Source organism: Hevea brasiliensis, chromosome 18 (genome assembly GCF_030052815.1).
Source record: "Hevea brasiliensis isolate MT/VB/25A 57/8 chromosome 18, ASM3005281v1, whole genome shotgun sequence".
NCBI classification, from domain to species: Eukaryota; Viridiplantae; Streptophyta; class Magnoliopsida; order Malpighiales; family Euphorbiaceae; genus Hevea; species Hevea brasiliensis.
This window is the reverse complement of record NC_079510.1, coordinates 16564098-16708276: the sequence shown is the minus strand read 5'-3', so window position 1 is coordinate 16708276 and position 144179 is coordinate 16564098.

Sequence of the window (144179 nt, the reverse complement as noted above, 5' to 3'; positions counted from 1 at the left end):
TTGCCTTACAAGCAGAATTTTGGTAAGCTTCCTCCATGAAAGTTGGCACTTTTTGTGCCTAGTTTCACCTCAATTAGTGTCATACCAATTGGAGCCACACATAAAGTTCTAAGCCAAAACACACACTGCCCTATTGCACATTGTCCATTACTCATCAAATGATACATTTAACACTTACCAAATGATACATTCATGCCAATTCTGGTTTGTACCATAACCTAAACACATTTCACAACATGTTGTTGGTCATTTTGGCAGCTTACAATCACACTCAATATGCACCATTTAGTACAGAATTTTTTTAAGCTCAAATCACAACAATTCAATCACCTAACCTAGCTCATTTACATGTCTAACCTCACACCATCATACATATAACCATAACAACTACCACAATTCAACATTAATATTCCATAAACCAAACATGAAATAACATTTTTATGGTTCACAAAATCAAGCTACCGATTCATACACCTCTCTCCATTAATGTCCAAGCTTCCAAATTCAAGTATACATTCACAATATACTTAGTATACATCACCCAATTTATTCCTACACATATAAATACATAATCGACCCTTTAATCTACCATTTACAAGCAAGAATAAACTGCCCTTAAGGAGTTTCCATGGCTGCCAAAAATAAACATCTCCCTTAAAACATCAAACTCCAAAATTCTTTCCACAATTCAAGTACCCATAACCTCCTCACAAACTTTAATGAAGCAATAACCAAAAATACAAACTTACCACTTTGGAAACTCTTGAAAACCTCTCCAAAACATGGTCTTCTTGCTGCCTATCTACTGCCCATGGTGTGGTGGTCAAGTTTAATGAAGAAACTTTAACCATTGGGAGCTTGGATCATGGATGCATGGAGGTTGGAGCTTGACTGACCATGGAAGAGTTTGGGAGCTTTTGTTCTAGCCATGGGAGAATTTGAGGAAGAAGAAGGTTTGCAGAAGTTAGTGGAAGTGACAGAATTTTTATTGATTTTCCAAGTTTTTATTTGTCCTCTAATGTAAGAATATTATTACTTTAATTCAACTTTCAATTATTCAACATTAAGCCCCTTTTCTTTCACTATTTAAACTATGGATCACCATTTTAATTTTTATGGTATTTTCAAAGTTTAATATCATTTATTTTTAATGTACATTTAGGTCAAAAGGCCACTCGGGATGTCAAATGACCACAATGCTCCTGTTCGGGTTGCATTCTCGATTTTTCAGTAACACCTGGTTTTGTCCATTTTTCGATTTCTCACTTTTCTTTGTACTAGTTAATTAATTTTTCTTTGATATTTCTAATGGTATTTATGCTTCAATAGATGTCTACTTGAGTCTTAAAAATATTTTCTAGGGTTCCCCGCGGTCCAGGGCTAGTTAACGGTCCACGCCGCAACTTCCCGGTGCGGTCACCCATCGCTAGGGTTCTCGGCTCGTTTAACTTGGTTACATTTCATTGCTATTATTTTTCCTTTGTTTTTCTTGTATTTTCTTTTCTTGTATTTCATTATTTTATGTCTCCTCATCAATATCTAAGTGTAGTTCTAAGCATCCTAGCTGTCTGGACAACAGTCACGAAACGATAGACGCACTACCAAACATAGGGGTGTTCTGAGGCCCTCCACTGAGGCAATTATTTTAAGAAATTTTAAATACTTACATATGATGCAATTAATTTAAGAGATTTTCTTAAGAATAATTGTTAAGCATGAGATGTTGTAAATATATAGATGGTTTGGTGGCCAATATTGGATGTACCTGAGGACATTAAAATTATTTGCATAATTACTGTCTCAATGGGATCAACTTAACTAATGCAAGATAAGTCAATAATGGATGTATTTAAGATTTTGAGCATTAGGGGCTAGGTAAAGGATTGAACCTCACATGAGATGTGATGGGCAAGGAATTGCTCACTTATAGTTTATTGTAATTCCAATAATGGATGTATCTGAGGATGATCAATAGAATTATAAGAATTCAATCACCCACTAGAAATTCATCCAACTAGGATTTTTGTTTTCTACTTTGGAATTGTAGGATTCGCTAAGTTGGTGGGAGGACCAATTTGATTAAAAGACCATAATCATTTTGGTTAATTACATGATACATTTACTAATTAATCTAGTTATTTTTTGCAGTTAATTTTCTGATAATAATGAGCACACCACAACCACCACCATCCAATATCCTTGCAAGCATACTTGATCGCAATAGATTGACATGACCTAATTTATCTGATTGGCTAAGAAATTTGAAACTTGTCCTGAACCTTGAACATATAGGATATGTTCTAGACTCACAGGTTCCCGGTCCCTTACCTCCAGAGGCCACACAAGAGGAACAAAAACTTTGGACAAGTGGAAGGAGCATGATATGAGAGCCAAGTGTTACATGCACCTTCTATGAGTAATGAGTTACAGAAGCAGCATGAGAACATGCAGAGTGCGAGTGAGATCCTTCTTCGCCTACAAGAGTTGTATGGTGAGCACAACAGGAATGCTAGGTATGAGATATCTAGACAGCTGTTCTGTGACACCCCTTACCCAACTACAGTGTAGCCGAGCAAGTTATGCCACTCAGTGTGCCGAGCACTCTATTTTATCTTAATTCATTTTTATTCTTCCTTTTGAATATAACTTGTGAAATATAATTTATTTAAGCCATTTATTGAAATTATAATTTATTTGAGGTTCCGAGAATTTTATAGAAAATCGACAAATCTGAAGCTAAAAATGGAAAAGCAGTTCTTGAACACATGAAAAACACTTCCTATATTCTTATTCATTCATCTCAACTCCATTTATCAAAATCTCAATATTTTTCAGTTCACATTCATTTCTTAATCATTCATTTCATGTGATAATCATATATATATCACAGATAAACATTCACTTTTTCATTTATAAACACAATTCTCATTATTTACATGAGCATCAAATTACATTTCATAAGTTCATTTACACATGAAAAAAAGAATATCAATTACAAAATACCAAAATGACACCTAGTGTCCTACCAATACTGCTTATGCTTTGTGAGGTGATACGGACACTATGCGAAGCTGCGGGATGGACTTACCCAATCTATGGTCTACTAGCTCTCGATCGGTATCTTGATTACCTACAGCGTTGCAAAGCGGGCGCTAAGCATAAAGCTTAGTGGTGCAATTAATAAAATAGAAAGAAATAATATTCAAATAAAAATCATAATTTCTTAGCCATTGTGTTCATAAGAACTGAATAATTACCAACTTAATGTTTAGTCGAGGGCTAATTACGTTTTATGATATTAACTTCTTCATGCATTTTGTTTATTTATTTTCTTCATGATCTTGAGTTTCTTTGTATTCTATCGTAATCATTTACGATATTTAATTTTATTATTTTCTTTAACAATCGGTTCAATTCTGATTATACTTTTCCATGCCCAAGTAACCTATACAAATTGGCGGATGGATAAGCGGGTAAACTAGCTTGGGTACGGTACCTCGGGCCGTCACACCATCGATCACAATGTGTCTCGGTGTGCAAGCAGAATGGCTAATAAGCCATATAAGCAATAAGGCATAAAGCCAAGTAAAACATCATAATCGTATAGCCATAGGCTATCACATCCTGAGAATGGCAATGAAGCCATACATCATCAGCGATCTTGCTATCGAGAACCCTATTGGCATGCCAACCTATCCAAACCAATCACATTAGGCCTACTAGGGCATTTGATACTTTTGAATTCTTCAATTTTTGAATTTCAAGTTTTTATGTCACTATTCACTTCAATAGTCAACAAAAGTTGACTTTTGCATAGATCATAGGTGCATTGATTTTAACACTCCCAATGTACCACATTTTGCATTTAAAACTTGTTGGTTTTGGTCACTTTCTCAAAGCTTAGGTCATTTGGCAAAATTGCCAATTTTGGTTTTGGTGCTCTGAAGTTGCACTATTCTATTGGTCGATCTACTGTTGGAATTTGACAAAACTTCCTTCATAGAAAATGTTCCTTATTTTGTCTAGTTGAATTTCTTTTTTTGAATCACTCCATTTGGAGTTTTGTAGCTCAAGTTATGGCCAAAATAAGTTTCTTGTTCACATGTCTTTGTTCTGCTTTGAAATTTTGGGTTTTGTGATTTTGGTCCAACTTTGGTGATAATTTGACCAAGTTAAGTTCATAATTTGGTCTAACTTTATTCATATGAAATGTTCTACCATGCCTTAGGTTTCCATCGGTTCAAGAATCGCCTAAATCCGAGTTTTCTAGAGAGTTATAGCCATCCAAACATTACTGCTCAAATCAAAATCTGCAGAGTTGTAGGTTTGAACAGTGACTGTGACTCCCATTTGGGTTAGGTTCTGGTCATAATTTGGGGTAGGTTTCTTCATGAAAGTTGTTTTTCTATGTCTTAACTTGTTGCTGTAAAAATTTTAGGTCAATTGAACAAATCTCTGATGAGTTATGGCCAATGGTCATTCTGCGGGGAGTATCAGGATTGGGGCCAAGTTTTGGTCCTCTTGCTTTGGTCTTTTGGACATGGTTTCTTCAGCAAAAATGTGCCATTATAAGTCTAGTTTCATTTCCAATTGGCCAAACACCAATTGGACCTACACAGCCAAAGTTATGGCTGTCTAAGTGGGCTGGACTCACGGCCTCCTAGCTTTCTTGTCACTAGGCGACCTACCACTTTGGTTTGTAACACTCTAGTACACTTCAATTTATGATTAACTTACCTCAAATGGTCACTAATTGACCATTAGAATGTTCTTTAACAATTTCATAAGCCAAATCAAAATTTCACTCCTCAAAACCCTAATTCCCACTATAAATGTTCACAACATACCTTAATTAATCACTTTCATTCCTTACATATATATATATACCTTAAAACATACTCTCTAGTTCACTCTAAGTCCATCAAAACAATCTAATTCATTCCTTCCTTAGGGCTGCCAAAAATTCATGGTATACATACACATGAATTTAGTCCATTAATTACCATTTCATATCAATTTCAAGTTCCTAACATGAAATAAAGGAATACTTGCATAAATAAGCACTAACCTCACTTGTGACCTAACTTGGACTTGCCCAACTTCAAAATTTTCTCAAATTTCTGCTGCCTTATGCTTCCTCAAGGTTTAGGGATAATTTTTTGTGAAGGAAGTTTAGGGTTTTGGGGTGGAGAGCTTAGGAAAATCAAGCTTTGAGCAAGAGCTTTCATGGAGTAAAAATCTTCTCTCTCTCTCTCTCAACGTTTCTGCAGCCCAAAGATGAAGATGGCTGTCCACTTTTTCCAACTTTTATCTCCCTTTATTCATGTTTAAGTAATTTATAATGATGTGTCAAAATTTGGTTGGGTGAAAATATTTTAATTGCATCATGCTCATGTCATAAATATGACTTTTATTTCATTTTCTTTTCTTTTCTTTTCTACTCATTTTCAATTTAATTTTTAACAATATTTATTCATATTTTAGATCATAATAATTATTTACTCAACTGGACAAGTCGGCCAAAAATCGCCTCTGAAGGCGAAATGACCAAAATGCCCTCCGTTTGGCTTAACGGGTCAAAATTATCTGTACCGATTGAAAAATTTTTCTAAATATTTTCTTGGCATTCTAATGCCATAGGAACCTCAAGTCCCATTCTTTGGAGTCCCAAAAATTATTTTATGGATTTTTCCCCGGGTCTAGGGCTCCTCGTTGCGAGAACCGCAACTTCACTCTGGTTACTCATCGCTTGGGCACCGGCTCGTTTAACTTGGTTGTATTTTATTTCAAAAATTTTTACTAAATTTTTCTTATTAATATTTGAGTTAATTATGATTCCCGACTTTAGTTTAAATATTTTTAGGACGTTCTAGGTATGGGACCGACCACGATCAGGAGCAGTAGAATGTATGGAGTTGCTACGGGGAGGGTGTTACAACTCTTCCCCTCTAATTTAAATTTCGTCCTCGAAATTTACCTGACTTAAGTAATCGAGGAGTTGCTACCTCCTTGTTTCTTCACTTCCTTGTATCGCCTCATCGATTATGCAGGTTTGGCTCTTCTGAGCTTCCATAGCATATACTTGTGGTGCCACCACGACTTGGGCTTTTCAAGCATCTCGAAACAATCTTACGTGTAATGTCGGCCGTTTACTGCTCTGCAGATCTTTTACCCCTTTGAACTATAGGGAAGGTCTATCAACTTGTGCAGGAGCTATTGAACCACTCCTCTGAGGGCAATCTCTTATGAAATGATCAGTAGCCCCACATTTGAAACACTCTCGATTAACGATCGACACTCCCCTCTGTGTCTTCTACCACAATGCATACATTCAGGCTTTGGGGTTGATCCCCTTGTTATTGTGCCCGGGGAACTAGCTATAGATATTCCAATCTGGCATCTGTGGCCCTATGTCTAATCTTGTGAACTAGAACCCTTAAACTTCTTACTATCAGTTGGTATACTTGGTATCACAGGCCCCTCTTACTGCTGTCTCTCCCTTACAGTGCGCTCCTTTGATTCTTACCTTTTCAACCTTTATTGCGGCTTCCACTAGCTTGGTAAGTGCTGTGATTCCCAAGGCGGTGGCTGGATCTTGATGTTGTCATTTAGTCCCTCTTCAAATCTCTTGCACCTTTCAGCTTCATTAGGGACTATCTCCCTTCCATAGCGGCTCAATCTTACGAATTCCTTCTCATATTCGACCAGCGGTGTCTCTGCCTCGAGTTAATAAACTCTCTTCTTCTCTCTTCCGGTATCTGGTACCCACATATTTCTTCTTGAATTGAGAGGAAGAAGTCCCAAATTCTGACTTACGGCTACACTTCACTGGACACGATGTCCCACCGATTCGTAGGCATCGTCTTGTAACAAGGATCTGCGACTTCTAAGTTACGCTGCAGTGCGATGGAGTTGTTTTAAGACTCTGCCCGTTCTGTTCAACCAATTTTCGGCTGCAATAGAGTCATCTTCTCTCTTGCCATAGAAATCCACTGCTCCAAACTTTCTTAGCCTTTCCAGATGTGATTTCTGCTGTGGAGCTGGTGGTGGTGGTGGTGGTGGTGCTGGCATTACCCCAGCCATTTGTCTAAAGAAATTGGCCATTTCTTTGAAACATGGCTGTGTGGAAATTTGAAGGCAGGCGTGAAAAACACAAGATTATACCATTGAATTCAAAAATTTTCACCTAGGGTCACAAGCACCATGCAAGATTTATTTTTATCTATTTGATTTCAATGATAAACAACATATTAAAACTCTTTTAATATGTTTTTGGATCTGTATTTGCCATTTAAGATTTTAAAATTAATCAGATTAATTTTAGAACCCTAGATTAAATCAAGAACGATTACACTAACCTCTTGATGTCTTTGCGGCGTGTCTGCGCCTTTGAGATCGTCTTGAGGACACGGATGTTGTCCCTCTAGCTTGTCCACACCAAGAACACCTATGGCAGCCCTTGAACAGCTTCTAAAGCCTTTTCTATTAATTAGAAATTCAAGTTACGCCTTTTAAGAGATTAGAGATGCAAACAGGACACTAGAAACAATTTCTAGTGTTCTTAATTCAAGAGATTGATGGCTAATCTCTTTGAATTGATGAGAGATGAAGAGAAATAGCTGGAGAGGATCAAAGTGGCGTGACATATGAGAGGAGAGGCTGCTGGTTGTGTTTTCTTTTCATAACCCCACTTAAATAGCTAGGTTAACACATTAAACCCTAGCCACATGTCACCTTTTGATTAGCTCTAGGTTTAAGTGACCCAATCACATTGTGCCAAGTGTCAAACCTATATTTAATCTTGATTTTAATAATCTTACATGATTAAAATTATTTGTCAAGCTTATTTGTTATGCCATGTGTCACCATCTCTTGGTGCCACGTGTCTGTCTGCAAAATGACCAAAATGCCCCTGTGTCTTAATTTTGAGTTCTTAACCCAAAATAATTATTTTCTTCTTCTAATTAATTTATATCAAATATAAATTAATTAATTAATCTCTATTAATTAATTTCTCATCAATTAAATTCATATTTAAACACTTTAAATATAATTTTTATTTATACTACACATGGATTAATCTATATTTGGTTTCAAGTCATGCTAGGGACTTTGCAATTTTATTGCAAACCAAATCTATTTAATTAATCAATTAAACTCTTTAATTAATTAATTAAATCATATTTAAATAGGTGATAACTTGTGTATGTGTGTCACTTACTAGGCTCATCACTAATTGGCAATGAGACATGATATCAACTCTTAATATCATCGAACTCTTTCTTACCATAAATGATTTCTCTAAATCATTTTATGAACCTCATAGACCATGGTTAACACCTAGCATAGCATGCCATGGCCCCCCAATTAGTAATAAGATTTACCTTAAATGAACCTATAATCATATGTTACCATGCACTAGAATCTCTACATTACAAAATCCCAACTCAAATTTGGAGTCATGGTTTATGTCAAACTCCATTTGCTATGAATATTATGTTCTCTTTTAATTCCAGTTCTTGATTAAAAGATTTTCTCATCGAAACTCTTTTACGAATAAATCTATCTGTCTGGCAGGAACTTGAAACATCAAGAACAATTAAATGAACATAGGATTTTATCTCTATTTACTTAGAGAGCAGATTCCTTCTTGATCAACACCTACCTCCATATATAACTAGCGGAGCCAACACATGCCCATATACCCATACATAGTACAAGTATGAAAGCGTTATCAAACTCAAACTACCTATATACAAGATAAGCGTGCTATCTCGGTCTAAAGATTATATGCCTTGATATGATTTATGACAAAACATTGACAGAGTAAACTCCATGTGCTTGTCATAAGTGTCAACTAGTTGACCTACTTATCATTTATAAGTGCCTATCATGTTTGTTATATGGCATGAGACTCACCATTCCATCTTATTTATATCTCATATAAATAACTTGGGAACAAACATGAATACAATCTTTACGGATAAGTCATGTCCTTATTATGAAGTATCCTCGATTGTGAACCTATTTATGATACTTTGTGCTAGAAATATTGTCACTCATATTCTTAACAACTTAAGAATAATATTTCTAACAAAATATCAATGGACCTTTTCTATTACACATAAATATATTATGTAAGCGGAAAAGTGGAAATGCCTTTTATTATTAAAAATATGTACAAGATACATACTAAATGATATGCTCTAGGGCATACTACTAACAATCTCCCACTAGCACTAGAGCCATTCATTACAATATCTTAGACCTATCTTCTCAAGATGTCGGTCTAAGCTGAGTGCATGACATAGGCTTAGTGAATGGATCATTTGGATTTTGGTGATGCTATTTTCTGCATGGCTACATCGCCTGCCCAACTATTTCTCGATAATGTGGTAGCGCCTTTCTATGTGTTTGGATTTACGGTGAGACCTTGGTTCCTTAGCTGTATGTTGCTCCATTATTGTCACGATGTAGTGGGCTGGCGACTCAATGGAAGGAACTCTGTAAGTTACATCACGAACTTCTTTATCCAAAGCGACTTCTTTGCGACATCGATGCGACAATATACTCGACCTCGATAGTGGAATCTGCGATCGTGCTCTGTTTGGAACTCTTCCAGTATTGCACCTCCATTACAAATGAACACATATCGGTAGACTTTCTATCATCGATATCGATTGGAAATCGAGAATCGATTATAACCATCAATTGCAAGTCTCCACCTCCATAAATCAAGAATAAATCCTTAGTTCTTCTTAAGTACTTAAGAATATTCTTGTGACTATCGATGTTCCAAACTGGATTGGATTGATACTGCTAGTCAAACTAACGACATATGCGATATCAGGCCTAGTACACAACATTGCATACATTAAACTTCCAATAGCGAAGCATATGGAATCTGGCCATCTTATCTCTTTCTTGGTGTCTTTGGAGACATCTCTTTAGAAAGGTGGATACCATGTCTCCTTGGTAACAATCCTCTCTTGGAATCAAGCATGTTAAACCTCTTTAACACCTTTTCCAAGTATAGACTTTGGGATAAACCAATTATTCTTTTAGCTCTATCTCTATAGATGCGAATCCCAAGAATATAGGTTGCCTCCTAAGTCTTTCATGGAGAATGTATTTGACAACCATACCTTTATAGTCGTCAACATACTGTATCATTACCCATCAACGATTATGTCATCCACATATAAGACAAGGAAAGTGATAGCCTTTGTCACTAACCTTCTTATATACACATGGCTCATCCTCATTTTTGATAAAACCAAAAGATTTAATGGCTTCATCAAAACGGATGTTCCAACTCCTCGAAGCTTGTTTCAACCCATAAATGGATCGCTTTAGCTTGCATACCTTGGAACCATCTTGGGATTCAAATCCCTTAGGTTGTTCCATGAAAATGTTTTCTTCAATGTATCCATTGAGAAAAGCTGTTTTGACATCCATCTGCCAAATCTCATAATCATAGTATGCGCTATTGCTAATAAAATCCTAATTGATTTAAGCATGGCATGAGAAAGTCTCCTCATAGTCTATTCCTTGCCTTTGGCGAAACCCTTTCGCTACTAGCCTTGCCTTATAGGTCTCTACCTTTCCATCAGAACCAATTTTCTTCTTGAAAACCCATTTGTTCCCTATAGGTACAATACCTTTAGGTGGGTCAACAAGATCCCAAACTTGATTCTTATACATGGAATCAATCTCGGATTTCATAGCATCAATCCATTTTGAAGAGTCTATATATGATATAGCTTCTTCATAGGTAAGTGGATCATCTCCATGATCTACTTCTTCATGAGTAGATAACTCTTGTTCTTCTTCATGAAGAAAACCATATCTCAACGGTGGGTGAGATACCACAGTTGTTCTACGAGGAGCAGTGTAGATGTTTCATTAATGGGTATAGGTTGACTAGATGGATCTATATCCATCGATGCATTGGTTGGTCGAATTCTCAATTCTAACTCTATTTGCCTTCCTTTGCCTCCTTCTTGAACAAAGTTGTTCAAGAAATGTAGCATCTCTACTTATCACAACCTTTTGTGAAGTAGGCAAATAAAAATAATATCCAAAACTATCTTTTGGATATCCAATAAATCGACCTTTTTCTGATCTGCTCTCCAATTTATCAGTGTTCAGTTTTTTGATATAAATTTGGATAACCCAATGTAACACCCTAAGTTCGGTAGTGCGTTCTCTTTGCTCAGGTGACGATCTTTGTCAGGACAGCTAGGATGTCTAGAACAGTACTTCAATATGAGTGAGGAGGCATAAAATAATAAAATACAAGAAAAGAAAATACAAGAAAAACCAAGGAAAAATCATAGCAAAGAAATGTAAGAGTAAGTGGTAGGAAACCTAGCGATGGGTGGCCTTGCAGGAGAATCACGGCGTGGACCGTTGACTAGCCGGTTTGCGGGAACCACGGAAAACATTTTAGGACTTAAATAGACCCTTATTGAAGAATAAATATCATTAGAAAGATCAAAGAAAAATTAAATAATTAGTACAAAGAAAAGTGAGAAATCGAAAAAGCAGGACAAAATACGATTATTCTGCAGAAAAATCGGAAAGCCACCCGAGCAGGGCATTATGGTCATTTGACATCCCGAATTGTCTTTTGACCTAAATGTCCATTAAAAATAAATAGTATTACACTTAGAAAATGAAATGAAAAATTAATTTGGTGGTACCTAAAATAAATAGTGGAAATAATGGGTTAAATGTGGATTAATTGAAAAATTAACTTATAAAATGTTTTAATTTTAGTTAGTGGACCACTATAGGATTTATTAAACATGAAATATGGCTGAAGTGGTCCACTAACCACCTGAAATCCCATCTTCCTCAAAACCTCCCCACAGTGCGAATTGATGAACCCTTGAAAACCTCCATTAACGTTTTCTTTGAGCTTGATCCATCCTCCATTTTCAACTCCAAGCTCTTAGGTCCTTTCATGAAAAATGGTCTACACACCACAAGGAAGATATTGATACCAATTTTGGGAAGTTTGGTGAAGGTTTAGCAAGTTACAAATAAAGGTAAGTTTGTATTTTTGAGAAATCCTTTGTTAAAGTTTATGTTCATGTTATGGGTGTTAGTTTGGTGAAGGAAAATTTTGAGTTTGAAGGGTTATTGTTGTTGTCATTTTGGACAGCCATGGTCACGTTTTTGATGAGGAAATTGTGCATATAATTGTTGAGAAATAATGTTGTTCATGGTGAGTTAGTAACCTAGTGATTTAATGCATGTATATATGGTGAATTATGCACTTTGATGGGAATTAGCATATGGTATGGCAATGTGATGTTGATGAGTGATTTGTGGCAGCTTGTGGACACTTGAGAAATGGTGTATATTGAAGGAAGTGTGGGCAGCATATTGACCTAGAAGGATGGATGTTATGTATGTAAATTAATGTTGTAAAGTGTATGTAAAGTTTGTAATGTTTAGGTGTATTTGTAATGGTACTTAGAATTATAATTGTGAATGATATTTGGTGTGTTAAGGGTGATTGGAATCTGCCCAAAATAATGCAAATGTAATGTAGAAAATGTTGTTGGTAATGTGCCAAAACAGTTTGGTAGGGTATGGAAGTGAACCTTGCAAAGGTAAGTGTGTGTTTGAAGTTTGGGTGTGTAATGCATAGTGAGGGCAGTGTATATTTTGGCCTATAACCTTGAATGTGTAACCTCAATTAGTATGAGACCAATTTGAGGTGAAACTAGGCACAAAATGTGCCAACTTTCATTGAGAAACCATGCCAAAATTCTGCTTGCAAGGTGACCTAAAAATTTGACCAATTCGGATTAGATGCAATTAGGACCTGAAAAATGACCAATTGGGCAGCAGTGAGTGTTTAGGCCATAACTCACTCAAACCAGGTCAATTGACCTGAAATTTTGACCAAGAATAGTTAAGACACATACCTACAAGTCTTATGAAGACACCAAAGCCCTGAAATGACCATAAGCAAGTCAAACATCTTGCACAAGTTCTGGTCCAAAAACTGGCCGAACCAGAATTGACCACTTTGACCTAAAATTGACCTAAAATGGTACCATTTGACCAGCAATAGTGTAATGACCATAACTTGGTCTACTTAACTCGGATTGACCTGAAATTTTGCACGCGTGCAATAAGACCTAGATCTACAAGTTTGTAGTTTCATGAGACGAAAACCGAGGAACTAGATCGTCGGTTAGGTCAAACGGTGTTCGAAATCGACAATTTGCATTAAAATGCACTAAGCGAGAAATGACTTTGGTAAAACATACCAAACCTAAAACCCTATCGAGTGTGACATATTAACGACACTAAAACCTAATTTACCTAAAAGCGCATCGAGTCGGTATATTAGGTGATTAAGCGAATAATTGAGTTGATTGCATTATTTACCAAACCCTATCGATAGAGATAGTTTAATTTGATGCTTGAAACACTTCAAATTGTGTTTCTCGATTAACAAGGACTCGACAAAGGAAAGAAATCTTGAGTCAAGACCAGGAGACAAATATCGAGGTTTGTGCACAACAACTGTTTCTTTTGAATTATTTTCAATGGAAATAAATATTGATTATTTGTATATCATTATTTTAAATTGTGGAAATGTGTTTGAGGAATATTTATTGATTGAAAAATATTGTGAATAGTTTGAAACTGTGAAAAATGGTTTGAATGACATTGATGGATACTTATTGATTAAAAGCATTAGAAATGGTTTGAAACCACGGCTATCATGTATATTGATTGTATTCCTCTCTAGCTTGTCTAGTGGGATGAATTGAATTCCCTCTCTGGCTGATGTGTTGAGGTGTGTGGCTGTTGAGGATGAATAGAATGAGTACTCATATTTTTGCTAGCTAGCCATGTTATTCCTCATTAGTCATCGACTTTTGGGATGAATTGAATACCTCATTAGCCATCGGCTTTTGGGATGAATTGAATTATGGATCATGATTAAGCTGTGTGTGATTTATTGATGTGCACTATGAGATTGTGAAATGGATTTAAACTCTCATTGACATATATTGTCTTTTGAATTCAAACCTGATCTGACTTATGGAAAATTATTGTGATATTGAGAAATGGAGTTTAAATTCTTGTTGACAATTATTGTCTTGAATTTAATTATGATTTTAAGTATCCACTATTTACATGACTTATGAATTGTGATTTAAATTGGATTTGGTTAATGTTGTGCACCTGAGACATTGTCTCGTGATAGCTTTATTCTTTATCGCGGTAGAGAGATAGGCAGGCGGACTAAGTGCATATACATCAATGAGGATTTCTGGTATTATGAGTATACGCTTATTTTGCATTTTATCTTGTAATGTATGACCTTTGTATGTACATATTGTATTTGGTTTTGGCGGATTGTAAATTAAATTAAATTGTACTTGAAGTTGTAAATTAATTATGAGTGTTTTGGATTGTAAAAGTTGTATTATATTTCCTTATCTCGGACTTTGAAAAATTCCTATGGAATTGAGTTGATGAATTGTTGTGTTGAGAAATGTATTGAAGTTGAGATTTGGAAAATTATAGAAGTGCTTTACGAGTTTTAGAAGAACTGTTTTATCCAAAATCTGAGATGGCACCTTGCCAAAATTTTCTGAAATTCCAAATAAATCAAATGAGTTAGTTGTTTCACCTCAGTTCACCAAAGTTTTTAACACTGTAAATAGTGCTCACCCTTTGTAAAAGAAGTAAGAAAAGTTTTAAAATCCCTTGTAGTGTATTTAATGGGTTATCGATGAAGCGGAGTTGGTAATTCATTAGGTATACTATGGGATCATGTTATGCCTTCTGAGAGGGTAGGTGTGACATGTTTTAGTAGTATCGAGCAAAGTTTTTAAATTCTGTTTTCACTGTTATTTGAATGTTCTTTCTGCATAGTACAAGCTGCTCAATATCATTGTTTGATACATACGATTACATTCTGAGTATAAATATGCACTAACGAGTGAATATTCTTGTGTTATTGTTCGGAAAGCTAAGATCCTCGCATTGAATATGGAAGAGGGTGATCGTTGATCGATCAGTCTATTGAGGTGAGTGCAAGGGATGCCCAGGCCTACAAAATGTTAGTGGTTGTGACACGGCCCTGCGATCTGCGATTTCTGCTCGATTCGCTCGTGCGGTCATTGCAATATTCCAACAAATGGTGGTAATGCACCTACTCAAGTCCCAATTCGGACACGTGGTACAACCACGATCTCCTCTGAGAGTATGATAAATTGATGAAGTATGGGACTCTGAGTTCAAGGGGACGATAGATCCTCTAGAAGGTGAGCAGTGGTTAGAGAGGATGGATAGGGTGTTCAAGAAACTTCATTGTCTGGAGGAGCTCGGACTTGAATACTCGGTATCCTTACTACAAGAGGATGCTTATGGTGGTGGAAAACCATTCCCCACGATGCAGTAGAACTGCGATCTTGACACAGGAATGACTTCCTCGGGAATTGACGAAATACATCCACGATGCCTATGTAGACCGAAGCGCAAGAATTCTTAAGTTTGAAAGCAGAGGCGGATCGGTGGTGAGTATGAAAGAGAATTTTCCCGCCTTAGCCATTATGCGGTGAGTCTACTCTCTACCGGCGAGGAGAGATGCAAGAGGTTTGGCGGCTTGAAGCCCGATGTCAGTACAAGTGCTCGGCTTCAAACACACTAACTTCTCTGAACTTGTTTCTCAAGCCCTAGAGTTGGAAAGAGTTGAGTTTGAGGCGCTCACGAGAAGAAGAGGTCGGAGAAGAAGAGAAAGAGGAAAATCAGTAGATCGAGTTCGGTGGTCATCTTTGGAAGAGGAAGAACTATGGGGACATGGCGGAGGTGGCAAGAAATCAGGTAGGGAAGACATTCGGGACAGAGACCTCCCTATCAGTCGTGATGCAGAAGTTCCTATCCTCCCGCCAATGTGAAACTTGTGGAAAGAATCATGGTGGAATCTGTTACAAGGCTATTGGAGCTGTTATAGCTGTGGAGGCACGGGACACTTGCCAGGGCTGCACGATGGTCGCGAGTTGGACCACCTCCTACTCTGCGGAAGGTCGATTGAGCCACTGTCACGAAGCTCACAACCACCTAGCGGTAGAGCGGGGTAGAGAGTAACCAGGCAGCCAAGGCACGATAAAACAATCGAGCAAGGCGGTGCTCGATCGAGTCTATGCCATGAGGCAGAGAAGAAAGCGAGACATCGATGTTGTGGTAGTACCTTCTCAACTTTTAACGAGAATGTATTTGTGCTATTTGATCGGGTTCTACCCATTCTTATGTAGTGCTAGCATCATTGATTGCATTCTTTGTTCCATGTACAAAAATGGACTTTGAGGTACTAGTAACAAGTCAGCTAGGAGAGTCGAGGTTAATAGAATGTATAGAGATTGTCCTTTGGTGATCCAAGGACACACTTTCTGTCGATCTCATTGAAATGCCCTTGAGATTATGATATCATCTTGGGCATGGATTGGTTAGCTAGGCATCATGCCATGATTATTGTAGGCGAAGGCAGTCACTTTTGGTCTCCTCGATCTGATGATGTGGTGATACATGGGGAGGCAGCTATTGCCATCAACATCATTTAATTTGCACTAGCGGAAAAATGATCGAGAAAAGGGTGTGAAGCATACTTGGCACATGTGGTAGACACCCAAGTGGGAGTCGGCATTGAAGGACATCCCTACGATACATGACTTTCGGATGTGTTTCTGATGAATTGCGGGATTACCTCGGAAAGAAGTGCGATTTGAAATTAATGTTACGCACAGTGTGGATCCAATCTCCATAACGCCATACGAGAATGGCACCAGTGAGTTGAAGGAGTTGAAGATCTGATTACAAGAATTACTTGAAAAGGGCTTCATCAGCCTAGTGTGTCACCTTAGGGAGCACGGTGTTGTTTGTTAAGAAGAAGGATGGTACTCTCCGCTTATGTATAGACTACGAGCGGTTGAATAGGGTGACAATAAAACGGATATCCATTGCCTCGCATTGATGATACATTCGTCGATTGAAAGAGTGCGGCGATATTCTCCAAAATTGATTTGCGATCTGGTTATCATCGGTTGAAGGTGCAAGCGAGTATTCCAAAAGCGCTTTGAGAACTTCGGTATGGCCACTATGAGTTTCTAGTAATGCCATTCGGGTTGACAAATGCTCAGTTTGCTTTTATGGATCGATGAACACTATCTTGGACCATATCTTGATCAATTTGTGGTGGTGTTTATTGATGACATTTTGATATACTCGAAGTGCGAGGAGCATGATAGACATCTGCGGATTATGCTAGAACTTTAAGGAGAAAGCGGTTATGCGCCAAATTGTCGAAATGTGAATTTTGGTGAAGGAAATCTCCTTTTTGGGACATGTTGTGTCGGTGAAGGATCAAGGTAGATTCGATGGGTAGAAGCTATCCTTAATTGGAAACCGCCGGGAACATCACGAAAGTCGCGATTTTAGGCTTAGCTGGATATTACCGTCGGTTTGTGAAGGGATTTTCTATGTTATCTTCTCCACTGACCAAAATTGCTTGGAAAGATGTAAAATTTGGTGGTGATAAATGTCGTGAGTTTTGATGAGTTGAAGAGGTGCTTAACTAAAGCTCAGTTCTCACTTTACCTACTCGGGTAAAGAATACACGATTTATAGTGATGCTTCTCACAATGGGTTAGGTGTGTCTTGATGCAAGATCGGAATGTCATTGCTTATGCATCACGCCCGGTGAAACCGCATGAGAGGAACTACCCAACACATGATGCAGGTTAGCGGCTATTGTTTTTGCTCTGAAGATGCGGAGACACTATCTGTATGGAGAGAAATGCTACATCTTCACAGATCACAAGAGCTTGAAGTACTTAGGTACCGAAGGAATTGAATTTGAGGCGGAGGAGATGGCTAGAACTCATTAAAGATTATGATTGCTTAATAGACTATCGGCGGGAAAAGCAAATGTGGTGGTGGCGCCTTAGTCGCAAGACTATGGCAAGTCTCGAGTTTCTCCTTTGTCCATGGTATATGAATTGAAAGCCTGACATGCGGTTTAGAGGTTGATGATGAGGAATGACGGTAGTTGCATGGCATATACGGCCGGTGTTGATTGATCGGTCGAGAATGGTGCGCAGTGTGATGAAAAATATCGGAAGGCTTTGAAAGAAGTTGTGCGGGGCAAGAAACTGAATTCTCTGTGAGAGATGATGGTTTATTGCTACATCGAAGCGATGTGCATTCCTAGTGATGTGGAATTGAGACAAACCATTTTGAAGGAAGCACATGAGTCTCCATTTGCTATGCACCACTGGTGGAACTAAAATGTCTGAGAAATTTGAAAGAGCATTCTTGGTGGATGGGCATGAAAAGAGATATAGTGGTCGTTTCCAAATGCCTAACAGCCGGCAAGTAAAGCGAACATCAAGTTCGGTGGTTTATTACATCCTTTGTCGATGCAGTGGAAATAGGAGCGAATAACTATGGATTTTGTTCTGAGGACTTCCAAGGACACGAGTAGTCATGATGCGGTATGGGTTATAGTTGTGATTGACTAAGTGCTCACTTTTTGCGATTCGGATGGACTATAGCACGGAAAGATTGGCGGATTGTACATATATGAGATTGTAAAATTGCATGGAGTGCAGTATCAATTGTGTCAGCGAGAGATCCTAGGTTCACTTCTAGATGCAGGGTAGTCTTGAGAGCCCTAGGAACTAGATTGAACTTGACCTGACATTCCACCTGCAGACGGATGGCGATGCGAGAGGGTTATTCGGATATTGGAGGATATGCTACGGGCTTGTGTGATTGAATTTGAAGGTAGTTGGGATACACACTTGCCTTTGATTGAGTTTGCTTATAACATGACTACCAATCAAGCATAGGGATGCCTCCATATGAAGCTTTGTATGGCGAAAGTGTAGAACTCCCTTATGTTGGGATGAAGTAGGTGAAAGGAAGATGATTGGGCGGAAGATTGTCCAGTGACGGAGGAAAGATCAGTTGATTAGAGATAGACTCAAAGTGCATCGGGCCTTAAAAGTCCTATGTTGATACGAAAAGAAGAGATATTGAGTATGCGATGGGTGATAAGGTATTTCTCAAAGTTTCTCCTTGGAAGAGGATTATGAGATTTAGCGAGAAAGGGAAAGCGAGTCCTCGTTTCATCGGACCATATGAAGTTACGGAAAGAGTGGGTCCCTTGGCATACTAGTTGGCATTACCTCGAGCTAGCAAGGATACAGTGTCTTCCATGTGTCCATGTTAAGGAGAGTGCAGTCAGACCCATCTCATGTACTATCGTTGAAGAGATTGAAGTAAATCGGACCTCTCATATGAGGAAGAACCCATAAAAATTACGGCTTATGAGGTGAAGCAGTGAGAACAAGCAGATACACTGGTTAAAGTCTTTGTGGAACCATCATTCGGGCGAGGAAGCAACAGGAGCGTGAAGAGGATATGAGAGGCGGTACCCACTCTTGAGAGACTAATGCAGGTAAAATTTGAGGCGAAATTTATTTAAGAGGAGAATTGTAACACCTAAGTTCGGTAGTGCGTTCTCTTTGCTCGGTGACGATCTTTGTCAGGACGACTAGGATGTCTAGAACCGTACTTCAATATGAGTGAGGAGGCATAAAATAATAAAATACAAGAAAAGAAAATACAAGAAAAACCAAGGAAAAATCATAGCAAAGAAATGTAACAGAGTAAGTGGTAGGAAACCTAGCGATGGGTGGCCTTCAGGGAGGTCACGGCGTGGACCGTTGACTAATACAATTTGCGGGGAACCACGGAAAACATTTTAGGACTTAAATAGACCCTTATTGAAGAATAAATATCATTAGAAAGATCAAAGAAAAATTAAATAATTAGTACAAAGAAAAGTGAGAAATCGAAAAGCAGGACAAAATACGATTATTCAGAAAAATCGGAAAGCCACGAGCAGGGCATTATGGTCATTTGACATCCCGAATTGTCTTTTGACCTAAATGTCCATTAAAAATAAATAGTATTACACTTAGAAAATGAAATGAAAAATTAATTTGGTGGTACCTAAAATAAATAGTGGAAATAATGGGTTAAATGTGGATTAATTGAAAAATTAACTTATAAAATGTTTTAATTTTAGTTAGTGGACCACTATAGGATTTATTAAACATGAAATATGGCTGAAGTGGTCCACTAACCACCTGAAATCCCATCTTCCTCAAAACCTCCCAACATTGCCGAATTGATGAACCCTTGAAAACCTCCATTAACGTTTTCTTTGAGCTTGATCCATCCTCCATTTTCAACTCCAAGCTCTTAGGTCCTTTCATGAAAAATGGTCTACACACCACAAGGAAGATATTGATACCAATTTTGGGAAGTTTGGTGAAGGTTTAGCAAGTTACAAATAAAGGTAAGTTTGTATTTTTGAGAAATCCTTTGTTAAAGTTTATGTTCATGTTATGGGTGTTAGTTTGGTGAAGGAAAATTTTGAGTTTGAAGGGTTATTGTTGTTGTCATTTTGGACAGCCATGGTCACGTTTTTGATGAGGAAATTGTGCATATAATTGTTGAGAAATAATGTTGTTCATGGTGAGTTAGTAACCTAGTGATTTAATGCATGTATATATGGTGAATTATGCACTTTGATGGGAATTAGCATATGGTATGGCAATGTGATGTTGATGAGTGATTTGTGGCAGCTTGTGGACACTTGAGAAATGGTGTATATTGAAGGAAGTGTGGGCAGCATATTGACCTAGAAGGATGGATGTTATGTATGTAAATTAATGTTGTAAAGTGTATGTAAAGTTTGTAATGTTTAGGTGTATTTGTAATGGTACTTAGAATTATAATTGTGAATGATATTTGGTGTGTTAAGGGTGATTGGAATCTGCCCAAAATAATGCAAATGTAATGTAGAAAATGTTGTTGGTAATGTGCCAAAACAGTTTGGTAGGGTATGGAAGTGAACCTTGCAAAGGTAAGTGTGTGTTTGAAGTTTGGGTGTGTAATGCATAGTGAGGGCAGTGTATATTTTGGCCTATAACCTTGAATGTGTAACCTCAATTAGTATGAGACCAATTTGAGGTGAAACTAGGCACAAAATGTGCCAACTTTCATTGAGAAACCATGCCAAAATTCTGCTTGCAAGGTGACCTAAAAATTTGACCAATTCGGATTAGATGCAATTAGGACCTGAAAAATGACCAATTGGGCAGCAGTGAGTGTTTAGGCCATAACTCACTCAAACCAGGTCCAATTGACCTGAAAGTTTGACCAAGCATAGTTAAGACCCATACCTACAAGTCTTATGAAGACACCAAAGCCCAGAAATGACCATAAGCAAGTCAAACAACTTGCACAAGTTCAGGTCAAAAACTGGCCGAACCAGAATTGACCACTTTGACCTAAAATTGACCTAAAATGGTACCATTTGACCAGCAATAGTGTAATGACCATAACTTGGTCTACTTAACTCGGATTGACCTGAAATTTTGCACCGCGTGCAATAAGACCTAGATCTACAAGTTTGTAGTTTCGAGACCGAAAACCGAGGGAACTAGATCGTCGGTTAGGTCAAACGGTGTTCGGAATCGACAATTTGCATTAAAATGCACTAAGCGAGAAATGACTTTGGTAAAACATACCAAACCTAAAACCCTATCGAGTGTGACATATTAACGACACTAAAACCTAATTTACCTAAAAGCATCGAGTCGGTATATTAGGTGATTAAGCGAATAATTGAGTTGATGCATTATTTACCAAACTCTATCGATAGAGATAGTTTAATTTGATCTTGAAACACTTCAAATTGTGTTTCTCGATTAACAAGGACTCGACAAAGGGAAAGAAATCTTGAGTCAAGACCGGAGACAAATATCGAGGTTTGTGCACAACAAGCTGTTTCTTTTGAATTATTTTCAATGGAAATAAATATTGATTATTTGTATATCATTATTTTAAATTGTGGAAATGTGTTTGAGGAATATTTATTGATTGAAAAATATTGTGAATAGTTTGAAAGCTGTGAAAAATGGTTTGAATGACATTGATGGATACTTATTGATTAAAAGCATTAGAAATGGTTTGAAACCACGGCTATCATGTATATTGATTGTATTCCTCTCTAGCTTGTCTAGTGGGATGAATTGAATTCCCTCTCTGCTGAAGTGTTGAGGTGTGTGCTGTTGAGGATGAATAGAATGAGTACTCATATTTTTGCTAGCTAGCCATGTTATTCCTCATTAGTCATCGACTTTTGGGATGAATTGAATACCTCATTAGCCATCGGCTTTTGGGATGAATTGAATTATGGATCATGATTAAGTGTGTGTGATTTATTGATGTGCACTATGAGATTGTGAAATGGATTTAAACTCTCATTGACATATATTGTCTTTTGAATTCAAACTGATCGACTTATGGAAAATTATTGTGATATTGAGAAATGGAGTTTAAATTCTTGTTGACAATTATTGTCTTGAATTTAATTATGATTTTAAGTATCCACTATTTACATGACTTATGAATTGTGATTTAAATTGGATTTGGTTAATGTTGTGCACCTTTGAGACATTGTCTCGTGATAGCTTTATTCTTTATCGCGGTAGAGAGATAGGCAGGCGTGACTAATTTGCATATACATCCAGTGAGGATTTCTGGTATTATGAGTATACGGTATTTTGCATTTTATCTTGTAATGTATGACCTTTGTATGTACATATTGTATTTGGTTTTGGCGATTGTAAATTAAATTAAATTGTACTTGAAGTTGTAAATTAATTATGAGTGTTTTGGATTGTAAAAGTTGTATTATATTTCCTTATCTCGGACTTTGAAAAATTTCTATGGAATTGAGTTGATGAATTGTTGTGTTGAGAAATGTATTGAAGTTGAGATTTGGAAAATTATAGAAGTGCTTTTCTGAGTTTTACGAAGAAGCTGTTTTATCCAAAATACGGATGGCACCTTGCCAAAATTTTCTGAAATTCCAAATAAATCAAATGAGTTAGTTGTTTCACCTCAGTTCACCAAAGTTTTTAACACTGTAAATAGTGCTCACCCTGTAAAAGAAGTAAGAAAAGTTTTTAAAATCCCTTGTAGTGTATTTAATGGGTTATCGATGAAGCGGAGTTGGTAATTCATTAGGTATACTACGGGATCATGTTATGCCTTCTGAGAGGGTAGGTGTGACACCCCAAATCTTAACATGCTTAAGACTTGGTTTTCTTCCATGCCATATCTCATAAGGTGTGGAAGAAGCGATTTTGATGGAATCCTATTCAGAATATATAAAGTGATTCTAATGCAAATCCCCAAAGGAGATTGGCATATCGGTATAGCTCATCATACTACGTACCATATCCAATAAGTGCGATTTCTCCTTCGGATACACCATTAATTTGTGGCGTTCTGGAGAGTCGGTGAGAAACAATGCCATGCTCTCTCAAGTATTCATCAAATTCGGTACTCAAATATTCACCTCCACGATCGATCGAAGAGCTTTAATATTTTTTCTGTTTGATTTTCTACTTGATTTAAATTCTTTGAACTTTTCAAAGGATTCATGTTTGTATTTCATCAAATACAAATACCCAAACCTTGATTTATCATCGATAAAGGTAATAAAATAATGAAAGCCCCCTCTAGCCATTTCTTTAAGCGGACCACATACATCACTATGTATTAGTTTCAAAATATTTTGACTCTTAGCCCTTGTCCAACAAAGGGTGATCTAGTCATTTGCCTTGAAGGCAAGATTCACAAGTTGGAGTAGGCTCGAGCCCAATGAGGATAGAATCCCCATTTTCTCCAATTTTGCAATCCTATCTTACGCAACATGACATAACCTTAAGTGCCAAATATATTTTGAACTTGAGTTGGTTTTCACCATGGCATTGTATTCTTTTAGATCACTTGCATTCATTTTGTGTTTGTCATTATTATCCAAATAATAAAGACCATCATTCATATAACCGAACCAACATATTTATTTCCAAAATAAATATTGCAAACATCATCTGTGATTGAAATTCATAGCCATTTCTAGTCAAACTAGATATAGAAATGATGTTCTTAAAAGCATCAGTACATATAAAATATTATCCAAACACAAAACATGTCCAAACATGTAAAAGATTTAGATCCTATGGCTAAAGCTTCAGTTGAGCCATTGCCAATCAGGACTCTAATATCTTGAGAATGCAGGCACACTCTTGTTTGCTAGTTCACGCATATCATTAGAAATGTGAGCGGCACTTGATATCTAAAACCCAAGCTGTAGATGAACTATAAGTATCATCGAATCTAAATAACAAGATATGGACATACCTTAGAAGGTGTATCCTTCTTGTCCTTGAGAAGCAAGATACTGCAGGCGGTTCCTTTTCAGTGCCCATCCTTTTGGCGGTGGAAACACTTTCCTTTGCCTTCATCGACTTTAGTCTTCCTTTTCTGTTTAGCTATTTTCTTGGAAGGACCGAGAATCGAGGTTTCTTTTTCTTATTGCCTTTCTTCTTGTTGGACTTTCCAGTGAGAAGAAGATGCAACAAAGCTACCTCTTTTCCTTTATTGCACAGCATATTCTTTTGGGCAATAACCAGCATGTTGAGTAATTTAGCTAAGGTGCATTCTGTTTAGTCATATGGAAATTTGTCACAAAATTCCCAAAAGACTCGAGGAAGGGTGAAGGATCAAATCCGTTTGTAGTTGGAAATCCATGTTGAAGTCAAGATGTTCCAAGCTGCTCAATCAGCGAATCATCTTGTGGACATGATCCCCAACATTACATCCCTCGGACATCCTCATACGGAATAAGCATTTAGATATCTCATACCTAGCATTCTGCTTGTGCTCACCATACAACTCTTGTAGGTGAAGGAGGATCTCACTAGCACTCTGCATGTTCTCATGTTGTACGTAACTCATTACTCATGGAAGCAAGCATGTAACACTTAGCTCTCATATCAAGCTCCTTCCACTTGTCCAAAGTATCATGTTCCTCTTGTGTGGCCTCTGGAGGTAAGGGACCAGGAACATATGAATATATAACATATACTATATGTTAAAGGTTGAGACAAGTTTCAAATTTCTTAGCCAATCAGACAGATTAGGTCTGTCAACTGTTGTTGTGATCAAGTATGCTTGCAAGGATATTGGATGGTGGTGGTTGTTTTGTGCTCATTTTTATCGAGAAAATTAAGCTGAGAAAATAACAGATTAATTAGTAAATGTATCATGTAATTAACCAAAATGATTATGGTCTTTTAATCAAATTGGTCCTACCACTAAATTAGCGAATCCTACACTTCCAAAGTAGAAAACGGAAATCCTAGTTGGATGGATTTCTAGTGGGTGATTGAATTCTTATAATTCTATTGATCATCCTCAGGTACATCCATTATTGGAATTACAATAAACTATAAGTGAGCAACTCCTTGCCCATCACATCTCATGTGAGGTTCAATCCTTTTACTAGCCCCTAATGCTCAAAATCTCAGGTACATCCAATATTGACTTATCTTGCATTAGTTAAGTTGATCCCATTGAGCCAGTAATTATGCAAATAATTTTAATGTCCTCAGGTACATCCAATATTGGCCACCAAACCATTTACATATTTACAACATCTCATGCTTAACAATTATTCTTAAGAAAATCTCTTAAATTAATTGCATCTCATGCAACTATTTAAAATTTCTTAAAATAATTGCCCCAATGGAGGGCTTATGTTATAATTACTTTAATTATAGCATTTCCAACTTAATCATTTGTTTGGATGATTTTATAGCCATCCTAATTACTATTAAGGTCTCACTTTGCACATTATCCATTTAGCATGCATATATCATATAATTGCATACATTCCCATACATCTCATGCATTCATGGATAAGCAGTAAATATGGTATGATCATGGACTTTGTCACACCCTACCCCTCTGTAAGGCATAATATGATCCCGTAGTATACCTAATGAATTACCAACTCCGTCTACTGATAATCCATTAAATACACTACAAGGGATTTTAAAAACTTTTCTTACTTCTTTTACAGTGGTGAGCACTATTTACAGGTGTGAAAGACTTTGGTGAACTAAAGTGAAACAACTAACTCATTTGATTTATTTGGAGTATCTGTAAAAATTTTGGCAAGGTGCGATTTGTATTTTGGACAAAACAGTTCTTCAGAAAACCTGTAAAAAGCACTTCAATATATTTTCAAATCTCAACTCCAACATTTTTATCAACACAACACATTTCTCAAGTCAATTCCATAGAAATTTTTCAAAGTCTGAGATAAGGAAATATAATACAAGTTTTACAAGTCAAATAACTCATAATAAATTTACAACTTCAAGGTACAATTTGAATTTACAACTGCTCAAAACCAAAAACAAAATGTACATACAGTGTCATACATTCTGATTACAAAATGCAAAATATTGGTATACTCATTATACGGGTAATCCCTCCTTTGGATGTATTAGCGGCCTAGTCTGCACATACTGTCATCTCTCTACTGCGGCGGCAATAAAAGCTATCATTTGAGACAATGTCTCAGTGGTGCACAACATTAACCAAATACAATTTTAATTCACAATTCATAAATCATATCAATAGTGGATACTTAAAATCATAGTTAAATTCAAGACAATGAATGTCATAAGGAATTTAAACTCCAATTCACAAATTATCAAAATTCATAATAACACAATTTAGTCAAATAGTTTAAGGATACCGTATTGCCAATTCATGCACAATTTGATCAAATAACTGAATAATACCTTTTTGCAAATCAATAACACAATTCGATCAAATAACTGAATAATATCGTTTTGCAAATCAATAACACAATTAAATAAAATAAGCGAATAATATCGTTTTGCAAATCAATAACACAATTGATCAAATAAGCTGAATAATATCGTTTTGCAAATCAATAACACAATTGATCAAATAAGCTGAATAATATCTTTTTGCAAATCAATAACACAATTGATCAAATAACTGAATAATATCGTTTTGCAAATCAATAACACAATTGATCAAATAACTGAATAATATCATTTTGCAAATCAATAACACAATTGATCAAATAACTGAACAATATCATTTTGCAAATCAATAACACAATTGATCAAATAACTGAACAATACAATGTTGCCAATCAATAACACAATTTAGGTCATGACACAAATTTTTCCATATATGCCGTGTTGTACACCACGACAAGACATACTCACCCCAATAATCGAAAAAAATGAGGGAGGAAGCTAGCTATCTAATGAGAACTCATCCATACTCACCTCGGTGGGAAGTCAAAGAGGGAGGAACATAATCATACTCACCCGGACTAATAAGTCAAAGAGGGAGGAATAATCACACTCACCCCATTAATGGAGGAGGAACATATTATCGATGTCATGCCAATTGTGAGTCAAAACAATTCCAAACATTTTATTCAAATGATCCGTAAGAATCCAATAAATTTCCAAAGTTATAATTTCATTCACAAAATGGCAACACAATTCGTAATTCACTTCAATTTCCACAAAAACCATTTACAGTGATTTTCAATCAATAAGTATCCATCAAATACCATTCAAACAATTTTTCACAGTTTCAAACCATTCACAATGTTTTTCAATCAATAAGTGTCCACCAAACACATTTCCACAATTTAAAACAATGATATGCAAATAGTCAATATTTATTTCCATTGAAAATAATTCAAAAGAAACAGTTGTTGTGCACAAACCTCTGATATTTGTCTCCTGATCTTGACTCAGTATTTCTTTCCCTTTTGCTGAGTCCTTGCTAACTGAGAAACACAATTTTGAAGTGTTTCAGTGCTAAATTAATTTGCCTCTAACGATAATGTTCGATAAATAATTCACTGAATACCTTTATTTGCTTAATCACCCAATATACCGACCCTCGATGTTTTCTAGGTAAATTAGGTTTTAGTGTCCTTTACATGTCACATTCAATAGGGTTTTAGGTTTGGTACGTTTTACCAAAGTCATTTCCTTGCTTAGTGCATTTTAATGCAAATTGCTGGATTCCGGGACACTGGTTTGACCTAGCCGGACGACCTAATTCCCTCAGTTTTCGGGTTTTGGTCAAAACTACAAACTTGTAGATCTAGGTCTTATTGCATGCGGGGCAAAATTTCAGGTCAATCCGAGTTAAGTAGACCAAGTTATGGTCATTATACTATTGCTGGTCAAATGGTACCATTTTAGGTCAATTTGGTCAACTCTGGTTCGGCCAGTTTTTGGACCCGAACTTGTGCAAGCTTTTTGACTTGCTTCTGGTCATTTCTGGGTTTTGGTGTCTTCATAAGACTTGTAGGTATGGGTCTTAACTATTCATGGTTAAAATTTCAGGTCAATTTGACCTGTTTTGAGTGAGTTATGGCCTAAATACTCACTGCTGCCCAAATGGTCAGTTTTTAGGTCTCAAGTGTACCTAATCCGAATTGGTCATTTTTCACATCACCTTGCAAGCAGAATTTTGGTATGATTTCTCAATGAAAGTTGGCACATTTTGTGCCTAGTTTCACCTCAAATTGGTCTCATACCAATTGAGGTTACACATTTCAGGTTATGGGCTAAAATGTACACTGCCCTCAATATGCATTTCACACCCCACTTCAAACACACATATACCTTGCAATTTGGTTCACTTCCCTACCAATCTGTTTTGGTACATTAACCACAGTATAATCTACTTTACATTAACATTATTTTGGGCAGATTACCATTACTCTCAACACACCAAATATAATTCACATTTACAATATCTCAATACCATTACATACACACCTAAACACCACTAATTCTCACATACACTTTACACAATAATTTCATACACATAACCTTCATTCCTTAATGCCACAATTCTGCCAACACTCCCATGAATATACACATTTATTCAAGTGTCCCCAAGGCTGCCGAAATTTGTCCTTCAACATCAAAGTGCCCTACAATTTACCAATTCCCATCCAAGTGCATAAATCACCATATATATTTGAAATAATTCATTAGGATATTAAACCACCATGATCAACATTATTCCTCATCAATTATATGCATAATAATTCATCAAATGCATGACCCCATGGCTGTCCAAAATGGCTATTTCAATAACTAGTTAAACTCTAAAATTTCCTTCACAAAACTAACACCCATAACATGCACACAAAATTTAACAAAGGAATTCTCAAAAATGCAAACTTACCTTTAATTGTAACTTGCTAAACCTTCACCAAACTTCTCAAAATTGGTATCAATATCTTCCTTGTGATGTGTAGACTAACTTTGATGAAGGAACTTAGGAAGAAATTGGCTTGGAAGTGGATGGGTGGAGCTTGAACATGGGGCGTCAATGGTGGAATTTGGGAGGTGGTTTCATTCGGCCAAGAAGAAAATCAATGAAGAAGAAGATGAAATGGACATGCACTTGTCCACTTAAAGAATTTATATACCCCTCCCTAGTGCTCCACTAACTTAGGTTTTTTAATTATTATAATTAAACTTTCCATTATCCCATTTTATATCCCTTTATGTTTTTAATTATACTACCCATGAAATTGCATTATTTTATGGCATTTTCAAAATTTAATCCTATGTATTTTTAAATGACATTTATGTCAAAAGTTAAATCGGAGTGTGAATAGACCCTAATGACCCTATGTGGGTTGTACTCTGATTTTTAGTAACACCGATTTTTGTCCGTTTTTCGATTTCTCACTTTTCTAAGTACTAACTAATTAATTATTCATTAATCTTTAAAATGAGATTAATTATTCAATAAAGTTCTATTTATGTCCTAAAATGTTTTTAAGGGTTCCCATGATCCGAGAGCGATCAACGGTCCTGCAGTGACTTCGGTCTGATCACCATCGTTAGTTTTCGGCTAAGCTTAACTTGATCACATTTCTTTGCTATTATTTTTCCTTTATTTTTCTTGTATTTTCTTTTCTTGTATTTCATTATTTTATGTCTCCTCCCTCATATCAAGGTGTGGTTCTAGGCATCCTAGCTGTCCGGACAACACTGGTCACGGAGGCTTGATGAGCACTCTAGAACTTTGGGGTGTTACAATTCTCTCCCCCTTAAAATAAATTTCGTCTCGAAATTTTTACCCAGTAGCCATCTTACAATAGTCATACGTTTATTTCTCCTTTCTATATGATCGTAAGACTTTTAACAATCTAATACAATGTTTAATTTGTTTGGATAACACCAATCTCCTCTTACTATTATGCTGTCTAATATTTTGGTTCACGTTGCTCCTTGAATGACCCTTGAGGTCATGTTAGAATCATTCATCAGTCATTGGTCCTCTGACCATTCTAGTCCATAGTCTTCCTCACATTTGTAATATTTCTTTGTTACACATGAATCAAGCTATTCAATTCTCTACTTTCATAACTCTTTTTATCTGTCAATATTCTATAACTTACTTCCTTTTGTACTGAACTATAACCTTTTGATATTTTAACTTTTGAGTTTTAGATCCTAAGTAGGATTTTCAAACTTATTTCTAACAATTAAATTCTGTCATGGCATAACTATACCAAAACAGATGCCGTTGGCAACTATTCTTATCTAGGTGTACTATCGGGTGATGCGTAGCTCTACACAATAATCTCAAGTCGATCATGTCTGCGACTACGGTATAAACATCAAGAACATTGCATAGTTACTACGATACATCCCAATAGATCAAACTTTGTTATCTTTTATTCTTTTTGAATTCACTGATATTCGAATCTCATTCTGATTACAATATCCATTAACAATTACTAACAGTAACATCTCTGCCTTCATCTAGAGCAATTCTATTTACGTAACTTACTTTTCGTCCTCTTGCCTTACATTAAGTAGGCTCGCCAATTAGCTTTATAATTTATAGTGTGTCAGGAAATACTTTTCATTGATAAACTCTTCCTAAACTAATTTCACTTATTATCACAATCCTTATCCTAAAGGGCTAATCACTAATGCATCAAAATTTATTTCCCTGACCTCCTGTCCTAGCGGACTTGTTACTAGCACCCCAAAGTCCATTTTTGTACATGGAGCGACAATGCAATCAATGATGCTAGCACTCACATAAAAATGGGTAGAACCGGATCAAATAACACAAGAATATTCACTCTCATTAGTGCATATTTATCTTTGTAATGTCTTGTATGTATCAAACAATGATATTGAGCGGTTGTACTATGCGAGAAAGAACATTCAAATAACAGTGAAAGCAATTTAGAAACTTTGCTCGATACCACTAAAACATGTCACACCTACCCCTCTGTAAGGCATAACATGATCCGTAGTATACCTAATGAATTACCAACTCCGTCTCGATAATCCATTAAATACACTACAAGGGATTTTAAAAACTTTTCTTACTTCTTTTCTGATGGTGAGCACTATTTACAGTGTGAAAGACTTTGGTGAACTAAAGTGAAACAACTAACTCATTTGATTTATTTGGAGTATCTGTAAAAATTTTGGCAAGGTGCGATTTGTATTTTGGACAAAGCAGTTCTTGAAAAAACTGTAAAAGCACTTCAATATATTTTCAAATCTCAACTCCAACATTTTTATCAACACAACACATTTCTCAAGTCAATTCCATAGAAATTTTTCAAAGTCGAGATAAGGAAATATAATACAAGTTTTACAAGTCAAATAACTCATAATAAATTTACAACTTAAAGGTACAATTAGAATTTACAAATGCTCAAAAACAAAAACAAAATGTACATACGATGTCATACATTCTGTACAAAATGCAAAATATTGGTATACTCATTATACGGGTAATCCCTCCTTTGGATGTATTAGCGGCCTAGTCTGCACATACTGCGTCTCTCTACTGCGGCAATAAAAGCTATCATTTGAGACAATGTCTCAGTGGTGCACAACATTAACCAAATACAATTTTAATTCACAATTCATAAATCATATCAATAGTGGATACTTAAAATCATAGTTAAATTCAAGACAATGAATGTCATAAGGAATTTAAACTCCAATTCACAAATTATCAAAATTCATAATAACACAATTTAGTCAAATAGTTTAAGGATACCGTATTGCCAATTCATGCACAATTTGATCAAATAACTGAATAATACCTTTTTGCAAATCAATAACACAATTCGATCAAATAACTGAATAATATCGTTTTGCAAATCAATAACACAATTCAATCAAATAACTGAATAATATCGTTTTGCAAATCAATAACACAATTGATCAAATAACTGAATAATATCGTTTTGCAAATCAATAACACAATTGATCAAATAACTGAATAATATCGTTTTGCAAATCAATAACACAATTGATCAAATAACTGAATAATATCGTTTTGCAAATCAATAACACAATTGATCAAATAACTGAATAATATCATTTTGCAAATCAATAACACAATTGATCAAATAACTGAACAATATCATTTTGCAAATCAATAACACAATTGATCAAATAACTGAACAATACAATGTTGCCAATCAATAACACAATTTAGGTCATGACACAAATTTTTCCATATATGCCGTGTTGTACACCACGACAAGACATACTCACCCCAATAATCGAAATCAATGAGGGAGGAAGCTAGCTATCTAATGAGAACTCATCCATACTCACCTCAGACTGGGAAGTCAAAGAGGGAGGAACATAATCATACTCACCCCAGACTAATAAGTCAAAGAGGGAGGAATAATCACACTCACCCCATTAATGGAGGAGGAACATATTATCAGTGTCATGCCAATTGTGAGTCAAAACAATTCCAAACATTTTATTCAAATGATCCGTAAGAATCCAATAAATTTCCAAAGTTATAATTTCATTCACAAAATGGCAACACAATTCGTAATTCACTTCAATTTCCACAAAAACCATTTCTGATTGCTTTTCAATCAATAAGTATCCATCAAATACCATTCAAACAATTTTCACGATTTCAAACCATTCACAATGTTTTTCAATCAATAAGTGTCCACCAAACACATTTCCACAATTTAAAACAATGATATGCAAATAGTCAATATTTATTTCCATTGAAAATAATTCAAAAGAAACAGTTGTTGTGCACAAACCTCTGATATTTGTCTCCTGATCTTGACTCAGTATTTCTTTCCCTTTTGCTGAGTCCTTGCTAACTGAGAAACACAATTTTGAAGTGTTTCAGTGCTAAATTAATTTGCCTCTAACGATAATGTTCGATAAATAATTCACTGAATACCTTTATTTGCTTAATCACCCAATATACCGACCCTCGATGTTTTCTAGGTAAATTAGGTTTTAGTGTCCTTTACATGTCACATTCAATAGGGTTTTAGGTTTGGTACGTTTTACCAAAGTCATTTCCTTGCTTAGTGCATTTTAATGCAAATTGCTGGATTCCGGGACACTGGTTTGACCTAGCCGGACGACCTAATTCCCTCAGTTTTCGGGTTTTGGTCAAAACTACAAACTTGTAGATCTAGGTCTTATTGCATGCGGGGCAAAATTTCAGGTCAATCCGAGTTAAGTAGACCAAGTTATGGTCATTATACTATTGCTGGTCAAATGGTACCATTTTAGGTCAATTTGGTCAACTCTGGTTCGGCCAGTTTTTGGACCCGAACTTGTGCAAGCTTTTTGACTTGCTTCTGGTCATTTCTGGGTTTTGGTGTCTTCATAAGACTTGTAGGTATGGGTCTTAACTATTCATGGTTAAAATTTCAGGTCAATTTGACCTGTTTTGAGTGAGTTATGGCCTAAATACTCACTGCTGCCCAAATGGTCAGTTTTTAGGTCTCAAGTGTACCTAATCCGAATTGGTCATTTTTCACATCACCTTGCAAGCAGAATTTTGGTATGATTTCTCAATGAAAGTTGGCACATTTTGTGCCTAGTTTCACCTCAAATTGGTCTCATACCAATTGAGGTTACACATTTCAGGTTATGGGCTAAAATGTACACTGCCCTCAATATGCATTTCACACCCCACTTCAAACACACATATACCTTGCAATTTGGTTCACTTCCCTACCAATCTGTTTTGGTACATTAACCACAGTATAATCTACTTTACATTAACATTATTTTGGGCAGATTACCATTACTCTCAACACACCAAATATAATTCACATTTACAATATCTCAATACCATTACATACACACCTAAACACCACTAATTCTCACATACACTTTACACAATAATTTCATACACATAACCTTCATTCCTTAATGCCACAATTCTGCCAACACTCCCATGAATATACACATTTATTCAAGTGTCCCCAAGGCTGCCGAAATTTGTCCTTCAACATCAAAGTGCCCTACAATTTACCAATTCCCATCCAAGTGCATAAATCACCATATATATTTGAAATAATTCATTAGGATATTAAACCACCATGATCAACATTATTCCTCATCAATTATATGCATAATAATTCATCAAATGCATGACCCCATGGCTGTCCAAAATGGCTATTTCAATAACTAGTTAAACTCTAAAATTTCCTTCACAAAACTAACACCCATAACATGCACACAAAATTTAACAAAGGAATTCTCAAAAATGCAAACTTACCTTTAATTGTAACTTGCTAAACCTTCACCAAACTTCTCAAAATTGGTATCAATATCTTCCTTGTGATGTGTAGACTAACTTTGATGAAGGAACTTAGGAAGAAATTGGCTTGGAAGTGGATGGGTGGAGCTTGAACATGGGCGTCAATGGTGGAATTTGGGAGGTGGTTTCATTCGTCCAAGAAGAAAATCAATGAAGAAGAAGATGAAATGGACGTGCACTTGTCCACTTAAAGAATTTATATACCCCTCCCTAGTGCTCCACTAACTTAGGTTTTTTAATTATTATAATTAAACTTTCCATTATCCCATTTTATATCCCTTTATGTTTTTAATTATACTACCCATGAAATTTCATTTTTTATGGCATTTTCAAAATTTAATACTATTTATTTTTAAAGGACATTTAGGTCAAAAGTTAACTTCAGTGTGAATTGACCAAAATGCCCCTATTTGGGTTGTACTCCTGATTTTTCGGTAACACCGATTTTTGTCCGTTTTTTGATTTCTCACTTTTCTTTGTACTAATTATTTAATTTTTCTTTAATCTTTCTAATGAGATTAATTCTTCCATAAGGTTCTATTTATGTCCTAAAATGTTTTTCCAGGGTTCCCATGATCGAGGCGATCAACGGTCCACGCAGTGACTTCCGGTGCAGTCACCATCGCTAGTTTTCCGCTCGCTTAACTTGATCACATTTCTTTGCTATTATTTTTCCTTTATTTTCTTGTATTTTCTTTTCTTGTATTTCATTATTTTATGTCTCCTCCCTCATATCAAGGTGTGGTTCTAGGCATCCTATTTGTCAGGACAACACCGGTCAGGGCTGATGAGAACGCACTACCGAACTTTGGGGTGTTACAGACTTTCTAAGGGATTCAATTCTGAGCCACCAAGAATTGAATCAGGGCATTCCTAGGTGCATTTCATTCATTCATTTTACAAGAGTTGCTGAAGGAGTACATAATCAACACTTGATATTGAATTCCTCCCACTGGTCCCACCAATGCTCTTGACCTCCTTGAACTTCTTGCAATCCAATATTACATAGTAATCCTTGGCATACCAAGGCGAATTTACAAGAACTTAAATAAATGAAATTACAACCCAAAAATATTACAAACTTAATAATACATGCCCAAAATAAATTAAAATAAATTAATTAATTTACAATCCCAAAGAAACATAAAAGAAATAAATCCAATCACATTGGTCTTTTATAGTCCATGATCATCCATCATGCATATCACTATTTAACAATTAAATAAAACATACATTCTTAAATTAAATTGAATATCTCATATTCAACTTAAAATTCCAGATTTGAATATGATTCAAATAAATTTAAAAATTCAGATTTGAATCTCATTCAAACAAATTTAAAAATTCAGATTTGAATCACATTCAAACAACTTCAAAAATTCAGATTTGAATCACATTCAAACATTTTTAAAAAAATCAGATTTGAATCACATTCAAATATTTTTAAAAAATCAGATCTGAATTTTATTGAAACAATTTTAAAATTTCTTATTTAAATATTATTAAAAAAACTTTAAAAATTAATATTTTAATCTCATTAAAACAACTTTTAAAATTAAGATTTGAATCACATTCAAACATTTTTTAAAATTCTGATTTGAATCATAATTTAATTGTGTGATTAAAACAACTAATTAAACACTTTAATTAGTCAAAGAATAGGCCTTAGATCATACAACAATTGCAGAATTAAAAGCCAAACCTTGAATCACACATGGAACCAGTGTTGCCACCAATGGTGGCTTCTCCATGTGTGACGCCACATCTCATGATCCAACCAGCAATGAATCTCTTGATCTCATGATCAAACACACAATTAAATTATATAATCAACAATCTAAATGGCAAATATAGTGGCTCGATACCAATTGAAGGCAGGCGTGAAAAACACAAGATTATACCATTGAATTCAAAAATTTTCACCTAGGGTCACAAGCACCATGCAAGATTTATTTTTATCTATTTGATTTCAATGATAAACAACATATTAAAACTCTTTTAATATGTTTTTGGATCTGTATTTGTCATTTAAGATTTTAAAATTAATCAGATTAATTTTAGAACCCTAGATTAAATCAAGAACGATTACACTAACCTCTTGATGTCTTTGCGGCGTGTCTGCGCCTTTGAGATTCGTCTTGAGGACACGGATGTTGTCCCTCTAGCTTGTCCACACCAAGAACACCTATGGCAGCCCTTGAACAGCTTCTAAAGCCTTTTCTATTAATTAGAAATTCAAGTTCTGCCTTTTAAGAGATTAGAGATGCAAACAGGACACTAGAAACAATTTCTAGTGTTCTTAATTCAAGAGATTGATGGCTAATCTCTTTGAATTGATGAGAGATGAAGAGAAATAGCTGGAGAGGATCAAAGTGGCGTGACATATGAGAGGAGAGGCTGCTGGTTGTATTTTCTTTTCATAACCCCACTTAAATAGCTAGGTTAACACATTAAACCCTAGCCACATGTCACCTTTTGATTAGCTTTAGGTTTAAGTGACCCAATCACATTGTGCCAAGTGTCAAACCTATATTTAATCTTGATTTTAATCATCTTACATGATTAAAATTATTTGGCAAGCTTATGTGTTATGCCATGTGTCACCATCTCATGGTGCCACGTGTCACCTTACAAAATGACCAAAATGCCCTGTGTCTTAATTTTGAGTTCTTAACCCAAAATAATTATTTTCTTCTTCTAATTAATTTATATCAAATATAAATTAATTAATTAATCTCTATTAATTAATTTCTCATCAATTAAATTCATATTTAAACACTTTAAATATAAATTTAATTTATACTACACATCCAATAATCTAGATTTGGTTTCAAGTCATGCTAGGGACTTTGCAATTTTATTGCAAACCAAATCTATTTAATTAATCAATTAAACTCTTTAATTAATTAATTAAATCATATTTAAATAGGTGATAACTTGTGTATGTGTGTGACTTACTAGGCTCATCACTAATTGGCAATGAGACATGATATCAACTCTTAATATCATCAGAACTCTTTCTTACCATAAATGATTTCTCTAAATCATTTTATGAACCTCATAGACCATGGTTAACACCTAGCATAGCATGCCATGGCCACCCAATTAGTAATAAGATTTACCTTAAATGAACCTATAATCATATGTTACCATGCACTAGAATCTCTCTTTTACAAAATCCCAACTCAATCTTGAGTCATTGTTTATGTCATACTAAATTTGCTATGAATATTATGTTCTCTTTTAATTCCAGTTCTTGATTAATATATTTTTCTCATCAGAAACTCTTTTATTAATAAATGTATCTGTCTGGCCAGGAACTTGAAACATCAAGAACAATTAAATGAACATAGGATTTTATCTCTATTTACTTAGAGGAAGATTCCTTCTTGATCAACACCTACCTCCATATATAACTAGCGAGAGCCAACACATGCCCATATACCCATACATAGTACAAGTATGAAAGCGATATCAAACTCAAACTACCTATATACAAGATAAGCGTGCTATCTCAGGTCTAAAGATTATATGCACTTGATATGATTTATGACAAAACATTGACAAGAGTAAACTCCATGTGCTTGTCATAAGTGTCACTGGTTGACCTACTTATCATTTATAAGTGCCTATCATGTTTGTTATATGGCATGAGACTCACCATTCCATCTTATTTATATCTCATATAAATCACTTGGGAACAAACATGAATACAATCTTTCTGGATAAGTCATGTCCTTATTATGAAGTATCCTCGATTGTGAACCTATTTATGATACTTTGTGCTAGAAATATTGTCACTCATATTCTTAACAACTTAAGAATAATATTTCTAACAAAATATCAATGGACCTTTTCTATTACACATAAATATATTATGTAAACGGAAAAGTGGAAATGCCTTTTATTATTAAAAATATGTACAAGATACATACTAAATGATATGCTCTAGGGCATACTACTACAGTGGCGGCAGGCTCGCTTGAGTCATGAGCAGATTCTCTCATGCCCCCAGTCTCAGCTACTGTGGGTGGAGCATGACTCTCCACTTCCTCCTCGACTGCTCTCTGAGATGAAGGGTCCATATCCTATTCAAAATAAGAAAGATAAACAGATCTGCATTAGTGTCACCTCGACTCTTACAAATGCAATGCATGATATGGACTCAATCTAGGCCCAGAAACGCCTAAACCGTGCTCTGAGACCAATAAATGTGACACCCCTTACCCGACTACAGTGTAGCCAAGCAAGTTATGCCACTCAGTGTGCCGAGCACTCTATTTTATCTTAATTCATTTTTATTCTTCCTTTTGAATATAACTTGTGAAATATAATTTATTTAAGCCATTTATCGAAATTATAATTTATTTGAGGTTCCAAGAATTTTATAGAAAATCCGGCAAAGTACCGGCTAAAAATGGAAAAAACAGTTCTTTAGAACCTGTGAAAAACACTTCCTATATTCTTATTCATTCATCTCAACTCCATTTATCAAAATCTCAATATTTTTTAGTTCACATTCATTTCTCAATCATTCATTTCATGTGATAATCATATATATATCACAGATAAACATTCACTTTTTCATTTATAAACACAATTCTCATTATTTACATGAGCATCAAATTACATTTCATAAGTTCATTTACACATGAAAAAAATAAGATCAATTACAAAATACCAAAATGACACCTAGTGTCCTACCAATGCAATCAGAGCTTTGTGAGGTGACACGGACACTATGCGAAGCTGCAGGATGGACTTACCCAATCGTGGTCTCACGGCTCTCGATCGTATCTTGATTACCTACAGCGTTGCAAAGCGACGCTAAGCATAAAGCTTAGTGGTGCAAATAATAAAATAGAAAGAAATAATATGCAAATAAAAATCATAATTTCTTAGCCATTGTGTTCATAAGAATGAATAATTACCAACTTAATGTTTAGTCGGGCTAATTACGTTTTATGATATAAACTTCTTCATGCATTTTGTTTATTTATTTTCTTCATGATCTTGAGTTTCTTTGTATTCTATCGTAATCATTTCTGATATTTAATTTTCGTATTTTCTTTAACAATCAGTTCAATTACAGTTATACTTTTCCATGCCCAAGTAACCTATACAAATTGACCGGACTGGATAAACGGGTAAACTAGCACTGGGTACCAGGTACCTCGGGCCGTCACACCATCGGTCACAATGTGTCTCCCGGTGTGCAAACAGAATGGCTAATAAGCCATATAAGCAATAAGGCATAAAGCCAAGTAAAACATCATAATCAGTATATCCATAGGATATAAAATCACAGTATGGAAATGAAGCCATACATCATACGCAGTACTGCTATCAGAACCCTATTGGCATGCCAACCTATCCAAACCAATCACATTAGGCCTACTAGGGCATTTGATACTTTTGAATTCTTCAATTTTTGAATTTCATGTTTTTATGTCACTATTCACTTCAATAGTCAACAAAAAGTTGACTTTTGCATAGATCATAGGTGCATTGGTTTTAACACTCCCAATGTACCACATTTTGCATTTAAAACTTGTTGGTTTTGGTCACTTTCTCAAAGCTTAGGTCATTTTGGCAAAATTGCCAATTTTAGGTTTTGGTGCTCCGAAGTTGCACTGTTCTATTGGTCGATCTACTGTTGGAATTTGACAAAACTTCCTTCATAGAAAATGTTCCTTATTTTGTCTAGTTGAATTTCTTTTTTTGAATCACTCCATTTGGAGTTTTGTAGCTCAAGTTATGGCCAAAATAAGTTTACTGTTCACGTGTACTGTTCCTGCTGAAATTTTGGGTTTTGGCAGATTTTGGTCCAACTTTGGTCAGTAATTTGACCAAGTTAAGTTCATAATTTGGTCTAACTTTCTTCATATGAAATGTTCTACCATGCCTTAGGTTTCCATCGGTTCAAGAATCGCCTAAATCCGAGTTTTCTAGAGAGAGTTATAGCCATCCAAACATTACTGCTCAAATCAAAATCTGAAGAGTTGCAGGTTTGAACAGTGACTGTGACTCCCATTTGGGTTAGGTTCTGGTCATAATTTGGGGTAGGTTTCTTCATGAAAGTTGTTTTTCTATGTCTTAACTTGTTGCTGTAAAAATTTCAGGTCAATTGACCAAATCTACAGTGAGTTATGGCCAAATGAACAGTTACTATTCATTTGGTCATTCTGCAGGGGCTGTTTGCAGGGTATCCGGATTGGGGCCAAGTTTTGGTCCTCTTGCTTTGGTCTTTTGGACATGGTTTCTTCGCAAAAATGTGCCATTATAAGTCTAGTTTCATGTCCAATTGGCCAAACACCAATTGGACCTACACAGCCAAAGTTATGGCTGTCTAAGTGAAATTTGGACTCACGGCCTCCTCTTTCTTTGTCACTAGGCGACCTACCACTTTGGTTTGTAACACTCTAGTACACTTCAATTTATGATTAACTTACCTCAAATGGTCAATAATTGACCATTAGAATGTTCTTTAACAATTTCATAAGCCAAATCAAAATTTCACTCCTCAAAACCCTAATTCCCACTATAAATGTTCACAACATACCTTAATTAATCACTTTCATTCCTTACATATATATATATACCTTAAAACATACTCTCTAGTTCACTCTAAGTCCATCAAAACAATCTAATTCATTCCTTCCTTAGGGCTGCCAAAAATTCATGGTATACATACACATGAATTTAGTCCATTTAATTTACCATTTCATATCAATTTCAAGTTCCTAACATGAAATAAAAGGAATACTTGCATAAATAAGCACTAACCTCACTTGTGACCTAACTTGGACTTGCCCAACTTCAAAATTTCCTCAAATTTCTACTGCCTTATGCTTCCTCAAGGTTTAGGGATAATTTTTTGTGAAGGAAGTTTAGGGTTTTGGGGTGGAGAGCTTAGGGAAAATCAAGCTTTGAACAAGAGCTTTCATGGAGTTTTTTTCTTCTCTCTCTCTCTCAACGTTTCTGCAGCCCAAAGATGAAGATGGCTGTCCACTTTTTCCAATTTTTATCTCCTTTTATTCATGTTTAAGTAGTTTATAATGATGTGTCAAAATTTGGTTGGGTGAAAATATTTTAATTGCATCATGATCATGTCATAAATATGACTTTTATTTCATTTTCTTTTCTTTTCTTTTCTACTCATTTTCAATTTAATTTATAACAATATTTATTCATATTTTAGATCATAATAATTATTTACTCAACTGGGCAAGTCGGCCAAAAATCGCCTCTGAAGGCGAAATGACCAAAATGCCCTCCGTTTGGCTTAAGGGGTCAAAATTGTCTGTACCGATTGAAAAATTTTTCTAAATATTTTCTTGGCATTCTAATGCCATAGGAACCTCAATGACCCTTCTTTGGAGTCCCAAAAATTATTTTATGGATTTTTCCCTGGGTCTAGGGCTCCTCGTTGCGAGAACCGCAACTTCACTCTGGTTACCCATCGCTTGGGCACCGGCTCGTTTAACTTGATTGTATTTTATTTCAAAAATTTTTACTAAATTTTTCTTATTAATATTTGAGTTAATTATGATTCCCGACTTTAGTTTAAATATTTTTCCGGACGTTCTAGCTGTCCGGACCGACACCGGTCACCGGAACAGTAGAATGTACGGAATTGCTACGGGGAGGGTGTTACATGTTCCGCATGAGGATGTCTGAGGGACAGAATATTGGGGATCATGTCCATAAGATGATTTGGCTGATTGAGTAGCTGGAACATCTTGACTTTAACATGAATTCCAACTGCAAACGGATTTGATCCTTCAGTCCCTTCCTAAGTCTTTTGAGAATTTTGTGACAAATTTCCATATGACTAAATAGGAATGCACCTTGGCTGGTTTACTCAACATACTGGTTATTGCCCAAAAGAATATGCCGGACAATAAAAGAAAAGAGGTAGCTTTGATTGCATCTTCTTCTGCTGGAAAGTCCAACAAGAAGAAAGGCAATAAGAAAAAGAAACCTCAGATTCCTGGTCCTTCCAAGAAAATAGCTAAACAGAAAGGGAAAACTAAAGCTGATCGGGGCAAAGGAAAGTGTTTCCACTGCCAGAATGATGGGCACTGGGATAGGAACTGCCCAGAGTATAGTGATCTAAATGAATGCAATGCCATGATAAAAATTAACTTAAGTTTAAAATATATTTAGCACTTAAGGTTAGGTCATGTTACAGAAGATAGGATTGCAAAACTAGAGAAAATGGGGATTTTATCCTCATTGGGCTCTGAGCCTACTCCAACTTGTGAATCCTGCCTTCAAGGCAAAATGACTAGATCACCCTTTGTTGGACAAAGGATGAGACCTGAAAATATTTTGGAGCTAATATATAATGATGTATGTGGTCCATTTAAAGAAATTGCTAGAGGAGGTTTTCATTATTTTATTACCTTTACTGATGATAAATCAAGGTTTGGGTATTTGTATTTGATGAAATACAGACATGAATTCTTTGAAAAGTTCAAAGAATTTAAATCTGAAGTAGAAAATCAAATAGGAAAAAGTATTAAAGCTCTTCGATTAGATCGTGGAGGAGAATACTTGATTACTGAATTTGATGAATACTTGAGAGAGCATGGCATTGTTTCCCAGCTGACTCCTCAAGGAACACCACAGCTGAATGGTGTATCTGTAAGGAGAAATCGTACCCTATTGGATACAGTACGTAGAATGATGAGCTAAACTGATATGCTAATCTCCTTTCGGGGATTTGCATTAGAATCAGCTTTGCATATTCTGAATAGGATTTCATCAAAATCAGAATCCTTATGAGATATGGCATGGAAGAAAACCAAGTCTTAAGCATGTTAAGATTTGGGGTTATCCAGCTTATATCAAAAAGTAGAAAACTGATAAATTGGAAACCAGATCAGAAAAGGGTCAATTTGTTGAATATCCAAAAGATAGTTTTGGATATTATTTTTATTTGCCTACATCAAAAAAGGTTGTGATAAGTAGAGATGCCACATTTCTTGAACAATAGTTTGTTTAAGAAAGAGGCAAAGGAAGGCAAATAGAGTTAGAATTGGAGAATTCTGACCAACTAACAGATCAGATGGATATAGATCCATCTAGTCAACTTACACCTATTGATGAAACATCTACAGTTGTTCCTCATAGAACAACTAGGATATCTCACCCACCAGTGAGATATGGTTTCCTTCATGAAGAAGAACAAGAGTTGTCTACTCATGAAGTAGATCATGAAGATGATCCACTTGCCTATGAAGAAGCTATATTAGATATAGACTCTTTAAAATGGATTGATACTATGAAATCCGAGATTGATTCCATGTATAAGAATCAAGTTTTGGATCTTGTTGACCCACTTAAAGGTATTGTACCTATAGGGAACAAATGGGTTTTCAAGAAGAAAATTGGTTCTGATGGAAAGGTAGAGACCTATAAAGCAAGGCTAGTAGCGAAAGGGTTTCGCCAAAGGTAAGGAATCGACTATGAGGAGACTTTCTCACCTGTTGCCATGCTTAGATCAATTAGGATTTTATTAGCAATAGTTGCATACTATGATTATGAGATTTGGCAGATGGATGTCAAAACATTTTTTCTCAATGGATACATTGAAGAAAACATTTTCATGGAACAACCTAATGGTTTTGAATCCCAAGACGGTTCCAAAGTGTGTAAGCTAAGGCCATCTATTTATGGGTTAAAACAATCTTCGAGGAGTTGGAACATCCGTTTTGATGAAGCCATTAAGTCATTTGGTTTTATCAAAAATGAGGATGAGCCATGTATATATAAGAAGGTTAGTGACAGTGCTATCACTTTTCTTGTCTTATATGTGGATAATATTCTATTGATAGGTAATGACACATGTATGTTAACAACTGTAAAGGTCTAGTTGTCAAATACATTCTCCATAAAAGACTTAGGGGAGGCAACCTATATTCTTGGGATTCGCATCTATAGAGATAAAATGAAAAGAATAATTGGTTTATCCCAAAGTCTATACTTGGAAAAGGTGTTAAAGAGGTTTAACATGTTTGATTCCAAGAGAGGATTGTTACCAGTGAGACATAGTATCCACCTTTCTAAAGAGATGTCTCCAAAGACACCAGAAGAAAGAGATAAAATGGCCAGGATTCCATATACTTTGACTATTGGAAGTTTGATGTATGCAATATTGTGTACTAGGCCAGCTATCGCATATGCTGTTAGTTTGACTAGTAGGTATCAATCCAATCCAGGTTTGGAACACTGGATAGCTGCCAAGAATATCCTTAAGTACTTGAGAAGAACTAAGGATTTATTCTTGATATATAGTGGTGGTGACTTGCAATTGGATGGTTATACTGATTCTGATTTCCAATCAGATATCGATGATAGAAAGTCTACCTCTGGGTATGTGTTTATTTGTAATAGAGGTGCAGTCAGTTGGAAGAGTTCCAAACAGAGCGCAACTGTAGATTCCACTATAGAGGCCGAGTATATTGCTGCATCAAATGCTACAAAAGAAGCTGTTTGGATATAAGGAACCCGGTCTCACCAGAAATCTAAACACATAGAAAGGCGCTACCACATTATCAGAGAAATAGTTGGGCAAGGCGATGTAGCCATGCAGAAAATAGCATCAGCTGAAAATCCAGCTGATCCATTCACTAAGCTTTTGTCACAAGCATAGTTAGACCGACATTTTGTTAAGATGGGTCTAAGATATTGTAATGAATGACTCTAGTGCTAGTGGTAGATTGTTAGTAGTATACCCTAGAACATATCATTTAATAAGTATCTTGTACATATTTTATTAATAAAAGGTATTTTCACTTTTCCGTTTACATAATATATTTACGTGTAATAGAAAAGGTCCATTGATATTTTGTTAGAAATTCTATTCTTAAGTTGTTAAGAATATGAGTGACAGTATTTCTAGCACAAAGTATCATAAATTGGTTCACAATCGAGGATACTTCACACAGGACATGACTTATCCAGAAAGATTGTATTCATGTTTGTGCCCAATGTATTTATATGAGATGTAAATAAGATGGAATGGTGAGTCTCATGCCATATAACAAACATGATAGGAACTTATGTATGATAAGTAGGCCGAACCAGTGACATTTATGATAAGCACATGGAGTTTATTCTTGTCAATGTATTGTCATAAATCATATCAGTGCATATAATCTTTAGACCTGAGATAGCACAGTTATCTTGTATATAAGTAGTTTGAGTTTGATACTACTTTCATATTTGTACTGTGTATGGGTATATGGGTATGTGTTGGCTCCTACTAGTTATATGTGGAGGTAGGTGTTGATCAAGATGGAATCTGTTCCTCTAAATAAATAGGGATAAAATTCTATGTTCATTTAATTATTCTTGATGTTTCAAGTTCCTGGCCAGGACAGATAGATTTAATCAGAAAAGAGTTTCTGAAGAGAAAATCTTTTTAATCAAGAACTGGAATTAAAAGAGAACATAATATTCATAGCAAATGGGGTTTGACATAAACCATGACTCCAGCTCGAATTGGGATTTTGTAACAGAGAGATTCTAGTGCATGGTAACATAAGATTATTGGTTCATTTAAGGTAAACCTTATTACTAATTGGGTGGTCATGGCATACTATGCTAGGTGTTAACCATGGTCTATGAGGTGCATAAAATGATTTAAAGAAATCATTTATGGTAAGAAAGAGTTCTGATGATATTAAGAGTTGATATCATGTCTCATTGCCAATTAGTGATGAGCCTAGTAAGTCATACACATACACAAGTAATCACTAAATTAAATATGATTTAATTAATTAATCAAAGAGTTTAATTGATTAATTAAATAGGTTTGGTTTGCAATTGGAATGCAAAGTCCCTAGCATAGTTTGAAACCAAATCTGGGTTATTAGATGTATAGTATAAGTTAAATTTATATTTAAAGTGTTTAATATTAATTTAATTAATGAGAAATTAATTAATAAAGATTAATTAATTAATTTATATTTGATATGAATTGATTAGAAGAAGAGAAATAATTATTTTGGGTTGAGAACTCAAAATTAAGACACAAGGGTATTTTGGTCATTTTACTGGGTGACATGTGGCACCATGTGACACCCCTTACCCGTCTACAGTATAGCCGAGTAAGATATGTCACACAGTGTACCGGAACACCCTATTTTATTTCAATCATTTTTATCTTTCCTAATTTATTTCTTTTATAGTTATGAAGTACAATTCGTGAAATATCATTCATTGAAGTCATTTACTGAAATCATATATTTATTTGAGGTTCCTCAAATTTTATAGAAAATCCAGTAGAGTGCCGGCTAAAAATGGATAAAACAGTTCTTTGGAACCTATGAAAAATACTTTCAAAATTTTCAATCAATCCCAAACTCCATTTCATCAACAAAATCTCAATATTTCTTAAATATACTCTCATTTCTCATTCATTCATTTCATAGGATATTCATGTACAAGTCATAAATAAATATTCACTTTTTCATTCATAACATAATTTCCCCTATTTACATTGATAACAAAATACATTACATGATTCTCAATTTTATATGAGAAAATAAAAGCTAATTACAAAATACCCAAAATGAAACCTAGTGTCCTACCAATGCACTGATGTCGGTGAGGTGACACGGACACTATGCAGAGCTGCAGAAGGTCTCATCAAGTCTGTGGTCTACTGGGCTCTCGGTCGATCTCTCTAGAACCTACGCGTGGCAAAAAGCAATGCACTAAGCAATAATGCTTAGTGGTGCCAATAATAAAATAAAAAGAAATAACATAAAATAAATATGCAGTGTATGTTTTAAGGTCTTATGCAGATAATTTTTCGATCATTATTGGTAATCTTATTTATTATGTACTTGTTCTATTCATTATTTCATTAAATTTGTTCACTTTCATTTTTGGTTGCCCAAGTAACCTATACTAAATGACTGGACTGGATAAACGGGTAAACTGGCACTGGGTATCAAGTACCTCGGGCAATCACACCATCGGTCACATATGTATCTCCCAGTGTGCAATAGAACAGCTAATGAGCTGTAATAACATTAGGCACAAGGCTAAGTATCAACATAATGTCAGAATGGCTAAAAGCCATGAAATCACAAAATGGCATAATGCCATGTTTAGTACTGTTAACCGAACCCTATTGGCATGCCAACCTATCCAAACCAATCTTGCTAGGTGTACTAGGGCATGTTACACTTTTAAATTGTACAACTCTTGAAATTTAAGTTTGGTATTATTATTCATTTCATTAGTCAACTAAAATGTTGACTTTTGCATAGGTAATAAGTACATTGGTTCTAATACTCCCAACATACTACATTTTGCATTCTAAAGTTTTTGGTATTGGTTGCCCATACCATTTCTAAGCTTAGTGTTAATTGTTCAAAATTTTCAGATTTCAAGCCTTGTGTTTACCGTTCCATTGGTCATTTTTACAGGAGGAATTTGGTAAAGTTGTCAACATGAAAGTTGTTCCTTATTTTGTATAGTTACATTTCTTTTTTCAATCACTCCATTTGGAGTTTTGTAGCTCAAGTTATGGCCTAAACACCATAACTGGCCGGATTAGACAGAATCCAAAATTCTGGGCAAAACTGGTTCTGCCAGATTTGGTAACCTAAGTTTGGTTGGCAATTTGACTAGGTTATAGACAGAATTTGAATTTGTATTCTTCATGAAAGTTGTAGACCTATGTCTCAGCTTTCTTCTGGTAAAATTTTAGGTCAATTGGACCTTTCTACACTGAGTTATGACCAAAGGAATAAACAATGTTTATTTGGTCATTTTGCCCAGGCAGAATGCAAGTCACCCAGATTTGGACAATTTTTAGGTCCACTTGGTTTGGTTTTCTGGGTAGGGTTTCTTCACCAAAGTTGTGCCATTATGTGTCTACTTTCATGTCTAATTGACCTTGCACCAATTGAACCTATACAACTCCATTTATGGCTGCCTAAACCTGCTGGACTCACACCCAGTCCTGCAGGTCAGCAATGGCAGCCTGCCTAAGCTCAAATCCATTATCCTTACTCACTTCAATTCCTCCTCAAACACATTCAAATGGTCACTAATTGACCATTACAATATTAATATACTATTACATGAGCAAAACCCTAGGTTTTTGCCACAAACCCTAACTCCAAAATTTCAATTTATCCCCAATTCATGCATATCATATGAATTATCATCTCCACTCCCTTTACACTACTCAAATACTATCATTAAACCAATTTAATTCAATTTTAACCATCAACATTATCCCTTCCTTAGGGCTGCCAAATTCTATGGTGCACATAAGTTTTATTTCATTTGACTTACAATTTCATACTCATTTTAAGTCCCTAACATGGAATAAAGAGAGAAATATGCATAAATAAGCACTAACCTCTTGTAGCTCAAATCAAAGCCAACCAAGACTTTAATTTTTCTTTACTTTCTTACCCTTTCTTGGCTTCCAAACACTTCTCCTTGGTGTGGGTATAATTTTTAGTCAAGGGAGGATAAGGTTTTGAGGTGAATTGAAGTGGGAAATAAAGCTTAAGGGAGCTTTAATGGTGGAAAGGGTTTTTGGAATGGTTTCCGCTGGTTGGAGATAAGGGAAGACAGAAATTTTGGTTAATTTTTCTGCCCATTTCACTCTTTTAATTAGGTTTATAGATAGGTGTCACAATGTGATTGGTCATTAGGGTTTTAATAACATCATAATGATGTCAAAATTCCCATTTATTCCATTTTTTCTTTTTCGTTTCTACTCAATTTCAATTCAATTTTTAACAATATTTATTCACATTTTGTGTCATAATAATTAATTACTTAACTGGACAAGTTGGCCAAAAATCACCTCTGAAGGCGAAATGACCAAAATGCCCTCCATTTGGCTTAACAGACTAAAATTGTCTGTACCCATTGAAAAATTTTTCTAAGCATTTTCTTGGCATTATAATGCCATAGGAACCTCAATGACCCTTTTCTGGAGTCTTAAAAATTATTTTATGAATTTTCCCTCGGGTCTAGGGCTCCTAGTTGCGAGAACTGCAACTTCCCACTAGGTTACCGATCGCTAGGGCACCGGCTCATTTAACTTAGTTGTATTTTATTTCTAAAATTTTTCCTAAATTTTTCTTGTTAATATTTGAGTTAATTATGGTTCCTCACTTTAGTTTAAATATTTTTTCGGACGTTCTAGCTGTCCTGACCGACACTGGTCACCGAAACAGTAGAATGTACGGAGTTGCTATAGGGAGGGTGTTACAACTCTTCCCCTTTAATTTAAACTTCGTCCTTGAAATTTACCTGATGCAAACAGTTGAGGGAATTATTGCCTCATCATCTCTTCACTTTCCCAAGTTGCCTCCTCGGTGTTGTGGTACCTCCAAAGCACTTTCACTAGTGGAATCTGCTTATTCCTCAACTCTTTCACTTCCCGAGCCAGGATCCGTATGGGTTCTTCTTCATATATCAAATCCGGTTGTACTTCAATTTCTTCCATGGAGATGACATGTAAAGGATCTGAGCGGTATCTTCTTAGCATAGACACATGGAACACATTGTCGATCTTGTCCAGCTCTGGTGGTAAAGCTAGCCTGTAGGCCACTGGACCTACACGTTCAATGACTTCATATGGGCCAATGAACTTAGGGCTTAACTTACCTTTTCTTCCAAACCTCAGTACCTTCTTCCACGGTGACACCTTGAGGAATACTTTGTCGCCAACCGCATATTCTATTTCTTTCCTCTTCAGGTCGGTATAAGATTTCTGTCTGTTTGAGACAACCTTCAGATTGGCTTTGATTAGTTTTACTTTCTCCTCAATCTGTTTCACCAGGTCTGGCCCTACCAGTTTATCTTCGTCCAATTCAGTCCAGCACACTGGAGTTTTACATTTCCTCCCATATAGTGCTTCATACGGGGCCATTTGGATGCTAGCTTGGTAGCTATTGTTGTATGCAAATTCTGCCAGTGGGAGGTATCTATCCCAACTTCCCTCAAACTCAATGACACAACTCCTCAGCATATCCTCAAGGACCTGGATTACTCTTTTTGATTGCCCATCCGTCTGAGGATGTAAAGCTATGCTAAAGTGGAGTTGTGTACCCAAGGATTCATGTAACTTCTTCTAAAATCTCGATGTAAACCTTGGGTCTCGATCAGATATGATGGAAAGTGAAATTCCATGCAGTCTAACTATCTCATTGATATATAATTTTGCTAACTTCTCCAGTGAGTAATCAGTCCTAACTAGCAGAAAGTGTGCTTACTTCGTCAATCTATCTACTATCACCCATACTGTATTATGCTTCTTCTGGGTGAGAGGTAGACCACTTACAAAATCCATGGTGACCTGATCCCATTTCCATTTAGGCATGCGTATAGGCTGTAGCAAACCCGATGGAACTTGATGTTCTGCCTTGATTTGCTGACATGTCAAGCATTTAGTCACATAGTCAGTTATGTCCTTCTTCATACCAGGCCACCAATACAGAAGCTTCAGATCATGATACATTTTTGTACTTCCTAGGTGCATAGCATAAACACTGGTGTGTGCCTCTTTTAGGATACTGACTTTCAATTCCCCATCATCTGGTACACACACTCTTCCTTTGTAGTACAGATACCCATCTGCTTTCACCTCATAGTCAGTTTCTTTCCCTTCTAGGATTTTGCTCTTAATAGCCATTAACTTCTCATCTACCTTCTACCCATCTAAAATCTGCTGTAGCAGGTTTAGCCTCACTTGCAACTTAGCCAAAATAGCTCCATCTCGAGCCAAAGATAGACGGGCATTCAATGATCTCAAAGCTATGATGGATTTTCTGCTCAAAGCATCAGCAACTACATTTGCCTTCCTAGGATGGTAGTCAATCACACAATCATAGTCCTTCAGGAACTCAATCCATTGCCTCTATCTGAGGTTTAGCTCCTTCTGGGTTAGCAAGTATTTCAGACTTTTGTGGTATGTGTAAATGTAGCACTTTTCACCATACAAGTAGTGCCTCCATATCTTCAGTGCGAAGATAATTGCTGCAAGTTCTAGATCATGGGTAGGGTAATTCTGTTCATGTTGCCTTAGCTGCCTCGAAGCATAGGCGACCACCTTCCCCTCTTGCATCAATACACACCCTAACCCATTATGAGAGGCATCAATGCAGACCACAAAGTCCTTTCCTGACACTGGCTGTATTAACACTGGTGCCTTTGTCAACATAGCCTTCAACTTCTCAAAATTGGTCTGACACTTGTCGTTCTAATAAAATATGACATTCTTGTGTAACAACTTGGTCATTGGAGCAGCTATTAAAGAAAATCCCTCACAAATCTTCTATAATACCCAGCTAGCCCCAAGAAACTTCTAACCTCTGTTGTATTCCTGGGAGGCTTCCATTCCATCACTGCTTCTATCTTCTTGGGATCCACCCTAATCCCATCAGCTGACACTATGTGTCCAAGGAATGCAATCTCATTCAACCAAAAGTCACACTTGGACAACTTAGCATACAACTTCTTTTCTCTCAGGGTTTGCAGAACAATCCTCAAATGCTCATCATATTCTTCACTGGTCTTGGAATACACCAAAATATCATCAATAAAGACCACTACGAACCGATCTAGGTATGGATGGAAGATATAGTTCATAAGGTCCATGAATGCCGCTGGTGCATTTGTTAGGCCAAAGGGCATCACCAGAAACTCATAATGCCCATACCGGGTCTTGAATGTAGTGTTTGGCACATCTGCATCCTTCACCCTCAACTGATGATGCCCTGATCTGAGATCAATTTTAGAAAATACTCTTGCTCCCTTCAACTGATCAAACAGATCATCAATTCTAGGCAGCGGATATTTGTTCTTCACTGTTACTTTATTCAATTGCCGGTAATCAATGCAATACCTCAAAGTCCCATCCTTCTTTTTCATAAACAGCACTGGAGCTCCCTATGGTGACACACTAGGGCGTATGAACTCCTTATCCAGTAATTCCTGTAACTGGATTTTCAGTTCCTTCAATTCTGTGGGTGCCATCCTATAAGGAGCAATAGAGATTGGTGCTGTACCCGGCAGTATCTCAATAGCAAACTCGACTTCCCTTTCTGGTGGCAAGCCTGGCAATTCCTTAGGGAACACATTTGGGAAGTCTCTTACTGTGGGTATGTCACACAGATTTGGCTTAGCCTGCCTAGTATCCACCACATGTGCTAGGTAGGCTTCACAGCCTTTTCTCATTAGTTTTCTTACAACTGTGGCTGAGATGACATTGGGCAAGAAATCTATCCTTTCCCCCACAACTGTGATCTCATTACCCTCAGGAGTTTTTAAGGAAATCCTCTTCAGTTTACAATCAACCATTGCCTGATGACGTGATAACCAGTCCATTCCCAAAATCACGTCAAACTCATGGAAAGGCAATTCAATCAGGTCTGCCAAGAATTCATACCCCTGAATCCTTAACGGGCAACCTTTGTACACCTTGTTCACCACTACACTGTGGCCCAATGGATTAGTGACCAGGATGTCTTGGTCACTCTCCCCTACTAATATCCCCCTTTCTACAAGTAGGTTGATGCAGATGTATGAATGAGTAGATCCTGGATCCACCAATGCATGCACAGATGTATTGTAGAGGGAGAACATATCCTTGATAACATCCGAAGCATCTTGCTCCTCCTGAGCTCTTATGGCATAGGCTTTGGTAGGTGCTCTGCCTCAGGCCTCTCTGCTGGCTCAGATGCAAGCCTCTGTGATGGTCCCATTGCCTCAGATTTTCCAGATTTCCTACCCCTATGTGGTGCAGGAGCAGGTCTGTTTGCTTGTGTTAGAGTAGCTGTAGCAGTTCTGTGTGGACAGTTCCTCAACTGATGCTCTGTCGACCCACACCTTAAGCAGGCACCAGTCACTCTCCAACACTCCCCCTTATGCCACTTTAGCCAATGTGGACATGCAGAAGATGCTAGGGCTGGTCCCATGAACCCCGTCCTTGGAGAGCTGCCCACTGATGGTGTGGACTGACATCTCTTAAGGGTGAACTGTGGCCTGGGCTCCTGGGACTGACCCTGACCTTGTGGTTGACCTGAACTCTGTGCAGGTGGACCTTTGAACTTCTTCCCAGGTGTAGGAGTTGAACTAGACTGACCTGGGCCCCTCTTCTGCTGTCTCTTTCTTCTGGTCTGCTCGCTTATTCTTACTTTTTCAACTTTTATTGTAGCTTCAACTAACTTGGTGAAGTATGTGATTCCCAAGGCAGTGATCATGATCTTTATGTTATCATTTAATCCCTCTTCAAATCTTTTACACCTCTCGGCTTCATTAGGGACTATCTCCCTTCCATAGCGGCTTAGTCTGACAAATTCTTTTTAATACTCTGCCACTGTTAACTATCTCTGCCTCAGGTTAATGAACTTTCTTCTTCTCTCTTCTAAGTATACACTACCCATATATTTCTTCTTAAATTCTGAGAGGAAGAAGTCCCAAATTATTACTTCTGGCTGCACTTCACTAGACACTGTATCCCACCATTGGTAGGCATCATCTTGCAACAGAGATACAACAGCTTCTAGGTTTTATTCAGGAGTGCAGTGGAGTTATTTTAAAACTCTGCCTATTCTGTTCAATAAGTTTTCGGCTGCAACATAATCATCTTCTCTCTTGCCAAAGAAATCCACTACTCCAAATTTTCTCAATCTTTCTAAGTGGGATTTCTACTATGGAGGTGGTGGTGGAGGTGGCATTAACCTAGCCATTTGTCTGAAGAATTCAGCCATTTGCTGAAACATGGCCTGTGGAGGTTGAGCAGGCTCTGCTGGAGCTAGCGGAGTAGGTTCTCCCTGACCCCCAGTCTCAGCTGCTGCAGGTGGAGCATGACTCTCCACTTCCTCCTCAACTGCCCTCTAAGATGTAGGGTCCATATCCTATTCAAAATAACAAAGACAAACAAATCTGCATTAGTGTCATCTCGACTCTTACAAATGCAATCCATGGTATGGACTCAATCTAGGCCAAGAAACGCCTAAACCGTGCTCTGATACCACTAAATGTGACACCCCTTACCTGTCTACAGTATAGCCGAGTAATGTCACACAGTGTATCGGAACACCCTATTTTATTTTAATCATTTTTATCCTTCCTAATTTATTTCTTTCATAGTTATGAAGTATAATTCATTAAATATCATTCATTGAAGTCATTTATTGAAATCATATATTTATTTGAGGTTCTGCAAATTTTATGGAAAATCCGGCAGAGTGCCAGCTAAAAATGGATAAAACAGTTCTTCAGAACCTATGAAAAACACTTCCAAAATTTTCAATCAATCCCAAACTCCATTTCATCAATAAAATCTCAATATTTCTCAAATATACTCCCATTTCCCATTCATTCATTTCATAGGATATTCATGTACAAGTCATAAATAAATATTCACTTTTTCATTCATAACATAATTTCCACTATTTACATTGATAACAAAATACATTACATGAGTCTCCATTTCATATGAGAAAATAAAAGTTAATTACAAAATACCCAAAATAAAACCTAGTGTCCTACCAATGCACTGATGTCGGTGAGGTGACACGGATACTATGCAAAGCTGCAGAAGGTCTCACCCAGTCTGTGGTCTACTGGGCTCTCGGTTGGTCTCTCTAGAACCTATGCGTGGCAAAAAGCAATGCGCTAAGCAATAATGCTTAGTGGTGCTAATAATAAAATAAAAAGAAATAACATAAAATAAATATGCAATGCATGTTTTAATGTCTTATGCAGACAATTTTTCGATCATTATTGGTAATCTTATTTATTATAATCTTATTCTATTCGTTATTTCATTAAATTTGTTCACTTTCATTTTTGGTTGCCCAAGTACCCTATACTGGATGACTGGACTGGATAAACGGGTAAACTGGCACTGGGTATCAAGTACCTCGGGCCGTCACACCATTGGTCACATATGTATCTCCTGGTGTGTAACAGAACAGCTAATGAGCTATAATAACATTAGGCACAAGGCCAAGTATCAACATAATGCCAGAATGGCTAAAAGCCATGAAATCACAAAATGGCATAATGCCATGTGCAGTACTGTTAACCAAACCCTATTGGCATGCCAACCTATCCAAACCAATATTGCTAGGTGTACTAGGGCATGTTACACTTTTAAATTATACAATTCTTGAAATTTAAGTTTAGGTATTACTATTCATTTCATTAGTCAACTAAAATGTTGACTTTTGCATAGGTAATAGGTACATTGGTTCTAATACTCCCAACATACCACATTTTGCATTCTAAAGTTGTTAGTATTGGTTTCCCATACCATTTCTAAGCTTAAGTGTAAATTGTTCAAAATTTTCAGATTTCGAGCCTTGTGTTTATTGTTCCATTGGTCATTTTTACAACCGGAATTTGGAAAAGTTGTCAACATGAAAGTTGTTCCTTATTTTGTCTAGTTATATTTCTTTTTTTGAATCACTCCATTTAGAGTTTTGTATCTCAATTTATGGCCTAAACACCATAACTGGCCGGATTAGACAGAATCCAAAATTCTGGGCAAAACTGGTTCTGCCAGATTTGGTAACCTAAGTTTGGTTGGCAATTTGACTAGGTTATAGATAGAATTTGAATTTTTATTCTTCATGAAAGTTGTAGACCTATGTCTCAGCTTTCTTCTGGTAAAATTTCAGGTCAATTGGACCTTTCTACACAGAGTTATGACCAAATGAATAAACACTGTTTATTTGGTTATTTTGCCCAGGCAGAATGCAAGTCACCCGGATTTGGACAATTTTTAGGTCAACTTGGTTTGGTTTTCTAGGCGGGGTTTCTTCACCAAATTTGTGACATTATGTGTCTAGTTTCATGTCCAATTAGCCTTGCACCAATTGAACCTATACAACTCCATTTATGGCTGCCCAAACCTGCTGGACTCACACCCAGTCCTGCAGGTCAGCAAGGGCAGCTTGCCTAAGCTCAACTCCATTATCCTTACTCACTTCAATTCCTCCTCACACACATTCAAATGGTCACTAATTGACCATTACAATGTTAATATACTATTACAAGAGCAAAACCCTAGGTTTTTGCCACAAACCCTAACTCCAAAATTTCAATTTATCCCCAATTCATGCATATCATATGAATTATCATCTCCACTCCCTTTACACTACTCAAATACTATCATTAAACCAATTTAATTCAATTGTAACCATCAACATTATCCCTTCCTTAGGGCTGCCAAATTCCATGGTGTACATACACATAAGTTTTATTTCATTTGACTTACAATTTCATACTCATTTTAAGTCCCTAACATGGAATAAAGAGAGAAATATGCATAAATAAGCACTAACCTCTTGTAGCTCAAATCCAAGCCAACCAAGACTTTAATTTTTCTTTACTTTCTTACTCTTTCTTGGCTGCCAAACACTTCTCCTTGGTGTGGGTATAATATTTAGTCAAGGGAGGATAAGGTTTTGAGGTGAATTGAAGTGGGAAATGAAGCTTAAGGGAGCTTTAATGGTGGAAAGGGTTTTGGGAATAGTTTTCGCTGGTTGGAGATAAGGGAAGACAGAAATTTTGGTTAAATTTTTTGCCCATTTCACTCTTTTCGTTAGGTTTATAGATAGGTGTCACAATGTGATTGGTCATTGGCGTTTTAATGACATCATAATGATGTCAAAATTCCCATTTATTCCATTTTTTTTCTTTTTCTTTTCTACTCAATTTCAATTCAATTTTTAACAATATTTATTCACATTTTGTGTCATAATAATTATTTACTTAACTGGAAAAGTCGGCCAAAAATCACCTCTGAAGGCAAAATAATTAAAATGCCCTCCATTTGGCTTAACAGACTAAAATTGTCTGTACCGATTGAAAAATTTACCTAAGCATTTTCTTAGCATTCTAATGCTATAGGAACCTCAATGACCCTTCTCTGGAGTTTTAAAAATTATTTTATGAATTTTCTCTCGGGTCTAGGGCTCCTAGTTGCGAGAACCGCAACTTCCCACTAGGTTACCCATCGCTAGGGCCCCGGCTCATTTAACTTGGTTGTATTTTATTTCTTAAATTTTTCCTAAATTTTTCTTATTAATATTTGAGTTAATTATGGTTCCTCACTTTAGTTTAAATATTTTTCCGGAAGTTCTAGCTGTCTGGACCGACTCTGATCACCGAAACAGTAGAATGTACGGAGTTGCTACATGGAGGGTGTTACACACCATGAAATGGTGACACATGGCACTACATATAAGCTTGCCATATGTCTTTTAATCATGTAAGATAATCAAAATCAAGATTAAATGTAACACCCTCACTATAGCAATTCCGCACGTTCTACTGTTTCGGTGACCAGTGTCGGTCCAGACAGCTATAACGTCTGGAAAAATATTTAGATTAGAGTGAGGAATCATAAATAACTCAAATAATAATAATAAGAATTTAGGAAAAATTTTAGAAATAAAATATAACCAAGTTAAATGAGCCGGTGCCCTAGCGATGGGTGACCGTACGAGGAAGTTTCGGTAAGGACAGTTACCGACCCCAGACTCGGGAGAAAATTCATGAAATAATTAATGGGACTCCAGAGAAGAGTCATTGAGATTTCTATGATATTAGAATGCCAAGAAAATGCTTAGAAAATTTTTTCAATCGGTACAGAGAATTTTAGTCTGTTAAGCCACACGGAGGGCATTTTGGTCATTTCGCCTTCAGAGGTGATTTTTGGCTGACTTGTCCAGTTAAGTAAATAATTATTATGATCTAAAATATGAATAAATATTGCTAAAAATTGAATTGAAAATGAGTAGAGAAAAGAAGAAAAGAAAATGAAAGAAAATACCTAATTATAACATCATATGATGTCATTAAAAACCTATCCACCAATCACCATTCAACAAGCTTACATAAAACTAATAAAAAGAGATAAATGAGACAAAAAATTGAAAAAAAAATTTTGCTTCTTTCTTCCTCAACCAGCCGAACTACATGGGAGAAATTGCTTTCACCATTTTCTTGCAATTTAGCTTTAATTCCTCATGCTTCTCACCCTAAAAGTCCTAAATACCTTCACTAAAAATTACACCCACACCAAGGAGAAGTGTTTGGCTACCAAGAAATTTGAAGAAAGTGAAAAAAAATTCTAAGGTTTCAACAAGCCAAGAGAGTGGTTAAAGAGGTTAGTGCACTAACCATACCCTTTTTCTTTCCTAAGCATGAAAAGCATGCTTGATTAAGTTGAAATGGCATGAAAAGAAAAGAAAACTTGGAATATATTGAAGTTTCAATTTGTGGCAGCCCTAGGAAGTAAATGAATTTTATGGTTTTGATGATTTTGTTTTAGTTAGTGAAGTTGATTAATGAAGTTTAAGGCATTAGAAATCAAATTACATGGATGTATGATTGAGATTGAAATTATAAGTTAGGGTTTTGACCTAACGTAGTTTTTGTATTATTGCTTGGAATTTGATGATGTTGAGATGATTTAATGACCATTAGAAGTGCCAAATATGTAAAATGAAGTTTGTGGAGTTCGAAGAATTGAATTTGGGAGTGTTGATTCTTATGCAGGAAATTCGGACCTTTGAGTCCAATGTATTTTTTGAGCTATAACTGAAGTTGTATAGGTTCAATTGGTGCAAGGCCAATTGGGCATGAAACTAGACACATAATGGTACAACTTTGGTGAAGAAACCCTGCCCAGAAATGTCACACCATACTCCTCGTAAGATGTAACATGCTCCCGTAGTATACCTAATGAATTATCGTACTTCGCCTACCGATAACCCATTAAATATACTACAAGGGATTTTAAAATAATTTTCATTCATTTTTAAATTGGTGGGTAAAATTTTCTCAAATATTAAAAACCGTTATTTAAAGTCCAAACATAAATCTAATTTTTAGATATTTAAAATCTCCGTAATTTTTACAAAACTTTTGACAGAGTACCATCTGTATTTTGAGAAAACAGTTCTTCAAAACCTGAAAATAAAGACACTCCCAATATTTTTCTCAACAACTTCTTCAAATTTCACAATCAATCTCAACCAATTTCTCAAGTCTCAAAATTCAAACAATCCTCATTTCACAAATCAACACAAGCAAATCAATACACAGTTTAAATTAAATCAAATAATAAAACATCTCATTGAGGTAACCAAATTAATTTTCACATTCATGGGAGCATTAAAATTTAATAATGCAAAACTTTATAAGTATATAAAATCTCAAGATAATATTACAATAATATATATTTGATTACAATCGAAATATATATATTACAAAAGAGTTGGTACAACTGCTCAAAGTAAATTTCATACATATAATTATAGAATTACATCAAAAGCTAATGTACAAGGGTATACCTATGATATACCTGAGGATAATCTCACCGTGTCTTTCAGTTACCTCGCTCAGCTACTTTATTTTTCCTTTCACCTGCGACAGCATACAAAGCTGTCGCTGAGTAGTGAACTCAGTGGTGCACAAACTAATAATTTAAAACTTAATACAAATTATTCTTAGCAATTCATAATGAATAAAAATTTAAAATTTCTAAATTCTTCAAAATCCATGACATACAAAAATCATTATTTTCATTTACGCAAATTATTCATTTGAATAACATTTTGATCAATTAATAACTATTTATATACATTTCTTTTAAATTCCGAAACAATACAAAAATTATTTTGAATCATTAACAAATTATTTATTTCAATCACAATTTATCAAATTATGCATAATTTAAAGGGCATTGCCAACAATTCACATAGTTGATCCCATGACCCAAAATTCAAATAGATGTCGTGTTGTACACCACGACATTTCACATTCTTCCAATAACCGAGGCTAAAAGGGAGAAACAAAGACTAGTTAGTATATATGAGTACTCATTCAAATTCTTCCCCAACTGGCAAGCCAGAGAGGAAGTAACTCGCCCCATCTAGTGGAGGAGATATCTTACTAGACAAGCTAATGAGAATTCACAACAAATTTTGCCATGTCAACTGTGATTTCATATCATATTCAAAACAATTTCTATTTACAAAGTGTTTACAAATCATCAACATATTTAATCATCATAAATTCATGCTCAAGGTTGGCAACACATCAAACTTAAAATTTACAATCCTCAAAACAATGCAATAAATCCTTAAATGCATAAGAAAATTTATATTCAAATTATACAATTTCATTCAATAAGTTAAAATTCTCAACACAACAAAAATCATAAATCATACAATAAATTTATTTCAAATCAATTTGGAATTGAAAAATAACAAAAGAGTTAGTTGTGCACAAACCTTATACGAGTCACCTCTTGACCTTGAATCGATCCCTCAGGTTCTTTTCCGGTATTCTTTTCGAATGAAACACACAGTTTCACAGTGTTTCAGTATCATAACTTAGCATAAATCCAAAAATAAATTTAATTTTCACTTTTACCTAGCTCTAATGTGCTAGACTTGACGTTCTTCAAAATTTGTGTTTCGGGGTTACTATTCACTATACTATTCAAGTCAATTTGTTGACTTTCTAAGGCTTAAAAGGTATGGGAATTCCAACTTCACCCACATACCACATTTTGGTCACTAAATTTGTTTGTTTTGGTGGTTTACTCAAATTCTAAGTCCTTTAGGCAAATTCGCAAATTTTCAGTTTTGGTGTCCTAAGTTGCACTATTCCATTGGTCACTTTACTGTTAGAATTTGGCAAAACTTTCTTCACAGAAAATGTTCCTTATTGTCTTAATTTTATTCTCCTTTTTGAATCACTCCAATTGGAGTTTTGTAGCTCAAGTTATAGCCATTTGAACCATGGCTGCCGGATTGGACTCAACCCAAATTTTTGGGCAAATTTTGGTTCTAGCAGTTTTAGGTCACCAAATTTGGATAGCCAAATGACTTGGTTAATGGCATAATTTGGTTTTGTATTCTTCATGAAAGTTTTAGGTATATATCTCAGTTGTCCACTGGTAAAACTTCAGGTCATTTAGACCTATCTAACCCAAGTTATGGCCAAATGAACAAACACTAATCATTTGGTTATTTTTGTACAGGTCAGATTGCCTAATCCGGATTTTGTCAATTTGTTCACTAGGTTTTGGTCACCTTTTGGGCATGATTCCGAAATGAAAATTGTGTCATTTTGTGTCTATTTTCATTCCCAATTGGTCTCAAACCAATTGGACTTGTAAATTTTCTGTTTTGGTCCCACAAAGGGACCTTGGTCATGCTGCCAGCAACATAACCACATTGAATCTGAATTTGCTTTTAGTTCAAACACTTCTAACACACTTCATTTGGTCACAAATGACCATTTCTCACTTTAAACTAGGTCAAAGACATCATTTACCAATTTCTCACATTTTTGTCTCTAAACCCTAAATGTCCAAAACCCTAATTCACACTAATTGTTGCATTTAGCCAATTCAATGCCTATATACATGCTTCTCCAACCCAAACAAGATCACATACACCTTTAAGTCCATCAAACTCATGCATACACACAACAAAACCCTAGTTGACCGAAATTTAGGTTTGGTCCTCCAACAATTAATTTCATTTCATTTTAAGTTTATTTCTAAGTTAATTAAGCTATAAACACAACTAATAACATAATTTTGCAACTTAAATCACTAACCTCAATCTTTGATGTCCAATTCTTCAATTCTCTTCTTTTTTCTTTTTATTTGCTCTTTTAATCTTCTTCTTAGGTTGAGGTAACAAGCTTTGATGAAGTGTTTATGGAAAATATTTAGGTTAAGTGAGGAAATTCAAGCTTGAGTGCAAGCTTCAATGGAGGTTTAAGAATGGAGAGGGAGAGAGAGAGTGAGGACGGCACATGGATGAGAAAGAAGACTTTTATGTTTTTTTTTTCTTTTCTTTTCTTTTCCTTTTTTTATGTCTTAGGAAGACAATAAATCACTTTAATTAAATTTATTAATTATAATCTTTATGGCATCATGCATGATGTCATCTCCCTTCACTTTTTCATTTTCTTCTTTTTTTTTTATTTTTTTCTACTAGTTCTTTAATTTAATTCCCAACTCTAAAATTTTCTTTTCTCCGATTTTATTTTACAGTTAGGTCAGGAGTCAACTCTCAGGGTCAATTGACCAAATTGACCCTCGCCGGTTCAACCCAGTTTGCAAATAATTTAATATTTCTTCCGGATCCCTGACTTAATTATTTGACTGACTTAACAATTCTTTTTCTTGATTTTCTATTTTCCAATGTGTTCGCAATGGTCCTAAGGACCGCGGCGTCACATTTTACAGTTCGAAATTTGAGTTTAAATGAACTTCGCAGTTGTTTCCGAGAAGGTCATCCATCGCTGTGACTTTCGGCTCGTTTAACTTTTTGGGTCAGATTGCCTAATCCGGATTTGGTCAATTTGTTCACTAGGTTTTGGTCACTTTTTGGGCATAATTCGTAAATTAAAATTGTCATTTTGTGTCTATTTTCATTCCCAATTGGTCTCATACCAATTGGAGTTGTAATTTTTCTTTTTTGGTCCCTCAAAGGGACCTTGGTCATGTTGCCAGCAACATGACCACATTGAATCCGAATTTGCTTTTGGTTCAAACACTTCTAACACACTTCATTTGGTCACAAATGACCATTTCTCACTTCAAAATAGGTCAAAGACATCATTTGCCAATTTCTCACATTTTTGTCTCTAAACCTTAAATGTCCAAAACCCTAATTCACACTAATTGTTGCATTTAGCCAATTCAATGCCTATATACATGCTTCTCCAATCCAAACAAGATCACATTCACCTTTAAGTCCATCAAACTCATGCATACACACAACAAAACCCTAGTTGACCGAAAATTAGGTTTGGTCCTCCAACAATTAATTTCATTTCATTTTAAGTTTATTTCTAAGTTAATTAAGCTATAAACACAACTAATAAACTAATTTTGCAACTTAAATCACTAACCTTAATCATTGATGTCCAATTCTTCAATTCTCTTCTTTTTTCTTTTTCTTTGCTCTTTTAATCTTCTTCTTAGGTTGAGGTAACAAGCTTTGATGAAGTGTTTATGGAAAATATTTAGGTTAAGTGAGGGAATTCAAGCTTGAGTGCAAGCTTCAATGGAGGTTTAAGAATGGAGAGGGAGAGAGAGAGTGAGGGCGGCACATGGATGAGGAAAAAGACTTTTATGTTTTTTTTTCTTTTATTTTCTTTTCCTTTTTTTATGTCTTAGGAAGACCATAAATCACTTTAATTAAATTTATTAATTATAATATTTATGGCATCATGCATGATGTCATGCATGTGTCATCTCCCTTCACTTTTTCATTTTCTTCTTTTTTTTAAATTTTTTTTCTACTAGTTCTTTAATTTAATTCCCGAAACTGAAATTTTCTTTTCTCTGATTTTATTTGACAGTTAGGTTAGGAGTCAACTCTCGGGGTCAATTGACCAAATTGCACCTTGCCGGTTCAACCCGGTTTGTAAATAATTTAATATTTCTTCCGGATCCCTGACTTAATTATTTGACTGACTTAACAATTCTTTTTCGTGATTTTCTCTTTTCCACTGTGTTCGCAATGGTCCTAAGGACTGCGGCGTCACATTTTACTGTTCGAAATTCGAGTTTAAATGAACTTCGCAGTTGTTCCCGAGAAGGTCATCCATCGCTGTGACTTTTGGCTCGTTTAACTTTTTGGGTCAGATTGCCTAATCCGGATTTGGTCAATTTGTTCACTAGGTTTTGGTCACTTTTTGGGCATGATTCCTAAATTAAAATTGTGTCATTTTGTTTCTATTTTCATTCCCAATTGGTCTCATACCAATTGGACTTGTAATTTTTCTTTTTTGGTCCCTCAAAGGGACCTTGGTCATGCTGCCAGCAACATGACCACATTGAATCCGAATTTGCTTTTGGTTCAAACACTTCTGACACACTTCATTTGGTCACAAATGACCATTTCTCACTTCAAACTAGGTCAAAGACATCATTTACCAATTTCTCACATTTTTGTCGCTAAACCCTAAATGTCCAAAACCCTAATTCACACTAATTATTGCATTTAGCCAATTCAATGCCTATATACATGCTTCTCCAAACCAAACAAGATCACATTCACCTTTAAGTCCATCAAACTCATGCATACACACAACAAAACCCTAGTTGATCAAAATTTAGGTTTGGTCCTCCAACAATTAATTTCATTTCATTTTAAGTTTATTTCTAAGTTAATTAAGCTATAAACACAACTAATAAACTAATTTTGCAACTTAAATCACTAACCTAAATCTTTGATGTCCAATTCTTCAATTATCTTCTTTTTTTCTTTTTCTTTACTATTTTAATCTTCTTCTTAGGTTGAGATAACAAGCTTTGATGAAGTGTTTATGGAAAATATTTAGGTTAAGTGAGGGAATTCAAGCTTGAGTGCAAGCTTCAATGGAGGTTTAACAATGGAGAGGGAGAGAGAGAGTGAGGGCGGCACATGGATGAGGAAGAAGACTTTTATGTTTTTTTTTTTTTTTTCTTTTCTTTTCTTTTCCTTTTTTTATGTCTTCGGAAGACCATAAATCACTTTAATTAAATTTATTAATTATAATCTTTATGGCATCATGCATGATGTCATGCATGATGTCATCTCCCTTCACTTTTTCATTTTCTTTTTTTTTTATTTTTTTCTATTAGTTCTTTAATTTAATTCCCGACTCTGAAATTTTCTTTTCTCCAATTTTATTTGATAGTTAGGTCAGGAGTCAACTCTCGGGGTCAATTGACCAAATTGCCCTTCGCCGGTTCAACCCGGTTTGCAAATAATTTAATATTTCTTTCGGCTCCCTGACCTAAATATTTGACTGACTTAACAATTTTTTTTCGTGATTTTCTCTTTTCCACTATGTTCGCAATGGTCCTAAGGACCGCGGCGTCACATTTTATGATTTGAAATTTGAGTTTAAATCAACTTCGCAGTTGTTCCCGAGAAGGTCACCCATCGCTACGACTCTCGGCTCGTTTAACTTCTTATGTTCTGTTTTTCTTATTTATACTTAACTAATTGACAATTACTAATTATTTGTGTTTATGGCTTCTCTAGTTGTCTTAAGAATGGTTCTAATCCCCTTAATTGTCTGTATCAACACAGGTCACCGGAACAGTGAAATATGCTAGGCTATGCAAATAGGGGTGTTACAATTCTCCCTCCCTTAAAACAATTTCGTCCTCAGAATTTTACTTGGTATCAGTCTCTGAACAGCTGTGGGTGCTATCTCTTCATGTCCTATTCGTCCTCCCAAGTAGCTTCCTAGCCTGAATGATGGTTCCTTAGCACTTTAACCAATACTATTTACTCATCGATTGCTCACCTCATGTGCCAAGTTTCTTATGAGCCTCTGTCATAAGTTAGATTCAATTTCATTTCAATTTTAGAGGTAAGCAAATCTATGTGCTAGTGGATCCACTCTTTCTAGGACCTCGTATGATCCTTTAGGTGAGAACTTAGTTTTACTCTTTTCTTATCAAATCTCTTGATCATTTGATGTAACCTTTAGTTTAGTTTAGAATATTTTAGTCTTTTCTTGCTGTTGTTTTAGCAATTATTTTCCTTTGTAGTCTCTTTTTTTTTTTAAATGACCTTGTTGGTCATATATGAACTGCTTATCTCTTTCTTGGCCATAGGTCCATAACCATTATCTTACCATCTCTATTTATGACCAAGGCCCATGTGCTATTTTGCACTATCTTGTTTGCTTTTGTTTAACTTATTTCCTTCTTGATAAAATAGTTCAGGATATCGTTACGCATCTTAAGTAGGTTGTTTGCCTCGGTGGCAATTCCTCATCTAGTGTTTTTCTTATTTCTTACTGTTCTATTTGTTTTTTTTTTTTTCCACAGCTTAACTTTAATTATTTTATTCCTCAATCTTACCTTCTTCCTTAACTTGACTGTCGAGTCATGATTTAGCATCTCTTATTGTCCCTAATAAATCTGCTATACTTGAATATTACTTTAATTTGGTCCTCTGACCATTCTAATCAACACTTTAACTAATATTCATAACGTTTCTTTATTACATTCGCACTTACTATTCTAATTTTTACTTCCACAACTCTTTTATCTATCAATATTCTATAGCTTATTTTCCGCTGGTTTGCGATCATTACCCTTTTTTTTTTCAACCATAAATAATTCTTAAATCTTAAGAAGGGAGTCTACCGGACTCTCCTTTTTCCCATGTTATTCAAAAGTTTCGCTTTAATTCTAATCTAATCCTTATGATTCTCACAATAAAATTGTGCTCTTCCTAAAGAATACCTGGCCAACTAGTTCCTATCGAATTACTGTTATGAGTAGAATATCATTTCTTAACTGTTTTATAAGTTATAATTATCATCCATAGCATCCTGTCTCTTCTAAGGGAACAAAATTATATTTTGGGTCCTACTGCTACACAAATAGAATACTGTTCCTTACTAAACTTTGAGCAAAAGATCCACTGCAATATCAAAACAACTATAAACCCCATATCGGAGACTGGATGACTTAGCCCTATAGGTTTTATTTTTAAATTTTTACCATGCTAAAATCTCTAGTCCTATAACAATTCCTGATGTACTGTAATTCATGCTAGGGTAACGGAGTCTTTAACTCTCACTACCTTGCAACCATTATCTTTTCATATTCTAATTATAGAGTTTTAAATCCCGAATTAGGATTTTCAAACTCAGTTCTAGTAATAAAACTCTATTCTGATATATTCGTACCAAAGTGAAAGTCATTTATAACTATTCTTATCCTTATGTACTATTCGGTAATACGTAGCTCTACACAATAAATCTCAAGTCAGTATTGTAATCTGCAGCTTACAACATAAACATCAAGAATATTGCATAGTTACTACGATACATCCCAATAGATCAAACTTCCCTATGTCATATTTCTTTCAAATTCACTAATATCTTAAACTTATTTTGATTATAGTACTTACTGACATCTATCAACAGTAGTATCTTTACTTCCATCTAGGGCAAATATATTGCTATAACTTACTTTTTGGTCCTCTTGCCTTATCTAATTAGGCTTACTAATTAACTTTATAATTTATCGTAGTCTAGGAGATGTCTCTCATTAGAAACTTTTCCAAAATTAATTCCAATCACGCTTATTATCGCAATTCTTATCCTAAAAGACTAATTACTAACACATTAAAATTTATCTCCATGCAAGGGAATAGCAGTAGAACATATAATTTTAGCATTAGCATATAAAAAAGTAGAGCCGGAATCAAATAATACATAATTATTCCTTTCACAAGTTAAGAACATACCGGCAACTACATCTGAAGTCTCTGCTTCTTCCCCTCGATGCATGGCGTTCCCTCTTTCTAATGTATTCTTCTGCTCGGGTTGGTCCATTGTGCGAGGATTACCCGAAGTGCTGTCTCTACTTCTACCTCTGCCCCTACTAACTGTTAATGAGCCTCTAAAATCAGAACCTTGGACTGATTCCTCTGGTGTAGTATGTGGCATAAATCGACATGCGCTAGTACAATCTCGGGCGAAATGTCCAATTCCACCACAATTGAAGTAGGCTCCAGTGACCCTATGGCAAATACCCTTATGAAATTTTCCACAAACGTCACAAATACGGATAGGGTAGGAACTTCTGGTTCTTTGACGAATGGTTCTTGATTGCTTTTGCCCTGAAGATCCGCCTCTGTCATACTTAGGAGCTCGGGGTCCCTCAAAATCTTTTCTCTTTCCCAAATTACTACCCAAACTTTGACCGATGGGTTTCCCACTTTTTTCTTTTTCATGCTGCTCTTGAGGGGGTTGGGTTTGTACTTGGGCCTAGGCTGACAGATTATTAGCCATTTGCTGAAAGAATATGGCCATCTGCTAGGCCATTTGTGTAGTAATTTGTATAGGAGGGACTGGTGCAGTTGGACCTCCAACGCTTTGCGAAACTGGGGCCTCTTCTTGCACGTTAGCTGTATCAGACTGCTCTATCATATCATCCCCCTTGTCCATATCTATTCATAGGATTTTTTTTCTTTTTTTTTTTTTTCTATTTCCTGTACAACCAATGAAGGAACGGGAGCGTGAAAAACACAAGTTTATACCATTTAATTCAAAAATTTTCACCTAGGGTCACATGCATCATGCAAGATTTATTTTTATCTATTTGATTTCAATGATAAACAACATATTAAAACTCTTTTAATATGTTTTTGGATCTGTATTTGCCATTTAAGATTTTAAAATTAATCAGATTAATTTTAGAACCCTAGATTAAATCAAGAACGATTACACTAACCTCTTGATGTACTGCAGCGTGTCTGCGCCTTTGAGATTCGTCTTCAGGACACCAGATGTTATCCCTCTAGCTTGTCCACACCAAGAACACCTATGGCAGCCCTTGAACAGCTTCTAAAGCTTTTTCTATTAATTAGAAATTCAAGTTCTGCCTTTTAAGAGATTAGAGATGTAAACAGGACACTAGAAACAATTCCTAGTGTTCTTAATTCAAGAGATTGATGGCTAATCTCTTTGAATTGATAAGAGATGAAGAAGAAGAGATAAAAACCCTCAAAGTGGCGTGACAAAGGAGTGTGGCTGCTGGTTGTATTTTATTTTCTCATAATAACACTTAAATAGCTAGGTTAACACATTAAACCCTTGCCACATGTCACCCTTTGATTATCTCTAGGTTTAAGTGACCCAATCACATTGTGCCAAGTGTCAAACCTATATTTAATCTTGATTTTAATCATCTTACATGATTAAAAAACATTTGGCAAGCTTATGTGTTATGCCATGTGTCACCATCTCATGGTGTTACACTGCAAAATGACCAAAATACCCCTGTGTCTTAATTTTGAGTTCTTAACCCAAAATAATTATTTTCTTCTTCTAATTAATTTATATCAAATATAAATTAATTAATTAATCTCTATTAATTAATTTCTCATTAATTAAATTCATATTTAAACACTTTAAATATAAATTTAACTTATATTATACATCCAATAATCTAGATTTGGTTTCAAGTCATGCTAGGGACTTTGCAATCTAATTGCAAACCAAACCTATTTAATTAATCAATTAAACTCTTTAATTAATTAATTAAATCATATTTAATTAGGTGATAACTTGTGTATGTGTGTGACTTACTAGGCTCATCACTAATTGGCAATGAGACATGATATCAACTCTTAATATCATCAGAACTCTTTCTTACCATAAATGATTTCTCTAAATCATTTTATGAACCTCATAGACCATGGTTAACACCTAGCATAGCATGCCATGGTCACCTAATTAGTAATGAGGTTTACCTTAAATGAACCTATAATCATATGTTACCATGCACTAGAATCTCTCTGTTACAAAATCCCAACTCAAGCTGGAGTCATGGTTTATGTCAAACTCCATTTGCTATGAATATTATGTTCTCTTTTAATTCCAGTTCTTGATTAAAAAGATTTTCTCATCAGAAACTCTTTTATGAATAAATCTATCTGTCCTAGCCAGGAACTTGAAACATCAAGAACAATTAAATGAACATAGGATTTTATCTCTATTTACTTAGAGGAACAGATTCCATCTTGATCAACACCTACCTCCATATATAACTAGTAGGAGCCAACACATGCCCATATACCCATACACAGTACAAGTATGAAAGCAGTATCAAACTCAAACTACCTATATACAAGATAACTGTGCTATCTCGTGTCTAAAGATTATATGCATCGATATGATTTATGACAAAACATTGACAAGAGTAAACTCCATGTACTTGTCATAAGTGTCACCAGTTCGGCCTACTTATCATTTATAAGTGCCTATCATGTTTGTTATATGGCATGAGACTCACCATTCCATCTTATTTATATCTCATATAAATAACTTGGGAACAAACATGAATACAATCTTTCTGCATAAGTCATGTCCTTATTATGAAGTATCCTCGATTGTGAACCTATTTATGATACTTCGTGCTAGAAATATTGTCACTCATATTCTTAACAACTTAAGAATAATATTTCTAACAAAATATCAATGGACCTTTTCTATTACACATAAATATATTATGTAAACGGAAAAGTGGAAATGCCTTTTATTAATAAAATATGTACAAGATACATACTAAATGATATGCTCTAGGGCATACTACTAACAATCTCCTACTAGCACTAGAGCCATTCATTACAATATCTTAGACCTATCTTCTCAAGATGTCGATCTAACTGAGTCTGTGACATAGGCTTAGTGAATGGATCAGCTGGATTTTCAGTTGATGCTATTTTCTGCATGGCTACATCGCCTCGCCCAACTATTTCTCTGATAATATGGTAGCGCCTTTCTATGTGTTTGGATTTCTGGTGAGACCTTGGTTCCTTAGCCTGTATGATTGCTCCATTATTGTCACAGTGTAGTGGAACTGCTGACTCAATGGAAGGAACTACTGTAAGTTCTATCACTTACTTCTTTATCCAAACAACTTCCTTTGCAAAGATCTCGATGCAAAGAATATACTCGACCTCTGAGTGGAATCTGCAAATCGTGCTCGCTTGGAACTCTTCCAACTGACTGCACCTCCATTACAAATGAACACATATCCAGAGGTAGACTTTCTATCATCGATATCTGATTGGAAATCAGAATCAGTAAAACCATCCAATTGCAAGTCTCCACCTCCATAAATCAAGAATAAATCCTTAGTTCTTCTCAAGTACTTAAGGATATTCTTGACAGCTATCTAGTGTTCCAAACCTGGATTGGATTGATACCTGCTAGTCAAACTAACAGCATATGCGATATCCGGCCTAGTACACAACATTGCATACATTAAACTTCCAATAGCCGAAGCATATGGAATCCTGGCCATCTTATCTCTTTCTTCAGGTGTCTTTGGAGACATCTCTTTAGAAAGATGGATACCATGTCTGACTGGTAACAATCCTCTCTTGGAATCAAGCATGTTAAACCTCTTTAACACCTTTTCTAAGTATAGACTTTGGGATAAACCAATTATTCTTTTTGCTCTATCTCTATAGATGCGAATCCCAAGAATATAGATTGCCTCCCCTAAGTCTTTCATGGAGAATGTATTTGACAACCATACCTTTATAATCGTCAACATACCTGTGTCATTACCCATCAACAGTATCTCATCCACATATATGACAAGGAAAGTGATAGCACTGTCACTAACCTTCTTATATACACATGGCTCATCCTCATTTTTGATAAAACCAAAGGATTTAATGGCTTCATCAAAACGGATGTTCCAACTCCTCGAAGCTTGTTTCAACCCATAAATGGATCGCTTTAGCTTGCATACTTTGGAACCATCTTGGGATTCAAATCCCCTAGGTTGTTCCATGAAAATGTTTTCTTCAATGTATCCATTGAGAAAAGCTGTTTTGACATCCATCTGCCAAATCTCATTGTGACACCCCTTACCCGTGTACAGTATACCCGAGTAAGTAATGCCACGCGGTGTACTAGCACTCTCTAATATACCTTACTTAATTTGTGTCATGCTTTTGAAGTTAATTTATGAAATATGATTTGTTTTAACCATTTATCAAAAGTATTATTCATTTGAGGTTCCGAAGATTTTAAGGAAAATCCGGCGGAGTACCGGCTAAAAATGGAGAAAACAGTTCTTCGGAACCTATTAAAAACACTTCCAATATACAATTTCATTCATACTCCACTCCAATATTATCAACAAAACTCAATATCAATATCTCAATAATTTGTCAATTTCAGGTCTCAACAACCTTTTCATTTCTCAAAACATCCCTTTCTCAGGGTTCTCATATATAAACAACCATTAAATACTCAAATTAATACCATACATGACCATAAATCTTTATTATTTACATGAACCTCAAAATACATTACATAAATCCCAAATACATATGAGAAATTAAAAAGTTAATTACAAAATGACAAAATGACATCTAGTGTCCTACCAATGCACTGCAGGTGACGAGGTAACACGGACACTGAGCAGAACTGCCGGATGGACTCACCCAGTCTGTAGTCTACTGGGCTCGCGATCGAGATCTCCAGTACCTACGCGTAGCAAAAGCAACGTGCTAAGCAATAATGCTTAGTGGTGCAATAATATAATAAAAGAAAATAGCAAGAAAATAAATGTGTATAGAATGTGTTTGCTTTCTTTGTTTGGTATTGATATATTCATTGTTTCATTTAGTTGTTCACTTTTATTCATTTGGTTGCCCCAAGTAACCTACACTAGATGACTGGAATGGATAACGGGTAAACTGGCACTGGGTACCTAGTACCTCGGGCCGTCACACCATCGGTCACATACGTATCTCCCGGCAGGCAAATGTAACAACAATGTAAATAATATCCGGCACAAGGCTAAGTCTCAATACAAAGTCAGAATGGCTAAAAGCCATGAAATCACAGAATGGCATTTTTTCCATGTGCAGTACTGCTAACTGAACCCTATTGGCATGCCAAACTATCCAAACCAATCTTGTTAGGTATACTAGGGCATTTGAAACTCTTAAATTTGTCAATTTGTGAATTTCAATTTTTTTGGTGTTACTATTCATCATGGGTCAACAAAAATGTTGACTTTTAGAATAAAAATGTGTACATCAACTTTGGCACTCCCAACATACCACATTTGGTATTTAAAACTTGTTGGCACTAAGTGTTTTTGCCATTCCAAAGTGTAACTCAACACAAACAGATTTTTCAATTTTGGTGAGTCAACTTCACTGTTCCATTGGACATTGTTACTGTTGGAATTTGAGGAAATGTAAAACATGAAAGTTGTTCCTTATTTTGTCTAGTTGAATTTCCTTTTTTGAATCACTCCATTTGGAGTTTTGTAGCTCCAGATATGGCTCAAAAACCCAAGCTGTCCGGATATGCATTCTACAGAAATTTACCATATCTACAGTCCATGAACAGTAACTTGAGTCACTTGGTTGAATGGGTTCTGGCCATAATTTGGGATAGGTTCCTTCATGAAAGTTGTTTGTCTATGTCTTAAATTGTTGCTGTAAAAATTTCAGGCCAATTGACCAAATCTACAGTGAGTTATGGCCAAATGAACAGTTACTGTTCATTTGGCAAATTCTGCAGAATTCAGTGCAGGGCATCCGGATTGTGGCTGAGTTTTGACCCTTTTGCTTTGGTCTTTTGGGCATGGTTTCTTCAGCAAAAATGTGCCATTATAAGCCTAGTTTCATTTCCAATTGGCCAAACACCAATTGGACTACCACTGCCCAAGTTATGGCAGTGCAAAGGGACTGAATTTTCAGTCCCTATGCTGCTGTCCTAGGCAACCTGCAATCCTCACTTTGCAATCTCATTTTTCTGTCCCATTTATGGTCAACACATCTAAAATGGTCACTAATTGACCATTACAATGTGCCCTAACAATTTCCTAAGCCAAGTCACACTTTCACCTTTCCAAACCCTAATTTCCATATGAATTTTTACAACATACTTTAATTAACTATCTCATTCCATAATTACATGCATACATGGTTTAATCTTGATCTCTAGTCCACTTTAAGTCCATCAAAACACTCATTCCTTTTTATTCAATAGGGCTGCCGAAACCTAGGGCATGGATAGACATAGATTTCATTCATTTTAGTCACAAATTCCTACTTATTCCAAGTCTCTAACATAGAATTTAAAAAGCTTTAGATGTATATATGCACTAACCTTGTTTGGGCAGAATTTTCCCAAGCAATTCCTTCACTTTCTTGGCTTTTCTTGGCTGCCAAAGGCTTTAGCAAGGTGCTAGGGCAAGTTTTAGTGAAGCTAGGTTAGGATTTTATGGTGAGACAAGGTAGGAAATCAAGCTTGCTTGGTTGAGCTCCAATGGAGGGTGGAAGGGAAGGGTTCACGTTTTGGTGGAGAAGAAGGAGAAGAAGAGCAGCTGGTTTTTAATTCCTTTAGCCCATTTTTAGTCTCTTTTATTGGTTAACTAATTGGTTATTTTATTGTGATTGGAGGAAATTTTTAAATGACATCATAATTTGTCATAATTTGCTTTTTATTTCATTTTTCTTTTCTTTTCTTTTCTACCACATTTCAATTTAATTTTTAGCAATATTTATTCATATTTTGAGTCATAATAATTATTTACTTAACTGGACAAGTCGGCCAAAAATCACCTCGGAAGGCGAAATGACCAAAATGCCCTCCGTTTAGCTTAACGGGTCAAAATCGTCTATACCGATTGAAAATTTTTTCTAGGTAATTTCTTGGCATTCTAATGCCATGGAAACCTCAATTACCCTTCTCTGGAGTCCCAAAAATTATTTTATAATTTTTTCCCCGGGTCTAGGGCTCCTCGTTGCGAGAACCGCAACTTCCCTCCGGTTACCCATCGCTAGGGCACCGGCTCGTTTAACTTGATTGTATTTTATTTCTAAAATTTTTACTAAATTTTTCTTGTTAATATTTGAGTTAATTATGGTTCCTGACTTTAGTTTGAATATTTTTCCGGACATTCTAGCTGTCCGGACCGACACCGGTCACCGGAACAGTAGGATGTACGGAATGGTTATCAGGAGGGTGTTACACTCATAATCATAGTATGCAGCTATTGCTAATAAAATCCTAATTGATTTAAGCATGGCAATAGGCGAGAAAGTCTCCTCATAGTCGATTCCTTGCCTTTGGCGAAACCCTTTCGCTACTAGCCTTGCCTTATAGGTCTCTACCTTTCCATCAGAACCAATTTTCTTCTTGAAAACCCATTTGTTCCCTATAGGTATAATACCTTCAGGTGGGTTAACAAGATCCCAAACTTGATTCTTATACATGGAATCAATCTCGGATTTCATAGCATCAATCCATTTTGAAGAGTCTATATCTAATATAGCTTCTTCATAGGTAAGTGGATCATCTCCATGATCTACTTCTTCATGAGCAGACAACTCTTGTTATTCTTCATGAAGAAAACCATATCTCACTGGTGGGTGAGATACCCTGGTTGTTCTACGAGGAACAGCTGTAGATGTTTCATCAACGGGTATTGGTTGACTAGATGGATCTATATCCATCTGATCTGTTGGTTGGTCAGAATTCTCCAATTCTAACTCTATTTGCCTTCCTTTGCCTCCTTCTTGAACAAACTGTTATTCAAGAAATGTGGCATCTTTACTTATCACAACCTTTTGTGAAGTAGGCAAATAAAAATAATATCCAAAACTATCTTTTAGATATCCAACAAATCGACCTTTTTCTGATCTGGTCTCCAATTTATCAGTGTTCAGCTTTTTGATATAAGCTGGACAACCCCAAATCTTAACATGCTTAAGACTTGGTTTTCTTCCATGCCATATCTCATAAGGTGTGGAAGAAATTGATGTTGATGGAATCCTATTCAGAATATACAAAGCTAATTCTAATGCAAATCCCTAAAAGGAGATTGGCATATAAGTATAGCTCATCATACTACGTACCATATCCAATAGGGTACGATTTCTCCTTTCAGATACACCATTCAGCTGTGGCGTTCCTGGAGGAGTCAGCTGAGAAACAATGCCATGCTCTCTCAAGTATTCATCAAATTCAGTACTCAAATATTCACCTCCACGATCTGATCGAAGAGCTTTAATATTCTTTCCTGTTTGATTTTCTACTTCAGATTTAAATTCTTTGAACTTTTCAAAAGATTCATGTTTGTATTTCATCAAATACAAATACCCAAACCTTGATTTATCATCAGTAAAGGTAATAAAATAATGAAAACCCCCTCTAGCCATTTCTTTAAATGGACCACATACATCACTATGTATTAGCTCCAAAATATTTTCACTTTTAGCCTGTCCAACAAAGGGTGATCTAGTCATTTTGCCTCAAGGCAAGATTCACAAGTTGGAGTAGGCTCAGAGCCCAATGAGGATAGAATCCCCATTTTCTCCAGTTTTGCAATCCTATCTTCTGCAACATGACATAACCTTAAGTGCCAAATATATTTTGAACTTGAGTTGGTTTTCACCATGGCATTGCATTCTTTTAGATCACTTGCATTCAATTTGTGTTTGTCATTATTATCCAAATAATAAAGACCATCATTCATATAACCCGAACCAATATATTTATTTCCAAAATAAATATTGCAAACATCATCAGTGAACTGAAATTCATAGCCATTTCTAGTCAAACTAGATATAGAAATGATGTTCTTAAAAGCATCAGGTACATATAAAATATTATCCAAACACAAAACATGTCCAAACATGTAAAAAGATTTAGATCCTATGGCTAAAGCTTCAACAGTTGAGCCATTGCCAATCCGGACTCTAACATCTTGAGAACGCAAGCTGCTACTATTTGCTAGTTCCTGCATATCATTAGAAATGTGAGAACTGGCACCAGTATCTAAAACCCAAGCTGTAGTGAACTATGAGTATCATCAGAATCTAAATAACAAGATATGGACATACCTTCCGAAGGTGTATCCTTCTTGTCCTTCAGAGAAGCAAGATACTCTGGGCAGTTCCTTTTCCAGTGCCCATCCTTTTGGCAGTGGAAACACTTTCCTTTGCCACCATCAGCTTTAGTCTTCCTTTTCTGTTTAGCTATTTTCTTGGAAGGACCAGGAATCTGAGGTTTCTTTTTCCTATTGCCCTTCTTCTTGTTGGACTTTCCAGCAGAAGAAGATACAACCAAAGCTACCTCTTTTCCTTTATTGCCTGGCATATTCTTTTGGGCAATAACCAGCATGTTGAGTAAACCAGCTAAGGTGCATTTCTGTTTAGTCATATGGAAATTTGTCCCAAAATTCCCAAAAGACTCAGGAAGGGACTGAAGGATCAAATCCGTCTGTAGTTGGAAATCCATGTTGAAGTCAAGATGTTCCAACTGCTCAATTAGCCGAATCATCTTGTGGACATGATCCCTAACATTCTGTCCCTCAGACATCCTCATACGGAATAGCTGTCTAGATATCTCATACCTAGCATTCCTGCTGTGCTCACCATACAACTCTTGCAGGTGAAGGAGGATCTCACTCGCACTCTGCATGTTCTCATGTTGCTTCTGTAACTCATTACTCATGGAAGCAAGCATGTAACACTTAGCTCTCATATCATGCTCCTTCCACTTGTCCAAAGTATCATGTTCCTCTTGTGTGGCCTCTGGAGGTAAGGGACCAGGAACATTTGAATCTAGAACATATCCTATATGTTCAAGGTTCAGGACAAGTTTCAAATTTCTTAGCCAATCAGACAGATTAGGTCCTGTCAACCTATTGAGATCAAGTATGCTTGCAAGGATATTGGATGGTGGTGGTTGTTTTGTGCTCATTTTTATCAGAAAATTAACTGCAGAAAATAACCAGATTAATTAGTAAATGTATCATGTAATTAACCAAAATAATTATGGTCTTTTAATCAAATTGATCCTCCCACTAACTTAGCGAATCCAACACTTCCAAAGTAGGAAACGGAAATCCTAGTTGGAGGGATTTCTAGTGGGTGATTGAATTCTTATAATTCTATTGATCATCCTCAGGTACATCCATTATTAGAATTACAATAAACTATAAGTGAGCAACTCCTTGCCCATCACATCTCATGTGAGGTTCAATCCTTTACCTAGCCCCTAATGCTCAAAATCTCAGGTACATCCATTATTGACTTATCTTGCATTAGTTAAGTTGATCCCATTGAGCCAATAATTATGCAAATAATTTTAATGTCCTCAGGTACATCCAATATTGGCCACTAAACCATTTACATATTTACAACATCTCATGCTTAACAATTATTCTTAAGAAAATCTCTTAAATAAATTGCATCTTATGCAACTATTTAAAATTTCTTAAAATAATTGCCCCAATGGAGGGCCTATGTTATAATTACTTTAATTATAGCATTTTCAACTTAATCATTTGTTTGGAAGATTTTATGGTCATTGTAATTACTATTAAGGTCTCACTTTGCACATTATCCATTTAGCATGCATATATCATATAATTGCATACATTCCCATACATCTCATGCATTCATGGATAAGCAGTAAATATGGTATGATCATGGACTTTCTAAGGGATTCAATTCTGAGCCACCAAGAATTGAATCAGGGCATTCCTAGGTGCATTTCATTCATTCATTTTACAAGAGTTGCTGAAGGAGTACATAATCAACACTTGATCTTGAATTCCTCCCACTGGTCCCACCAATGCTCTTGACCTCCTTGAACTTCTTGCAATCCAATATTACATGGTAATCCTTGGCATACCAAGGCGAATTTACAAGAACTTAAATAAATGAAATTACAACCCAAAAATTATTACTAACTTAATAATACATGCCCAAAATAAATTAAAATAAATTAATTAATTTACAATACCAAAGAAACATAAAAGAAATAAATCCAATCACATTGGTCTTTTATAGTCCATGATCATCCATCATGCATATTGTAACACCCCTAAGTTCGGTAGTGCGTTCTGCTGTCCCGGTGACCAGTGCTGTCCGGACAGCTAGGATGCCTAGAACCACACTTCAATGAGAGTGAGGAGACATAAAATAATGAAATAAAAGAAAAGAAAGTACAAGAAAAACAAAGGAAAAATGATTGCAAAGAAATGTGATCAAGTTAAACGAGCCGGGAAACCTAACGATGGGTGATCAGACTGAAGTCACGGCGTGGACCGTTGATCGCCTCGGATCATGGGGAACCCTGGAAAAACATTTTAGGACATAAATAGAACCTTATGGAAGAATTAATCTCATTAGAAAGATTAAAGAAAAATTAAATACTTAGTACAAAGAAAAGTGAGAAATCGAAAAACAGACAAAACCCGGTAATACCGAAAAATCGGGAACGTAACCCGAACAGGGGCATTATGGTCATTTGACACCCCGAATTGTCTTTTGACCTAAATGTCCATTAAAAATAAATAGTATTACACTTAGAAAATAAAATGAAAAATTAAATTGGTGGTACCTAAAATAAATAGTGGAAATCATGGGTTAAATGTGGGATTAAGTGAAAGTTAGCTTAAAATATGATTTAATTTTGTTAGTGGACCACTAAGAACATTAAATGGATTAAATATACTCATAAGTGGGCAGATTTCTCCCACTCAAACCTCATCTTCCTCACTTAGCTCAACCATGGCGTGAATGAAGATGAAAAAAAAATCCACCATTGACGTTTTGCATGAGCTCACTTAACCTCCCCATTTTCAACTCCAATCCTTTAAGTTCCTTCATAAAGAATGGTCTACACATCACAAGGAAGATATTGATACCAATTTTGAGAAGTTTGGTGAAGGTTTAGCAAGTTACAATTAAAGGTAAGTTTGCATTTTTGAGAATTTCCTTGTTAAACTTTATGTTTATGTTATGGGTGTTAGTTTTGTGAAGGAAATTTTGAAGTTTAAATAGTTATTGAGATAGCCATTTTTGGACAGCCATGGGGTCACACATTTGATGATTTATTATGCATATAATTGATGAGAAATAATGTTGATTATGGTAAATTAATGTCCTAATGAATTGTTTCACATATATATGGTGATTTTGGCACTTGGATGAGAATTGATGGATTGTAGGGCAATGTGGTGTTGAAGGACAATTTCGGCAGCTTGGGAACCCTTGCATAATTGTATGTATTGATGGAAATATAGGCAGAATATTGACCTAGAAGGATTGATGGATATGTATGTAGATTGATGATGTAAAGTGTATGTAAAATTTGTAATGGTTAGGTGTGTATGTAATGGTACTTAGAAATTGTAAATGTGAATTATATTTGGTGTGTTGAGGGTAATGGTAATCTGCCCAAAGTCATGTTAATGTAATGTAGAAAATGCTTTTGGTAATGTACCAAAACAGATTGGTAGGGAAGTGAACCAAATTGCAAGGTATATATGTGTTTGAAGTGGGGTGTGAAAGGCATATTGAGGGCAGTGTACATTTTAGCTTATAACCTTAAATGTGTAACCTCAATTGGTATGAGCCCAATTTGAGGTGAAACTAGGCACAAAATGTGCCAACTTTCATTGAGAAACCATACCAAAATTCTGCTTGCAAGGTGACCTAAGAAAATGACCAATTCGGATTAGGTGCAATTAGGACCTGAAAAATGACCAATTGGGCAGCAGTGAGTGTTTAGGCCATAACTCACTCAAACCAGGTCCAATTGACCTGAAATTTTGACCAAGAATAGTTAAGACCCATACCTACAAGTCTTATGAAGACACCAAAGCCCAGAAATGACCATAAGCAAGTCAAACAACTTGAACAAGTTCGGGTCCAAAAACTGGCCGAACCAGAATTGACCACTTTGACCTAAAATTGACCTAAAATGGTACCATTTGACCAGCAAGAGTGTAATGACCATAACTCGGTCTACTTAACTCGGATTGACCTGAAATTTTGCACCGCGTGCAATAAGACCTAGATCTACAAGTTTGTAGTTTCGACCGAGACCCGAAAACTGAGGGAACTAGATCGTCCGGTTAGGTCAAACCAGTGTTCCGGAATCCAGCAATTTGCATTAAAATGCACTAAGCAAGGAAATGACTTTGGTAAAACATACCAAACCTAAAACCCTATCAAATGTGACATATTAACGACACTAAAACCTAATTTACCTAAAACGCAACGAGGGTCGGTATATTAGGTGATTAAGTGAATAATTGAGTTCAGTGCATTATTTACCAAACACCATCGATAGAGACAGTTTAAATTAGTACTGAAACACTTCAAATTGTGTTTCTCAGTTACCAAAGACTCAGGAAAAGGGAAGGAAACACTGAGTCCAGATCGGGGATACCATCAGAGGTTTGTGCACAACAACTATTTCTTTTGAATTATTTTCAATGGAAATAAATATTGACTATTTGCATATCATTGTTTTAAATTGTGGAAATGTGTTTGGTGGACACTTATTGATTGAAAAACATTGTGAATGGTTTGAAACTGTGAAAAATTGTTTGAATGGTATTTGATGGATACTTATTGATTGAAAAGCACTGTAAATGATTTTTGTGGAAATTGAAGTGAATTACGAATTGTGTTGCCATTTTGTGAATGAAATTATAACTTTGAAAATTTATTGGATTCTTATGGATCATTTGAATAAAATGTTTGGAATTGTTTTGACTCACAATTGGCATGACACTGATAATATGTTCCTCCTCCATTAATGGGGTGAGTGTGATTATTCCTCCCTCTTTGACTTATTAGTCTGGGGTGAGTATGATTATGTTCCTCCCTCTTTGACTTCCCAGTCTGAGGTGAGTATGGATGAGTTCTCATTATATAGCTAGCTTCCTCCCTCATTGATTTCGATTATTGGGGTGAGCATGTCTTGTCGTGGTGTACAACACGGCATATATGGAAAAATTGTGTCATGGCCTAAATTGTGTTATAGATTGGCAACACTGTATTCTTCAGTTATTTGATCGAATTGTGTTATTATGTATTGTGAGATTGTGAAATTGATTTAAACTCTTATTGACATATACTGTCTATTGAATTCAACCATGATCTGACTTATTGAAAATTATTGTGATATTAACAAATGGAGTTTAAATTCTTGTTGACATTTATTGTCTTGAATTTAACTATGGTTTTAAGTATCCACTATTGATATGATTTATGAATTGTGATTTAAAATTTGTATTTGGTAAATGTTGTGCACCACTGAGACATTGTCTCAGCGATAGCTTTTTATTGCTGTCGCAGGTAGAGAGACAGACAGGGCAGCAGGCTAGGCTGCTAGTATCGCCAGCGAGAGATTTTTGGGTATAGTGAGTATACCACATGTGGCATTTTGTACTGTAATGTATATTCACTGTATGTATATTTTGTTCTTGGTTTTGAGCAGTTGTAAATTTAAGTTGTACAGTAAAGTTGTAAAATAATTATGAGTTATTTGGCTTGTAAAAATTGTGTTATATCTTTGTATCTTAGTCTTTGAAAATCACTGTGGATTTGACTTGAGAAATGTGTTGTGTTGATAAAAATGTTGGAGTTGAGATTTGAAAATATATTGAAGTGCTTTGTACAGGTTTTCTGAAGAACTGTTTTGTCCAAAATACAAATGGCACCTTGCCAAAATTTTTACAGATATTCCAAATAAATCAAATGAGTTAGTTGTTTCACTTCAGTTCACCAAAGTCTTTCACACTTGTAAATAGTGCTCACCACTGTAAAAGAAGTAAGAAAAGTTTTTAAAATCCCTTGTAGTGTATTTAATGGATTATCAGTAGACGGAGTTGGTAATTCATTAGGTATACTACGGGATCATGTTATGCCTTACAGAGGGGTAGGGTGTGACACATATCACTATTTAACAATTAAATAAAACATACATACTTAAATTAAATTGAATATCTCATGTTCAACTTAAAAATCCAGATTTGAATATGATTCAAATAAATTTAAAAATTCAGATTTGAATCTCATTCAAACAAATTTTAAAATTCTGATTTGAATCACATTCAAACAACTTTAAAAATTCAGATTTGAATCACATTCAAACATTTTTTAAAAAATCAGATTTGAATCACATTCAAATATTTTTTAAAAAATCAGATCTGAATTTTATTCAATCAATTTTAAAAAATCAGATTTAAATATGATTCAAACAACTTTAAAAATTCAGATTTGAATCACATTCAAACAACTTTTAAAATTCAGATTTGAATCACATTCAAACAATTTTTAAAATTCTGATTTGAATCATAATTTAATTGTGTGATAAAAATTCTAATTAAACAATTTAATTAGACATAAAATGGATCTTAAATCATACAACAATTGCACATTCACCATCCATTTACCTTTGCACACCATTGTGATGCATCAACCATGCGCACCATGGTGTTCATCATTTGTGCCGCCACTTTGACTTTGCAACCAGCAATAAACTTTTGATCTCATGATCAAACACACAATTAAATCATATAATCATCAATCTAAATGGCAAATATAGTGGCTTTGATACCAATTGAAGGAACGGAAGCGTGAAAAACACAAGTTTATACCATTGAATTCAAAAATTTTCACCTAGGGTCACATGCATCATGCAAGATTTATTTTTATCTATTTGATTTCAATGATAAACAACATATTAAAACTCTTTTAATATGTTTTTGGATCTGTATTTGCCATTTAAGATTTTAAAATTAATCAGATTAATTTTAGAACCCTAGATTAAATCAAGAACGATTACACTAACCTCTTGATGTACTGCAGCATGTCTGCGCCTTTGAGATTCGTCTTCAGGACACCAGATGTTGTCCCTCTAGCTTGTCTACACCAAGAACACCTATGGCAGCCCTTGAACAGCTTCTAAAGCTTTTTCTATTAATTAGAAATTCAAGTTCTGCCTTTTAAGAGATTAGAGATGTAAACAGGACACTAGAAACAATTCCTAGTGTTCTTAATTCAAGAGATTGATGGCTAATCTCTTTGAATTGATAAGAGATGAAGAAGAAGAGATAAAAACCCTCAAAGTGGCGTGACAAAGGAGTGTGGCTGCTGGTTGTATTTTATTTTCTCATAACAACACTTAAATAGCTAGGTTAACACATTAAACCCTTGCCACATGTCACCCTTTGATTAGCTCTAGGTTTAAGTGACCCAATCACATTGTGCCAAGTGTCAAACCTATATTTAATCTTGATTTTAATCATCTTATATGATTAAAAAACATTTGGCAAGCTTATGTGTTATGCCATGTGTCACCATCTCATGGTGCCACGTGTCACACTGTAAAATGACCAAAATGCCCCTGTGCCTTAATTTTGAGTTCTTAACCCAAAATAATTATTTTCTTCTTCTAATTAATTTATATCAAATATAAATTAATTAATTAATCTCTATTAATTAATTTCTCATTAATTAAATTCATATTTAAACACTTTAAATATAAATTTAACTTATATTATACATCCAATAATCTAGATTTGGTTTCAAGTCATGCTAGGGACTTTGCAATCTAATTGCAAACCAAACTTATTTAATTAATCAATTAAACTCTTTAATTAATTAATTAAATCATATTTAATTAGGTGATAACTTGTGTGTGTGTGTGACTTACTAGGCTCATCACTAATTGGCAATGAGACATGACATCAACTCTTAATATCATCAGAACTCTTTCTTACCATAGATGATTTCTCTAAATCATTTTATAAACCTCATAGACCATGGTTAACACCTAGCATAGCATGCCATGGCCACCCAATTAGTAATAAGGTTTACCTTAAATGAACCTATAATCATATGTTACCATGCACTAGAATCTCTCTGTTACAAAATCCCAACTCAAGCCGAGTCATGGTTTATGTCAAACTCCATTTGCTATGAATATTATGTTCTCTTTTAATTCCAGTTCTTGATTAAAAAGATTTTCTCATCGTAAAACTCTTTTACGAATAAATCTATCAGTCCTGGCCAGGAACTTGAAACATCAAGAACAATTAAATGAACATAGGATTTTATCTCTATTTACTTAGAGGAACAGATTCCATCTTGATCAACACCTACCTCCATATATAACTAGTAGGAGCCAACACATGCCCATATACCCATACACAGTACAAGTATGAAAGCAGTATCAAACTCAAACTACCTATATACAAGATAATTGTGCTATCTCAGGTCTAAAGATTATATGCACTGATATGATTTATGACAAAACATTGACAAGAGTAAACTCCATGTGCTTGTCATAAGTGTCACTGGTTCGGCCTACTTATCATTTATAAGTGCCTATCATGTTTGCTATATGGCATGAGACTCACCATTCCATCTTATTTATATCTCATATAAATAACTTGGGAACAAACATGAATACAATCTTTCTGGATAAGTCATGTCCTTATTATGAAGTATCCTCGATTGTGAACCTATTTATGATACTTCGTGCTAGAAATATTGTCACTCATATTCTTAACAACTTAAGAATAATATTTCTAACAAAATATCAATGGACCTTTTCTATTACACATAAATATATTATGTAAACGGAAAAGTGGAAATGCCTTTTATTAATAAAATATGTACAAGATACATACTAAATGTTATGCTCTAGGGCATACTACTAACAACCAACACAAGGAGATTTCTCCCCGTTAGTTCATATTTATGATGTAAATGTACTATATGTATCAAACATTCGAGCAGTCGTACTTATCGAATAATATTTCAAATTCACAGTTCAAAATTTACTTTAAAACCTTTGCTCTGATACCACTAAAACATGTCACACCCTACTCCTCGTAAGATGTAACATGCTCCCATAGTACACCTAATGAATTACCGTACTTCGCCTACCGATAACCCATTAAATATACTACAAGGGATTTTAAAACAATTTTCGTTCATTTTTAAATTGGTGGGTTAAATTTTCTCAAATATTAAAAACCTTTATTTAAAGTCCAAACATAAATCTAATTTTTAGATATTTAAAATCTCCGCAATTTTTACAAAATTTTCGTCAAAGTGCCGTATGTACTTTGAGAAAACAGGTCTTCAAAACCTGAAAATAAAGACACTCCTAATATTTTTCTCAACAACTTCTTCAAATTTCACAATCAATCTCAACCAATTTCTCAAGTCTCAAAATTCAAACAATCCTCATTTCACAAATCAACACAAGCAAATCAATACACAGTTTAAATTAAATCAAACAATAAAACACCTCATTGAGGTAACCAAATTAATTTTCACATTCATGGGAGCATTAAAATTTAATAATGCAAAACTTTATAAGTATATAAAATCTCAAGATAATATTACAATAATTTGTATTTGATTACAATCGAAACATATATATTACAAAAGAGTTGGTACAACTGCTCAAAGTAAATTTCATACATATAATTACAGAATTACATTAAAAGCTAATGTACAAGGGTATACCTATGATATACCCAAGGATAATATCACCGTGTCTTTCAGTAACCTCGCTCAGCTGCTTTATTTTTCCTTTCACCTACGACAGCATACAAAGCTATCGCTGAGTGGTGAACTCAGTGGTGCACAAACTAATAATTTAAAACTTAATACAAATTACTCTTAACAATTCATAATGAATAAAAATTTAAAATTTCTAAATTCTTCAAAATCCATGACGTACAAAAATCATTATTTTCATTCATGCAAATTATTCATTTGAATAACATTTTGATCAATTAATAACTATTTATTTACATTTCTTTTAAATTCTGAAATAATGCAAAAATATTTTGAATCATTAACAAATTATTTATTTCAATCACAATTTATCAAATTATGCATAATTTAAAGGGCATTGCCAACAATTTACACAGTTGATCCCATGACCCAAAATTCAAATAGATGCCGTGTTGCACATCACGATATTTCACATTCTCCCAATAACCGAGGCTAAAAGGGAGAAACAAAGACTAGCTAGTATATGTGAGTACTCATTCAAATTCTTCCTCAACTGGCAAGCCAGAGAGGAAGTAACTCGCCCCATCTAGTGGAGGAGATATCTCACTAGACAAGCTAATGAGAATTCACAACAAATTTTGCCATGTCAACTGTGGTTTCAAATCATATTCAAAACAATTTCTATTTGCAAAGTGTTTACAAATCATTAACATATTTAATCATCATAAATTCATGTTCAAGGTTGGCAACACATCAAACTTAAAATTTACAATCCTCAAAACAATGCAATAAATCCTTAAATGCATAAGAAAATTTATATTCAAATTATACAATTTCATTCAATAAGTTAAAATTCTCAACACAACAAAAATCATAAATCATACAATAAATTTATTTCAAATCAATTTGGAATTGAAAAATAACAAAAGAGTTAGTTGTGCACAAATCTTATACTAGTCGCCTCTTGGCCTTGACTCGATCCCTCGGGTTCTTTTCCGGTATTCTTTTCAACTGAAACACACAGTTTCATAGTGTTTCAGTATCATAACTTAGCATAAATCCAAAAATAAATTTATTTGTCACTTTTACCTGGCTCTAATGTGCTAAACTTGACGTTCTTCAAAATTTGTGTTTCGGGGTTACTATTCACTATACTATTCAAGTCAATTTGTTGACTTTCTAAGGCTTAATAGGTATGGGAATTCCAACTTCACCCACATACCACATTTTGATAACTAAATTTGTTGGTTTTGGTGGTTTACTCAAATTCTAAGTCCTTTAGGCAAATTTGCAAATTTTCAGTTTTGGTGTCCTAAGTTGCACTGTTCTATTGGTCACTTTACTACTAGAATTTGGCAAAACTTTCTTCATAGAAAATGTTCCTTATTATCTTAAGTTTATTCTTCTTTTTGAATCACTCCTATTGGAGTTTTGTAGCTCATGTTATAGCCATTTGAACCATGGCTGCCGGATTGGACTCAACCCAAATTTCTGGGCAATTTTTAGGTGGCCAAATGACTTGGTTAATAGCATAATTTGGGTTTGTGTTCTTCATGAAAGTTTTAGGTCTATATCTCAGCTATCCACTGATAAAATTTCAGGTCATTTAGACCTATCTTGCCCAAGTTATGGCCAAATGAACAAACACTGTTCATTTGGTCATTTTTGTACAGGTAAGATTGCCTAATCCGGATTTGGTCAATTTGTTCACTAGGTTTTGGTCACTTTTTGGGCATGATTCCTAAATGAAAATTGTGTCATTTTGTGTCTATTTTCATTCCCAGTTGGTTTCATACCAACTGCACTTATAAATTTTCTGTTTTGGTCTCTCAAAGGGACCTTGGTCATGCTGCTAGCAATATGACCACATTGAATCCAAATTTGCTTTTAGTTCAAACACTTCTAACACACTTCATTTGGTCACAAATGACCATTTCTCACTTCCAACTAGGTCAAAGACATCATTTACCAATTTCTTACATTTTTGTCTCTAAACCCTAATTGTCCAAAACCCTAATTCACACTATTTGTTGCATTTAGCCAATTCAATGCCTATATACATGCTTCTCCAACCCAAACAAGATCACATACACCTTTAAGTCCATCAAACTTATGCATACACATAACAAAACCCTAATTGACCGAAATTTAGGTTTGGTCCTCCAACAATTAATTTCATTTCATTTTAAGTTTATTTCTAAGTTAATTAAGCTATAAACACAACTAATAAACTAGTTTTGCAACTTAAATCACTAACCTCAATCTTTGATGTCCAATTCTTCAATTCTCTTCTTTTTTTCTTTTTCTTTGCTCTTTCAATCTTCTTCTTAGGTTGAGGTAACAAGCTTTGATGAAGTGTTTACGGAAAATATTTAGGTTAAGTGAGGGAATTCAAGCTTGAGTGCAAGCTTCAATGGAGGTTTAACAATGGAGAGGGAGAGAGAGAGTGAGGGCGGCACATGGATGAGGAAGAAGACTTTTATGTTTTTTTTTTCTTTTCTTTTCTTTTCCTTTTTTTATGTCTTAGGAAGACCATAAATCACTTTAATTAAATTTATTAATTATAATCTTTATGGCATCATGCATGATGTCATGCATGATGTCATCTCCTTTCACTTTTTTTATTTTCTTCTTTTTTTTATTAGTTCTTTAATTTAATTCCCGAATCTGAAATTTTCTTTTCTCCGAGTTTATCTGACAGTTAGGTCAGGAGTTAGCTCTCGGGGTCAATTGACCAAATTGCCCCTCGCCGGTTCAACCTGGTTTGCAAATAATTCAATATTTCTTCCGGATCCTTAACTTAATTATTTGACTGACTTAACAATTCTTTTTCGTGAATTTCTCTTTTCCACTGTGTTCGCAATGGTCCTAAGGACCGCGACGTCATTTTACGATTCGAAATTTGAGTTTAAATCGACTTCGCAGTTGTTCCCGAGAAGGTCATCCATCGCTGTGACTCTCGGCTCGTTTAACTTCTTATGTTCTGTTTTTCTTACTTTTACTTAACTAATTGATAATTACTAATTATTTGTGTTTATGGCTTCTCTAGTTGTCTTAAGTGTGGTTCTAATCCCCTTAACTGTCCGGATAGACACCGGTCACCGGAACAGTGAAATATGCTAGGTTATGCAAATAGGGGTGCTATAAGAAAACCAAACTAAGTTGACTTAAAAATTATCCTAATCCGGGTGACCGACATGCTGTCTCTGGAAAATGACCAAATGAACAATATTTGTTCAAATGATCATAACTCAGTGTAGAAAAGTTCAATTGATCTAAAATTTTATCAGCAGAAATCTGAGATACAGCCCTACAACTTTCATGAAGAACACAAATCCAAATTCTTACCATAACCTAGTCAAATTGCCAACCAAACTTAGGACACCAAATCTGGCAGAACCAAAATTGCCCAGAAATTGTGGGTACAGGTCAATCTGGCCAGTTATGGTAAAATGACCATAACTTGAGTTACAAAACTCCAAATGGACTGATTCAAATAAAGAAATGTAACTAGACACAATAAGAAACAACTTTCATGAAGACAATTTTGTCAAATTCCTACTGTACAAATGACCAATGGAACAGTAAACTTAGTGCTTGAAATCTGAAAATTGTGAATAACTAACACTAAGCTTTCAAATGGTATTGGCAACCAATACCAACAACTTTAGAATGCAAAATGTGGTATCTTGGTGAACTTAGGTTCAATAAATTCATTATATATTAAAAAGTTAACAATTTAAGTGAATAGTAATGTGAATAGTGATATAAAGACACAAAGTGTAAGAACTATATTGTTAAAGGGAAATTAAGGCCATAAATTTGAAATTGATGAAATGTTTATGGATTGCTTGAAACATGAAAAGTAAGTCACCTAATTGATGTGAATAGGTAGTTAGGGCTTATATGCCCATCACAAATAGAATTCATAAAATATATAAAAGAGAAAGGAAAAATGTTTTGAATACAATAGTACATGTGAACCATTGTTTTGAATTGTGATCAATATGAATAACATAATGAATGAATATGTAACACCCCTATGTTCGGTAGTGCGTTCTACTGTTCCGGTGACAGTGTCTGTCTGGACAGCTAGGATGCTTGGAATTATATTTAAATATTAGTGTGGAAATATAAGGTAGTGAAATACAATAGAATAAAATACAAGAAAAACAAAGAAAAAATAATAGCAATGAAATATAACCAAGTTAAACGAACCGAGAACCATAGAGATGGGTGACCACATCGGGAAGTTACGGCGTGGACCGTTGATTAGCCCTGGACCGCGGGGAACCCTGAAAAATATATTTAGGACTTAAATAGACATCTATTGAAGTATAAATATTATTAGAAATATCAAAGAAAAATTAATTAATTAGTACAAAGAAAAACAGAAAATCAAGAAAACGATAAAATTCGGTGTTACCGAAAAATCGGGAATGCAACCCGAATAGGGGCATTGTGGTCATTTAATACCCCGAGTTGTCTTTTGACCTAAATGTCCATTAAAAATACATGATATTACACTTGGAAAATGTCATGAAAAATTAAATTGGTGGTACATGAATTAAATAGCACAAGATAGGAGTTAAATGTGGAAATATAGAAACTTTAGAATAAACAAATATTACATTCTCACTTAGTGCTCCACTAACACCTAAAGTAGACCATTAACCTTCATTTTGGACAGCAGAAACTTCATCTTCTTCAAACTCTCAAAGACCAGCCGAAATGCTCCCAAAGAATCCTCCATGGCCGAATTCATGCAAGCTTCATTCTCCCATGATCCAAGCCTATTTCCTTGCATTTTCCTTCACTAAAGTTATTCTACACAACTTGGGCAGTAGATAGGCAGCAAGAAGATCAAGTTTTGGTGAGGTTTTGAAGAATTTCAAAAGTGGTAAGTAGGTGTCTTTTATGCTTATTTCATTAAACCTTGTGTGGATGTTATGGGTAGTTGAATTGTGGAAGGATTTTTGAAGTTTGATGAGTTAAGGGAGAGGTATATTTTTGGCAGCCATGGAACTTCAATAAGGGCAGTTTATCCTTGCATGTAAATGGTAGATTAAAGTGTTGATGAAGTGTTTATGTGTGTAGGAATAAATTGGATAATGTATGTGTGATAGTACACTTGATTTTGGAAGCTTGGAAAGCTAATTGAAGAAAATTACAATCGGCAATTTGAAGTGAGGACCAAAATATGTTGTTTCATGGTTTGGTTTATGGAATTTTATTGTTGAATTATGGTGCTTGTAATGGCAGCATGTATATGTGTATAAGGGTTTGAATGTGGACATGAATGAGCTAGGTCATGTGGTTAAATTGTTTATAATTTGAACTTGGTAAATTCTGTACTATAATGTACATATTGAGTGTGGTTAAAAGTTGCCAAGATGACCAACAATGTGAAGTAAAATGTGTTTATATTATGGTACAAACCAGAAATGGCATGAAGGAAATGATTTGGTAAGTGTTAAATGTGTAATTGATGAGTGGTGAATAATGTACAATAGGGCAGTGTATGTTTTGGGCTTAGAACCTTAAGTGTGTGACTCCAATTGGTATGAGACCAATTGGAGGTGAAACTAGGCACAAAATGTGCCAACTTTCATGAAGGAAGGTTACCAAAATTCTGCTTGGAAGGTGACTTGAAAAATGACCAAATCTGGATTAGTGCATTGAAAGCCTGAAAATTGACCATTTGGCAAGCACTTAGTGTTTTGGTCATAACTCACTCAAAACAGATCCAATTGACCTGAAATTTTTACCATGGATAGTTAAGACATATATCTACAATTATTATGGAGACACCAAAGCCCAGAAATGACCATAAGCAAGTCAAATAGCTTGCACAAGTTTTGGTCCAAAAATTGGCAGAACCAAAGGTGACCTAAAAATGACCTAAAGTGACCATTTTGATGCATTCTGACCAGCATTGGTAGAATGACCATAACTTGGTCTACATAACTCAAAGTGACCTGAAATTTTGTCCCGCATGCAATAAGACATAGACCTACAAGTTTGTAGTTTTGACCGAAACCTGAAAACTGAGGGAACTAGGTCATCCGGCCAGGTCAAATTAATATACCGAAATTCGGCAAATTGTAATAAAATGCAATATACTTGAAAATGAATTTGATAACATGTACCAATACTAAAAGGCTATAAATGTGACATATTGGTAACATTAGAATTGACTCACTTAGAGTGCATCAAGGGTCAACATTATAGGTTGACTAATGAAATGAATTGAAGGGAATAGTACCAAGAAAATTTAAATATTAGATTTTATTATTAGAAACAAATTCATTGAGTACTGAAACACTTTAAATTATGTGTTTCAGTTGAAAAGGATATTGAAAAGCGTAAGGAACACTGAGTCAGGGCCAAGAGGCATATATCAGAGGTTTGTGCACAATAGTTATTTCTTTTGAATTTTTCAATTGAAATAAATTATGATTATTGTATGTTATTGTTTTAAATTGTGTTTGTGCACAATAATTTTGATTTCTCATTTTCTACTTAAAAATTTAATTGAACATTATAGTTTTAAATTGTGTTTATGCACAATACTTTTTATATTCATTGCTTTTATCAGAAAATTTATTTGGAGAAATGTGTTATAAATAATTTTTTATTGTTTTGGCTTTGGGAATCTTATTTGAAAATTATTGTGTTGCCTACTTTGTAAATGGAAATTTTGAGATAAAATATGATTTGTGGTTTGTATGAAATATTTAAATATTGTGATTTGGAATTGTTTTGATTCACACTTGGCATGACAATATTACTATATTCCTCCTCCATTTATGGGGTGAGTGTGATTATATTCCTCCCTCTTTGACTTGCCAGTCTGAGGTGAGTGTGGATGAGTACTCATTATTTAGCTAGCTTCCTCCCTCATTGATTTCGATTATTGGGGTGAGTTGTCTTGTCGTGGTGTACAACACGGCATGTGCAGAAAAATTGTGTCATAGCCTAAATTGTGTTATTGATTGGCAATACTGTATTATTCAGTTATTTGATCAAATGGTGTTATTGATTGGCAAAACTATATTATTCAGTTATTTGATCAAATGGTGTTATTGATTGGCAAAACTGTATTATTCAATTATTTGATCAAATGGTGTTATTGATTGGCAAAACTGTGTTATTCAATTGTCTGATCAAATTTGTGTTATATGAACTTTGTAAATTATGAAATGGAATTGTGAATTATTTAATTTGTGAATTGTCAATAAAAGATTTATATATCGCATTTCAAATTGTTATTGTGCATCACTGAGTAAATTTTACTCAGCGATAGCTTTTCATTGCTGTCGCAGGTAGACAGACTGACAGGGCAGCAGACTAGGCTGCTAATGCTATATTGAGAGTTCATTGGGTATATTAAGTATACCATATTTTGCATTTTGTATTGTAATGTATGTTCACTGTATGTATATATTGTTCTTGGTTTTGAGCAGTTGTAAATTAAAATTGTACATTAAAGTTGTAAACTAAATTTGTAAATTATTTTGGTTTGTGAATATTGTGATATATTTCTTTTATCTCAACTTTTGAAAACACTGGAAAATTATTGTGGATTTGAGTTGACAAATGTTGAGAAACATATTGTGTTGATTAAATGTTGGAGTTTGAGATTGAGAAATATATTTGAAGTGTTTTTTATAGGTTTTTGAAGAACTGTTTTATTCAAAATACAGATGGCACTCCGCTAAAATTTTTACAGAAATTACTAATAATTCAAATGTGTTAGCTGTTTCACTTCAGTACAAAAAAAAAAATTTAATACCTGTAAATAGTGCTCACCACTGTAAAAAGAAGTAAGAAAAGCTTTAAAATCCCTTGTAGTGTATTTAATGGGTTATTAGTAGACAAAGTTGGTAATTCATTAGGTATACTATGGGATCATGTTATGCCTTACAGAAGGGTAGGGTGTGACAGAATAAATGAACCATATTAATGTATGAATGAGACATTAGTTCTCATTATTGTAGAAAGGAAAAGTACTTTGAGTACAATGATATAAAAGGATAATTGATATGAATTGTGATCATATATATGATCAAATGAATGTATACATTATAATTGAAAATACAACCAAGTTAAATGAGCCGGTGCCCTAGCGATGGGTGACCGTACGGGGAAGTATCGGTAAATACAGAAAATTCATGAAATAATTATTGGGACTCCAGAGAAGAGTCATTGAGATTTCTATGACATTAGAATGCTGCTTAGAAAAATTTTTCAATCGGTACAGACAATTTTAGTCTATTAAGCTAAACGGAGGGCATTTTGGTCATTTTGCCTTTAGAGGTGATTTTTGGCCGACTTGTCCAGTTAAGTAAATAATTATTATGATCTAAAATATGAATAAATATTGCTAAAAATTGAATTGAAAATGAGTAGACAAAAGAAGAAAAGAAAATAAAAGAAAATACCTAATTATGACATCATATGATGTCATTAAAAACCTATCGACCAATCACCATTCAACAAGCTTACATAAAACCAATAAAAAGAGATAAATGAGACAAAAGATTGAAAAAAAATTTTGCTCCTTTCTTCCTCAACCAGCTGAACTCCATGGGAGAAATTGCTTTCACCATTTTCTTGCAATTTAGCTTCAATTCCTCATGCTTCTCACCATAAAAGCCCTAACCACCTTCACTAAAAATTACACCCACACCAAGGAGAAGTGTTTAGTTGCCAAGAAATTTGAAGAAAGTGAAAAAAAATCTAAGGTTTCAACAAGCCAGGAGAGTAGTTAAAGAGGTTAGTGCACTACCCATACCCTTTTTCTTTCCTAAGCATGAAAGCATGCTTGATTAAGTTGAATGGCATGAAAAGAAAAGAAAACTTAGAATATGTTGAAGTTTCAATTTGTGGCAGCCCTAGGAAGTAAATGAATTTGATGGTTTTGATGATTTTGTTTTAGTTAGTGAAGTTGATTAATGAAGTTTAAGGCATTAGAAATCAAATTACATGGATGTATGATTGAGATTGAAATTATAAGTTGGGGTTTTGACCTAACTTAGATTTTGTATTATTGCTTAGAATTTGATGATGTTGAGATGATTTAATGACCATTAGAAGTTCCTAATATGTCAAATGAAGTTTGTGGAGTTGGGAGAATTGAATTTGGGAGTGTTGATTCTTACGCAGGAAATTCAGACCTTTGAGTCCAATGTATTTCTTGAGCTATAACTAGAGTTGTATAGGTTCAATTGGTGCAAGGACAATTGGACATGAAACTAGACACATAATGGTACAACTTTGGTTAAGAAACCCTGCCTAGAAAACCAAACTAAGTTGATCTAAAAATTACCCTAATCTGGGTGACCAACATTCTGTCTCTGGAAAATGACCAAATGAATAGTATTTGTTCAAATGGTCATAACTCAGTGTAGAAAAGTTCAATTGATATGAAATTTTACCAGAAGAAATCTGAGACATAGCCCTACAACTTTCATGAAGAATACAAATTCAAATTCTGACCATAACCTAGTCAAATTGCCAAGCAAACTTAGGACACCAAATCTGGCAGAACCAAAATTGCCCAGAAATTCTGGGTATAGGTCAATCCAGGTAGTTATGGTAAAATGACCATAACTTGAGCTACAAAATTCCAAATGGAGTGATTCAAAAAAAAAAACAATATAACTAGACACAATAAGGAACAACTTTCATGAAGACAATTTTGTCAAATTCCTACTGTACAAATGACCAATGGAACAGTAAACTTAGTGCTTGAAATCTGAAAATTGTGAATAACTAACACTAAGCTTTCAAATGGTATTGGCAACCAATACCAACAACTTTAGAATGCAAAATGTGGTATCTTAGTGAACTTAGGTTCAATAAATTCATTATATATTAAAAAGTCAACAATTTGAGGAAATAGTAATGTGAATAGTGATATAAAGACACAAAGTGTAAGAACTATATTGTTAAAGGGAAATTAAGGCCATAAATTTGAAATCCATGAAATGTTCATGGATTGCTTGAAACATGAAAAGTAAGTCACCTAATTAATGTGAATAGGTAGTTAGGGCTTATATGCCCATCACAAATAGAATTCATAAAATATATAAATGAGAAAGGAAAAATGTTTTGAATACAATGGTACATGTGAACCATTGTTTTGAATTGTCATCAATATGAATAACATAATGAATGAATAAATGAACCATATTAATGTATGAATGAGGCATTAGTTTTCATTATTGTAGAAAGAAAAAGTACTTTGAGTACAATGATATGAAAGGATAATTGATATGAATTGTGATCTTATATATGATCAAATGAATGTATACATTATAATTGAAAATTATTATTAAATAATGAAGTCATAAAACACAATATATTAATATTTAATGATATTATGTGCCCTTGTATTGCCTAGACATGTGTGTTAGATTGGATAGTTTGGCATGTCAATAGGGTATTGTTTTAGCAGTACTATGAAAGGCTTTATGCCTGTATTCATAGCTTTATGCCCGTATTCATGGCTTTATGCCCGCATTCATGGCTTTATACCCGCACTCATGGCTTAATGCCCGATTATGTATTATCATGGCTTTTTAGCCATACTGACTGCATACGTGGTTGACGTTCTGCGTCTCATGGTATGACGGCCCGAGGCACCGCGGTGTCCAGTGCCAACGACCCGTTATCCAGTTTAGTCAGCCTGTCGTAGGTTACTTGGGCAATCTAATTTATTAAAATAAGTTATGAATATTAGCAATTAAAAATGCTAGAAAGTAAATAAATGAGAAGAAGTTCTGAAATAAATTAGATTAGCTCTAAAAATTTGTTCCTTAAAATGATTTGAAGCAAATTAAACTAGTTCTAAAAATTTTAAATATTACGAAATGATTGTAAGCAACTTAAAAAGTATCAAAGAAGTGATAAAAAGACTAGTAGAAGAATTATAACTTAAATAACATTACAAATGTGATTTTCATAAGAATATAAGTATAAGTATAAATTTTAGATTTGTTTGCACATTATATAAATGATTATTGTAAACTTATAAAAGAAGTGCTCCAATTATTTTTACTTGTTATATTATTTCCTTGTTATATTATTGCACCACTAAGCAGCAATGCTTAGCGTGATGGATTTGTTTCCTCGCGCAGGTACTGAAGTTAAAGCCCAGCGAATACCAAACAGAGATTTTGGAGTTCTGATCTGCAGAGTGTTCAAGGTTATCACCTCCTCAGCAATGCATGTAGATAGGGCCCATATAGATCATATTATGTATTTTGTACATTATAATTAGTTATTATTTGTAATGTAAACTATGAATTGTATGTTGAAATATAGATTATGGAACTACAATTAATTTGGAGATCATGTAAATTATGAATTTATGTAATCAGTCTGTAAATCATGTAAATTAATGAAACTTGAGAACTTATATATATAAATTATGCATGAATGGAAATGCATGGAAATGAATATGAAATTGAGATATATGAATGAGATGTGAATAATGAGAATAATTGATGAGATTTTTATTGTAAAATATTATTGAAAATTTCAAGCAGGTGAATAATGAAATGCGTCAACTGATAATAAAATAGGAGAAACTCCGCTGGTTTCTCCGTAGAAAAATAATTGATATTAAAATATAATGAGATCAAATTATTAAAATAATAAAGTAAGACAAGATAGGGTGCTTCGGCACCAAATGTAGCACACTTCGCTCGGCTACACTATAGTCAAGTGAGGGGGTGTTACATTGAATATAGGTTTGACACTTAGCATAATGTGATTGGGTCAATTAAACCTAGAGCTAATCAGAAGGTGACATGTGGTAAGGGTTTTAAGTGGTGACCTAGCTATATAATGTGTTGTTATGAAAAAGAAAAATAACAAGTTGCCATTTACTCCTTGGTGCCGCCACCTAAAGAACACTCTCCCTTCTCTTCTTCTTCATCTCTCATCAATTCAAAGAGATTAGTAAAGAATCTCTAGAATTAAAAATACTAGAAATTATTTCTAGTGTCCTGTTTACATCTGTAATCTCTCAAAAGGCAAAACTTGATTTTCTAATTCATAGAAAAAAGCTTTAGAAGCTGTTCAAGGCCTGCCATAGGTGATCTTGGTGTGGGCAAGCTAGAGGGACAACATCTAGTGTCCTAAAGACGCATCCCAAAGATGCCAAACACACTGCAGTGCATCAAAAGGTTAGTGCACTTGTTCTTGATCTAATCTAGGATTCTAATGCATTAATCTGTTAATTCTAAAATCTTAAATGGCAAATATAGATCCAAAAACATATTAAAAGAGTTTTAATATGCGGTTTATCATTGAAATCAAATAGATAAAAATAAATCTTGCATGATGCATGTGACCCTAGATGAAAATTTTTGAATTCAATGATCTAAACTTATGTTTTTCATGCTTCCGCTCCTTCAGTGCCAAGTGTCAAACTTAGAGTTAATCTTGACTTTGATCATCTTACATGATTAAAAGACAATTGGCAAGCTTATGTATAGTGCCATGTGTCACCATCTCATGGTGACACATGTCACCCAGTGAAATGACTAAAATACCCCTGTGTCTTAATTTTGAGTTCTCAATCCAAAATAATTATTTCTCTTCTTCTAATTAATTTATATCAAATATAAATTAATTAATTAATCTTTATTAATTAATTTCTCATAATGAAATTCATATTTAAATATTTTAAATATAAATTTAACTTATACTATACATCCAATAACCTATATTTGGTTTCAAGCCATGCTGGGGACTTTTGCAATCTAATTGCAAACTAAACCTATTTAATTAATCAATTAAACTCTTTAACTAATTAATTAAATCACATTTAATTTGGTAATTACTTGTGTATGTGTGTGACTCACTAGGCTGCTCATCACTAATTGGCAATGAGACATGATATCAACTCTTAATATCATCAGAACTCTTTCTTACCATAAATGATTTCTCTAAATCATTTTATGCACCTCATAGACCATGGTTAACACCTAGCATAGTATGCCATGGCCACCCAATCAGTAATAAGGTTTACCTTAAATGAACCTATAATCATATGTTACCATGCACTAGAATCTCTCTGTTACAAAATTCCAATTCGAGCTGGAGTCATGGTAGATGTCAAACTCCATTTGCTATGAATATTATGTTTTCTTTTAATTCCAGTTCTTGATTAAAAAGATTTTCTCATCAGAAACTCTTTTCTGATTAAATCTATCTGTCCTGGCCAGGAGCTTGAAACATCAAGAATAATTAAATGAACATAGGATTTTATCCCTATTTACTTAGGGTAATAGATTCCATCTTGATCAACACCTACCTTCATATATAACTAGTAGGAGCCAACACATGCTCATATACCCTTACACAGTACTAGTATGAAAGCAGTATCAAACTCAAACCACCTATATATAAGATAACTGTGCTATCTCAAGTCTAAAGATTATATGCACTGATATGATTTATAACAATGCATTGACAAGAGTAAACTCCATGTGCTTGTCATAAATGTCACTGGTTCGGCCTACTTATCATGCATAAGCGCCTATCATGTTTGTTATATGGCATGAGACTCACCATTCCATCTTATTTATAGCTCATATAAATACATTGGGAACAAACATGATTACAATCTTTCTGGATAAGTCATGTCCTTATTATGAAGTATCCTCGATTGTGAATCAATTTATGATACTTTGTGCTAGAAATATTGTCACTCATATTCTTAACAACTTAAGGATAGAATTTCTAACAAAATATCAATGGACCTTTTCTATTACACATAAATACATTATGTAATTGGAAAAGTGAAATTGCCTTTTATTAATAAAATGTGTATAAGATACATACTAAATAATATGCTCTAGGGCATACTACCAACACAGACATATAAAAAGATTTAGATCCTAGGGCTAAAGCTTTAATAGTTGAGCCATCGCCAATACGGAGTCTAACATCTCGAGAATGCAAGCTGCTACTATTTGCTAGTTCCTGCATATCATAAGAAATATGAGAACTAGCACCATTATCTAAAACCCAAACTGTAGATGAATTATGAGTATCATCAGAATCTAAATAACAATATATGGATATACCTTCCGAAGGTGTATCCTTCTTGTTCTTCAGAGAAGCGAGATACCCAGGGCAGTTCCTTTTCCAGTGCCCATCCTGCTGGCAGTGGAAACACTTTCCTTTGCCTCCTCAACTTTAGTCTTCCCTTTTTGTTTAGCTATTTTCTTGGAAGGACCAAGAATCTGAGGTTTCTTTTTCTTATTGCCCTTCTTCTTGTTGGACTTTCCAGCAGAAGAAGATGCAATCAAAGCTACCTCTTTTTCTTTATTGTCCGGCATATTCTTTTGGGCAATAACCAGAATGTTGAGTAAACCATCCAAGGTGCATACCTATTTAGTCATATGGAAATTTGTCACAAAATTCCCAAATGACTTAGGAAGGGACTGAAGGATCAAATCCGTCGGCAGCTGGAAATCCATGCTAAAGTCAAGATGTTCCAGTTGCTCAATCAGCTGAATCATCTTGTGGACATGATTCGCAACATTCTGTCCCTCAAACATCCTCATGCGAAATAGTTGTGTAACACCCTCACTTTAGCTAATCCATGCATTCAACTATTCTAGTGATTAATGTCAGTTCGGACAGTCGGAATGTCTGGAACTATATGTAAACTAGAGTGAGGAGTCATAAATAAGGTCATAAATAATTCAAATAAGTGTAAGAAAAATTAAGAAAAAATTTTAGAAATGAAATACAACGAAGTTAAATGAGCCAGTGCCTTAGCGATGGGTGACCCTAATGGGAACTTGCTGTCTTCACAGCAAGTAACGCTAAACCCATGGGGAATCCCGTGAAATAATTTCTAGGATGCCAAAGAAGAGTTACGGAGCCCTAGGTAGCATTAGAATGCCAAGAAAAGGTTAGAAGAATTTTTAAAATTGGTACAGACAGTTTTGGCTCCTTAAGCCAAACGGATGGCATTTTGATCATTTTGTCTTCAGAGACAATTTATGACCAACTTATCAATTTAAGTAGGTGAATTATATGACTTAAAATGTGAACAAATATTGATGAAAATTTAATTAAAAAAAATGAGTAAAAGAAAAAGTTATCGGGTGCTAAAGAAAAAGGCAAACTGAAAACCTGGTAAGACTAAAAATTCGGTCAATGAAATTTGGAAGTCCCACATTGACCAAAAATGAAATTTATTAAGTTAACAAAGCTAAATTAGTTTAGTTAATTGAAATTATAAAATTAAATATAATTATTTAATTAGTCAAACCAAAATGATTAGGAATTTCAATTTAATTACAAAAGTGCCATCTAACAATATTTACAAATTTGCCATTGGGCATTAAATTAATATATAAATCAATAATTGAAAAGAAAATTTTGTCTTCCCATTCTTCATCTTCCCATCCATTGCTCTCTGCCTCTTTTTTTTTTTTTTTTTAATTTCTTCCATTGACACACCTACTCAAAGCTTGAAACCCTAAGTCTCAACCAAAATTTCCTTAGAAAAACTATATCCCACCCTAAACTAAAGCTTAATTAGTAGAGAACACTCAAAAAAACCAAAAGAAATTAAGAGTTTGGGGCAAGAGGAATTTTAGCCATGGTGGTTCCATGAGGGGAGTGAAGATTTGGTGGATTTGAAGGTTGATTTAGGCTAAGTAGAGGTTGAAGACAAGGTTAGTGCTATGAACTTTATTTAATTTTGAAGTTTGATAAATTTGGTTAGGGTTTGATACATCTGGGAATTTTATTATTTATGTCTTATTTGTTGCAATTAAGCAAATATTATTGCTATTGGGATGTATGATTGTTGAAATATGTTGAGAACATACTAAATGAGTAAAGGGAGTGTGGTGTTGTGTTTATGCAGGATTTTCTGGACCTTAAGTCCAGTGTGGTTTTTCGGCCATAAGTAGAATTGTACAAGTCCAATTGGTGTAAGGCCAATTGGAGATGAAACTAGACACATAATGACACAACTTTTATGAAGAAACCCTGCCCAGAAAACCAAGTTAGAATGACCTAGAAATTGCCCCAATCCGGGTGACCAACAAGCTGTCCTTGGAAAATGACCAAATGAACAGTGTGGTCATAACTCACTGTAGAAATGTCCAATTGACCTGAAATTTATATCAATGGAAAGCTTAGATAATTTAGAACAACTTTTATGAAGAACACAAACTTAAAATTTGAACCTAACCAATTGAAATTTCTAGCCCAATTTAGGACACTAAATCTGGCATAACCAAAATTTGTCCAGAATTTCTGAACAAGACCAATCCGGCCAGTTATGGTATTTAGGCCATATCTTGAGCTACAAAACTCCAAATGGAGTGATTCAAAAAGGGAATTAAAGAAGACACATAAAGCAACAACTTTCATGAAGAAAGTTTTGTCAAAATTCTACTGTAGCAAGGTCCAATGGAACAGTAAACTTGGACCTCAAATTCTAAAAAATTGAAATAAAACCTAAGAGGCTAGGAATTGAATTTGGCAATCAATGCCAACAAAAATAAAATGTAAAATGTGGTATCTTGGTGAATTTAGGCTCAACAAATTTTTTATAAATCAAAAAGTTAACCTTTGAATGGAAATGGTCAAATAAATAGTAAGCACTAAATTATATAAAGTAGAAAATCAAACTATAAGAACCATTATAGTAATTAATATAAGATGTGGTAGGTAAATTGTGAATGGTGAATTTGAGTGACACTAGGATTTAAGGAAAATTTAGCTAAATTTGAAATCCATGAAATATTCATGGATTACTTGAAATATGAATGATAATTCACCTAAATCATGAGGAATAGATAGTTAGGGCTTATATGCCCATTACAAATAGTATTCATGATACATTAGTAATACAATTGGAAATATGAAATTGTAATTAGCATAAGTGAATTGTCAAATGTATAAATGAGATGAAGTCAATATGAGGAATTATGTTTCATTGTAATTAGAACAATAATAATATCCTACCCAATAAGTGGTACATGAGAGAAATTAAGGTAAATTATGAATACTTGTTCTCGTCATGAGGAAAAAGAGAAATTAAAATTAATACATAAATAAGTTTGTATCTCAACTACATTGCTCAGAAAAATTTAATTTTCAGTTCTGGACCTCATAATATATTCATAATACAACTGGGAATATAAAATGTGAATTATATATATATATATAGACTATTAAATGTGAAAATGAGGCGAAATTATCACTAGGGCTTATGCCTCTTTTGTAACTAGAAATTAATACCTTACATAATTAATGGCATATGAGAAACAAAAAGAATGTTTTGAGTACAATGATACATGAGAACCATTATTATGAATTGTGATCAACACAAATGATATAATAAATGAATGTATAAATTATGATAAATGCATAATTTATGTAAAATTGTATTCTAAAAATTTATATTTCTGTTACGAATAGAATTGAAATATTATAAATTATAATTAGAATTTGTCGTGAAAAAATGAAATAATAAAACAAAACATATTAACACTTAATGGTACTTATGTGCCCATGTATTGCCTAGACACGTGTGTCAAATTGGATTGATTGGCATGCCAATAGGGTATTGTTTTAGTAGTATTACGTAAGGCTTTATACCTGTATTCATAGCTTTATACTTGCACTCATGGCTTTTATGCCCGATTACTTATTATCATGGCTTTTAGCCATACTGATATGTTATCATGGCTTTTTAGCCATACTGACTACATACGTGGTTGACGTACTGAGCTTACACATCCCATGGTATGACAGCCCGAGGCACTGCAGTGTCTAGTGCCAATGACTCGTGATCCAGTTTAGTCAGCTTGTCATAGGTTACTTGGGCAGTGAAATTTATTGAAATAAGTTAAGAATATTAGCAATTAAAAATATTAAAAATTAAATAAAATAAATGAGTAAGATGACCTAAAATAAATTAGAATAGTTATATATTAGAAAGAATCTAAATGAACTGGACCGATATTAAAATTTACTTATTATGAAATAATCTGAGACAACCTAGAAAGTATTGAGAAACTGCTAAAAGATTAGCAAAGGAAATTATAACATAAATAAATATTGCAAATGTGACTTACATAATAATATAAGCATAAATTTATTATTTTTAAATTATTTTTCTATTGTACATTATTACTGTATATTTGCAAAATAAACACTTCCAAAGAAGACTAAATTAGAATAAGAAAATATTAAATTTTAAAAACTGCATGTGAAGTATAAATAAATCTTAATTATCCGAATTATGTTTTGTTTCTATCTTTATTTGTATATTATTTTCTTATTATATTATTGCACCACTAAGTAGTATTGCTTAGCGCGATGGAATTATTTCCTTCGCGCAGGTACTGAAGCTAAAACCCAGTGGACATTTGACTAGGATTTTTGGGAGTCCAAATTGCAGAGTGTCAAAGGTTGTCACCTCCTCAGCAATGCATGTAGCTAGGGTCCATGTACATCGCATTATGTATTTTGTATGTTATAAATATTTCGTATATTGTAATGTAAATTAACAATTTGTAAGTAATATTTATGTGATGTAAATTTATAAATTGATTATTTCATATGTAATTAATTTGTATATCATATAATTTATAAATTCTGTAAATAGTTTGTAAATCATATGGATTGATGAAGTTGAGAATTTTGTGTATGAACTGAGCATGATTTGGTATGTATGGAAATAAATGGATTTGTACAAATGAGTATGTGAGTTGCAAGAATTGAATGTAAGATTAATATGATGAGTATGAATGATATTCTTATTGTAAAATATTATTGAAAATTTTAAGCAGGTGAATAGTGAAATGCGCCAAATAGAAATAAAATAGGGGAAACTCCGCTGGTATCTCCATAGAAAAATAATTCATATTAAATTAAACAAATTCAAAATTACTAAAATAATAAAGTAAGATAAAATAGGGTGCTCCGGCACCGAGTGTGACATGTCTTGCTCGACTACACTGTAGGCGAGTAAGGGCTGTCACATTTATTGGTATCAGAGCACGGTTTAGGCGTCCCTAGGCATCAATAGATAGAATAAGATTATGTGCATAACATGCATTGCATTCATATGAGTCGAGGTGACACTAATGCAGATCTATTTTCTTTGGTTATTTTAGGTTAAGGTATGGACTCAGAATCACAGAAGGTAGTAAAGGAAGAAGTAGTAAGCCATATCTCGACTGGGAGTGATATTGGAAATCGGGGAGATCCTGCTCCACCAGTGCAAGAGGTGCCTGTAAAACCCCAATAGGCCTTATTTGCACAGATGACTGAGTTCTTTCGACAAATGACTAGGGCAATTCCACCACCACCACCTCAACAAAAATCACCTTTGGGAAAAATTATGAAGTATGGAGCTATAGATTTCAATGGTAGAAAGGAAGATGATTCTTCAGTGGTTGAGTATTGGTTAGAAAGGACTGAAAGAGTCCTGTAGCAGCTCTATTGCACACCAGAACAGAGTTTGGAGTATAATGATAGATTCGAAAAGACTAAATAATATAATATATATAAAAGGAGTAGACAGAGGGAACAATAGAAAGGTAAAGGAATTATTTCAAATACTTACACCCGGTAAATTTCGAGGACAAAATTTTTGTTAGAGGGGAAGAATTGTAATACCCTCACTTTAGCTAGTCCATGCATTCAACTGTTCCAGTGATTAATGTCGGTCCGGACAGTTGGAATGTCTGGAACTATATGTAAACTAGAGTGAGGAGTCATAAATAATTCAAAAAAGTATAAGAAAAATTAAGTAAAAATTTTAGAAATGAAATACAACGAAGTTAAATGAGCCGGTGCCCTATCGATGGGTGACCCTAACGGGAAGTTGCTGTCTTCAAATCTAGTAACGCTAAACTTGAGGGAAATTCCGTGAAATAATTTCTGAGATGCCAGAGAAGAGTTACGGAGCCCTAGGTAGCATTAGAATGCCAAGAAAAGGTTAGAAGAATTTTTATGATTGGTACAGACAGTTTTGGCTCCTTAAGCCAAACGGAGGGCATTTTGATCATTTTGTCTTCAGAGATAATTTTTGACCGACTTGTCAGTTTAAGTATGTGAATTATATGACATAAAATATGAACAAATATTGATGAAAATTTAATTAAAAAAAATGAGTAAAATAAAAACTTATCGGGTACTAAAGAAAAGGGCGAACTGAAAACCTGGTAAGACTAAAAATTCGGTCAATGAAATTTGGAAGTCCCACATTAACCAAAAATGAAATTTATTAAGTTAACAAAGCTAAATTAGTTTAATTAATTGAAATTATAAAAATTAAATATAATTATTTAATTAGTCAAACCAAAATGATTAGGAATTTCAATTTAATTACAAAAGTGCCATCTAACAATATTTACAAATTTGTCATTGGGCATTAAATTAATATATAAATCAATAATTGAAAAGAAAATTCTGTCTTCCCATTCTTCATCTTCCCATCCATTGCTCTCTCTCCCTCTTTTTTGTTCAATTTCTTCCATTGATACACCTACTCAAAGCTTGAAACCCTAAGTCTCAACCAAAATTTCCTTAGAAAAACTATATCCCACCCTAAACTAAAGCTTAATTTGTAACACCCCTAAGTTCGATAGTGCGTTCTACTGTTCCGGTGACCAGTGTTGTCCGGACAGCTAGAATGCCTAAAACTACACTTAGATATGAGTGAGGAGATATAAAATAATGAAATACAAGAAAAGAAAATACAAGAAAAACAAAGGAAAAATAATAGCAAAGAAATGTAACCAAGTTAAGCGAGCCGAGAACCCTAGCGATGGGTGACCGCACTGGGAAGTCGCGGCGTGGACCGTTGACTAGCCCTAGACCGCAGGGAACCTTGGAAAATATTTTTAGGACTTAAATAGACCCCTATTGAAGTATAAATACCATTAGAAATATCAAAGAAAAATTAATTAATTAGTACAAAGAAAAGTGAGAAATCGAAAAACGAACAAAACCCGGTGTTACCGAAAAATCGGGAATGCAACCCGAACAGGGGCATTGTGGTCATTTGACATTCTGAGTTGTCTTTTGACCTAAATGTCCATTAAAAATAAATGATATTACACTTGGAAAATGTCATAAAAAAAAATAAATTAGTGGTACCGAATGTAAATAGCAAAAATGGGAAGCATAATGTGGGAAAATGAAATCTTAGATTAAACTAATAGTTAATTTTGACATAGTGCTCCACTAACTCATTTAAGTGGACCACTACCACTTCATTTGGACAGCAGATCATCTTCTTCCTCACTTCTCCAAGAACCAGCCAAATTGCTCCATTGAAGAACCTCCATGGCCATCCATGGCCAAGCTCCATGCAACCATGATTTAGCCATATTTTTCACTAGCTTCCTTTACAAAAATTGTTCTACACCACTTGGGTAGTAGATAGGCAGCAAGAAGATCAAGTTTAGTCAAGGTTTTGAAGAGTTTCCAAAGTGGTAAGGTTGTATTTTTGGTTATTTCTGCTTCATTAAAGTTTATGAGGAGGTTATGGGTACTTGAATTGTGGAAAGAATTTTGGAGTTTGATGTTCTAAGGAAGATGTTTATTTTTGGTGGCCATGGAAACTCCTTGAGGATAGTTTATTGTTGCTTGTAAATGGTAGATTAAAGGGTTGATTAAGTGCAATTAAGGCCTGAAAATTTATTATTTGGACAGCAGTTAGTGTTTTGGCCATAACTCACTCAAAACAGGTCCAATTGACCTAAACTTTTGACCATGAATATTTAAGACCTATATCTACAAGTCTTATGAAGACACGAAAGCCCAGAAATGACCTTAAGCAAGTCAAATAGCTTGCACAAGTTCGGGTCCAAAAACTGGCCGAACCTAAAATGACCTAAAGTGACCAATTTTGAGGCATTTTGACTAGCAATAGTAAAATGACCATAACTTGGTCTACATAACTCAGAATGACCTGAAATTTTGCCCCGCTTGCAATAAGACATAGATTTACAAGTTTATAGTTTTGACTGAAACCCGAAAACCGAGGGAACTAGGTCGTCCGGGTAGGTCAAACTAGTATCCCAGAATCCAGCAAATTGCAATACAACGCAAAATACATGGAAATGAATTTAGTAATATGTACCAACCTTAAAAGGCTACAAATGTGACATATTAGTAACATTAAAATCTAATTTACCTAGAATGCATCGAGGGTCAACATATTAGGTTGACTAAGCAAATAATAGAATTCAGTGAATTAATTATCAAGCATTATCGTTAGAGACAGTTTAAATGAGTATTGAAACACTTCAAATTGTGTTTCTCAGTTAGCGAAGACTCAGGGAAAGGGAAGGAAACACTGAGTCAAGGCCAGGAGACAGTTATCAGAGGTTTGTGCACAACAATTATTTCTTTTGAATTTTTCAATTGAAATAAATTATGACTATTTGTATATTATTGTTTTCAATTATGGAAATGTGTTTGAGTGGATACTTATTGCTTGAAAAGTATTGTAAATGGTTTGAAACTGTGAAAAAATTGATTTAGTGTGATTGTGAAAATTGAAGTTAATTATGAATTGTGTTGCCATCTTGTGAATGAAATTATGACTTTGGAAATTTATGGGATTTCTCACGAATCATTTGAATAAAATGTTTAGAATTGATTTTGTGTTCACACTTAGCATGACAGTATCACATTATTCCTCCTCCATTTATGGGGTTGAGATCGTTTATTTCCCTCCTCCATTTCTGGGGTTGAGATCGTTTATTTTCCTCCCTCTCTAGCTTGCCTGTTGAGGATGAGATCGAATGAGTACTCATTATATAGCTAGCTTCCTCCCTCATTGATTTCGATTAGTGGGGTTGAGATTGCTTTGTCGTGGTGTACAATACGGCATTGATCGAAAATTTGTGTCATGGCTTAAGTTGTGTATGAATTGGCAACACTGTGTTCTTAAATTATTTGACTAAATTGTGTTATTATGAGCTTTGATGATTTGTGAAATGGAGTTTAAATTCTTATTGACATTCACTGTCTTTTAAATTTAACCATGTTTTGACTTATTGAGATTTATTATGATATTGTGAAATGGAGTTCAAATTCTTTATGACATTCATTGTCTTGAATTTAACAATGGTTTATGTATCCACTATTTATATGACTTATGATTTGTGATTTAAAGTTGTATTTGGTTAATGTTGTGCACCACTGAGATATTGACTCAGCGATAGCTTTTCATTGCTGTCGCAGGTAGACAGACAGACAGGGCAGCAGACTAGGCTGCCAGTGTATTCAGCGAGAGATCATCGGGTATATTGAGTATACCACATTTTGCATTTTGTATTGTAATGTATGTTCACTGTATGTATATATTGTTCTTGGTTTTGAGCAGTTGTAAATTAAAATTGTACATTGAAGTTGTAAAATAAATTATGAGTTATTTTGACTTGTAAAATTTATACTATATTTCTTTTATCTCATCCTTTGGAAATATTGAAAAGTTATTGTGGATTTGAGTTGATAAATATATTGTGTTGATTAAATTTTGGAGTTTAAGATTGAGAAATATATTTGAAGTGTTTTTTACAGGTTTTTGAAGAATTGTTTTATTCAAAATACAGAGGGTACTCCGCCAAAATTTTTACAAAAATTCCTAATAATTCAAATGTGTTAGCTCTTTCACTTAAGTTCAAAAAATTTTTTAACACTTGTAAATAGTGCTCACCACTGTAAAAAGAAGTAAGAAAAGTTTTAAAATCCCTTGTAGTGTATTTAATGGGTTATCAGTAGACGAAGTTGGTAATTTATTAGGTATACTATGGGATCATGTTATGCCTTATAGAGGGGTAGGGTGTGACATAATTAGTAGAGAGCACTCAAGAAAACCAAAAGAAATTAAGAGTTTGAGGCAAGAGGAATTCCAGCCAAGGTGGTTCCATGAGGGGAGTGAAGATTTGGTCGATTTGAAGGTTGATTTAAGCTAAGGAGAGCTTGAAGACAAGGTTAGTGCTATGAACTTCATTTAATTTTGAAGTTTGATAAATTTGGTTAGGGTTTGATACATCTGGCAATTTTATTATCTATATCTTATTTATTGCAATTAAGAAAATATTATTGCCATTGGGATGTATGATTATTGAAATATGTTGAGAACATACTAAATGAGTTAAGGGAGTGTGGTGTTGTGTTTATGTAGGATTTTCTGGACCTTGAGTCTAGTGTGGTTTTTCAGCCATAAGTAGAATTGTGCAAGTCCAATTGGTACAAGGCCAATTGGAGATGACACTAGACACATAATGACACAACTTTCATGAAGAAATCCTGCCTATAAAACTAAGTTAGAATGACCTAGAAATTGCCCCAATCCGGGTGACCAACAAGCTGTCCCTGGAAAATGACCAAATGAATAGTTTTTGTTCATTTGGCCATAACTCACTATAGAAATGTCCAATTGATCTGAAATTTATATCAATGGAAAGCTTAGACAATTTAGAACAACTTTTATGAAGAACACAAACTCAAAATTTGAACCTAACCAATTGAAATTTCTAGCTCAAGTTAGGACACTAAATCTGGCATAACCAAATTCTGTCCAGAATTTCTGGACAAGACCAATCCGGCCAGTTATGGTATTTAGGACATAGCTAGAGCTGCAAAACTCCAAATGGAGTAATTCAAAAAGAGAATTAAGGAAGACACATAAAGAAACAACTTTCATGAAGAAAGTTTTGTCAAAATTCTACTGTAGCAAGGTCCAATGGAACAGTAAACTTGGACCTCAAATTCTGAAAAATTGAAATAAAACCTAGGAGGCTAGGAATTGAGTTTGGTAATCAATGCCAACAAAAATAAAATGCAAAATGTGGTATCTTGGTGAATTTAGGCTCAACAAATTTTTTATAAATAAAAAATTCAACCTTTGAATGGAAATGGTCAAATAAATAGTAACCACTAAATTATGTGAAGTAGAAAATCAAACTATAAGAACCATTATAGTAATTAATATAGGATGTGGTAGGTAAATTGTGAATGGTGAATTTGAGTGACACTAGGAGTTAAGGAAAATTTAGCTAAATTTGAAATCCATGAAATATTCATGGATTACTTGAAATATGAATGATAATTCACCTAAATCATGAGGAATAGATAGTTAGGGCTTATATGCCCATTACAAATAGTATTCATGATACATTAGTAATACAATTGGAAATATGAAATTGTAATTAGCATAAGTGAATTGTCAAATGTATAAATGAGATGAAGTCAACATGAGGAATTATTTTTCATTGTAATTAGAACAATAATAATATCCTACCCAATAAGTGGTACATGACAGGAATTAAGGTGAATTATGAATACTTTTTCTCATCATGAGGAAAAAGAGAAATTAAAATTAATACATAAATAAGTTTGTATCTCAACTACATTGCTAGGAAAAATTTAATTTTCAATTCTGGACCTCATAATATATTCATAATACAACTGAGAATATAAAATGTGAATTATATATATACAGACTGTTAAATGTGAAAATGAGGCGAAATTATCACTAGGGCTTATGCCTCTTTTTGAAGGAGCGGAAGCATGAAAAACACAAATTTAGATCATTGAAATTCAAAAATTTTCATCTAGGGTCACATGCATCATGCAAGATTTATTTTTATCTATTTGATTTCAATGATAAACAGTATATTAAAACTCTTTTAATATATTTTTGGATCTACATTTGCCATTTCAGGTGTAAAGATTATATGCACTGATATGATTTATGACAATACATTGACAAGAGTAAACTCCATGTGCTTGTCATAAATGTCACTGGTTCGACCTACTTATCATGTATAAGTGCCTATCATGTTTGTTATATGGCATGAGACTCACCATTCCATCTTATTTATACCTCATATAAATAACTTGGGAACAAACATGAATACAATCTTTCTGGATAAGTCATGTCCTTATTGTGAAGTATCCTCGATTGTGAACCTATTTATGATAGTTGATACTAGAAGTACTATTACTCATATTCTTAACAACTTAAGAACATAATTTCTAACAAAATATCAATGGACCTTTTCTATTACACATAAATATATTTTGTAAATAAAAAAGTGAAAACGCCTTTTATTAATAAAAACATGATACATACTAAATGATATGCTCTAGGGCATACTACTAACAATCTCCCACTAGTGCTAGAGCCATTCATTACAATATCTTAGACCCATCTTCTCAAGATGTCGGTCTAGCTGAGTCTGTGACATAGGCTTAGTGAATGGATTAGCTGGATTTTCAGCTGATGCTATTTTCTGCATGGCTACATCGCCTCCTCCAACTATTTCTCTGATAATGTGGTAGCGCCTTTCTATGTGTTTGGATTTCTGGTTAGATCGATGTAACACCCCTATGTTCTATAGTGCGTTCTACTATTTCGGTAACCAGTGTCTATCCGTACAGCTAGAATGCCTAGAAATACATTTAAATGTTAGTGAAGAGACATAAAATAATGAAATGCAAGAAAAGAAAATACAAGAAAAACAAAGGAAAAATAATAGCAATGAAATGTAACCAAGTTAAACGAGCCGAAGACAGTAGCGATGGGTGACCGCACCGGGAAGTTGCAGCGTAGACCGTTGACTAGCCCTGGACTGCGGGGAACCCTGAAAAATATTTTTTTGACATAAATGAACATCTATTGAAGTATAAATGTCATTAGAAATATCAAAGAAAAATTAAATAATTACTACAAAAAAAATGAAAAATCGAGAAAACGACAAAACTCGGTATTACCGAAAAATCGAGAATGCAACCCGAATAGGGGCATTGTGGTCATTTGACATCCCGAGTTGCCTTTTGACCTAAATTTCAATTAAAAATAAATGATATTACACTTGGAAAATGTCATGAAAAATTAAAATAATGGTACATAATCTAAATAGCAAAAGATAGGAGAAAATTATGGAAAATTGGAAAGTTTAACATTAAAATATATTTTTATTCAATTAGTGCTCCACTAACACCACTTAAGTGGACCATTAAGCATAAGTGTGGTAGAATATGCCTTCATTTTCCTCACTTTGCAAAACCAGCCGAAACACCTTAAGAGGAAACTCCATGGCCGGCCACCCATGCGAGCTCCAATCCTCACTTTCAAGCCATAAATTCTTGTAAGTCCCTTCCTTAAAAGTGATCCTCACACCATGGGCAGTAGATAAGCAGCAAGAAAGTTAAGTTTTGGTGAGGTTTTGAAGAACTTCAAAAGTGGTAAGTGAGTGTTTTCTATTCTTGTTTCATTAAAAGTGTAACCAAGGTTGTGGGTAATTGATTTATGGAAGAATTTTTTAAGTTTGATGAATTAATGGAGATGTACATTTTGGTAGCAATGGAACTTCACTATGAACAGCTTGTTCTTGCATGTAAATAGTAGTTTCAATGATGATTTAAATGTTTGATTGTGTTGTAGTTGAATTCCATATGTAAGGTTTGATTTGTAAGCTTGAAAATTTCAAATGGAGGTTGATGGGTATGTGTAAACTTGTGGCATCCTCCTGAAGAAGATTGAAGTGTTTAAGTTTCATGGAATGGTTTGTTGAATTATGTTGCTTATGGTGGCAGCATGTGTGTGTGTTTAATTGTTAGGGTTTAGACATGGAATGAGGTATGTTCATGTGGTTGAATTGTTGTAAATGGGAATTTGGAAAATTCTGTATTATAGTGTGTATGTTGAGAGTGGTTACAAGCTGCCAAAATGACCAAAAATGTGAAGTAAAATGTGTTAATGGTATGGTACAACCAGAATTGGCATGGAAGAGTTAACTTGGTAAGTGTTGAATGTGTAATTGGTAAAGGATGAACAATGTGTAATAGGGCAGTGTATGTTTTGGCTGAGAACCTTAAGTGTGTGACTCCAATTGGTATGAGACTAATTGGAGGTGAAACTAGGCACAAAATGTGCCAACTTTCATGAAGGAAGCTTACCAAAATTCTACCTAGAAGGTGACTTGAAAAATGACCAAATCCGGATTAGTGACTTGAAATCCTGAAAATTGACCATTTGGGTAGTAGTTAGTTTTTTGGCCATAACTCACTCAAAATAGGTCCATATGACCTGAAATTTTTACCATGAATAGTTTAGACATATATCTACAATTCTTATGAAGACACCAAAGCCCAGAAATAGCCAGAACTAAGCTAAATAGCTTGCACAAGTTCAGGTACCAAAACTAGTCAAACCAAAAGTGACCTAAAAATGACCTAAGCCTACCATTTTTAGTGCATTCTGCACAGCATTGGTAAATTGACCATATCTTGGTCTACATAACTCAGAATGACCTGAAATTTTGCCCCACGAGCAATAAGGCATAGACCTACAAGTTTGTAGTTTGGACCAAAACCCGAAAACTGATGGAACTAGGTCGTCTGGCCAGGTCAAAATAGTACACCGAAATCCAGTAAATTGCAATAAAATGCAATACACTTGAAAATGAATTTGGTAATATATACCAATACTAAAGGGCTATAAAATGTAACATATTGGTAACATTGGAATTGACTCACTTAGAGTGCATTAAAGGTCAACATTTTAAGTTGACTAAAGAAATGAATTGAAGGGAATAGTACCAATAAAATTTAGATATTGGATTTTATGGTTAGAAACAAATTCATTGAGTACTGAAACACTTTAAATTGTGTGTTTCAGTTGATAAGGATATTGAGAAGCATAAAGAACATTGAGTCAAGCCCTATGAGCGACTCAAATCAGGTTTATGCACAACTAGTTTTTTTTAACTAATTTTGTTCTGAATATTTCATATGATTAAATGACATATTTTTCTTATGTATTATGTTTAACAAGCATTGGATTTAATTCAATGATTATTGAAATTGTTATAGTATGTATGAATTTAGCTTTGTGAAATGGTATTTTCACAAGTATTAAGCATTGTTGTGAATTGAATAAATTATGTTTTGGAAAATTGTGATAGAAAATGTTTTGAATTGTGATGGGCAATTTGCATGGAAAAATGCAAATTTATGATTTGAATTGTGATGAGCATAAAAATTATTGGATATTGGAATTGACTTTGAATCAAATTGTATTGTGATTTATGCTCACTAAAAGGATTGTGATATTGTTTTATATCTCACTATAGATGCTTGACTAGGTTATTACCTATCTCTCTCATTTGTTGAGAAGATAATGGAGTTAGTTGTGTTTTGATTACCATGGTACGTGCACAGGCTTAGATTCTCCTCTTATTAGAGGTTAGATATAAGTTTTTTATGTTATGGCCCTTTCAGAAGATTCATTATTGTGAAGTGTACTGTGCACGATGATTCGACCTCCCCGACCATAGGGAATTAGAATCCGATTCGACCTCCCTGACCATAGGGAGTTAGAATCACCCCGAAGATGGCCCTTTCGGATTAGTCTTGCATAGTTAGTGAGATACAAAATATTTTTTGAGATACATAATGGTTTTTGAGATACAGAATGGTTTTTGAGATACAGAATGTTTTTGAATAGTAAAGAATTGTGATTTCAATTATGATTTATGTATAATTGATTTTGTTGGAATTACCTTAAATGGGTAGTTATGATTTGATAAATTAAATTTCGTGATCAAAGTCATTTTATACAAATGATTTACATTATTGGCAATGAATATTTTGAGTTTTGGAATTTGATGAGTATTCAAATTTCCAAATTATTTGCTGTAAATTTTGTCAATGTATATTGTACTATGTTTTAAATTATAGTTGTGCACCACTAAGTTCACCACTCAGCGATAGCTTTGTATGTTGTCGCAGGTGAAAAGAGCATAGAGCAATTGAGTAAGCTTCTTTGAAAAGACATTCAGATCAGCTCCAGGTATACCCATGTACACGGGTTTTGATGTATGCATGTAATAATATGTATGTAAATTATTTGAGCAGTTGTATAAAAAGTCTTGTAAAATATTTTGGTATGTAATTAAATATAAATTATTGTAAATGAAAATTTGAGATTTTATTTACATGAATAGTTTTGTAATATTAATGTTGAGTCTTGTAATCAATGAAATGCTCTTTATGATGAGATTGGTTTGAAAGTGAATTGATTTGATTATTGAGATTTGAATTGTGAGTTGAAATGAAGTTATTGGAGTTGTATTTAAGAAAACATGTTGGGAGTGTTTTCCTTTTCAAGTTTGAAGAACTGTTTTCCCAAAACACAGCCGACACTTTATCGAAATTTTGAAAAATTTTTTATAATACCAGATTTTAATCGAAGATTTAAATTTCACGAAAATTGTTTTAAAATCCCTTGTAGTATATCTAATGTGTTATCGGTAGGTGAAGTACGGTAATTCATTAGGTGTACTACGGGATCATGTTATATCTTACGGAGGAGTAGGGTGTGACAACTGGGGTTCCTTAACCTGTATGATTGCTCCATTGTTGTTACGGTGAAGTGGAACTGCTGACTCAATGGAAGGAACTACTACAAGTTTTGTCACGAACTTCTTTATCCAAACAGCTTCCTTTGTAGCATCTGATGCAGCAATATACTTAGCCTCGGTAGTGGAATCTGCAGTCGTACTCTGTTTGGAACTCTTCCAACTGACTGCACCTCCATTATAAATGAACACATACCCAGAGGTAGACTTTCTATCATCAATATCTGATTGGAAATTAGAATCAGTATAACCATCCAATTACAAGTCTCCACCTCCATAAATCAAGAATAAATCCTTAGTTCTTCTCAAGTACTTAAGGATATTCTTGTGACTATCGATGTTCCAAACCTGGATTGGATTGATACCTGCTAGTCAAACTAACAGCATATGTGATATCCGGCCTAGTACACAACATTGCATACATCAAACTTCCAATAGCCGAAGTATATGGAATCCTGGCCATTTTATCTCTTTCTTCAGGTGTCTTTGGAGACATCTCTTTAGAAAGGTGGATACCATGTCTCACTGGTAACAATCCTCTCTTGGAATCAAGCATGTTAAACCTCTTTAACACCTTTTCCAAGTATAGACTTTCTGATAAACTAATTATTCTTTTCGCTCTATCTCTATAGATGCGAATCCCAAGAATATAAGTTGCCTCCCCTAGGTCTTTTCATGGAGAATGCATTTGACAACCATACCTTTACAGTTGTCAACATACCTGTGTCATTACGCATCAACAAAATGTCATCCACATATAAGACAAGGAAAGTGACAGTACTATCACTAACCTTCTTATATACACATGGCTCATCCTCAGTTTTGATAAAACCAAATGATTTAATGGCTTCATCAAAACGGATGTTCCAACTCTTCGAAGCTTGTTTCAACCCATAAATGGATTGCTTTAGCTTGCATACCTTGGAACCATCTTGGGATTCAAAACCCCCAGGTTGTTCCATGAAAATGTTTTCTTCAATGTATCCATTGATAAAAGCTATTTTGACATCCATCTGCCAAATCTCATAATCATAGTATGCAGCTATTGCTAATAGAATCCTAATTGATTTAAGCATGGCAACAGGCAAGAAAGTCTCCTTATAGTCGATTCCTTGCCTTTGACGAAACCCTTTCACTACTAGCCTTGCCTTATAGGTCTCTACCTTTCTATCAGAATCAATTTTCTTCTTGAAAACCCATTTGTTCCCTATAGGTACAATACCTTCAGGTGGGTCAATAAGATCCCAAACTTGATTCTTACACATGGAATCAATTTCGAATTTCATAGCATCAATCCATTTTAAAGAGTCTATATCTGATATAGCTTCTTCATAGGTAAGTGGATCATCTCCATGATCCACTTCTTCATGAGTAGACAACTCCTGTTCTTCTTCATGGAGGAAACCATATCTCACTAGTGGGTGAGATACCCTGGTTGTTCTACGAGGAACAGCTGTAGATGTTTCATTAATGGGTGTAGGTTGACTAGATGGATCTATATCCATCTGATTTGTTGGTTAGTCAGAATTTTCCAATTCTAACTCTATTTGCCTTCCTTTGCCTCCTTTTTGAACAAACTGTTGTTAAAGAAATGTGGCATCTCTACTTACCACAACCTTTTGTGAAGTAGGCAAATAAAAATAATATCCAAAACTATCTTTTGGATATCCAACAAATCGACCCTTTTTTGATTTAGTTTCCAATTTATCAGTGTTCAGCTTTTTGATATAAGCTGGACAACCCCAAATCTTAACATAAGACTTGGTTTTTTTTTCATGACATATCTCATAAGGTGTGGAAGAAACTGATTTTGATGAAATCCTATTCAGAATATACAAAGCTGATTCTAATGCAAATCCCCAAAAGGAGATTGGCATATCAGTATAGCTCATCATACTACGTACCATATCCAATAGGCTACAATTTCTCCTTTCAGATACACCATTCAGCTGTGGTGTTCCTGGAGGAGTCACCTGGGAAACAATGCCGTGCTCTCTCAAGTATTCATCAAATTCAGTACTCAAATATTCACCTCCATGATCTGATCAAAGAGCTTTAATACTCTTTCCTGTTTGATTTTCTACTTCATATTTAAATTCTTCGAACTTTTTAAAGGATTCATGTTTGTATTTCATTAAATACAAATACCCAAACCTTGAATTATCATCAGTAAAGGTAATAAAATAATGAAAACTACCTCTAGCCATTTCTTTAAATGGACCACATATATCACTATGTATTAGCTCCAAAATATTTTCAGCTCTTAGCCCTTGTCCCATAAAGGGTGATCTAGTCATTTTGCCCTGAAGGCAAGATTCACAAGTTGGAGTAGGCTCAGAGCCCAATGAGGATAGAATCTCCATTTTCTCTAGTTTTGCAATCCTATCTTCTGCAACATGACATAACCTTAAGTGCCAAATATATTTTGAACTAGAGTTGATTTTAACCATGGCATTGCATTCATTTAGATCACTTGTATTCATTTTGTGTTTGTCATTATTATCCAAATAATAAATACCATCATTCATATAACCTGAACCAACATATTTATTTCCAAAATAAATATTGCAAACATCATCTGTGAACTGAAATTCATAGCCATTTCTAGTCAAACTAGATATAGAAATGATGTTCTTAAAAGCATCATGTACATATAAAATGTTATCTAAACACAAAACATGTCCAGACATGTAAAAAGATTTAGATCATATGGCTAAAGCTTCAACAGTTGAGCCATTGCCAATCCAGACTCTAACATCTCGAGAATGCAAGCTGCTACTATTTGCTAGTTCCTGCATATCATAAGAAATGTGAGAACTGGTACCAGTATCTAAAACCCAAGCTGTATATGAGCTATGAGTATCATCAGAATCTAAATAACAAGATATGGACATACCTTCCGAAGTTCTATCCTTCTTGTCCTTCAGAGAAGCAAGATACTCTGGGCAGTTCCTTTTCCAGTGCCCATCCTTCTGGCAGTGGAAACACTTTCCTTTGCCTCTATCAACTTTAGTCTTCCCTTTCTATTTCGCTATTTTCTTAGAAGGATCAGGAATCTGAGGTTTCTTTTTCTTATTTCCCTTCTTCTTGTTGGACTTTCTAGCAGAAGAAGATGCAATCAAAGCTACCTCTTTTCCTTTATTGCCCGGCATATTCTTTTGGGCAATAACTAGTATGTTGAGTAAACTAGCCAAAGTGCATTCTTGTTTAGTCATATAGAAATTTGTTACAAAATTCCCAAAAGACTCAGGAAGGGATTGAAGGATCAAATCCGTCTACAATTGGAAATCCATGTTAAAGTCAAGATGTTCCAGCTGCTTAATCAGTCGAATCATCTTGTGGACATGATCCCCAACATTCTGTCCCTCAGACATCCTCATGCGAAACAGCTACCTAGATATCTCATACCTAGCATTCCTACTGTGCTCACCATACAACTCTTGTAGGTGAAGGAGGATCTCACTCGCACTCTGCGTATTCTCATACTGCTTCTGTAACTCATTACTCATAGAAGCAAGCATGTAACACTTGGCTCTCATATCATACTCCTTCCATTTGTCCAAAGTTTCATGTTCCTCTTGTATGGCCTCTAGAGGTAAGGGACCAGGAACATTTGAATCTAGAACATATCCTATATGTTCAAGGTTCAGGATAAGTTTCAAATTTCGTAGCCAATCAGATAGATTAGGCCCTGTCAACATATTTCAATCAAGTATGCTTGCAAGGATATTAGATGGTGGTGGTTGTTCTGTGCTCCTTGTTATCAGAAAATTAACTACAGAAAATAACCAGATTAATTAGTAAATGTATCATGTAATTAACCAAAATGATTATGGTCTTTTAATCAAATTGGTCCTCCCACTAACTTAGAGAATCCTACACTTCCAAAGTAGAAAACGAAAATCCTAGTTGGATGGATTTCTAGTGGGTGATTGAATTCTTATAATTCTATTGATCATGCTTAGGTACATCCATTATTGGAATTCTAATAAACTATAAGTAAGAAACTCCTTGCCCATCACATCTCATGTGAGGTTCAATCCTTTACCTAGCCCCTAATGCCCAAAATCTCAGGTACATCCAATATTGACTTATCTTGCATTAGTTAAGTTGATCCCATTGAGTCAGTAATTATGCAAATAATTTTAATGTCCTCAGGTACATCCAATATTGGCCACCAAACCATTTAAATATTTACAACATCTCATGCTTAACAATTATTCTTAAGAAAATCTCTTAAATTAATTGCATCATATGCAACTATTTAAAATTTCTTAAAATAATTGCCCCAATGGAGGGCCCATGTTATAATTACTTTAATTATAGCATATCCAACTTAATCATTTATTTGGAAGATTTTGTGGTCATCCTAATTACTATTATGGTCTCACTTTGCACATTATCCATTTAGCATGCATATATCATGTACTTGCATACATTCCCATACATCTCATGCATTCAAGGATAAACAGTAAATATGGTATGATCATGGACTTTCTAAGAGATTCAATTCTGAGCCACCAAGAATTGAATCAGGGCATTCCTAGGTGCATTTCATTCATTCATATTACAAGAGTTGTTGAAGGAGTACATAATCAACACTTGATCTCAAATTCCTCCCACTGGTCCCACCAATGCTCTTGACCTCCTTGATCTTCTTGCAATCCAATATTACATAGTAATCCTTGGCATACCAAGGTGAATTTACAAGAACTAAATAAATGAAATTACAACCCAAAATTATTACAACCTTAATAATACATGCCCAAAATAAATTAAAATAAATTAATTAATTTACAACCCAAAGAAACATAAAAGAAATAAATCCAATCACATTGGTCTTTTATAGTCCATGATCATCCAACATGCATATCATTATTTAACAATTAAATAAAACATACATACTTAAATTAAATTGAATATCTCATATTCAACTTAAAAATCCAGATTTAAATATGATTCAAACAAATTTAAAAATTCAGATTTGAATCACATTCAAACAACTTTAAAAATTCAGATTTGAATCACATTTAAACAACTTTTAAAATTCAGATTTGAATCACATACAAACAACTTTAAAAATTCATATTTGAATAACATTCAAACAATTTTTAAAATTCAGATTTGAATCAAAATTTAATTGTGTGAATAAAACTCTAATTAAACAATTTAATTAGACATAAAATGGACATAATTATGAGCATTAGATCATACAACAATTGCATAATATTGCCCAAAACCATGCGCACCATAAGGGATGAACAAACCTTACGCACACATGGTGTTCCATCTAAGCCGCCACCTTTTTCATTGCAACCAGCAATGGATCTTTCATCTCATGATCATACCACACAATTAAATCATATAATCAACAATCTAAATGGCAAATATAGTGGCTCTGATACCAATTGAAGGAGCGGAAGCATGAAAAACACAAGTTTAGATCATTGAAATTCAAAATTTTTCATATAGGGTCACATGCATCATGCAAGATTTATTTTTATCTATTTGATTTCAATGATAAAAAACATATTAAAACTCTTTTAATTTATTTTTGGATCTACATTTGCCATTTCAGGTCTAAAATTATATGCACTGATATGATTTATGACAATACATTGACAAGAGTAAACTCCATGTGCTTGTCATAAATGTCACTGGTTCGACCTACTTATCATGTATAAGTGCCTATCATGTTTGTTATATGGCATAAGACTCACCATTCCATCTTATTTATATCTCATATAAATAACTTAGGAACAAACATGAATACAATCTTTCTAGATAAGTCATGTCCTTATTGTGAAGTATCCTTGATTGTGAACCAATTTATGATACTTTGTACTAGAAATATTGTCACTCATATTCTTAACAAGTTAAGAATAGAATTTCTAACAAAATATCAATGGACCTTTTTTATTACACATAATTATATTATGTAAACAAAAAAGTGAAAATGTCCTTTGTTTATAAAAACATGATAAATACTAAATAATATGCTCTAAGGCATACTACTAATACTTTTGTAACTAGAAATTAATACCTTACATAATTAATGGCATATGAGAAACAAAAAGAATGTTTTGAGTACAATGGTACATGAGAACTATTATTGTGAATTGTGATGAACACAAATGGCATAATAAATAAATGTATAAATTATGATAAATGCATAATTCATGTAAAATTATATTCTAAAAATTTATATTTCTGTTACGAATAGAATTGAAATGTTATAAATTATAATTGGAATTTATCGTGAAATAATGAAATAATAAAACAAAACATATTAACACTTAATGGTACTTATGTGCTCATGTATTGCCTAGACACGTGTGTCAGATTGGATTGATTGGCATGCCAATAGGGTATTGTTTTAGCAGTATTACGTAAGGCTTTATGCCTATATTCATGGCTTTATGCTCACACTCATGGCTTTTATGCCCGATTACTTATTATCATGGCTTTTAGCCATACTGATATGTTATCATGGCTTTTTAGCCATACTGACTGCATACGTGGTTGACGTACTGAGCTTACACGTCCCATGGTATGATGGCCCAAGGCACCAGAGTGTCCAGTGCCAGTGACCCGTTATCCAGTTTAGTCAGCCTGTCATAGGTTACTTGGTCCGTGAAATTTATTGAAATAAGTTAAGAATATTAGCAATTATAAATGTTAGAAATTAAATAAAATAAATGAGTAAGATGACCTAAAATAAATTAGAATAGTTATTTATTAGAAAGAATCTAAATGAACTGGATCGATATTAAAATTTACTTATTATGAAATAATCTGAGACAACCTAGAAAGTATTGAGAAAATGCTAAAAGATTAGCAAAGGAAATTATAACATAAATAAATATTGAAAATGTGACTTACATAATAATATAAGCATAAATTTATTATTTTTAGATTATTTTTCTATTATACATTATTACTGTACATTTGCAAAAATAAATACTTCCAAAGAAGACTAAATTAGAATAAAAAATATTAAATTTTAGAAACCGCATGTGAAGTATAAATAAATCTTAATTATTCGAATTATGTTTTGTTTCTATCTTTATTTGTACATTATTTTCTTGTTATATTATTGCACCACTAAGTAGCAATGCTTAGCGCGATGGAATTGTTTCCTTCGCGCAGGTACTGAAGCTAAAACCCAATGGACATTTGACTGGGATTTTTAGGAGTCCAGATTGCAGAGTGTCAAAGGTTGTCACCTGTTAGTAGTATGCCCTAGAGCATATCATTTAATATGTATCTTGTACATATTTTTATTAATAAAAGGCATTTCCACTTTTCCGTTTACATAATATATTTATGTGTAATAGAAAAGGTCCATTGATATTTTGTTAGAAATATTATTCTTAAGTTGTTAAGAATATGAGTGACAATATTTCTAGTACGAAGTATCATGAATAGGTTCACAATCGAGGATACTTCATAATAAGGACATGACTTATCCAGAAAGATTGTATTCATGTTTGTTCCCAAGTTATTTATATGAGATATAAATAAGATGGAATGGTGAGTCTCGTGCCATATAACAAACATGATAGGCACTTATAAATGATAAGTAGGCCGAACCAGTGACACTTATGACAAGCACATGGAGTTTATTCTTGTCAATGTTTTGTCATAAATCATATCAGTGCATATAATCTTTAGACCTGAGATAGCACAGTTATCTTGTATATAGGTAGTTTGAGTTTGATACTGCTTTCATACTTGTACTGTGTATGGGTATATGGGCATGTGCTGGCTCCTACTAGTTATATATGGAGGTAGGTCTTGATCAAGATGGAATCTGTTCCTCTAAGTAAATAGAGATAAAATCCTATGTTCATTTAATTGTTCTTGATGTTTCAAGTTCCTGGCCAGGACTGATAGATTTATTCAGAAAAGAGTTTCTGATGAGAAAATCTTTTTAATCAAGAACTGGAATTAAAAGAGAACATAATATTCATAGCAAATGGAGTTTGACATAAACCATGACTCTAGCTTGAGTTGGGATTTTGTAACAGAGAGATTCTAGTGCATGGTAATATATGATTATAGGTTCATTTAAGGTAAACCTTATTACTAATTGGGTGGCTATGGCATGCTATGCTAGATGTTAGCCATGGTCTATGAGGTTCATAAAATGATTTAGAGAAATCATTTATGGTAAGAAAGAGTTCTGATGATATTAAGAGTTGATATCATGTTTCATTGCCAATTAGTGATGAGCCTAGTAAGTCAACCACATACACAAGTTATCACCTAATTAAATATGATTTAATTAATTAATTAATTAAAGAGTTTAAATTGATTAATTAAATAGGATTTGGTTTGCAATTAGATTGCAAAGTCCCTAGCATGACTTGAAACCAAATCTAGATTATTGGATGTATAATATAAGTTAAATTTATATTTAAAGTGTTTAAATATGAATTTAATTAATGAGAAATTAATTAATAGAGATTAATTAATTAATTTATATTTGATATAAATTAATTAGAAGAAGAAAATAATTATTTTGGGTTAAGAACTCAAAATTAAGACACAGGGGCATTTTGGTCATTTTGCAGTGTGACACGTGGCACCATGAGATGGTGACACATGGCATAACACATAAGCTTGCCAAATGTTTTTTAATCATGTAAGATGATTAAAATCAAGATTAAATATAGGTTTGACACTTGGCACAATGTGATTGGGTCACTTAAACCTAGAGCTAATCAAAGGGTGACATGTGGCAAGGGTTTAATGTGTTAACCTAGCTATTTAAGTGTTGTTATGAGAAAATAAAATACAACCAGCAGCCACACTCCTTTGTCACTCCATTTTGCAGCCCTCCCTCTATTCTTCTTTATCTCTCATCAATTCAAAGAGATTAGCCATCAATCTCTTGAATTAAGAACACTAGAAATTGTTTCTAGTGTCCTGTTTACATCTTTAATCTCTTAAAAGGCAGAGCTTGATTTTCTAATTAATAGAAAAAGCTTTAGAAGCTCTTCAAGGGCTGCCATAGGTGTTCTTGGTGTGGACAAGCTAGAGGGACAACATCTGGTGTCCTGAAGACGAATCTCAAAGGCGCGAACATTGCAGTGCATCAAGAGGTTAGTGTAATCGTTCTTGATTTAATCTAGGGTTCTAAAATTAATCTGATTAATTTTAAAATCTTAAATGGAAAATACAGATCCAAAAATATATTAAAAGAGTTTTAATATGTTGTTTATCATTGAAATCAAATAGATAAAAAATAAATCTTGCATGATGCATGTGACCCTAGGTGAAAATTTTTGAATTCAATGGTATAAACTTGTGTTTTTCAGGCTTCCGTTCCTTCAATTGGTATTAGAACCACTATATTTGCCATTTAGATTGTTGATTATATGATTTAATTGTGTGTTTGATCATGAGATCAAAAGTTCATTCCTGGTTGCAAAGCAAGTTGGCGGCATACTTGAAAAAACAACATCAATGGTGCACATGGTTTGGCTTCCATGGGTGGTTTAAGGTTTGGCTTTTAATTCAGCAATTGTTGTATGATTTAAGGCCTATTCTTTGACTAATTAAAGTGTTTAATTAGTAGTTTTATCACACAATTAAATTATGATTCAAATCAGAATTTTAAAAATTGTTTGAATGTGATTCAAATCTGAATTTTAAAAGTTGTTTGAATGTGATTCAAATCTGAATTTTTAAAGTTGTTTGAATCATATTTAAATCTGATTTTTTAAAATTGATTGAATAAAATTCAGATCTGATTTTTTAAAAAATGTTTGAATGTGATTCAAATCTGATTTTTTAAAAAATGTTTGAATGTGATTCAAATCTGAATTTTTGAAGTTGTTTGAATGTGATTCAAATCTGAATTTTTAAATTTGTTTGAATGAGATTCAAATCTGAATTTTTAAATTTATTTGAATCATATTCAAATCTGGATTTTTAAGTTGAATATGAGATATTCAATTTAATTTAAGTATGTATGTTTTATTTAATTGTTAAATAGTGATATGCATGATGGATGATCATGGACTATAAAAGACCAATGTGATTGGATTTATTTCTTTTATGTTTCTTTGGGATTGTAAATTAATTAATTTATTTTAATTTATTTTGGGCATGTATTATTAAGTTTGTAATAATTTTTGGGTTGTAATTTTATTTATTTAAGTTCTTGTAAATTCGCCTTGGTATGCCAAGGATTACTATGTAATATTGGATTGCAAGAAGTTCAAGGAGGTCAAGAGCATTGGTGGGACCAGTGGGAGGAATTCAAGATCAAGTGTTGATTATGTACTCCTTCAACAACTCTTATAAAATGAATGAATGAAATGCACCTAGGAATGCCCTGATTCAATTCTTGGTGGCTCAGAATTGAATCCCTTAGAAAGTCCATGATCATACCATATTTACTGCTTATCCATGAATGCATGAGATGTATGGGAATAGATGCAATTATATGATATATGCATGCTAAATGGATAATGTGCAAAGTGAGACCTTAATAGTAAATAGAATGACCATAAAATCTTCCAAACAAATGATTAAGTTGGAAATGCTATAATTAAAGTAATTATAACATAGGCCCTCCATTGGGGCAATTATTTTAAGAAATTTTAAATAGTTGCATAAAATGCAATTTATTTAAGAGATTTTCTTAAGAATAATTGTTAAGCATGAGATGTTGTAAATATGTAAATGGTTTAGTGGCCAATATTGGATGTACCTGAGGACATTAAAATTATTTGCATAATTACTGCCTCAATGGGATCAACTTAACTAATGCAAGATAAGTCAATAATGGATGTACCTGAGATTTTGAGCATTAGGGGCTAGGTAAAGGATTAAACCTCACATGAGATGTGATGGGAAAAGAGTTGCTCACTTATAGTTTATTGTAATTCCAATAATGGATGTACCTGATGATGATCAATAGAATTATAAGAATTCAATCACCCACTAGAAATCCATCCAACTAGGATTTCCGTTTTCTACTTTGGAAGTGTAGGATTCGCTAAGTTAGTGGGAGGACCAATTTGATTAAAAGACCATAATCATTTTGGTTAATTACATGATACATTTACTAATTAATCTGGTTATTTTCTGCAGAATGAGCACAAAACAACCACCACCATCTAATATCCTTGCAAGCATACTTGATCACAATAGGTTGACAGGACCTAATCTGTCTGATTGGCTAAGAAATTTGAAACTTGTCCTGAACCTTGAACATATAGGATATGTTCTAGATTCATATGTTCCTGGTCCCTTACCTCCAGAGGCCACACAAGAGGAACATGAAACTTTGGACAAGTGGAAGGAGCATGATATGAGAGCTAAGTGTTACATGCTTGCTTCAATGAGTAATGAGTTACAGAAGCAACATGAGAACATGCAGAGTGCGAGTGAGATCCTCCTTCACCTACAAGAGTTGTATGGTGAGCACAAGAGAATGCTAGGTATGAGATATCTAGACCTATTCCGTATGAGGATGTCCGAGGGATGTAATGTTGGGGATCATGTCCACAAGATGATTCGGATGATTGAGCAGTTGGAACATCTTGACTTTAACATGGATTTCCAACTACAGACGGATTTGATCCTTCAGTCCCTTCCTGAGTCTTTTGGGAATTTTGTGACAAATTTCCATATGACTAAACAGGAATGCACCTTAGCTGGTTTACTCAACATGCTGGTTATTGCCCAAAAGAATATGCTAGGCAATAAAGGAAAAGAGGTAGCTTTGGTTGCATCTTCTTCTACTGAAAAATCCAACAAGAAAAAGGGCAATAAGAAAAAGAAACCTCAGATTCTTGGTCCTTCCAAGAAAATAGCTAAACAGAAAAGGAAGACTAAAGCTGATGGTGGCAAAGGAAAGTGTTTCCACTGCCAAAAGGATGGGCACTGGAAAAGGAACTGCCCAGAGTATCTTGCTTCTCTGAAGGACAAGAAGGATACACCTTTGGAAGGTATGTCCATATCTTGTTATTTAGATTCTGATGATACTCATAGTTCATCTACAACTTGGGTTTTAGATACTGGTGCCGCTCACATTTCTAATGATATGCAGGAACTAGCAAATAGTAGCAGCTTGCGTTCTCAAGATGTTAGAGTCCGGATTGGCAATGGCTCAACTGTTGAAGCTTTAGCCATAGGATCTAAATCTTTTTACATGTTTGGACATGTTTTGTGTTTGGATAATATTTTATATGTACCTGATGCTTTTAAGAACATCATTTCTATATCTAGTTTGACTAGAAATGGCTATGAATTTCAGTTCACTGATGATGTTTGCAATATTTATTTTGGAAATAAATATATTGGTTCGGGTTATATGAATGATGGTCTTTATTATTTGGATAATAATGACAAACACAAATTGAATGCAAGTGATCTAAAAGAATGCAATGCCATGTTGAAAACCAACTCAAGTTCAAAATATATTTGGCACTTAAGGTTATGTCATGTTGCAGAAGATAGGATTGCAAAACTAGAGAAAATGGGGATTCTATCCTCATTGGGCTCTGAGCCTACTCCAACTTATGAATCTTGCCTTCAGAGCAAAATGACTAGATCACCCTTTGTTGGATAGGGGCTAAGAGCTGAAAATATTTTGGAGCTAATACATAGTGATGTATGTGGTCCATTTAAAGAAATGGCTAGAGGGGGTTTTCATTATTTTATTACCTTTACTGATGATAAATCAAGGTTTGGGTATTTGTATTTGATGAAATACAAACATGAATCTTTTGAAAAGTTTAAAGAATTTAAATCTGAAGTAGAAAATCAAACAGGAAAGAATATTAAAGCTCTTTGATCAGATCGTGGAGGTGAATATTTGAGTACTGAATTTGATGAATACTTGAGAGAGCATGGCATTGTTTCTACCGACTCTCCAGAACGCCACAAATGAATGGTGTATCCGAAGGAGAAATCGTACCTATTGGATATGGTACGTAGTATGATGAGCTATACTGATATGCCAATCTCCTTTTGGGGATTTGCATTAGAATCAGCTTTGTATATTCTGAATAGGATTCCATCAAAATCAGTTTCTTCCACACCTTATGAGATATGGCATGGAAGAAAACCAAGTCTTAAGCATGTTAAGATTTGGGGTTGTCCAGCTTATATCAAAAAGCTGAACACTGATAAATTGGAGACCAGATCAGAAAAAGGTCGATTCGTTGGATATCCAAAAGATAGTTTTGGATATTATTTTTATTTTCCTACTTCACAAAAGGTTGTGATAAGTAGAGATGCCACATTTCTTGAACAACAGTTTGTTCAAGAAGGAGGCAAAGGAAGGCAAATAGAGTTAGAATTGGAGAATTCTGACCAACCAACAGATCAGATGGATATAGATCCATCTAGTCAACCAATACCCATTGATGAAACATCTACAACTGTTCCTCGTAGAACAACCAGGGTATCTCACCCACCAGTGAGATATGGTTTTCTTCATGAAGAAGAACAAGAGTTGTCTACTCATGAAGAAGTAGATCATGGAGATGATCCACTTACCTATGAAGAAGCTATATCAGATATAGACTCTTCAAAATGGATTGATGCTATGAAATCCGAGATTGATTCCATGTATAAGAATCAAGTTTGGGATCTTGTTGACCCACCTGAAGGTATTATACCTATATGGAACAAATGGGTTTTCAAGAAGAAAATTGGTTCTGATGGAAAGGTAGAGACCTATAAGGCAAGGCTAGTAGCGAAAGGGTTTCGCCAAAGGCAAGGAATCGACTATGAGGATACTTTCTCGCCTGTTGCCATGCTTAAATCAATTAGGATTTTATTAGCAATAGCTGTGTACTATGATTATGAGATTTGGCAGATGGATGTCAAAACAGCTTTTCTCAATGGATACATTGAAGAAAACATTTTCATGGAACAACCTAAGGGATTTGAATCCCAAGATGGTTCCAAGGTATGCAAGCTAAAGCGATCCATTTATGGGTTGAAACAAGCTTCGAGGAGTTGGAACATTCGTTTTGATGAAGCCATTAAATCCTTTGGTTTTATCAAAAATGAGGATGAGCCATGTGTATATAAGAAGGTTAGTGACAGTGCTATCACTTTCCTTGTCTTATATGTGGATGACATCTCGTTGATGGGTAATGACACAAGTATGTTGACGACTATAAAGGTATGGTTGTCAAATACATTCTCCATGAAAGACTTAGGGGAGGCAACCTATATTCTTGGGATTCGCATCTATAGAGATAGAGCAAAAAGAATAATTGGTTTATCCCAAAGTCTATACTTGGAAAAGGTGTTAAAGAGGTTTAACATGCTTGATTCCAAGAGAGGATTGTTACCAGTGAGACATGGTATCCATCTTTCTAAATAGATGTCTCCAAAGACACCTGAAGAAAGAGATAAGATGGCGAGATTCCATATGCTTGGCTATTGGAAGTTTAATGTATGCAATGTTGTGTACTAGGCGGATATCGCATATGTCGTTAGTTTGACTAGCGGTATCAATCCAATCCAGTGTTTGGAACATCGATAGTCACAAGAATATCCTTAAGTACTTGAGAAGAAGTAAGGATTTATTCTTGATTTATGGAGGTGGAGACTTGCAATTGGATGGTTATACCGATTACGATTTCCAATCGATATCGATGATAGAAAGTCTCCTCCGGATATGTGTTCATTTGTAATGGAGGTGCGATTAGTTGGAAGAGTTCCAAACAGAGCACGATCGCAGATTCCACTACGTAGCCGAGTATATTCTCGCATCGATGTCGCAAAGGAAGTCGCTTGGATAAAGAAGTTCGTGATGTAACTTACATGAGTTCTTTCCATTGAGTCGCAGCCCACTACATCGTGACAATAATGGAGCATCATACAAAGCTAAGGAACCAAGGTCTCACCAGAAATCCAAACACATAGAAAGGCGCTACCACATTATCAGAGAAATAGTTGGGCGAGGCGATGTAGCCATGCAGAAAATAGCATCAGCTGAAAATCCAGCTGATCCATTCACTAAGCCTATGTCACAGACTCAGTTAGACCGACATCTTGAGAAGATAGGTCTAAGATATTGTAATGAATGGCTCTAGTGCTAGTGGGAGATTGTTAGTAGTATGCCCTAGAGCATATCATTTAGTATGTATCTTGTACATATTTTTATTAATAAAAGGCATTTCCACTTTTCCGTTTATATAATATATTTATGTGTAATAGAAAAGGTCCATTGATATTTTGATAGAAATATTATTCTTAAGTTGTTAAGAATATGAGTGACAATATTTCTAGCACGAAGTATCATAAATAGGTTCACAATCGAGGATACTTCATAATAAGGACATGACTTATCCAGAAAGATTGTATTCATGTTTGTTCCCAAGTTATTTATATGAGATATAAATAAGATGGAATGGTGAGTCTCATGCCATATAACAAACATGATAGGCACTTATAAATGATAAGTAGGCCGAACCAGTGACACTTATGACAAGCACATGGAGTTTATTCTTGTCAATGTTTTGTCATAAATCATATTAGTGCATATAATCTTTAGACCTGAGATAGCACAGTTATCTTGTATATAGGTAGTTTGAGTTTGACACTGCTTTCATACTTGTATTGTGTATGGGTATATGGGCATGTGTTGGCTCCTACTAGTTATATATGGAGGTAGGTGTTGATCAAGATGGAATCTGTTCCACTAAGTAAATAGAGATAAAATCCTATGTTCATTTAATTATTCTTGATGTTTCAAGTTCCTGGCCAGGACAGATAGATTTATTCAGAAAAGAGTTTCTGATGAGAAAATCTTTTTAATCAAGAACTGGAATTAAAAGAGAACATAATATTCATAGCAAATGGAGTTTGACATAAACCATGACTCTAGCTTGAGTTGGGATTTTGTAACAGAGAGATTCTAGTGCATGGTAACATATGATTATAGGTTCATTTAAGGTAAACCTTATTACTAATTGGGTGGCTATGGCATGCTATGCTAGGTGTTAGCCATGGTCTATGAGGTTCATAAAATGATTTAGAGAAATCATTTATGGTAAGAAAGAGTTCTGATGATATTAAGAGTTGATATCATGTCTCATTGCCAATTAGTGATGAGCCTAATAAGTCACACACATACACAAGTTATCACCTAATTAAATATGATTTAATTAATTAATTAAAGAGTTTAAATTGATTAATTAAATAGGTTTGGTTTGCAATTAGATTGCAAAGTCCCTAGCATGACTTGAAACCAAATCTAGATTATTGGATGTATAATATAAGTTAAATTTATATTTAAAGTGTTTAAATATGAATTTAATTAATGAAAAATTAATTAATAGAGATTAATTAATTAATTTATATTTGATATAAATTAATTAGAAGAAGAAAATAATTATTTTGGGTTAAGAACTCAAAATTAAGACACAGGGGCATTTTGGTCATTTTGCAGTGTGACACGTGGCACCATGAGATGGTGACACATGGTATAACACATAAGCTTGCCAAATGTTTTTTAATCATGTAAGATGATTAAAATCAAGATTAAATATAGGTTTGACACTTGGCACAATGTGATTGGGTCACTTAAACCTAGAGCTAATCAAAGGGTGACATGTGGCAAGGGTTTAATGTGTTAACCTAGCTATTTAAGTGTTGTTATGAGAAAATAAAATACAACCAGCAGCCACACTCCTTTGTCATGCCATTTTGCTGCCCTCCCTCTATTCTTCTTCATCTCTCATCAATTCAAAGAGATTAGCCATCAATCTCTTGAATTAAGAACACTAGAAATTGTTTCTAGTGTCCTGTTTACATCTTTAATCTCTTAAAAGGCAGAACTTGATTTTCTAATTATTAGAAAAAGCTTTAGAAGCTCTTCAAGGGCTGCCATAGGTGTTCTTGGTGTGGACAAGCTAGAGGGACAACATCTGGTGTCCTGAAGACGAATCTCAAAGGCGCAGACACGCTGCAGTGCTTCAAGAGGTTAGTGTAATCGTTCTTGATTTAATCTAGGGTTCTAAAATTAATCTGATTAATTTTAAAATCTTAAATGGAAAATACAGATCCAAAAACATATGAAAAGAGTTTTAATATGTTGTTTATCATTGAAATCAAATAGATAAAAAATAAATCTTGCATGATGCATGTGACCCTAGGTGAAAATTTTTGAATTCAATGGTATAAACTTGTGTTTTTCACGCTTCCGTTCCTTCATCACCTCCTCAGCAATGCATGTAGCTAGGGTCCATGTATATCACATTATGTATTTTGTATGTTATAAATATTTCGTATATTGTAATGTAAATTAATAATTTGTAAGTAATATTTATGCGATATAAATTTATAAATTGATTATTTCATATGTAATTAATTTGTATATCATATAATTTATAAATTATGTAAATAGTTTGTTAATCATATAGATTGATGAAGTTCAGAATTTTGTGTATGAACTAAGCATGATTTGGTATGTGATACCCCTTACTCGTCTATAGTGTAGCCGAGCAAGATATGTTACATAGTGTGCCCGGGCACCAAATCATATTTCCATTACAATTTACACTTTTTAACTCATTTATTTACAATTTTGATTAATTTGAATTTTTCGCAAATTTTATAGAAAATTCGGCAGAGTGCTGGCTGTAAATTGGAAAAACAGTTCTTCTGAATCTGTTAAAAATACTTCTAATATAATCATAATATCAATCTCAGTCAACCACCAATATATTTTCAGCAATTTCTCTAATGACTTCAATATCTCAAAATTCAATTCGTTTCATATCATACTCAACTCAATAAGAAATACTCAAACTTATTACTGAACATGATTTATAGATGTTTACATCAAAACATAATTACATGAGTTTATAATATACATGACAAAATAAAAGTCTAATTACAAAAGTTTACAAAATACAAAATACCAAAAGTAACCTAATGTCCTACCAATGTACTGCAAATGTGAGGTGACTCTGGACTCTGAGTGCAGATCTGAAAGTTCACTCGGTCTAAGGTCTGCTGGACTCCCCAGCTATGTCTCCAGTACCTGCGTGTGGCAAAAGCGACGCGCTAAGCAATTCTGCTTAGTGGTGACAATATAAAATAAAATAACTAAAATAAAATAAATATGCATAATGTATGTTTATATTCTATGTAGACTTAATTTCTGACATTTATTGCAGTATTATTCGATTAAAATTTGGTAAGATTTATTTTAATTGCTCGAGTAACCTATACTAGTCGATTGGACTGGATAAACGGGTAAACTGACACTGGGTACCAAGTACCTCGGACCATCACACCATCGGTCACATTGTGTCTCTTGGTGTGCAACAGAACAACTAATAAGCTGTAATAATTGTTTGGGATAAAACCTAAGTATAACAACTCAATCAACATAGCCAAAGGCTATTATATCATAGAATGGCACGGAAGGCCATAAAACACAGAATGGCATGAAGCCATATGCAGTACTGCTAACCGAACCCTATTGGCATGCCAACCTATCCAAACCAATCTTGCTAGGTGTACTAGGTCATGTTACACTCTTAAATTGTACAATTCTTGAAATTTAAGTTTAGGTGTTACTATTTATTTCATTAGTCAACTAAAATGTTGACTTTTGCATAAACAATAGGTACATTGGTTTTAATACTCCCAACATACCACATTTTGCATTCTAAACTTGTTGGTATTGGTTGCCAATACCATTTCTAAGCTTAGTGTTAGTTGTTCAAAATTTTCAGATTTCAAGCCTTGTGTTTACTATTCCATTGGTCATTTTTACAGTAGGAATTTGGCAAAGTTGTCAACATGAAAGTTGTTTCTTATTGTGTCTAGTTACATTTCCTTTTTTGAATCACTCCATTTGGAGTTTTGTAGCTCAAGTTATGGCCTAAACACCATAACTAGCCGGATTGCAAACTTTCCAGATTTTCTAGACTGACCAAATCTATAGTGTTTTATGCAGTGATTATAGGTCACTTTTTGAACATGTTATGGTCAAAATTTGGGTTAGGTTTCTTCATGAAAGTTGTAGGTATATGCCTCAACTATCTGCTGGTAAACTTTCAGGTTAATTGGACTTTCTACATTGAGTTATGACTAAATAAATAAACACTGTTCATTTGATCATTTTGCCCAGGCAAAATGCAGGTTACCCAGATTAGGGCAATCTTTAGGTCAACTTGGTTTAGTTTTCTGGGCATAGTTTCTTCACCAAAGTTGTGCCATTATGTGTCTAGTTTTATGTCTAATTGGCCTTGCACCAATTGAACCTCTACAACTCCAGTTAATGCTATCCAAACCTGCTAGACTCACACCCAGTCCTACAGGTCACCAAGGGCAGCAACACTAACTTCAATTCCCACTAAACAAACCACTTCATTTCTTATTCACACATAACCAAATGGTCAGTAATTGACCATTAAAACTTACTTTCACCATTACATGATCAAAGTCTCAATTTCATACCCAAACCCTAACTCAACTATCTCAAATCATGCATTTAACTTGCATTTCATTATCCCACTCAAGAGATTAGTACTAAGGGCAGCCATCCTACCATTTTAGTTCCATGAAATCCTCATAACCTTACCACATCCAAGGCTACCAAAAATTTGGGATGGGCATGCACATGATATTTATTCCATTTTCTTGTAAATTTTGCATTCAATTCACTCTTTTAACATGAATTAAAAGAAAAATAGTAAGTTTGGTCACCAACCTTTAATGAAGTAAATTCTAAGCTTATTAAAGCTCCTCCTTTCTACTTCCTTTTACTGTCTTTAGCTTGCCCAAGATGAATGGATAATTTTTTGTGAAGACAAAGATGGGTTTTATGGTGAAAAGCTTAAGGAAATCAAGGTGGAATTGAACAAAAATGGTGGAAGGCTCAAGGAAGGAATTTTGGCCACCATGAAAGAAGAAGAAGATGAAATGATTTTTGGCCTTCTTTGCCTCTTAAAATGAGTTTATTTAATTGTCATTGGTGGGAGGGTTTTTAATGAGGTCATGCTTATGTCATTATTTGACTTTTATTTCATTATTTTTTTTTTGTTTTATTTTTCTTCCATACTTTCTTTACTTATTTTTAATAGATTTTTCATCAATATTTGTTTATATTTTATATCATATAATTCACTTACATAAATGGATAAGTTGGTCAAAAATCATCTCTGAAGACGAAATGACCAAATACCCTTCGTTTGGCTTAACGAGCTAAAATTGTGTGTACCGATTGATTAAATTTTTCTTGTGTTTTCTTAACATTTTATTGTCATTGGAACCCCAATAATCCTTCCCTGAGGTCCCAAAAATTATTTCATGAAGTTTTCCTCGAGTCTAGGGTTGCTAACGGCCTTCACCATCACTTTCCCTTCGGGTTACTCATCACTGGGGTTTCGGCTCGTTTAACCTTAGTGCATTTCACTCCTAAAAATTTTCCTTGATTTTTCTGATCATTATTTGGTTTATTTATAACTCCTCACTCTAGTCTAATTATAATTTCAAATATTCTAGCTACCTGGATGGACATTGGTCACCAAAACAGTAGACTGTATGGACTAGCTAAAGTAAGGATGTTACAACTCTTTCCCTCTAATAAAAATTTTGTCCTCGAAATTTACCTGATGCAAACAATTGAGGGAATTGTTGCCTCATCGTCTCTTCAGTTTCTCAAGTTGCCTCCTTGGTATTATGGTGCCTCTAAAGTACTTTCACTAGTGGAATCTATTTATTTCTCAGTTCCTTCACTTCCCGAGCCAGGATCCGTATGAGTTCTTCTGCATATGTCAAGTCCGGTTGGATTTCAATCTCTTCCATGGAGATGACATGTGAAGGGTCTGAGTGGTATCTTCTTAGCATAGACACATGGAATACATTATGGATCTTATCCAGTTCTGGTGGTAAAGCTAGCCGATAGGCCACTGGTCCCACATGTTCAATGACTTCATATGGGCTAATGAACCTAGGGCTTCATTTACCCTTTCTTCCAAACCTCTGTACTTTCTTCCATGGTGAGACTTTGAGAAACACTTTGTCGTCAACTGCATACTCTATCTCTTTTCTCTTCAAGTCGACATAAGATTTTTGTCTATTTGAGGCAACCTTCAAATTAGCTTTGATTATCTTTACTTTCTCCTCAGTCTGTTTCACCAGGTCTGGTCCTACCAGCTTATCTTCGCCCAATTCAGTCCAACATATGGGGGTTCTACTCTTCCTCCCATACAATGCTTCATACGGGGCCATTTGAATACTAGCTTGGTAGCTATTGTTATATGCAAATTCTGCCAGTGGGAGATATCTATCCCAACTCCCCTCAAACTCAATAACACAACTCCTCAGCATATCCTCCAGGATCTATCACATAATTCACATTGTTATTAGCATTTCAATTTATTAATTGTGAAAATTCAATTAGTTTTTAGGTTTACCTGGATTACTCGTTTCGACTATCCATCCGTTTGAGGATGAAAAGCCGTGCTAAAGCGGAGTTGTGTGCCTAAGGCTTCTTGCAACTTTTTCCAAAATCTCGATGTAAACCTTGGGTCTGAATCAGATATGATGGAAAGTGGGATTCCATGCAGTTTAACTATCTCACTGATTTACAATTCTGCTAGCTTCTCCAGTGAGTAGTCAGTCCTAATTGGCAGAAAATGTGCTGACTTCGTCAATCTATCCACTATCACCCATACTGCATTATGCTTTCTTTGGGTGAGAGGTAGACCACTAACAAAATCCATAGTGACCTAGTCCCATTTCCATTCAGGTATGCTTATAGGCTATAGCAACCCTGATGGAACTTGATGTTCTGCTTTAACTTGCTGACATGTCAGGCACTTAGTAACATAGTCAGCTATATCCTTCTTCATACCAGGCCACCAATAATGAGGCTTCAAATCATTATACATTTTTGTACTTCCCGAGTGCATAGCATAAATACTAGTGTGTGCTTCTTTCAAAATATTAGTCTTCAATTCCCCATCATCTGGTACACACACTCTTCCTCTGTAGTACAGACACCCATCTGCTTTCACCTCATAATCAGTTTCCTTCCCTTCTGGAATTTTACCCACAATAGCCATTAATTTTTCATCTGCCTTCTGCCCACCTTGTATCTGCTGTAGCAGATTTGGCCTCACTTGTAACTCAGCCAAAATAGCTCCATCTTGAGCTAGGGATAGACGGGCATTTAGTGATCTTAAAGCTGTGATGGACTTTCTACTCAAGGCATCAGTAACTACATTTGCCTTCTCAAGATGATAATCTATCACACAATCATAGTCCTTTAAGAACTCAATCCATCGCCTCTGTCTAAGATTGAGCTCCTTCTGGGTTAGCAAATATTTTAGACTTTTGTGGTCTGTATAGATGTAGCATTTTTCACCATACAAATAATGCCTCCATATCTTTAGTGCGAAGATAATTGCTGCTAATTCCAGGTCATGAGTAGGGTAATTTTGTTCATGTGGCCTTAACTACCTAGAAGCATAGGCAACCAATTTCCCCTTTTGCATCAATACACACCCTAACCCATTAAGCGAGGCATCACTATAGACCACAAAGTCTTTTCCCAATACTGGCTATATTAACACTGGTGCTTTTGTCAACATAGCCTTCAGCCTCTCAAAACTGGCTTGGCACTTATCCTTCCAGCCAAATTTCACACTCTTGTGTAACAACTTGGTCATTGGAGCAGCTATAAGAGAGAACCCCTTCACAAATCTTCTGTAATAGCCAGCTAGCCCCAAGAAGCTTCTGACCTCAGTTGTATTTCTGGGAGGCTTCCATTCCATCACTGTTTCTATCTTTTTGGGATCCACTCTAATCCCCTCAGCTGATACTATGTGTCCAAGGAAAGAGATTTCACTCACCTAGAAGTCACACTTGGACAACTTAGCATACAACTTCTTTTCTCGCAGGGTTTGCAGAACAATCCCCAAATGTTCATCATGTTCTTTCCTGGTTTTAGAATACACTAGAATATCATCAATAAAGACCAATACAAATCGATCTAAATATGGATGGAAGATACGGTTCATAAGGTCCATAAATGCTGCTGGTGCATTTGTTAACCCAAACGGCATCACTAGAAATTCATAATGCCCATACCGGGTTCTGGATGCAGTTTTTGACACATCTGCATCGTTTACCCTTAACTAGTGATACCCTGATCTGAGATCAAATTTTGAAAATACACCGGCTCCCTTCAACTGATCAAACAAATCGTTAATTCTGGGCAACGGATATTTATTCTTCACATTTACTTTGTTCAACTGTCGGTAATCAATACACAATCTCAAGGTTCCATCCTTCTTCTTCATAAACAGCACTAGAGCTCCCCTTGGTGACACACTGGGGCTTATCAAGTAACTCCTCCAACTGAATTTTCAACTCCCTTAATTCAGTGGGTGCCATCCTATAAGGAGCAATAGAAATTAGTGTTGTACCCGGCATTACTTCAATAGCAAATTTGACTTCCCTTTCTGGTGGTAAACCATGCAATTCTTCAGGAAATACATCTGGGAAGTCTCTTACTATGGGTATATCACACAGGTTCGACTTAGCCTGCCTAGTATTAACCACATGTGCTAGGTAAGCTTCACAGCCTTTTCTCATCAATCTTCTTGCAACTGTGGCTGAGATAACATTGGACAGGAAATCTGTCCTTTCACCCACAACTATGATCTCATTACCCTCGAGAGTTTTTAGAGAAATCCTCTTCAGTTTGCAATCAACTATTGCCTGATGATGTGATAACCAATTTATTCCCAAAATCACGTCAAACTCGTGGAAGGGAAATTCAATTAGGTCTGCCGAGAATTCATACCCCTGAATCCTCAACGAGCAACCTTTATACACCTTATTCACTACCACACTGTGGCTTAGTGGATTTGTGACCAGAATATCTTGATCACTTTCCTCTACTGAAACTCCCCTCTCTACGAGTAGTTTGATGCAGATGTATGAATGAGTGGATCCTGGATCCACTAATGCATGCACAGATGTGTTGTAGAGGGATAACGTACCCCTGATGACATCCAAGTATCATGCTCCTCCTGAGCTCTTATGGCATAGGCTCTGGCAGGTACTCTGACCTCTGGCCTCTCAGCTGACTTAGATGCAGGCCTCAGTGATGGACCAGCTGCCTCAGATTTACCGGGCTTCCTACCCCTTTAAGGAGCAGGGGCAGGCCTATCTGCTTGTGTTGGGGCAGCTGTAGTAGTCCTCTTCAGACAATTTTTGATCTGATGTTCTGTAGATCCACACCGTAAGTATACACTAGTCACTCGCCAACAGTCCCCCTTATGCCACTTCTGGCAGTATGGACAGGCAGAAGATGCTGGAGCTGGTCCCCTGAACACCGTCCCTGGAGAGCTGCCCACTGATGGTGTGGACTGGCCTCTCCTAGGTGTGAACTATGGTCTGGGCCCCTGGACTGACCCTGACCTTGTGGTTGTCCCGAACTCTGAGCAGGAGGACCCTTGCTCTTCTTACTGGGAGTAGAAAATGAACTGGACTTACCTGGACCCCTCTTCTGCTATCTTTACCTTCTATTTTGCTCATTTATTCGGACTCTTTCTACTTTTGATGTAGCATCTAGTAATTTGGCAAAATCTGTGATCTCCAATGCTATTATCATGACTTTGATATTGTCATTGAGCCCTTCTTCGAACCTTCTGCACCTCTCTGCCTCTGTAGGGACTATCTCCCTCGCATACTAGCTCAATCTGATGAATTCACGCTCATATTCTACCACTGATAATTGCCTCTGTCTCAGACTGATAAATTCTCTTCTTCTCTCTTCTAAATATACTTTACTGATATACTTCTTCCTGAACTCTGTAAGGAAGAAATCCCAGGTGATCTGATCCAGTTGCACCTCACTGGTTACTGTGTCCCACCACTGGTATGTATCATCTTGAAGTAGGGACGCAGCACCCTCTAGGTTCTGCTTGGGGGTGCAATGAAGCTGTTTAAACACTCTTAATTTCTATCCAACCAGTTTTCCGCTGTTATAGGGTCATCCTCCTTCTTCCCAAAGAAATCCTTTCTCTAAATGGGACTTCTTTGGTGCTGGTGGAGGTTGTGGTTGTGGTTGTGGTGGTGGGATTGCCCCCATCATTTGCCGTTAAAATTTGTTCATTAGCTAAAATAATGCAAACTAAGGTTGGGCAGGTGCCTCAGCTGCTGGTGGAGCGGATTCTCCTCTGCCTCCAGTTTAGCCCTTGGTGGAGCACTACTCTCCACCTCTTCATCAACTGCTCTTTGAGAAGCAGGATCCATAACCTGATCAAAATAACAAAACAAATAGATCTACATCAGTGTCACCTCAACACTTACAAATACAATGCAATGGTATGCACTCTATCTAGGCCCAGAAACGCCTAAACCGATGCTCTGATACCACTAAATGTGACACCCCTTACCTGTCTACAATGTAGCCAAGCAAGATATGCCACACAATGTGCCAGGGTACCAAATCATATTTCCATTACAATTTACCCTTTTTAACTCATTTATTTACAATTTTGATTAATTTGAATTTTTCGCAAATTTTATAGAAAATTCGGCAGAGTGCCGGCTGTAAATTGGAAAAATAGTTCTTTTGAATCTGTTAAAAACACTTCCAATATAATCATAATATCAATCTCAGTCAACCACCAACATATTTGCAGCAATTTCTCAAATGACTTTAATATCTCAAAATTCAATTTTCAGTAATTACTTGAGTACCTATAGTAGTCGATTGGACTGGATAAACGGGTAAACTGGCACTGGGTACCAAGTACCTTGGACCATCACACCATCGGTCACATTGTCTCTTCCAGTGTGCAACAGAACAGCTAATAAGTTGTAATAATTGTTAGGGATAAAACCCAAGTATAACAACTCAATCAATATAGCCAAAGGCTATTATATCCCAGAATGGCACGGAAGGCCATAAAACATAGAATGGCAAGAAGCCATATGTAGTACTGCTAATTGAACCCTATTGGCATGCCAACCTATCCAAACCAATCTTGCTAGGTGTACTAGGGCATGTTATACTCTTAAATTGTACAATTCTTGAAATTTAAGTTTAGGTGTTACTATTCATTTCATTAGTCAATTAAAATGTTGACTTTTGCATAGACAATAGGTACATTGGTTTTTATACTCCCAACATACCACATTTTGCATTCTAAAATTGTTGGTATTGGTTGCCAATACCATTTCTAAGCTTAGTGTTAGTAGTTCAAAATTTTCAGATTTTAAGCCTTGTGTTTACTATTCCATTGGTTATTTTTACAGTAGCAATTTGGCAAAGTTGTCAACATGAAAGTTGTTCCTTATTGTGTCTAGTTACATTTCCTTTTTTTAATTACGCATTTGGAGTTTTGTAGCTCAAGTTAAGGCCTAATCACCATAACTGGCCGGATTATAAACTTTCCAGATTTTCTAGACAGACCAAATCTACAGTGTTTTGTGTAGTGATTGCAGGTCACTTTTTGAACATGTTATGATCAGAATTTGGGTTAGGTTTCTTCATGAAAGTTGTAGTTCTATGCCTCAAATATCTTCTGGTAAAATTTCAGGTCAATTGGACCTTTCTACACTATGTTATGACTAAATGAATAAACATTGTTCATTAGTTATTTTGCCCAGGCATAATGCAGGTCACCCGGATAGGGCAATCTTTAGGTCAACTTGGTTTGGTTTTTTGGGCATGGTTTCCTTGCCAAAGTTGTGCCATTATGTGTCTAATTTTATGTCCAATTGGCCTTGCACCAATTGAACCTCTACAACTCCAGTTATTACTGCCCAAACCTGCTAGCCTCATACCCAGTCCTACAGGTCACCAAGGGCAGCAACACTAACTTCAATTCCCACTAAACAAACCACTTCATTTCTTATTCACACATAACCAAATGGTCAATAATTGACCATTAAACTTACTTTCACCATTACATGATCAAAGTCTCAATTTCATACCTAAACCCTAACTCAACCATCTCAAATCATGCATTTAGTTCCATTTCATTATCCCACTCAAGAAATTAGTACTAAGGGCAGCCATGCTACCATTTTAGTTCCATGAAATCCTTAAAACCTTACCACATCCAAGGCTACTGAAAATTTGGGATGGGCATGCACATGATATTTATTCCATTTTCTTATAAATTTTGCATTCAATTCACTCTTTTAACATGAATTAAAAGAAAAA